The sequence below is a fragment of the Manihot esculenta genome, chromosome 14 (assembly GCF_001659605.2).
Source record: "Manihot esculenta cultivar AM560-2 chromosome 14, M.esculenta_v8, whole genome shotgun sequence".
Classification (NCBI taxonomy): domain Eukaryota; kingdom Viridiplantae; phylum Streptophyta; class Magnoliopsida; order Malpighiales; family Euphorbiaceae; genus Manihot; species Manihot esculenta.
This window is the reverse complement of record NC_035174.2, coordinates 2,285,613-2,423,540: the sequence shown is the minus strand read 5'-3', so window position 1 is coordinate 2,423,540 and position 137,928 is coordinate 2,285,613. Positions and strand designations below refer to the sequence as shown.

Here is a 137,928-nt window from a genome sequence, read left to right as displayed (position 1 = left end):
GTATTTTGAAGGTTTTAAGCTAAAAACTCAAAGTTGTGAAGTTTGGAGAGTTTGAAGGAGAGTTGCTCCAAAACTCCACGTTAGGATCGTTCATTTTCTTGGTTTCAAGAGGTAAGTGAAGATCCTGAGCTTGTTTTTATGTTTTCTGACGGTTTTATGTGGTTTTGGGGGAGAGTTGCATGAATAGGGTTATTTGTGAGGTTTTGATGATTTTGTGAGTAAAGCTTGTTTCTGTGTTGTTTGTGTTGTGTGTTTGGGGTTGTTAGGTAGGTTTTGACCCCTTTGAGCATATACTTGGGTATATGCAAGTTGAGGAATTGAGATGGTTGAGATTGAGAGGGTTTTGGTGCTTTTGGCGAGAGGCAGAGCAAGTTTCTGCCTTGCGGATGAACTCAGGTTCGGCTGCCGAAGGTACATTCGGCCGCCGAACCCATGAGGAGGTGGCTTCGGCTGCCCAAGCTTGCCTCCGAGCTTTTGGACGTTCGGCTCTGGAGGGAAGTTCGACCGCCGAAGGTCAGAGACTTTCGTCTCTGGAGTGCCTTTTGGCCTCCGAAACTTGCCCCCGAAAGGGTTCGGCTACCGAAAGTAGAGATTCGGCCGCCGAAGGTGCTTGAGTTTCGTCTCTGGAGAGGACTTTCGGCCGCCGAACCTGCCGCCGAAAGTGTCCTGTCCAGCTTTCCTTTGCATGGATGTTAGAGTGAGTTTAAGGGGATTCTTGGGGAATTTCATAGAGTTGGTCATAAGCTAGTTTGGTCCCTCATTTGAGTCCATCTGTATAGGTACAGACCAGAGGAACCAGAGAGAGCAGCAGTGAGTTCTGCTCCAGAGTTTTCAGAGCCTGCAGAGTCAGTCCAGATAGCCAGAGGTGAGTGGAACTAAACTGAATACGTTTAATTGAGACATAAATTGCGTTCAGCATAGTTCATGCATCATGAGTATACAGCAGGTTGTTTGCATTAGAATTCACGAATATGCTGCATTGCATAGTTAATTATTGTTGTGGGTGAATGCTGAATGATCCAATAGTCTCTGAGAGAAGTCCAGGAGCCTTTGACTACGCCCTGGCAGGTACAGAGAAGTCCAGGAGCCTTTGACTACGCCCTGGCAGGTATATAGTAAAGTCCAGGAGCCTTTGACTACGCCCTGGCAATGGTAAGTACAGAGGTGTTATATACACATATACATATATGACAGGAAGACCAGGTGCTCGATTCTACGCCCTGGCACGGCAGAGTTACCGGGACTATGTGGTGACAAGTTTACCCTTGATGTGGATTGTTTGTGATATGGTGCATTCCATGAAATCATATGTTAATGAGATGTTTTACTGTTCTACTCACTGGGCTATAGAGCTCATCCCACTCCCTTAACCCCAGTTTTGCAGGTTCAGTGTACAGTATACAGAGGAGATCCACAGAGTACAGAAAGAGTAAAGAGATTTGTAATAGCTTAGAGTGGACATGTAATATTAAAGATATGTAATAGTTGTGTATAAAGTTAGAAATGTGCTTGACTTAGTGATGTTTGTTATGTACATGATCTGTATATGTATATATGTTTTACTGTATGTGAAAAACCAGGCTTAACAGGTATGAGTTAACCCATCTAGAGCAAGCTCTAGTCAGGGGTACAGAGTACAGAGTACAGAGTACAGAGTACAGAGATAGTGCATGCACAGGTTAAGCCTTGGTTCAGAAAAGAGTTTTTATTTTCACAGTAAATGTATGATCATGTATGAGATTTACAGGTACACAGAGAGTATAGCAGGCTTGCTACGGGTTCTGGCGGCCTTAAGCCTACCTGAATCCTAGCGCTGATGACGGTCCATTTTGGGGTCGTTACATTATCCCTCCCGGATATCAATAAAATGGTCGATTCTATGGCCGATTTTAATTATTTGTCCCTAGATGCTATGTCACGGTACCATCAAATCCCTATGGACAGGTCGGATGAAGGAAAGATCTCCTTCATAGCTGAAGATGGGACATACTGCTATAGGGCTATGCCTTTGGGTTGAAAAACACCGGGGCAACATATCAGCGGCTGATGAATAGGATCTTTAAGTATCAGATAAGGAGAAATGTGAAAGTCTACGTTGACGACATGGTAGTTAAAAGTCAGACCTTCCAACAATACCTAGCCAACTTGGAAGAAGTCTTTGGAGTATTACAGTGGTACAAGATGAGGTTGAACCTAGCAAAGTGTGCTTTCTTTATCAGAGGGAAAAAATTTATGGGCTACATGGTTAGTGAAAAGGGCATAAAACCGAACCCGGAGAAGATAGAGGCTATACTAACAATGCTTGAGCCAACCTGTGTAAGGGATGTGCAAAGGCTTACAAAAAGAGTAGTGGCACTCAACCGATTCATGTCAAAATCAGCAGAAAGATGCCTGCCTTTCTTCTAAAAGCTGAGGAAGGTCCCGAACTTTGAATGGATAGAGGATTATCAGAAAGCCTTCAGAAATCTCAAGGTGCATATCAATAGGTAGTGAGCTTCGTGCTGGTAAGAGAGGAAGTAGGGGTCCAGAAGTTTATCTTCTACATCAACAAGATACTTAGGGATGCTAAGGTCATATACATGAATATTGAGAAGTTAGCATTTTCCTTGTTGTTGGCGGTGAGGAAGATTAGAATGTATTTAGAGGGCCACTAGGGGTTGGTAATGATTGACCAACCCCTAAAGAAAATCTTACATAGGCTTGAGACCTCAGAACGAATGCAAACCTGGTCCGTGGAAATCATCCCGCATTGCCTCATTTACCGACCTCGGACAGTCATCAAAGCCCAAACCCCAGTTGATTTTATAGTTGAATGTTCCTTCAGCTCAAATAAAGAAAAACAGAAGGAAGCATCATTGAGCTCGATAGAAGAAAAGGAGGAGGATCAACAGCCACATGTATTCATATGGAACCTATTTATACAGAAAGAGGAAATCCAGCCCGTGGCTGAGATGTGTAAGCTCGAAAGAGGCAGCCAGGGTAGTCTGAGAGATACATCAGGGGGTCTATGAGGTTCATGAAAGGGCAACTATATTAGCAAATAATATCTTTCGGCAGGGGTACTACTGGCCCACAACCAAAAAAGAAGTAGAGGAGTTTGTAAGAAGATGTGACATCTGTCAAAGATTTGTCAATGCTATCAACAGTGCAGCCACACCACGATTGAGCATATCTAGTTCATGGTCGTTCTCATAGTAGGGAATATATATTCTGGGCCCGTTCCCTAAGACTGCAGGGTAGAAAAGATTCGTGATAGTGACAGTAGAGTACTTCTCCAAGTGGCTTGAGATAGAAACTGTGCCCACTATCATAGCCCGGAAGGTAATAGACTTTGTTTGGAGCAAAATTATATGTCGATTTGGGATACTCAGGCTACAGCTGAGCCCATGGGGGAAGACCAGGTTAGAGCCCAGTGAAAGCCCAACGCGCTGGTCCACCCATATAAGCGCAATCCAGGCCCCGCGCTAGCAGGACGGACAGAGTAGGGCTCAAATCCAACTGAGAGTAATCTAGCTCAACTGATTTGATGGGTCAGTGGGGCAACAGACCCCTACACATCCATGATCATGTCAACACAGGCGCTGGAGGAAATTAAATGACCGTTTAACGATGGAGAAAGATACAATACGTCCACACGTACGGTCATGACAACGACATTTTGTACTGTAATAGGATGGCGGTTACACGTTACTAGAGGATAAAAGGGAAAAAGAAAATAAAAGAAGGGGCTTGAGTCATTCAGGTTAAGTTTATACAAACATACCCTAATTCAACATGTTATTGGATCTTAAAACATCAACAAAGCAGTTTATGAATATTTTTGTGGTGGACTTAATTTTACCAAAAACGATGAGAATGTGAACTCTCAATCATTTGTGCGTTTATTTAATGCGTATTGGTATTCCAAAAGTTCCTTTTCGAAATTCTGGGGAAGACGATATACCTTGGTTATATTTCATCTCTTCAATAAATTTAATAACGAATATAACGATTTTATTATTCCGATGGAAAGAAGAACGGTCTAAAAAAGAATTATTGATTAGCAAGCAACCAAAACTATTCCTATTAACATAATAATTTTTATACAAATAATTTTTTAATAAAGCAAATCTTTTAAAATATTATGATGAAATTATTAATTTATATTTTGCATTATATGGCCTACTGTAATGGTTAACTGCCATGTAAATAATTCAACTTCACTTGCTTTCAATAATATATAAAATAAAAAAAAAACTTAAAATTTTTAATTAAACAATATTATTATCTTATTTTTATCCTTAAAAAATATCTTATTTTTATTAAAAATTTTCTTTTTATAATTACTAGCCCCCATATGTGAGCTACTGATTTTTTTTTTAAAGTTTTATTTGTACTAATATTTTTATGATAACCAATTGCCACGTATTTGAAATTTATATTTGATGATTGAATAAATTTATATTTAAATTTTAAAATTAGGACAAATTTAGTAGGATTAAAAGGAAGATATAGTATTATATAAGTAGAAAATGCTTAGCTTTGTTCTACCATTGGTCCTATTGAAACATATTAGTATAATAATGTTTCTCCTAAATCAATATAAAATTATTTTAGGAAAATATTTACATATACACAGATAACATAAATAACATAGCTCCGTAAAAATTGTGACTAAGTGTATACCAGATTTGAAAGGAATGAGTGAACCTATCCATTCAGTTCGATTGGGCAGTAGAAAGCTCGAAGCACGAAGATCAGACCACCAACACCCCTGATTTTACCAATGCCTGGAATGGACAAATCGATCAATTCAAGGCCAGTACTATAAATAGAAATTAAATACGGAAATTAACGACCTCCGTAGAGGCAGAGCAGACCGATCACGATCTGATACAGTCGGAAGACAAATATAAACCTTGATCAACATTTTCAAAGTCTGGAGCGGATGAGCAGATCTCCTCAAAATTCATACTACAATGAGACATTGAATGCAGGCACGGCAAATCTCAGTGACTAGAAGGTAATCACCCTTATGTAGGTCAGATAAGCTGGGTATGACCTATTAAAATCAGAGTAAGGTGCCGACCTCCAATATGATGGTCGACCCCTCTAGCCTCTTTGAAGTATTAAATATGCGTACAGTGAAATTGACTAATATGATGTACACGATTGACTAACATGATGTACACGATAGATAGAGTATATACTAAACCTGTTTTGCATTTATGAGCCGCTTGATACACCTGCCAAAGACTGTCTACATTTGATCTAATGGAACTTGATACTGGATGCCCTCTAAATGACCAATCAATATATATATCACTGGTCTAGTCCAAAAAGAGAGGAATCTCTCTCTAAAGAATCTCTCCTTCAAACTCTCTCTCACACACATTCATGGAAAAACTTCCAAAATACAGACCATCTGAAATTTTCTTTTAAATACTTTATTATTATTTACTTTCTTTTCATGTTAATGATTCTCATATAATTTTTTATTTAATTTGATTGTCGGAAAGTCTCCACCGGAACATCCCAATCAACTCTTAATCATCTTTTTATATTTTGCTGGTTTTTTCCTCAGAATCAAATATGGAGAGGTATATACAAAATCTATCACGAGTCAATAATCAACCAATCAAATCAAATCTCTATCTAGATATCCACATTTAGTGATTCCGCTAAATTTCAATTTTTTGTCATATATCATTTTAGATAATTTAATTTCTCTACTCAATTATAAAGAATAGAGTGATGAAAATATGTTATATTCATCTTAACATAGAAAAAACAACCATCTTTGTTTAAAAAATGTTGCATTAAAACAAATTAATCACATAGGTGTATATTTGAAAAAAAATAATAAGAAGAATAATAAAAACACTTGTATTATGGTGTAATTATACAAATCCATAGGAATTAGCATTGACTCCATCCTGTAAAAGGGGTGAAAACCAAACAGAATATGCTTATTCGATAATGATGGTCAACTCAAGATTAAACATATAATAACTAATTAATTACAATTAGTAATTAAAAACAACTGAAAATTAAGATGATCATAATGACACGACACAGAATTGCTTATGTATGCCCACAAAAGTGTTTTAGGCATTCTTAATATTAAATCCAATCATATGCAAATTAATATTTTAAAAATGTATTATTTATGCATCCCTTTAATTAATTCTAATCAGACTTTATATACGATTAAATATAAATATACAAATACAAATTATTGGTACTATCATTCGATTCGACGAATTAATAAATTTAATTTATAAAAAAATATTTAAATCAAATTTATATAAATTTATAATAAAAATTCACGTGAAATTTTTTACATTTACAATAATAGTTGATATAGATTTAATAATTAATTAGAAGGTGATTATCCTTGTAATTATCGCTTGGGCAAGTAAGTAACAAAAGATATGGAGTAGCAATTAGCAGCATCCTATTGAACAGAGGGCTTCACTTTGATTATATTAATGCAATCATTTTTTTCTTTTATTAGTATGAATTCTTAATTATTCTTTAAATTTAATTATGCAAACTTCAAGTTAAACAATAATAAACTCATTCTATGCTGTGAAGAAAGGGAACATGTAAAGAATTCTAATAAAATTAAAGCAATTAAATATATATGGTCAAAACATATTACTGATCATAAATCATTGAATTTATAGTGTTTGATTATAAAATTAAAATTGAAAATAAATCGCAAAGAATAATGAAATGATTAGTGGGGAAGCATTTGAAAGAAGAAGTGGGATTGACTTGTAGTTAAACCTGGCCTAGCTTGCTATTGTATTGCCCATTGGCGTGATCGCTTTTGCAACCACATCACAGTAACACTAAACATTAATTACGTCCTCAACTAACCATAAACATTATTTATACATTTCATTTAGGATGTCTGCATCGCAATTTTAGGACAGTTTTTGAACACAAGTGTATAAAATTCACTTATTTAATTAATTCTAATTAAAAAATAAAATATTTTCTTCAATTTTTTTAAAAAATTACATATACAGAGTTCAAACTCAAAAACTTTAATTTAACCAAAAAGAATTTGTATTATTCCAAATGGTTAGGTGTAAAAGATTTGAAAATCAGCCAACACTTGAAGCTGTAAGCTTGGCCAGCGATGGCTCATTATCTACAACATAGAATAATACGTGCCCTCTGTAGTTGTAGGGTTTAGGTGGCAAATTGTACTTAGTCTATACAATAATCTCTCAAATTCAACAACTCCTCCCATTTTATATTGCCAACTTCTTCTTTTTTTTTTTTTTTCTTTCCATTTTAGCACGTGGAATAAAAATATTTTTTTCAAAAAACATTTAAAAATTTAATTATCAAATTAATAAAAAATATATTTAACATCTAATTAGTTTTACTTTAATAGTTAAAGATATATCAATATTTATTTAATAGAGTGAAGTCTGAGTTCACATTCCCGTAATTTTATTAAAACTATAGTATAAATATATGTATATTAATATTGAAATTAAATAACGAAATAGAAAAAATAAATGTTTGAAAAATATTAAGCCTTAGGAGAGTTTAATTGTTGGAAGGTTCGTAGGTTGTTGAGCGGAAGAAACCATGATCGATAAATTACAATCTGTCAATGATCAAGAAATGATTGCATGTTCTCCATCTCATCCATCAACCTCACTAATTTTTTGATTATCAGTAGTTGATGATGCAATTTTTTTTTAATTAATTAATAATATGTCACATCCCATATGGTGAGTAATTCTTCCTAGGACTCACCTAATTTTAAGATTTTTATTATTTACTTTTAGTTTATTTAAAAAAATCCTAACAAGTAGATTAATAATTAACACTTAATTTCATCTAAGTAAAATTTTTTTAATTTTTATTTTGAAATGATGAAATGACTTCTTGAAAATTTTAAAATAATTCAAATAAATAAATTCAATAATATATAACATATAATTAAATTATAAAATTTAATAAATAAAATTAAATAATTTCATTAATAAATAATTATAAATTAATTTCAACACATCAGATGTGAAGGAAAAAAAGAATAATAATAAGAATTAGTAATCTATGAACCTCCTATAACACGTTATACTTACTTTTTTTATAAAAAAAAATATTAATTGATTTTATTAAAGTAAATTAAAACTGAGATATGGTAATAAAATAAATATAAAAATGAAGGATGAGGATTAAAAATTATCCCGCGTAGAGCACGCGTTTGATTTCGTCTCTTGTCCGTTGTCCCACAGCCACCCACTTCATTAAAAAGGTTAGGGTTTCCACAAGTACTCTCACATAATTTCAAAGATTTTGGAGTTCGCGGCCGAGAGTGTTCTTTTACGAATTTTTATTTAATTTTAATATTGTAAATACTAGAGTCTAAACTCCAATTACAAATAAAAAATAATATTTTTTTAATCCCAAATTAATTAAACTCAAATGCATAATTATTTTTATTATTTTATTTTATTTCAATTAATATCTAAAAATTATGAATTATTTATTTCTTTATTTTCACTAACAATATATATTTTAGTTGCAAAACACATCCCATTTCATTAATTCGTAGATGAAAAAGGAGGCCTAGGATAAGTTATAGTAATTATTATTATATTTAAATATAAATAAATCAAATATAGACATCATTTTCATAATACACTGCCTTCTGCCCGGTATTATATTATTCTAACAGCTTATTGTTTAAAATATTCTTTTTTTTAAAAAATAAAAGAGAGAAATTTACCCAACAAGATAATTTTCCTGGGAGACGCCATTGCTGCTAGTGCTTTATAGTTAGCTAGTTAGGTGGTCCAAGGAGCACCAGAAATATTTATAAACTCCTCGTAAATAATTAAGGTTTCACAAAAGTCAATTGAATCTAAAGTAGCCCCTTCTTTTTTATGCCCCAATAGAATATATAATATATACTTTGGTTTTATTTCCACCAAAATTTAGGATAAATTTTTTTAATGCCATATATCTTTGAATAAAAAGTTTAATCAAATTTTCTATAGGAATTGTTTAGAAAATTATTGTTATATGTTTATTAATTTTTTTTTAAAAAAATCTTAGATGTTTTTTTCATTTAATGGTTTAGAAACTTCAAATTTCAACTACTGGACCCTCCATAAAGATATTAATTAATACTACTATTTTTTTTTATATAGAAAAAATGGGTTTTCATCTTCTGTTTAGTTTTCTCCTTTTAAAGAAAGCAAATGCTTGCTTAATGTAGCCAAGTGTATGCTTTATAATTCCTTTTTAATGAGGTAGACTTAACTAATTTTTTGCTTTATATACCAAAGCCTTCATGGTTTTCTGTTCATTGCAACTGCACTCTTCAAAAAGACTCTTCTCTCTCTCTCTCTCTCTCTCTTTCAGACACACATAAACAAAACAAGTCAACATTTTCCTTTCTGTGGCCATATATGGGTTGCAGGTCTTCAGACAAGCCAAAGCCGAAGCACAGGAAGGGCTTGTGGTCACCTGAAGAAGACCAAAAGCTCAGAAATTATGTCCTCAAACATGGTCATGGCTGCTGGAGCTCCGTCCCCATTAACGCCGGTGAGTTATTAATTATTTACGGGTGACCCTATTCATTCTCTGTAGGCATTGCACACCCGCAATCGATAATGCAACAAAATAAACTTGGTTTTCATTCAATTACTTTAGCTACAATAACTAAAATGCCTGCTGTAGATAATTGACTTGAAAAAAAAAAAAAAATTTATCCATGCAGGCCTGCGAAGGAACGGGAAGAGCTGCAGATTGAGGTGGATTAATTACTTGAGACCTGGACTAAAACGAGGCACGTTTTCCTTACAAGAGGAGGAGACAATCCTCAACCTTCATCGCTTGTTAGGCAACAAGTAAGCAATATATATTATTAATATTGCTTTTTTCTTTTTTGTTTAATTCACCTTATTCTCCTTTAATTTAAGGCAAATATGAAATATGGGTCATTTATTATTTTCAGAAATATTATTGTAAATTACTGAAAATTAGAGAAATGCCAATTTAATTTTTGTTGGTGATCACATATATCAATTAATGCTATTGTATTTTGTGGTGAGTAGGTGGTCTCAAATGGCACAGCATTTGCCTGGAAGAACAGATAATGAGATAAAGAACTACTGGCATTCTCATTTGAAGAAAAAGATTCACAAAGCTGATCATGGAGTATTGGAGGAGCCAAATGCACACGACACAAGCTCAGATAATTTGGAATCTAATAATAGAGATCAGTCTGTTGTTCAGTTGTCTGATCACTCTCCTAAAAAAGCATACAGGAGCAGCTTGCCTAAGCTTATGTTCGCAGAGTGGCTTTCACTTGACAGCTTTTCAAGTTTGAATGAGCCAATAATGGGTTCCTTGGATCAAAACAATTCCAGGTTCCAGGACAACCTCATGCAAGGTTGTGTTTTGAATGAGGGAACATTTTGTAACAGTGAGTTCCATAATTCGATAAGCGATGCCTCTGCCGAGGAGATGTTCAGTTCACAGTTCAGATTTGAATGGGAGAGCTCAGGAAACGATCAGTTTGTTGATTTTGGGTCTGGAGATGATATATGTAGTGAATTCACCGTCAATAACGATTTGATGTTCATACAAAATTATAAGCACTGAGCTGCAAAGGCATGTTAATTTCTAGGCAACTTCAAGGAAGAATAATTTCTCGTTACACTTCATATGAGGAAAAGTTCTAGTTATTCCATTGACTTTGTAATAAAAAAATTGGAAGTACATAATAATATTTAACAGAAGATACCATATCTCCAGAAGAAGTGTCTGTTAATTTTTCCTACCTAATACTGGGATTTATGATCTTGTATTTTAGTTAGGCGATCACATTCACATAAATAAAATACCATTTATTGTATTAGTGTTGAACATATGATTTATATTTATGAAAAATCAATAATATTAGGTAAACCACAGTAAGTAATAAAATAATAAAACTTAGTAAATGATATGTTTAAGCAAAAGTAATTTAATGCGGGACTGCCAGAAAATGCCTAATTCAAGTACTTTGCCTCATAAAGCACACTGGCTCACAATTTATTTATTTATTTTTTTCGTTAAATTTAATAACTAGTATATTCACGTACTTAGCCCGGTGACAGGTGCATTTGAGTAAATCTGAGAGTTCTCAGGTTCTACTCCCTCAATTCCTAATCCCCATTTCAAAAAAAAAAAAACTGGTTTAAAGAATACTAAATAACATTACTTAATTATTTTGAAATGAGTTTAAGAATTATTTAAACAGCTAAAAAACTCGCACCATAGTTAAAGATTATATAATACTGATTGCATTTATAAACATTAGGGAAGAAAAATACTGATTATCAATACTAGCATTTTGCCATCAATGGACTTCAGAATGTTATGAATTCTCTTTGAAACTATAATATCTTCAAATTCAGTATCAGCAAGAGCCTAATGAACTGAAAATACTATAGCCCTTTGCCTGTGTCCTTGAGGAAGAATATGGCTGGTAAACCGGAAAATTCAATTCCAGCTTGTTTGAGGCACGTCATAAAGTTGAAATGATGAAGTCTTCTGTGAGGATTAAGCTGGCCCATAGAAGAACAGAAGCAGCAGCAACAACAATTGTAATGGGTGTCCATTTCAGTGCAATCACCTGTAAGGTCAGGAAATTCATTGAAAATTCTATTAAGGCACTGTTTTATTGCCAGAAAGTAATTTCTAGATTGTAGTCGTATAAGCATACCTCAAGTAGTGGGGAACCCCATATCGTAGGGGCAGCTGGATGTGTTGCTACTGTTGTTTCTGATAAATACAGAAGTTGGGAGAAAAACGAGGCATAAGTTTTTTGTAGCATTCATGTGGGTTGTGAATAGAACATGAAAACAAAGATTTAACCTCTACCGGAATTTCGTTTTCTTTCCCAGATTTCAGAAATGTGTTGAGTAACGATATCTATATCTTTCTGTCTATCAGCATTCAACTTTGACAGATTAGCCTGTGTTCTGGTATCAACATATTGCTTCCTTATGTGTCTAATAACACCATCTGCAAACAAAACGTTGCATAAGAAATTTTTCTGTTAGTATTCGCTTTTTGGGAGAAACAGAAGAAATTTATTGAAAAAATTGTTTTTGCAATATTAACATGTGAGCATATATACATATACCAGCCATCTTCAACTTTGGAGTAGTAAATATAGAGATTACCGAATTTGTGAAAAGTATAAGGACTTGTAATTTTGTGAATGAGAGTATTGTCGAGTTTCTCAAACTCCTTTTGCAAATCTTGCAGGTAGTAGAAAGCTAGCTTTCTTGGATATGAAGAATCGCACAATGTAATGAAGCAGACTCCATTCTCAACCAAGTAGCTTAATGGGCCAAAAAGATCAATTGTAAATTAAATTAATCAAACTATCAGCTTTCTCTAGTCTAAACTCCTTCTCTCTTTGGCCTTTCTAAATCTCTCTTTCACATTAAAATTTTGCCCAAAAAAAAAAAAGAAAAAGAAAGATTCAACTAATAACAAAATAAAACTTCTATCAGCAGAAACATGTATTAAGAAAAGGGATAGAAAAATGATACTTGAAGGAGTGGTGATCAATAAGAATGGTCATCTTAGAAGGTGTGAGGGCACCTCTTGAAATTTCTTTGAGTATGAATTCAGCTTGTTGCCTGTAAAATATGAAGTTTTCATTGTCTTTGTTAACATACCTGGGCCCTTGTGCAAGAGGCAACCCATCAGCCAATCTTCCAACTATTGTTAGCTCAACCATTCCCAAAAAGGAATTATATAACCCACAAATTAAAAGCTAATAACAATAAGTGAATGTCAGATTTGATTGGAGGAGGCTTAATAAATAAAGCCCTTTATAACAGGACAAAAGAGGAGGTGATCAGATAAAACTTGGTAGTCAAGTTATTCCTTGGGTGTGTAACACAAGGTATGCAAAGGGTTGGCAAATGCATGAGAATTGAGAATATTCATTTCCTTTCTCCTACATCTCTTTTTGTTTTTTTTTTCTTTGAACATATAATTGGATAATCTATTCATTGAAGAAAGTATGTGGGAAAAAAGATGCACAGTGCGGCCAGTTTTCCACTCGAGAAACCTTCCTTAAAAAAAAGGTCATAACTTTGACGATGAAATTGGGGAGTTGTAAACTGTAAGAAAGATTCAACATTTGTAATCAACTGGGTTTGGGTTGCGACTCTTTTGTTCGAGCCTCTTGTGATCCACTCCAAAGGGCTAGAAAGAGCAGGGGAAGAGAAGAGAAGGCTTCGCCCATGAAAGTGTAGGTGCAGTTTTATGTAGGTGTGTGGGGTTCTGATTTTGGTTTCGATTCTGGTATAGGATCTATTTAGAAACCAAAACTAAATCGAAAATTCAATACAATTTCGATTTGTTTTTTATTGTTTCCATTCAAAGTCAGTACATTAATTGATTCTTCTGTTCTAGTTCAGATTGATTCTTCTGTTCTAGTTCAGTTTGATTGGATTTCAATTTAATTTTTTATTATTAAAATAAATTTACGCAATTTTTTCATCAAACAAGATTTTATTTGAGACTATATACTCAAATTTAAGGGAAAGGGCAACATCGAGGCAGATGGTATTTTTGGCTGCCCTTTTCCTTTATTGCCTTTTAACATCTAACATAAGGTGCAGCTAATTCCTTGTTTTTTGTTTTTGCTTTTGTTTCAGTGCTTTGTTTGATTTCTGAGAAGCTAAGAGGCAAAGAAGCCAGCAATAGGTTACTGATTTAAAAGCTTTCCATTTGCTGCCTTCTTCAATGAAGTGGAGTCCAGTACGAGACATACATAGGAATAGGATGAAAGATAAGTTCTCTCCCGGTTCATCCAAAGTTGCAGGGCTGTTTTGTGCACTTCTTTATAGTGCAACTGATATCAAGTGCTGCTTAAGGATTCTTCGAAGATTCGTTTCTGGTTTTCCTCTCACACTGAATTCGAACTTTTGACTTCCGGAAGATTATATGTAAAATATGGTAATTTGTCAATTGGACTACTTCAGTTGCAGTGTATGGTTAACAATATAAGCAACAACAAGAAAACCCAAATCCCATTTGCAGTTAAAAGGGAAAACAAAATGTATTCTCACTTCTTATAAATTCAACAAGTTAAAACTTCCAAACAATATTTCTAATGGTATATATACAACATGAATCAGGCAATAATTGAACAAGTGGTCATCTTCCCCTATGAACAAACAAACACGACGACAATTAACAAATAACTCACAATTAAATACATAAATAATTCAATGTTCATTCAAACTCCAGTATTCATGTCTAGAAACATCCAAGGAGCTTCTTTGGAGCAGTTCCAGTAGCACGATACTTTGCAGCTGTCTCCTCCGCCTTCAGATGATCTTCCCCACGTTTAGCTTCAATCATTGCCCTTTTTTCTTCTGCTTCCTTGTGAATTAGTGCTATTTTATTTTTCATTTTCTCCACATATTCCGCCTTCTTCTTTTCCAAAATTTCCTGCTCATGCCAAGGTGTGATATCAAAACCAATGACAAGAACGGAAAAAATACACAGGCAAGAAGTCGAACCATGCAACAGTTGGGTTGACGTGCAAAGTATGGTCGGTTACTTCATATGTAAAAGAGCGTTCAAAAGCGGAGCAATCAAGGGGAACACTTATCGCTCGTTAAAATATAGTAAAACTCAACTTCTTACCTCAATTTTCTTCAACTCAGCCTCCACAGATGCTTTCTTGCTGTTCTCCCATGACTCTATGGCCGATAGTTTTTTGTGAGCTCTGCTCCATAAATTTAACAAGCTAAGTCAAGTAATCACAATCTTCACTAAATACAACAACCATGCATATGATAATTAGAATTGAAAAGAGAGCAGCAGACCATGATGTTTTCATTTCAACGATGGAATGGCCGGTTATATAAGGGAGCTATGCATTTAAGAATATAGCTTAGTAGGGGATCTGAATTTTTCATTATGTTGAATTTGATGATATTTCACTATGCCAATGATCCTTATAGAGCAATCAAGATGAAATTTATGGCTGGAACAGATAATTAGGAAAAATAAGAGAAGTAGTTTAGTGGGCCATGCCATTTATGCTTACTGAAGATACATACACATATATAAATCATTCATTGGCCACAGTTAAGTTGGTGGCATTAATTTTAATATTCCTGGTAAAGAATTTGACCGTCTAAAACCGAGAAAATTGCAAGAATAGCAAATACGAGAGAAACTCTTACTTGTTCTCTGCTTTGCTTTTTTCACTCTCTTCCCATGCTTTAATAAGTGAAAGCCTCTTCTCTGTTTCAACCCTTGCAAGCACAGCATCTATACAACACAGAAGTTAGTTGCAAACCAGCTGGTCTAAAAATGGTGAGAAAAAAAGAGCGAGAAAAGAACACTACCCCGATTCACAGAACCCTCAGTATTTTTAGCCTCAGCAGATTCCGGAGCCTCTGCCACAAGCAGAAAAATCAAACATTAAGGTAGCAGAGAATGTCTGATTCTCTTTATTTGGATCTCAAAAATATTTTGGGCAAAAACCACAAAAACGAATGACTTGTGCATTTTGGACTAATTGCGGCTTAGGAAACCAGCGAATCAACCAAACCAGAGTATTTTATATCTCTATCTGAAAGAAATAACACGGCAGTAAAGTGCCACAAATTGAAATGAAAAGTAAAATTGAAGCAGGAAACAGGCAAGTCAAGCATGTTAACGAAGAAGCTGCATGTGTCCCAGCTTGTAACTTAAGCTATGACAGCCTCATAGAATCAATCATATTACCAAGAAAAATAAAAGTGGCTTGTATGTTACGTCTCCTACGCAATTGCGTGCAACAACCAAAATATATCCAACCCAAACATGTTTTGCATCGTTGGAAATGAAATTGAGATTGCTGAGCCAAAAATTTACAATGGAGGTCGCCAAGGCAATTCCAATTTCCAATTTTATCTTAAATTTGAAAATTTTGAACTGAAGTTTGTTCCTTGATGGTATATTAGAACTGGAGAAAATAATAAAAGAAGAATGATTTTTTTTTTTTTTTGCTTCTATTTGTCGTCTTCACTTAGCTCCAGGGAAATAGAATCCAAGGTTTTCTATCTAATGATGTTTGGTTTGTTAAGTTTAAACAAACAGATCCCTACAAAATAAAATTAAACAAACAAAACTTACAGGACCAAACCAACACAAACACAAGCATTAATTTTCATACATAATTTCGGCGGGAAAATCATTCTTCTTCCATTATTTCTAATTAAATTATTCTGGATTCAGCGAGAGAACGAGTGAAAAGCTTATTCAAAAGGCAATTCCTTTATTTAAACGACTCAAAAAGTGGTAACTTTTTCTTTTCCTCTTCAGCCAAACAGACGTTAAAGTAAAAGCAAAAGCAGAAGAAGAAACGGAGGAAATATTTTACTTTGAACAGCAACAATAAGCGCTTTGGAGTCATCCCCCTTCTCTTCTGGATGCGGAGGAATTACAGACTTCTCCTCAGCCACGTCCTTTGGAGGTTCAACAGCTTCAGGTGCAGGAGCAGGAGCTGGAGGCTCCGAGGGAGTTTCCGATTCCACCTTCTTAGGCTCCTCCTCAGCCATATCGATTATCCAAAGATGGAACTGAATGTAGAAAGTAAGAAAATATTTAAGAGCTTTGAGAGGAGGAGGAAGAAGAAGAAGAAGATGTGTATAGCAAAGAATGAGGGAAGGGGAAAATACCGAAACAGAGGAAGTGTAATGTTGGTTGAGATATTATAGTTGAAAGTGGGCAACTGTATCTTGTAAATATGAGCTGGACTGAATTGGTAGGTATATGTTGCTTCATCGAATTTTATTCAGTAAACATTAGTATTTAGTCCATATAGTTTATTGAAATTAATTATTCAATCCTTTTATTTAAAAAAATACTAATCAATCCCTATCTTGTGAAATTGTTAAATGTTTAGTTTGTTTTGTGAATTATAAAGACTATATAGTTGTTATTTTAAAATTGTAAAAACTAAATAGTTATAATTTTAAAATTATATATATTGAATAATCGTAATTTTGTAATCATAAAAATTAAATAGTTATATTTTAAAATTATAAAAATTAATTAGAGAGAACAACATTTTAATCTTTTAAATTCCTATACTTATATTTAAAGCATGGTGAATTCTGTTGTGTAAAACAAAGTGCTATTAAGTTTTTTTTTTTTTAAAGAAAATTAAGAGTATGAGAATTTAAATCTGCATTTATTAGGTAAAAAAAATTTTGTCTTTAACTACTAAAAATGATGAAATTATTAAAAATACAATTTAATTGATTACTAAAAAGTTTAAATTAATTTTATAGTTTATATAATTTTAAAATTTAATTTTCTATTTTTATGGTAATCTAAATAAATTTTTTGTAAAAGATGAAATTGTAGTTCAAATTATAATTAAATTACTTTTACGTAAAAAAGTAGGTAAAATTGTTTTTTTGTCAAAAAATATATGAGAAAATGGAAAATTTAACTTAAAAAGTTTGATCCACTTTAATATAATAGAATATAATAATTCCTATTAAGTGTTGCTAAATTATTGCATAAACAAAATTAGAAATTCCATAAGGGCACCACATGTTGTATTGTATTATAGAAATTACTGCTATCATTATATACACACACCTATAATCCGTTAAATATAAATATATATATATATAAGTTACTTTTGCTTCATGTAAACCCCAAAAATTATTGTAAAAATATTTTAATTTTTCTTATTCATCACAATGATTAATCCCTTCTTCATGATTAATATACATATATATATATATATATGAGTGAGGATAAATATATACATATTATAATGAATTTATTGTAGAATTAGTGTATTTTCTTAAGACAATTTGGTACAATTTATTTCTTCAGGGAGTATTTTGTAATAGAAAAGATACAGAAGGAAAGAGTTGAGGATACCTTGTTTGTATAGAAACGGCACCTTTCGCCAGGGGATCCTTTTAAATAAACGGCCCACGCCCAAAAGGATTCGGTATTCTTTTGTGGGCCAGTTAGTGAAGTGACCTAATTATCGTCTTCTCAATCAATCTCTTTCTTAATTTCTTCTCTTTTAAGCGTAAATTAACCTCTTTCTTTGTATTTAATTATTTAAGGCGTGGAACGAACGAGGTAATATGAATATTTCTTTTTACGATTTAAAAAAAAAAAAAAGGGACTAGGTCCAGGTTCATTTAAATTATAAAATTTATGAATTAAAATGTAATTAATATGATTAAATTTCAAATTGAACCACACAAAGTACTCTAATTCAAAATTATACATATTTTAATGGTAAGAGTTACAGTTTATAAACATTTATTATAATAATAATTGGATAAGCAGATTTTAAGCCTGAGAGGCTTTTCTTTTAAAATAATTTACAGTATAGTATTAAATAGTTTAATCATTAAATTTTTATTTTACTAATAAAATAATAATTCTTTTAAATTTACTGTAAATTAACAATTAATTAAAAAAATCAATTCAAATTAAAAGAATTAAATCTCCTTCACTATATTACTTTTTCTTTTTTTTGGCGCAAGATCTTTGACAATTAGAACTAAATTTTCTTTACACATAGCCTCAGTTGGGCTCAATCCACAGATAAAGTATTAATTAAATATGAGCGAAAACGATTACAGGAGGATTATCATAGTTGATTTAGGGCATATGATGACCAAATGGTCCAATCTAGCTTGGTAGCTTAAAGCTTTGAATCTCCATAGATGTGGACCTTTTGATTTAACCCAATTGACACTTTAATATTATATATATCCTTTTTTTTTCATCAGATGATGATGAGGCTGGAAGAGAAAATGATCTTGTGAATTAATTACATTGGGAGATTTAGTAAAGGTGTACATACATAAAACAAGTTATTTTATTCTCAATTTTTTGATTTTAGATTAATGATAATTGGGCTTGTGCAATTTTTTGAAAATTTCAAGTATGCATAACATTATTTAAAAATGACAACAAATTGCCAACTGAGGCTATGTGTAGGAAGAATGTTAAACAACAAACTGCCAACTGCCACGTTGTGGGGGCTGATGAAGCTAGAAGCTTCTGTAGCGATAGACGACGTGTCGCCAAAATATGACCCGTAGTCCAGGGCGCTTCAATTGTCGCTACAAAATGCTCTCCTCCACCAAAACCTGCGTGTGATGTCAGTTTTCACTTGTCCACAAATTGCTTCCTTCTTTTTTCAGCTAAAACAATTGGTTTATTTTATTTTATTTTTTATGTGAAGGATGCAAAATTTAACTAAATATATTTAGTTTCCTATTAATTCTGTGAGTGTAAAAAATATTAATTATAGCGGGACGAATAATGATAAAAGTATATATATATATATTAGGATTTGTAACTCCTGGAACTCTGTGGTTGATTAAAATGATAAAAGTATATATATATATATTAGGAACAACCAAAATGCAATCTCTAGTCGTACTTTTGAATAGGAAATAAAGAGGCCCAAAATGTCAAGAAGGCTTGGTTTTTTTCTGTCCAGCTTTAGTCAAATCCCACGGTGTCCACAATTTTCAATCGATCTAATGCCCCGTTTGTCTTCATGAGGGTTACATGCATCGGGAAATACTTAGATTCATCATGTACTAAAATACAAATTAGTAGATTTTTTCAAAGAAAAAATATCAATTGAGTACATAATAAACCGAATTCAATTAAGAATTCAAGACGGCTAGCAAGTCTCACCTACTTGGGCATTAACATAGAGAATTCATCTAAATGTCCGAGGATTAAGGACTTTGATTGATTAGTATGAACAAACTACTTAATTGAGACCCTTTCTTCTTACTTTTCCTTTCCTTCTACAGTATGATCTTGCTCTCATAAACTTAATAAAGTCTCTTAGAAGTCGGCAACCTCAAACACCTGGATACTGATGATGGGATTAGAATTCTATTGTTTCTGTTAAACCTGACGCTTTTCTGCTGCTGTAATTCTGTATGCCTTTCTCTTGTCATGGGGATAACTCAAAATTTATAAATAACGGTAGAAGCAGACACGCTGTCACTGTTCTGTTCAGGTTCTGTCAGCATCATCTATATACTTTAAACTCTGTCCCTTCAACTTTTTCTTTTTATCATGCAACAGCTTATAACAGAATGAGCACTTCCAGAATAATGCCACCTTCAAACTAATTGTTCAACTAACTTTTCTGATCTGTTGAGAAGCAGGAGATTTATATATTGGAGATTGGAGAGAAGCATCCTCGAGTGATTGGTAAAATTTCATGACTGCAGCCAAAACCTGCTGAAGTATATGATGCAAAATATTCTTCGCACATGGTGTTAACATCTTCGCACAAGGTGTTTACATTCTCAGGTGCTTATATTTTATGAAATTGTCATTTTCTTAGGAGGAATGAAAATCCCAGATCAACATCCTTGTATTAAAGCTCACTGGCCAAGAGTTTGAAAATGGAGGTTGCCACCTCCATAACCAAGCCATCATGGTCGCTCCCTAGCTAAGCATTCTACTATCATTGGATAATTTCCAAAGCATAGCTACTTGATAATTCTCTTGCTTAATGGTATATGCTTGGCCCACTTCATTTAAATATTAATTTTAAGCCTAACAAAGACGGAAAAAAAATTGCATATTCCTTTCTCCTCCCTTTTCATTTTGGAAATGATCGTTCTCCTCCCTCTTAATTATCGAATTTAAAAGTGTAGCAACAAATTAAAGGGAGAATTTTATATTATCATTCAATATCGCATTATACTTTTGTTAAGGTTCATTTGCATGAGTCACACAACTAATTTAATAATTTTTTTTAAAATATTATGATACTTGACGATTTTCCTTAAAATATATATTATTTAGTGGTATATATATAATTCCCTTGACCCTTCAAAACTTTATGGGGGCATGAATATGTATTGGAATTTGGAACTTCTAGATTTGATCAATCGACGAAATCAATAAATGCATTGTTGAAGTCAAGTTGGCATAAATTTGAATTGAATTCCAGGTAGTTGGTAACATTCAAAGAGGCCAGTATTGAAATTTCAGAAATGAATTAGAGTGAATAAACGAGCAATGAGCAGTAAAGCTACTAATTAGCAGAGAAGCTGTAAAATATTAAGATTGTAACGGTCAGCTGCCTACTTGCTTGACGAAATTACTGTAAAATATTAAGATTGTAACGGTCAGCTGTCTGCTTGACGGAATTGCGGCAACTGACCGTCCCACATCGAAAGATTTAAAGAAAATAGATTTGTATATAATAGTTAGCACAGAACTACTAAATAACTTAGGTTAGGGTCCGGCTGTTTCAATTGGTATCAGAGTCACCCTAGATCAGAAAAATTATGCGGAGCTAGTGGGCCTCCGAGGAAAGGGCTACCCGTGAGAGACGAGGTGAAGCCGCCCGAAGTACTAGCGAACCACAATACCTAAGGGTTCGATCCTGATTAGCAATTGTAATGGATTCAGTTGCGACGAGAACGTCGCAAATTTGGGTCAAGTGGAAATTGGGTCCAAAAATTATTTGGACCTTTGGACCAGTTCGGAGTCGGCTGTGTCAAAGATCATTATCACTAATGGCTACCTTATTAGAAATTTTGAGGTGGTGAAGATTAACCAAATGCAGCTGCTTATGGATCACTGTAGCAAGAGGTGGTGTGTGCCTAATTTGTTGCTTTCAAGTTTGTACCAATTTTTATATGCTGGTTTAAAGTGACTATCTCTTGGCGCATGCACAATTCTGTAAGCTTTCTTTTGGGAGGACATGATCCATTTGATATATAATAGAAGGAGAAACTCGCAAATTTAAGTAATTAACAGCACCGGCGATTTCCTCTAACCCATTTGTATATTGCTATAAGACAAAAAGAAATTAAATTTGGAAATTTATTTAAAGAAAAAAGTAAAAATGGACAAAAACCCATGAGAGAGCAGTACCATGTGCAAACATGCAGGAAAGCAGGCTCACTATAACTCTCTTGTACTATTTTCTGAAATGTATTCGTAACCGTAGATTCTTGAAAACCATGTGAAATTCAAGACAAGGGTTCTTTAATGGGGATGTTTTGTTTTTTTTTGTTCTTGGGTTTTACTTCTTTTCCTCTTTCTTATCTTCTTTCTTGTCTTCCTTCTTTTCCCCTTTCTTCTCTTCTTTCTTTTGTTCTTTGGCAGGCCCAACAGAAATTATGTCTACTTTCCCTACTTTCTTCAACTTCTTCACCACCGCAACTGGATCCATCTGCCCTATCACTGTTAGCTTTTGTTCCTTCATGTCCGCAGCAATCGAATCAACGCCTGTTTTTTCAATCTTTTAATATGAACCCGATACACGAAGATCTATAGAAAAGTGAAGAATGTACAAAGCCTTAGCTTGAGAAAGGTAAACGCAAAAGAAAAACCCAAAAATACCATAAATATCAGCGGCAGCTTCTATGGCCTTCTGCTTCGTCTTATCATCAGTCATGGTCAAGACCTTTAGCACCGCCTTCTGCTTCAAAAACTCACCAGAGAAATTAGACAGCAGAGTAGGAATGAGAATATGCCTTAAATTCTCTTTCATATGAATTTAGAATTGCATTATAGAAAGTTGACAGAGCTTGACAAAAAAAAGAAGAAAGTTGACAGAGGAAGCAGAGGGTACCTGAGCCATTGGAAGAGACGGATGAGCTGAGCTCTGAAGAAAGTGAAAGAGTTGTGTGGCGTTTCGTTCTATAATTTATCTTCCAGAAGGGTGACGTGAGACGTGGGAGAGGTTATTTTGCACGCTACAGGTGGAGGCGGATGCTTTCGTAAGTCTATGGCTATATGGCACCTTGTCACAAGCCCAACATTGGCATTATCGACAAGTATGAGCCTCTTGATTGGTCAAGTTTATTTATTGTTTCAAAAAGGAAAATTTCAGTATTTCATATATTACAATGGCCAGTAAAATATTAGACTAATTAACAAAGAACGTGATTTGAATATGAAAGGTTTTATAATCTGTCAAAGAAAGAGAAGAAAAAACTGTAAAATTTGAGTTTGCATGCTTTGTGAAGAAAACAAAAGAAGGAAAATTGAAAGTTAGTCTTGTGTTTGAGCATGAAATAAAAATTTAATCTCAACTTGTATTATTATATATCGAAAATTTATTATATATCAAAATTTATATATATAGTAATTAAAATGTGATATAACTCATTCATTCATATAGATTCATACTCTCCGTAGCCTTAACAAACAAAAAATATACAAATTTAAATAATTAAATATTATTTTCTTTTGCATTTCAAATTATAATTAAAATACTCAATTATTGAACATTTATTTAACAAAATGACATATTTATATTTATACGTATTCAAAGTTTCAAAAAAAAAAAATAAATTCAAAACCCAATATAGATAATATGTTCCATGATTAAATACCGTAAAGTCGGGAGCAAGTAAAGTACCCTCATGACCAAAAACAATTCAATACAAATACAAATTTCTCTGATCCTCAAAGCTAAATTTCAAGGGGAAAAAAAAATCACATAACAGAGCAAGCATGGGGATTGTCATCGCTGAAAAGGGAAGCAATCGCCTCATCGGAAGCCACAGCAACAGAGTAGACGGCAGGCGTATGAAAGAAAGTGTGAACACCATTGGAAGCCACATTCTTGTAACTATCGTAGTAATGGTTGACAACATGATTTGGATATTTATAGAAAGACGCAAAATGAGAGTATCCTGGAAATGGCCATGGCTCTGCTGCTTTTCCTGCTCGCTTTATAGCTCTCAGTACCTTCTTCTCCTCTAATCCATACCCTCTCACCGTTATTTTTTGTATTTCCATTTCTATTTCCACTACTTCTGCTCCTGCAAAATTAAAACAAGCACACTAATTTCCATTTGAAAGGTAAGTTTTTTCGACCCAGCCCATGTGTATGTATCATGTATATACATACCTTTAAGCTTGAGGAGAGCTCTCTTCAACTTCGAAGCACAACCCTCACAGTCAAGGTTCGGAACTCTCACTTCTACCATCTGCAAATGCAAAATAATTAATACCCACAATTTGTAAGTACCGCCTTCAACATATACATGCGTTTCCCTTGTGCATGTGTGTGTGTGAGTGAGAGAGAGAGAAGCATAAGACTCACAGACATAGCTGGTTTCTGAGAGAAAGCATGCGCAGAGGTAGTGGAGCGGAGACGACAGCGAAGAGGAAGAGGAATATATATATATACGTAGGAGAAAGTGTTAGGCATTAAGGCTGCAGTCTTGGGTTTTGAAATTCAAAAGCAAGAATTCACGCGTGGATTAGGGCATGGTAAGTGCAAGTGCTTAAATGGCACGCTGAGGAATGATGAAGCCCACACCCACACCCACTAAACATTCACATTTCTCCAGTTTAATTATGTAGGACCTCTCTCACTGATTTGGTCTCTAATTGCCCAAACCATATTTCCTTTTCTTCTTTCTCCATTGTCTTCCCTGTCCCTTCTCTCTTTTACAAATGCAACTAATTAAGCATTATCACTACTCATTGAGAGTCTGGTGTTTCTTCTTTTTGATCCCACCGAAGCTCACTATAACAGAAAAAATGGAGACAGCTTTACTGAATCGGCTCTGTCACTGCAACAGAATTATCAGAATAAAAAGTAGTGAAGCATCAGCTTTTCTTTTTTCTTTCATTTGAAAAAAGTAGTAGGGTAGTTAAGCTCTTGAGAAGATTTCTCAGCTCATATAAAGGTCAGACCTTTTCATTTGCTGTCTTAAAGCCTTTTTATATCTCAACTGTGATGTATTTTCAAGATTAATTAAATTTTAAGGCAGTCTTGCATGCAAACTCACAACTATTTTGTATAAAATCACCTTTGATTGAAATTTTTTTCCTCTGATGGTATAATTTTTTGTAATACAAATTAGTATATATTATTTTAATATTGCATCAGTTACTGATTCATATTTTGACAATGATCACTCAAACTAAAGACATGTAAGTATTATGCTGGAAAGCTGCAAAATTTAGGAGAAACGGAAAAAAAGCAAATGAGAAACTACATCATTCTCATCTGTCTCTTCAATATGAATAAAGCAAAATACAGTGCTATCATTCAGAAACCTTTTTTGGAAGCATAATCATCATAGTAATATCATTTATTTTGTTAATTAAACGACACCGTTTACAGCTTGACCTCCTTTAAAAGAAAAAATAAAAATAAAAAGAAACTAGTGTGACTATAGATTACAAATATGATAAGTAAACAATCGTAATTTTTAATCAGGAAGTCATAGTCAGCTAATTCATATCTTATTGGTAATTTCCATAAGTATAATTTTAAATATTAATAGAAAAATTCATAATTTTATTGAAGTATTTTTAAAGTTGTCACCATGAAAATTTTAAAACATATTGATTAAATTCAGTATTAGTATATAAGCAATTTCGATTAATATTATAAAAAACATTTTTAACGGTAATGTTAAACAAATTTTAAATAAGCTTGAGAGGGAAACTTGAAATTGATGTGGCCTACTGGGCTGCCACGGCCATAGCCCATTGGACAATTTTCATACGATGATGTGTATAAGCCCAAAAAGAAAGGCCTATTTTCATTTAAAACGTCTTCCCCATCCAATAGATGTATCTTTGTTTTATCATATCACAATATGAAGTTTGAGAAATATATCATCAAAAAAAGAAAAATGTTTAAAAATAAAGTTCTGAACTATGATATAGAAGAAGAAAATGGTGTGCATGCATGCTGAAAATTCAGAGTCTTAAATAATATTAAAAATAACCGAATTATTTTAAAATTTTCTAATAGCAAAATGGGAAACTCATCCTTTTAGTTAGAGGTACGCATTATTAATCAAACTAAATGTTGTTTAATAATTTCTAAAAAACCAGTTTTTGGTGTCTCTTTATTTTTTTTTATTGAAATGGAAACTAAAAATGAAGAGTAGAATTGGAGACCACTTAAATTTATTTAGATGCACTTGTTATCAAATTAAACATGTGATTGCAGTGTCTTTTTATTCGATAACTGAAATAATTAATTTTTTATTAATTATTAATATATTTAGTTATAATTTTATTAATAATATAAACTTATAATCTTTATTATAATTAATAATATAAAATATAATTTTTTACTTTCGGGTAAATAAAGTTATAACTGAGAGTTGTTAGAATATTTTGATTTTGATTTTGATTAGGTTGAGTTCGGTCATATTTTAAGAATTATTTAAATTTTAATTAGTTAAAACTTTAGCTCAGATTTTATTTATTCAATACTCAATTCTGTATTTTTTTTTTTACAGAAAATAAAATTAAGAGACTCAATCTCTAATTCTGAACTATATCCAAGAAATGTTTCAGCCATCTGGATTAAATTGCTTTTGCAATCCTCTATCTTTTATCTATCTATACACACACACTAAGCATATGAATGGAAACAGATGGATATTTTCAAGAACCAATCCTACCAAACTATGTTATGGCGAGTTTCATTTTATATAATTGAACTTGTTTATATTTATTTAAATTAAAATATATATATATATATATTTTATGATAATATTTATAAATTTTCAAATATTTTAATATAAAAATTTTAAACATTTCGTTGACATGCTAATTTTTTAAAGTATGGAGAAATATATTTTTATATAAATAATTAATCAATATATAAAAAATTACGTGAAATTTATATATTATTCAAATAATAATAATAATAATTGAGTTAGCACCACTTTCCTGACGTATCATTTTCTGTAATTTGGATCTCACTCTCCCGCATCCTCTTTCCTCCACAATTCACATCTTATCCAATTTTACTTTTCTTGTCTAAGCCTCACACGACTTCAATAGCTATATGCAAAATTGCACTCTGTTTCTTTTTTTTTTTTTCTTTTTAATTTGCGTCTTTTCGATCTCCATCCATATGCTTAATCACATGAGAGAGAGACGACTTGCCAAATCATTCAGAAACAATCATGTGATCCGGCTACTTATGCCTGAAGATCTCCGTATCAGCTAAAGCTGAGGGACACCTGTCTGAGCAAAATCTGATAAGCGCTGTGCTTTGTCAGAAACAGTTCAGAGAATTTACAAAGAGAGAGAAAAAATGAGAGAAAACAGGGAACAGCAGGCGTACTCGCAATATGGATCGGGGATTTATAATCATTTCAAAGAGACGATTAGGCCTTATATCAAGTTACCTGCAAGATTATCCATCTTCGTCTTCCTCATCTTCCTCCTCGTCTGCTCGTTCGTCTCCACGCGCCTCCTTGACTCCACTGTAAGTAAACACTTCTGATCAAACTCGCTTTTCTCGCGCCACTGTGACCTGGTATAATGTAATTAAAATAAAAAATCGCTTCCTCTCACACAAACAAAAGAGGAGTTACTTCCCAAAAAAAAAAAAAACGATCCTTTTCTCGCGAAATGCAAACAAAAAGGAGAGTAATAACCATGCGCCGGTATTGCTCCAGTCTTATGATTTTAGAAACGACGTCGTTATATCTAAATTTTTTTGTCTTTCTTTTTCCTCTGTGCAAAAAGAAAAGAAATCTACTGTGGATACGCCTACGTGTTAAACTAGCAGATGATTCCATGGCCTCTCATGTGCTGCGAGTGTCGGTTCAACTACTCCTTTACTATTTGGAAAGTCGGTTAACTATGGGACTCGTGACATTATATTATTATATCAAGCATATGCATGTCCCACCCATTACACGCGCATGATTCCTTCAGAATTCCCGTACGATTTGGGAACTGCGCTCCATCTGATTGGCCGTTATTGACTATTTCTTAATTTTCATTTTTGGGCCTCTCTGCTTTTGCAGGCTATTCTTAGCGGCTCCGCTCAGAAGCCGTTCTTAGCTACCGAAACATCCGCCCATGTCCCCCTCGACTGCGCTGCTTTTAATCTCACGAGAAAATGTCCGGCGTATTTCCCCACTTCCATTTCAGAAAATCATGGCGGTCCATCTGTTTCAGCTTGTCCAGAATACTTCCGTTGGATCCACGAAGACCTGCGTCCGTGGGCTGGCACGGGGATAACGAGAGAAATGGTTGAGAGAGCTAAAACGACGGCGAATTTTAGGTTGGTGATTGTGAATGGCAAAGTCTATTTGGAGAAGTACCGGAGGGCGTTTCAGACGAGAGATGTTTTTACTCTGTGGGGAATCCTCCAGCTGTTACAGAGATACCCAGGAAAAGTGCCGGACTTGGAGCTGATGCTTGATTGCTTTGACTGGCCCGTTGTGAAATTAAGCGAGTATAGTGGGGAAAGGCCCAACTCCACGACCCCTCCCCCTTTGTTTGGGTACTGTGGAGATGATGACACACTCGATATCGTTTTCCCTGACTGGTCCTTTTGGGGATGGTAAGACTTTGATCTCCCTTATTCAGATTTTCATTTTTCCTGCCCTGGTGTGGAAAAAAGGCCCAATTTCACCTCCTAATAAATAATTAAACATGGCTCTGTAACTTTAAGAAGGCCTGAGACCCATATAAAGCCATGGGAGAATTTGCTGAATGACTTGAAAGAAGGCAACAAGAAGACCAGATGGATTGACAGGGAGCCTTATGCTTACTGGAAAGGAAATCCAAAAGTTTCTCAAACCAGGCAGGAACTTATGAAATGTAACGTCTCAGAACAACAAGACTGGAATGCTCGTGTGTATGCTTTGGTAAATAATTAACACCCTCTATCCTCCAATTTATCTTCATCCATTTTAGCCTGTCGTAGACGTGGGAATTGCTTCTTCTAGTATATGGAAGCTTTATGCATTGTTTGTTACCTCTTCTTTGTGAGAGGAGAGGAGAGGAGAGGAAAACAGCTGAGTTATGGTGTAGCAGTCTTTTACATAATCAAGATCTTTTGCAGGACTGGGATCGAGAATCAAAGCAAGGGTACAAGCAATCAAACTTAGCAAGCCAATGTAATCACAGGTAGAAACAATTCAAAAATTTTCGCTTATTCTTATTTTGTGCGAGTACGTGCGCATACTGTATCGTTTCAGTTTTTGTAATAATCTGCTTATTTGATTTCTAATTAATAATCTTGCATTTTTTTTACTCAATTCACCATCGTCTTGTTGTTGCTTCTAAATGCAATAAGGCAGGTATAAGATCTATATTGAAGGATATACATGGTCAGTCAGCGAAAAATACATTCTTGCCTGCGACTCTGTTACTTTAATTGTAAAACCACATTACTATGACTTCTTCACGAGAAGTCTCAGGCCAATTGACCACTACTGGCCTATAAAGGACAATGAAAAGTGCAGGTCCATTAAGTTTGCTGTTGAGTGGGGTAACACCCACAAGCAGAAGGTAACTCTGACCTAATTTTACCTTGAATACTACAGAAAGTTTTTTACTCAAATTATTACATACTCTTGTTCCGTCATATTCTGCATGGATTTGGCAGGCACAGGCCATTGGAAAGGCAGCCAGTGAATTCATTCAGGAGGAATTGAAGATGGATTACGTGTACGACTATATGTTTCATCTCTTGAATGAGTATGCTAAGCTCTTGACCTTCAAACCAATTATACCTCCAAAAGCTAAAGAACTTTGTTTAGAATACATGGCTTGCCGAATGGGTGGACTAAAGAAGGAGTTCATGATGGAAACCATGGTGAAGAGTCCCGCAGAGACAAATCCATGCACGTTGCCTCCTCCCTACGATCCTCAATCACTTCACGCCATTTTTAGGAGAAGAGAGATATCAATAAAACAAGTGGAGTCATGGGAGAAGCAGTACTGGGACGATCATAATAATTAGAATCTACAAAAGGAATATATACAGTGCCTTCAATTCAGATGGTTATTTTATTATTGTTTAATGCCATTTTTAGCAGAAAAATACATTAAATAAAACATGTAGAGTCGTGTGATCTGCTGGGGAATATTTAAATAATTAATGAGATCTTGTAGAGGAATTTGTAGTATAATTAGTTTGTGTCATATTCTGTCTCTTGATGTTTAGTGGGTATTTAGTCTTAAATGAATTTACAGTTTAGAAAAGAAAATCTTATTCCCTTTATGAGAAGTAAATATGAAATATCCAATTAATTTGTCCATTTAAATCGAAATATAAATTTAGCGTTTAATAAAATCCGTGACATTTACATTTAATCGAATCCAAAAAATTTAAAGTTAAGGCTTCACTTTTCGTTATTGCTACAAGTACAAGGAGAAGAGTGACAGAGAATGTGAGAGCAGTAACATTAAAACAAAGATTATGTTAATGGATATGAGGTTTTGGCCATTTCACAGAGATGATCAGGCGACCGTTGATGCAGTCACCTGCGAAATCCTACACTGCCTTCGTGTAGTTCAATGCCACATGCCTACAAGATATTTGACATATTCTTTCTTAGAAATGCAGGATTGGGTGAGCTTAAAAGAGATACAGGAGATCGTCGAAGTCTACACTCCTGCTTGCCTATATGGTGACACTGTAATTCTAGGATAAATATAATTTCCTTGTTTTCTATATACTTCATAAAGATAAACAAAGTAATGTTAAATGAACTAATCGGACCTGAAAATTCCGAGTCATCTTGATTACTGGTTGTATTTGCTTATGCAGTAGTTTTTCTCCAAGGTGTTATCAGGCACAGGCCATTGCAGAGCCAGCAAGTGAATTCATTCTAAGAGGACTTGAAGATGGAACATGCGTATGACTACTTGTTCCATTTCATCTCTTCAATGAGTATAAAAGTTCCAAAGCTATTTACGTTAAGCCCACTGTATCAACAGAAGCTACTGAAACTCTGTTGAAGTATCTGGTCTATTGTTGTTTCATGTTTGTATGTATATTGCCGTGCAGGATAAAGAGTCATTTTTTTTCATCTTTAAATAAATTCCCCTGCGATTAAGCAATTTGAACAAACAATGCTTGAACAAATTCAAGATTAATTCTCAGGTAGCTTGATTGCCATAATTCTCTGAAGCTACAGGCCAATTACAATTGTGAAAGAATTACAAATTGGACCTCCAGAAAAAGGAACAGCAGCAGGTATGCCAAAATAAAGTTTACTGAAGAAGTAAAAAACAGGATAGATGTATGCATATTACATCAAACTAGAGGGCCGGGTTAGTGTAGAAGCCCCATGCAATCCAAAACAAAAAGAAACATAAATAAATAAACAGACAATGCTGATTCTGATGACATGTCATCTGTCACAAAAAAGCTTAACATCAAACAACAGAAACGATTTAGCTTCTAAAGTGCTCGCGCTTTGATAATGTCGAAGCTCATTTCGCTAGGATCTGTTGCTTGCAATTCCAACTGAATGCCATCGAGTTCCCTCTTGAATCTGTCCTTTGAGCTTGCATACACCATCTTCATTCTCACAATGGAAGTATCAGGTGACCTACAAGGACACATCACCGATTCTACGTAAGAAAAATAATGGGGTCTCAAAATAGTAAAATGGGAAACTGATAGATCACCAAGCAATGAAGAAAATTTTGCTTTTCTGGCAATTCTCATTAGTGGTGAAATCAAAATCGAAGACAGCATAGCGGCATTCATCAGCTGGAAGAGATGCAGTGAAATCCTCGTAGGTTGATTGAGGGTTTCCAAGTTTGTCTACCACAACTTGCTGAGCTTCAATCTTGAAAGTGATGAATCGGTAGTTCCTTTTTGCTTTCAGCTCCTGAAACTTGAGCTTGCAGTCGTCATGCACAGCCATTCCAGATGCCGAGTTCGCCTAACCCAACATTTTAATTGGAACATACACAAACAATGAGGAGGAAAATGTTAAGAAACGCATGAATCCTAAGATTTCCAGAGAACCATTAATTCAACTACAAATAGAACACATAAAAAGGAAAAGAAAGTAAACTTATTGAATCATTAATATCCAGCATGTCAGTTCCCTGGGGGCTCCAGATGAAATGCTATAGGATAGACTGAACCAGCACACGCCCGTGTATGTCCCATTAAACTCACATTTGTTTGTTGTCCCTTTGTGAGGCATAATGAGAATAAGAATATCAAAGAGAAAGAAAGAATGGCATACCATGTTTGCAGTTCAACTAGGAGATCCAGGGCCCTTGGGGGAAAACAATGAAGAGAAAGAAGGAAAGTGAGAAAAAATGAAAAGGAGAAATGAGAGAGATCCTTAATTTTGGGGACATTAATATTGATAGGATAGACAAATAAGGGGAGCAGAGAAATTTGAGGGACAAAACAAGGGTCGAGAGTTCATCATGTCCACAACAATAGTTTCATGTTCATCATCCCTCAAACGATGCGAAAATACAGAACAAAATACAGTTGCTGTTGCCACGTCTTTACCACCTTGACCTCTTTTTTTAAAAAAAATTTAAAAATTTAACAGTAAATTAAAATTTATTATTAGGATAGTGAGGCGGTTCTAACAATTAAATAACAAAAAGAATTCTCCATATCCATTATTCGTGAACTAATATGCTCACTTATCGCTCATATTTCTCAGTTATATTTATTTTTTAATAAAATAAACATATACGTATAAATAATTTACTTTATTTTAATTACTAACCTGGAAAACAATTTGTAGATAATATCAACCACTCAAAACATATAAACAATGAATACTTAATTATATTTTAAATCAGAATTGGCCCTTCTGGCCCCGGTTTCAACCAAGTTTCTATTAAAATTTTGGACAACGATACTTTTAGCAAAGTCACCATTACAGACCCAACAATTTTCTCTCTAACTGTATGAAATGCTATTGGACATACAAACAAAGAATAAGACCCAAAAAAATAAAGATCTAAAAGAAAATAAGATCTTTAAGACTCTGGCATAGCCTGGAATCAAGCTTGGATTGGCTGTAACAAAGTTCATGGGGTTTATCGCAAGGCAGTTTCTATCCAGGGAAGTTCACCACTTTGTGCCCTTGCTTCTTTTTTGATTTTGCTTGAGTATCTTTTGAATCGGATGGCTTTTCTTGCTGGATGACATTACTGTTTTCGGTCATAAAATCATCATCCAACTCATCCCCACTTACAAACTTGGTCAGCTTAGGAGTTGGCCTTTCTCCTTGTTCAAAAGCTGAAACGAATAGATGGAAGGTTAAGTGAAAATCTGACATGCTAAATTTAGCAAAAACAAAGGATCGCCTTTGAAACGAGTAGATAATAATGCTTTAGCAGGAAACCGTAGAATGCCAAGACATCATTTGCAATTTTCATTTCAATATTCTAGACAATTAGCATGCAATCCTTGTCTAGTTTCATGTTTTCCCATTGCTATTCTTGGTTCCCATTGTAAGATAAAATTTAACATGCCACAGAGCAGACAAATATTTCTTCCTAGTAGCTCAAGTCAAGGAACATTTTAAATTGAGGTATGTATACCTATATAGTTTAAATGCTTTAACCAACAACCACCCTTAGGCTAGCCTAGCCTTGTTCAAATAGCTTTTATATTCAATAGCATTTCCTAGCAGTCTAGCACCAAAAAGGTTAAGTTGCTAACATGTAAAGGAACTAGATGTCACCATTCTTATGTGCTAACCTTATTCTTCATCAATTTCAAAATTGTTTTGAATAGTAAAGTGGTATTAACCGTAAGAAATTTGCACGTCTTACCTTCTTTACCAGTGGCAAGAGAGCCTCTCTTACCCTTCTCAGGACAATCTTTTGCTAAATGAGTCACACCACCACATATTTTACAGCAACCCCCCTGTTCCATATTTAAAACATGTTAGCATCAACGGATGTATAGTGCAGATTACTTAGCATAAAATTTAAATCAATAAGCATCTATATCCTAAGCATGTCATCCCACATTCCAGAAGCAAAGCAGTCAGCATGCAACATCATCAACAGTAATGTAGGGTTTGGCGTACCTTTGGGTATATCCCATGAGTATTTTTAGGGCAGTCTTTACTCAAATGTCCATGTTCATTACAGATAAAGCAATTGGCAAATCTAGTTCCCCCTGCATTTCCAAAGAGATAATCATGATTCATAAAACAACAAAAGGTTTTGCGTTAGCCCAAATGAGTTATCAAAAGGGATTAATGTACTTCCTGAAATCATAGATGTAATCAAGATCCTTAATAGGCTTCAAGCCTCCTCAGTATCTTATATATATATAAGAAGGTGTAAGCCTTGGAATATCACATTGATAATGACACATATTCCATTTTTCTTATCGCCTGTACCAGATAAGGGAATAAAATAGAAACCTTCTTTTTTCTTTTCAAAGTCCGTAGACATTAGACAACCAATTTCACCCATCTGTTAAATATTCTTGATGCAACTTCCAAGTTCCAAATAATATTCATCTATAAAAATTTTCCTCCAGAACTTGAAAATTTTCTTTCCAGTTTGAAGTGTATGACAATGGGTAGTCAATGCTGTCATGAACCATAAAAAAAGAAAGTTTTATCTTGGTACCATATTTTAAGGCAGACCTTGAAATTGTCTAATCCACCAAGTATAAGGTGGGATATCATGTTGTATTCATCAAGAAACAATCAATCAGAATAATTCAGCTACTAGACATACTAACCACCAGAGGTTTTTGTATCTACAGTATATCTTGAGCCGAGGAAAAGCAATAGCATGATTGAGAAACATACCATCTTGAAGAGGCAGTGGACAGTTTGATAGCGAATGGCCAGCTTCCCCACAATTATAGCACAATTTCTTATCAACTGTCTCGTCCTTCTTGTTAGGGCAACGCTTAAGGCTATGCCCTCGCTGTCGACAAAGCAAGCATATCTGCAACCATTTTTCACACACAAAACCACCGCCCTCAGTTAACTTCACGCCATAACTAACAGTTAAATGTTTTTGACAAAGACCTATGATTTTCCCAATCCAATCTTCTCAATTAGCACAATGAATGTCAAATTCAAGCATATACCCACATATAAATATTGATCAAATGAGCAATTACATAGTAAACGAGCGCAAACGACAGTCAACTCCATTCTTTCAATTTAATTGCTAATACATTGTAAAGAGCCCAAGTCAGACGAAACTTGTACATACACTCAGTTTTGCTATAATTGATTCAATGCCCAGATGTAAGAAATAAAGAATAATGAAGATATCTACTATTTAACGGACGCAAACCTTGTTCTTTTCCCATTCTGCTTTTTGCGGGCAAAGCTTGGCAATATGGTCCTTGGCCTTACAAATAAAACAACTTTCACCAGGCTTCATGCCAGGGACTCTAAGTGGGTGTTTTTTGAACCCCTTTTTGTTGGGTCCATTTGGATCCTTGGGTTCTTTATAGTCTGACCTCTTACGCTTGAACTTGCTCTTACTTTTCTTCTTCTTCTTGTCGGGGTCTTTTGGTGGCGTATGCTCTGGTTTAGTGAATAGCTCCGGGTGCGCTTCTTTGTATCGCTTGCGGGCAAACCTCTGTCTTTGGCTCACCATATTCACTGAAACTAGAAGGGAAGATGATACAGTTGAGGAGCACGACCAAATAGGCTTTAGGAGACTCCAGCGAGGAGGCTGTTGGCCAGCCGTGTGTAAGAGAAGGGGTTTAACTGGGGATTGGCTGTTGCCAGCCCTATTTCAATTTTCTGATCCGATGTGTTTTCTGGCGTCACTTGTTAGGGCTAGATCAAGACAAACGACGTCGTTATATAATTGTCTAAAAGCTTTCAAATCAATTAACATTATTTACGGTTTAAATAATAATTATTATAATTTTTAATAAATATTTTTATTTATTTTTTATGTTTAGGACATCTGGAAAACCTAATTTTTTATAACATATACTACACGCTACTTGTACTCGTGTCATATATTTATATTATATAATTTTTAATTATTTTTATGTAATGTGATATTATTATCATAATATTATTTCAATAATCAATTAAATATATTATTTCATCATAATACCGAATTAATATGATGATATATAATCTATTTTATTGTACTTGTCCGTATATTATGTCTTAGTTTAGAGATTTATGTTTTTTTTGTTATCTCACTTTTTTATAAAATTATATTTATATATATTATAGAAATTATTTTAAAAAATATAAAAATATGATATAAAATAAATTTAGAATGGCTATAATTTTTTATAACTTGTAACTCGCGTATTTATATAAAAATCTCTAATAATTTGTAGTTTTATTTGTTAATAAATACACGATTTTCAAGTCACTTTTAGACTTTTATTTTCATTTATTTAATAATATTTTAAATGAAAATCTATTTTTATGATTACAATAGTTAAGCTAATTATAAAAAAAAAATTCAAATTATAAATACATAAAATAATAATGTCAAAATAATTATTTTAATATAAAAATAATCAAATTAATTTAGAATCTTTAAAGTATCAAATTTAATCATTATATTAGCATAATTTTTAGAATTTATATATGTACATACACCTTTAATTGTTCTATAATTATTGAAAACTGTTTTTTTTTTCTTTAAATCAAAACATGATGGTAAAAAACTTCTTCAAATTGTTATCGATATAAATAATATGTTCATAAATAAATTAAACTGTTATAGTAAATTTAATTTAAATAAAAACTAAGACAAGTAAATTTAATTTAAATAAAAACTAAGACATGTACAATTTTTTATAATACAGTCTTATATTATTATACTGAAAATTTCATATTATTGGAGATATAATTAAATATACTAAATAATTCATATTACTGGAGATATAATTAAATAATTATTAATTACGCATATATTTTCGTATTATAACTATAATAATAATAATTCAAATTAAGTCGTGAGTTGTCACCACATGACAGGTTCATGAGGCATAAATCAAGTAAGTAAGTAACACAATCTTATCTTAGGAAAAAAAGATCTAGATATCTCAAACATTCGGTTCATCATCAAGATTTATTCTCCCTAGAATGAGACGAGTAGGGGTGTAAATGAACCAAACCGTTCGTGAGCTATTCGAGATTCGATTCGATAAAAGCTCGATCGAACTCTACTCGATTTCTAAACGAGCCAAGCTCGAGCTTAATTTTTAGGCTCGTTTGGTAAACGAGCCAAGCTTGAACTCCATAGTATTCGGCTCGTGAGCTCGGCTCGTTTCTGAGTTCATGAGCAGGCTCGCGAATAGGCTCGTGAACAGTCTCGTTAAGCAAACTGAAATTACTATCATAAGAGAAATAAACTCAAACCCTACATATACTTTAATGAGCCAAATCTAAATTTTTTAAAATTCAGCTCTATATAGTTTAGTTACACTCTTAAACTTGCATATATTTGGATCATTGAGATTTAAAAACTCATCTTTATAAGTTTACATGCTAATTTGTAGATATACTTATTTAACTAAAATTATTTTAGTTTTAAACTTATTAGTTTTAAACTAAAACTCATTATACATGTAAATAAATAAAATTACTCGTGAACTATTCGAGACTCAGCTCGATTAAAGCTCGACTCAGCTCGATAAAAGCTTGACTCGTCTAAGCTCGTTTGCTAAACGAGCCAAGCTTGAGCTTCTTAATACTCGGCTCGAGTTCGATATGAGTAAAGCTCGAATTCGGCTAGAGCTCGAAAAAATTTTAACGAACCAAGCTTGAGCTCTTCAAAACTCGGCTCGGCTCGGTTCGTTTATACCCCTAGAGACGAGTCTCAGTATAAAATTACCGTTAAACATAGACAGTCCAACATACTTTGTTACGGCTGTAAATATAGAATCACTAATCGATTAACTGGCGATACCCCTTATCTAGTAACCGGCCACATCATCATCGGATTATCGAAGACTGTTATATTTATCTCCACCTTTTTATAATATAAAAAGGAAAGATCACAGAGGTAAAGTTACACTGTTTTCTTACACTACTCAAGTCCTAAACAATTCATCGCATTCTTCTATTCCTCAGTACACTAACTTAAGTATAAGAGTGGCTGCCGTAGGCACCCACTACCATCTCACATTCTCTTCCTTGCAAGTCTAGCCAATCCCAGCACAGCTTTGTTTTGACCACATTGTCAATTTAATCTCTGTAACATCATTTGGTTCCGTTGTTAGAAAATCCATTGAATCCGCTCTATTCACTTGGATTATGACCGAACTCCTACTCTTTCTCTCGTAGAAAAATATCTCTCTCTCTTTTCACTCTTGAAATGAATAGTAGTTTGCGAGCTGCTGCTAATATTACCACTAACAAGAGGATCATCATTTCTTCTGCCCCTGACAATAGACAAACACGCCCATATGGTCAATGAAGCAGACCTCAATAATGTAAACAACGAACAGATACTACAATACATCCAAAGACTGTAGGTTACTCTCGGGTAGTATAAGGCTAGGGAGGAGGCATCGAACATGGCTTCCGAAAGATGAATCAGACGAAACTCCAAAAGGCATCAGTTGGAAGCTAGTACGGGTCGTGCAAAAGTACTAAAAGGAGCAAGAGGAGTATTTCGGTTTAGATGGTGCCTCGCCTCTTTTGGAATAAATCATAGCAAAAACCTTCCCAACCAAGATCAAACTGTGACATAACAGAAGATCCCATAAGTCATCTGGCAATCTTCAGGACGACTATGCAGTTTCAGGAGGTCGACGACTTTATGTTGTGTCGAGTGTTTCCATCAACACTCAAAGATTTGGCTCATAAATAGTACTAATATCTGAGTCCAAGTTTAATTCAAAACTTTACACAGTTTACTATATTATTTAAATCCATATTTATTACTTAGATATCTCCTAAAAAACTTTCCTCTCACTTGCAAAAGATCCACCAAGGAGAGGCAAGCCTTTAAGGAGTTTTATCTCACAATTCAATATTGAAATCATACAGGTAGAAGAATTAAATCATGAGATAGTGTGTGAAACATTAAAGAAAGAAACGAGCAACGTCAAATTCATGGATTTCTTAATTAAAAATCTAGTCACGACGTATCAGCAGTTGATAGATAAAACTCAGAAGTGTATCAGACTAGATGTGGAAGTCCAAGCATTAAAAGAGTACAAGAGGGCAAGTCAAAATCCCTAGAGGCGAGAACATAAAGGAGTCATAGAGTTATCCCATCTCCCGAAGGAGGGCTGATCAAAATAAGCATAAGAATTATATTCCATTAAATGATTCACGAACTTGTATTTTAATGTGGATCAGGAAAAATGACAAAAAAATCAGGTAGCCTCTAACGCTCAACCCCGAGAAAGTAGAGAAACGAGATAGGACCAAGCACTGTCATTTTCACGAAGATCACGGCCACACATTAAAAGAATGTCAGCAACTAAAGGACGAGATCGAGAGGCTAATAAGGGACGACACTCTTTAAAAATTCACCAGAAAGGGCAGGGAAGAGAGGAGATCTAAGTCCGAGGAAATAACCCCTGAAATCACCCCTGACCGAGAGCCTGTAGGGGGTTATACATGTAATAACGGAAGGACCTAAGGATGATCAAGGAAAATAAGCAGACTACAGATGTAATTTCTAGTTCGGTAAGTTGGAAAAAGACCTTTTAAAGTCTCGAAGGTCATTCCCCTAGAAGCTTTATAAGCTAGCCAAATTGAAGGGCTGAGTGACTCCCCACTCCTGATATATTTGTAACATAAGAAAAAAATTTTAATAATAAAGTTAATGGGGTATCTTCATATACTATTTTCTTTAGTGATAAGAAATGATGGAATTGCGTTCCTTGAAAAAGAAAAAAGATTAAAGAGACAAGAAGAGGCCACAAGGCGAGTTCTGCTAGACCAGATCACAAGGCAGGTTCCGCCATCTATTCGGGCATTGGTCCCATTAAACAAAGCCACAAGGTGAGTTCTACTAGACCATGTCATAAGGTAAATTTCGCCAAACCATTCGAGTATTGATCCCACTAAACAAGGCCACAATGCGAGTTCCACCAGATCAAGTCAAAAGGCGGGTTCCCTAGACCATTTAGGCGTTGGTCCCAATAAGCAAGGCCACAAGATGGATTTCGCCAAGCCAAGTCACAAGGAGAGTTTCGCTAGACTATCCGTGTATTAGTCCCACTAAACAAGGCCACAAGGCAGGTTCTGCCAAGGCAGATTACAAGGCGAATTCTGCTAGACCATCCGAGCGTTAGTCCCACTAAACAAGGCCACAAGGCAGGTTCCGCCAGGGCAGATCATAAGACGGGTTCCGCTAGACTATCTGGGCATTGGTCTCACTAAAAAAAACCACAAGTTAGATTCTGTTAGGCTAATTCACAAGGTGAATTCTGTCAGATCACAATCAGGGCGTTGGTCCTACTAATCAAACCCTCTATGCTAGAAAGCCATGAGGCAGGTATACCAATCTCCAAAAGACGAAGATTTCAATGAAAGATTAAAGGCGAGTCTTATATCAAGACAAGTGACCGGGTGAAAGTCCCTTATTGCAAAATTCCTTGAAGGCGGGAGCCCGCCAAGCCACAGGCCCAAGTATTAATCATGTTTTACAAAAAATTCTTCAAATTATTTTATATATGTTAAAATGGGCACTAAGCCTGCAAAGTAAAAGTGCTTTAGCCCCTCATTCTTTAGGCAAAAAAATGGTAGCCACCAAATTTATAGTTTGGTCGAGTGGTAGCCCCTTGACCAATGATTTAAATTATAGACAGCAACGAGGGTACGAATGGAAAAAATAAAAGAATAGATATACCTAATACGCATTTTCATTACAAAAGATCACAAGGAGGAAGACTTCAGTATCCCTTGCAAGCCTCTATTACATCAGATTTTCTAAACATCTACTACGTCTTTAGTAGAAGATTCGAATAGCAGGATTCTCCTCAGACTCTCGCTTAAACTAATTCCCCGGGAAGAAGTCGTCTATTTAGAAAAAAGCGCATGAAGGATCGCTTCTCCAATTGTCTTCCTGGCCTATCCCTCATAATCAATCTTGCACAATCTAATCCCCCTCCATGGGGTCGTGACGCTGAAAAGCTGTTATAATCGGACTGGTTACGGTCCTCACGGCCAAATAATATACTTTCACCTTCATGAAGACCTACCTTTAGCTGCTCTTCGTAGACCATGATAATATCCTCCATACAGATTTGATTATTTTCAGAAAAAGAAAAGAGAGCACTTTCATTCATGTCTTCCACATATGATAGTCGTAAATAAAAAAAGAGAGAGGAGGGGCAGGGGTGAGCAGTATTCGATTCAAATCAAAAAAATTGACCGAACCAAATTAATTGAAAATTCGGTTCGGTTTTTTATTCATTTTGGTTCTGTTTGATTTCTAATTTTAAAAATTTCAGTTATTTCGATTTGGTTCGGTTTTTATCAGAAAAAAAATTAAAAAAACTAAACTGAACCGATTAGTGATAATAATATATTATTTTCAATAATATAGAGAAATTAGATCATATTAGAATTAAAATATTTTAATTAAATTTTAAAATACTAAAAATAAAATATAAAAAATAAAAAATTTATTAAAAATCAAAATTGATCAAACCAAATCAGACTGGTTTGATTCGATTTAATTTCTGATCAAAATCAATTCGGTTTGATTTTCATAAATACTAAAATTTTAATTTTTGATTTATTTAGTTTGGTTCTGTAACACCCCTACCCGGTTATTTAATTAACCGAGCCAGAGACATTACATTTTATAACAGTTCTCTTATTTTTCCTTTAATTTATATCATGTAATTCATGACTTTTTTTTTTACCAAAAATCCGGCAGAGTTTCCCTGAAATATAGACTTAATTTCACCTGTAAATAGTAATATCACATTTCTATAAACTTCAACCTTAACCCCCAAACTTCTTTCAACCTTAACCCCCCAAACTTCTTTCAACTTTAACCCCCCAAACTTTTTTCAACATTAACACAATTTCAACTCAGATCAAACACTTCATAACCATCTCATTAATCTCAACACAAAAACTTATATTAATAACCAATATTTACACCAAAATTAAAATTTTCAAATATATCTAATTCAAACCATATACAACTTTATCTCTAAAACTTTATGTACATGTCATATTTCTAAAATTAACTTTATATAAAATTTACAAAATATAACCCAATATAGTTAATAGTGTAACTCTGACTGGGTTGATGCAGATCTTAATCTACTGCTCCTTGGATCTACAACCTGCACGAGAAAAAATAAATTCATACGCGCTAAGCAAATTGCTTAGTGGTGCTCAACTCTTTTTTTTTTAAAAAAAATAAAATATTTAAATCAAAATTTATTCGTCAGCGGTAAATCAAACAAAAGACAATAACTATATAGCAAATAATTTGAATAATTTTAAATCATATTATTATTTCACATATATACAGATTTTAATTTCATAGTTTTTTTTTCTTTTTATTCATCATGTAAAAGTTTTATTTTCTCTTAATACTTTTATTTATTATTTTTTTTTTGCCTCTATAAATTTAAATGAGACTGTCAAATTATATCTGTAGAGCACAAAGTGCCAAATAACTGTATGGCTCAAAAGTCGAGTCTATAACTGTAAGGTACCTCATTGTATCCCAAAAATCAATGTAACTGTAGTGCAGTACTGCAAGATCTGTATATGGCACGCCACACCCTTAAACTAACTCACAATTCCCACTAAACTTACTAGGGTCAGACTTGAAATAATTTATACATTTAAACATGGGGACAAACTTTCAATACTGTGTAACTTTCAATTATTCAAATTATAATACTTTATCATATTACAACTCTGTCTTTAAACATTGTCATATCATATAAATCTATTAATTCAATTCAATTACATAAATTACAAATTCATAATTTAATCCTTAATTAATTAACTATTATTATTTTTATTGTTATTGATGATCTGAGATCCAATGGAATAGGGTTTTACAAGGGTTTCGTATTACAAAACAATGGTTAATACAACTTTCTCAGACTCCTCTCAAAACTTGGTTTGTCTGGGGACGGTGCTCCCCTTTTATCTTTTCTGCTTTGCTCATGGTGACGTGTAAAGGCCTCTCCGTGATGGGGACACGCGTCTCTGGCGTGCAGATTTGGGTGTACGAGGGTATCAGCCGCCTGCTCCATGCGTAACGGCCTCTGATTCTCCCCATGCGTACATCCGTACGGATCTGCCAGGCTGTCTGAGTTGGGTCTGGACACTGGGCTGGGCTGAGAGTCGGACCAGATGCTGAGTCCAAGAGGAGAGGGCTTGCTTGGCGCGGGTTGGGCCGGCCTGAATGGAGGAGATGGGTGAGCCCGGCCTTTGAAGGCATATGGGTCCGGCTTGTCTCACGTGTGTGGGCCTCTGCTTGATGGGCTTTTGGCTATGGTCGAGGCCCTGGTTCGGGGTTAAGAAATCCAGCGGTTATCAATTGCCCCTTCACCTTCTCGGCAGTTATTGCTCCGACTGTCGAGGGGGTGAATATCAAAAACCATTAATACCGCGTCTGTTTGTGTTCAGATGCCTCCATAAAATCCTTTCACCTTTCTGGCGTTGCGCAGTCTTTGAGTCTCATCTGCCTTTTCCATTTCTGGCTTTTCTCTATTCTTTCTGTTCTTCGCGGTTTTTGCTTTTCTGTCATCATTATCTGGGCTTGTCCTTTCTTTCCTTTCCGAGGGATGTCTGGCCTGGCTAGCTTAGAGTCTAGTATAACTCTATTTTGTGCCTAGGCCTCAGACTTCGAGTATATATCAACGCCAGTTTTTCTTCGTTTTCAAACTTTCTGTTGGTATAAGGGTTGCCCTCGTTGCAATTTTCTGTCTGCTCCCTTCTTTCGGCGAAATCGTTCTGTTTCATCTGTGGAGGATCCATTTGACGCCTTCTTTAAGTGGCTGGAGGTAATCCTGGGTCTTCGTGTTATTTTGTTTTTCTCTGATAAGGATTTGTTCTGACTTGTACCTGTTTTTGAACTTTTTGCAGTGCCTGAGATAAAAATGGGTCAGTTCAAAAATTTTAAAGATTTAAGGTTACCTTCAGGGGGTCTGAACGAGGCTTTGGAGGTTCTGCTGCTAGGACAGTCGCTGGGTGAGGCTGTTCGGCAAGTTGCTGAAACGGTTTCACCCAGGTCGACTGGCCGGCCTCCTCCTCTGCTTTTTGTTCGGGCTCCTGAGAGGGTGCTGGCTCCATATATGTTTCAAGACGTTGAGGGTTCTAACTTGTTCCATTGCTCTTCAGAATGTTTCGTTGATTTCCCTGAATGTGCGTGATTGTATCAAGCCTCACATTCGGGTGTAGGTTTGCAACATTCACTTGTTCCATTGCCCTTCAGAATGTCTATCTATGATGGAACAGTGAAAAATGTTCAATACCTATATCCTGCGTGGCCTTGGTGGGAAGTACCAGTATTATGCGGAACCAAGGTCCACCGCGCCTTCTGCATCGCATTTGGGCAACCGAATGCCGACCTATGGGTGAAATGTTTTCCGTGAATCAACGTCAGGAGTTTCCCTATAGTGTTGAGACAGATCCTGGCTTTTCTGCCGAACTCACATATCGAGCTGGAGTATCCTCCGGACTGAAGACTTGAGTGCTGAGGTCGGTTAAGGTGATGTAATCGTAGATGACAAAGTACCCGGATATGTAAATCCGTTAAGAATAGTCTTCCATTCTGTAATGTAGGTCCGGATATGTAGATTCTTAAAGGATAGTCTTCCATTCTGTAATGTACTTTTCTTTTAATGAAATTCCTATTTTTCGTTCATACTTGAACCTGTTTCTTTCTTTGTTTTGGATGAAGTACTGGTACTGTCTTCTTTGTAGGTCTAACTAACTGAACTTTATTTCTTCCGAGCTAAAATAATACTTGGGAACTCCCGCTTTTAGTCGACAATCCGAGCTCCGGACTGACCCAACTTATTGGGAGGTCGACTTGCTCCCCCGATATATGCTGTCTGACCTACGAGCTCGACCTTAAGATATAACTGACTGGGAGGTCGGTTAGCTCTTCCGAGCTGTATTATCCGGTCTATGAGCTCGGCTTTAAGACTTACTCAACTGACTGGGAGGTCAGTTAACTCCACCGAGCTGTACTATCCGACCTACGAATTCAGACTTATCTGGAGCTTTGTGCTTCTTTGGTTGACCGAGGTCTCAAGTTACGCTTTCCGAACTGTACCGACCGATCTGCGAGCCCTATCTGTTCGAGCCAAAACACTTAGTCGTGAGCTTCTGCTTTCGATTTTCTTTTTTCGAGCTAGAATACCGAGCTGTGAGCTCTGCTTTTAAGTTGAACTCTGAGCCTTTAGCTCTGTATGACTCCGAGGTGTCCTTAGCGCCCCGGTCTCTCAGTATTTATTTTAATAACAATCGCGTCAGAACTTATAATTTTCTAAATAATAAGCAAGTCTGACCTGGATTGTGCTCCTGTTCGCTTGTACTGTTGAGTCTCTTCACAACTTGCCCCTTTTATCCCCTTTATTGATAAAGAGGTAAATCTTTGTGGGCTAAGTTACTTTGACTGACGAGTTGGGCTTCTTATGCGGCGCGTGGGCCCTTGAGCGCTGGGCCATTGTGATGGACTTGGCCCCTGTTGTGTGCAGAGAAGCCCAGCGGTCATCCTTTTTCCCCTCTTTTTGCCCCCTTTACCTTCCCACCGGTTAGCCAACCGTCGGGAGGGTAAATTTCGAGGGTAATCAATGATCGCGCCGCTCCAAGACAAAACTGTACAGATTAGAGTGCTGTTTCATTATTTGGCTGTCATTTCGAATTCCTTCTGTCTGCTGAGGAAAACAACTCCTTTCTGCTCTCTGTCTTCCTGCCATTCCTTCTGCGTTTTTACCTTATTTCATTCTCAGGTACGCTTCCTTGTTCTTCTATGGCGATTTCAGAACTCCCTGATGTTGGTAACCTTGAGTCCCACATTACGCCTGCCAACATAACTAAATACCTTTCTCGGAGGTTTTTGGATACTCCTTTGTATCTGATTCGAGCCCCTCACCCAAATGAGAGGATAGTCCTGCCTTATCCTCCTCCTCCGGGTTTGGTGGATCCTCAAGAGTATCGTAGCATAGTATTTTTCTTGAAGCAGAAAGAGTTTGGCCTACCCTTGCCTTTTACTCCTTTCTTTGTTGAGGTTTTTGATTATTTTGGGGTGACTCCTCGAATGTTATCCCCAAACTCCATTTTGTTCATGTCTTGTTTCGAGTCTGTTTGCCTGGGTTGGGGTTTTGCACCTACGGCCTGTCTGTTTGTGACCTTCTTCCGCCTTGTAAAGGCGGTCCAGAACTTCTACTATTTTTCCCCTCGTAGGGGATTATCTCTTCTTACGGGCTACAAGGATTCCATAAAGGGGTGGGTAGAGAATTTCCTCGTAGCCGAGCTAAAATTAGGGACTGACCGGTCGTGGGAGGTAGACCTACGTTGGGGAGAGATTGATCCGGGCTCCAACGACCTGCCCAACTTGAGTATTGTTGAACAAGTAGGGTTGCTTCGACTGACTTCCGTTGATAGGAAGTATGACGTCGAGAAGTGTTTATACGTGTCCAATCGTAGGGACGTCCGGTCCATGGGTATAGCACTCTGTCCAGTTATGTGGTTTCTACTTTGCTTGTAATATCGGGATGTATGCTAACTTTCATGATTTCGCATTTTTGCAGCTTCGGAAGTAAAAATGGACGAGATCAAGTTTCCCAAGAACTTTGTCCTATCTCGGGACAATATTCATGCAATCTATGACGCCTTTTCAGCTGGTCGTTCAGTATCTGAAGCTGCTATGGAAGTGGTTCAAGCTACTTCCTCCAAGAAGGTTAGCCGATCTCCAGCCAAAGTTCCCTCTCAAGTTGCAAAGCCGAGCTCTCGCAGCTCCAAGTCATCCAGGCCATCTGGCCGTGGCGGACAGAGCTCGACTTTGGAGTCTGCTGAAGGGTCTAGGTCTGCTCCAGCCTCCTCAGAGGCCGTGAGAGAGGCTTCCTTGGTTATTACGGAGCAGACTTCTGCTGTCGAGCAGGTGGAGCGGGGTACTGCCCACTCTCCTGAGAAGGTATCTGGGGGTAAAAACAAGGAGGCCTCCGGGACGGGGTTGGAGATTGTCCTTATAGAGGACCGAACTCCAGAGGATCTTACCCAAGATGCCCCTGCCCCTGTGAGGGCTGAACCTGAGGGTTCTGAGGGCGTTTCAGCAAAGACCGGGGAAAAGCGCCCAGCTCCTGCTAGAACGTCTGTCCCATCGCCAGCTAGGAAGAAATCCAGGGTTACTACAGGGTCTGCCCCGGCTCTTCCTCCCATTGGGAAAGGAAAAAGTGCTGTTGCCGAGCTTCCGTTGCCTTCCTCTGGCAACGCTTTGAAAGCGTCGGACATTACCTTTGAGTCTCCAGCCAGTGCTGTTGCTGACCTTCTCAGAATGCAGATGTTCGGCGGGGTTACACAAGCTTCGGATCCCCGTCTTCTCGCCCTGACTGGTCTCTTAGCCAGTTCTACTGAGGAACAGGTGTCATTCCGATCTCGTTCTCGTGAAGAGCTCGGGAACACAATCAGGGAGATGTTACTGATGGTAAGTCATTTTTTCCTGTCTTTTCAGTTTGTTCTGTTTTGTTTGCTTGACTGTTGTTCTCCTGTGCTAGATGACGGGTCTTGTCACGGAGGTGGATATCCGTGATCGTTCCTTCCGGGAGTCTGTAGACCGCCGGATTGAGGAGGCGCGTCAGGAGGAGAACATATCTGCAACTAATGATGTAAGAGGGAATCTGGCTGCTGCTCGAGAACAAATCCAGACCCTCCAGGCGGAATTGAACTCTTCATTGGAGGCCCTTAAAAAGGCTGAGGAGGAAACAGCTGAGACAGCGAAGCATACCTCGTCTTTAGAAAATGAGCTGTCTCGGACTCGCAAAGTTCTCCAAGAGTCGGATGAGAGGGCAACTGCCTTGGAGGCTCGCTGCAAAGGAGTTTCGGAGCAACTGTCCTCTATGGCGAATGCCCTTCAGGAGAGGAATGAGGCTTTGGGCCAAAAAGCGGAGGTCCAGCGCCAGTATGATGCCTTAAAGGCAGATTTTGATGGACTTCAAGCTCATATGAAGGAGGAGAAAACTCAGAAAGAGGTAGCCCTAGCTCGGGTGCAGGTCCTCGAGCAGGAGTTGAGTGCAAGTTCTGATCGTATCAGAGATCTGGCTTCTTCGGCTGAAGAATTCAAACTTCGTCATGATCAACTTAACCAGGAAGTCAGGGCTTTGGAATGCAAAGCTCAGCTGGTACGTGAGCAATGCATAGCGGAGTATCAGGAGTCTGATGAGCTGAAGGAGAAGATCATTCAGGCCGGTGAGTTGGCTGTTCAGGACTACAGGGACTCTTCTGAGTTTAAGGAGTTTGTAGCTGAGGCCTGTGAAGCGCATCTTGCTAAATATTTAGCTTCTGATGAAATGAAGAGGGCTATTGTTAATAAAGCCCTTCATTTTTACTCATCCGGCTATAATCGTGGTTTAAGAGAGGCTAGGCAGGCTCCTGATATCCCGTTGTCAGAGCTTCGCAAGCGGGAGGTAGATTCAGATGGCGAGCCGGTAATGTATGGAGAGGATGATTTCCCTATGCCCCGGGGAGATTGCCGTGTTGGTGGCCGGGCAACTGTGTCTTCCTCGGATGAATCCGAGCTGGAAGAAGAGGACGTGGAAGTCCTTGGGTCGAAGGATGACGACCCTGTTGCTGAGGAGGAGGACCCCAACCTTGGGTCAGAGATTGCTTCTGCTGCTAACGTTGAGAGCTCTGATCCAAGGGATGCTGAGCTTCCTGCAGATGTTACTGCAAATAGGGATAATGTGGGCGAGGGAGTTTTAACTGATGTAAGTCCTTTAAGGACTATCTATCCTCCTACTTCGCCTGAGAGGTGAATTGTAATGTTTTGTTAATTTTTCATATGCCCTGTAATGTGTTTTTATAAGTGCTGTATTGACTTTTAGCTTTTAGCTAATAGTGTGATCAAGATCTTTGGAAAACTGTCTTGGGCTTTGGATGTAACTTTTTTCTTCTTTATTTATGCCTTAGACGGTTTAGTCTCTAAGAGAATTTTGGTTTTTTCGTTGGCCCTCATGCCTTTGGGTTTTTAAGGATATATGTTTATCCGAGCTGGAAGCCCGTCCTTCTGCCTCGGCTAAACTTTTAATCATTAGCATGCATTTTGAGTTCGGCACCCTTTTGCCATCGTGCCCCCTGCCTCTTTATGAGGTCGGAACATGTTTTTTACTGGTAACTCTTGGTTCCTTATTTCTACTTAGCCTCTATTTTGAGGTCGTCGTTTACTTGCTGGGGTGCCCCGAGCTTTTCCTCGAGGTCGGAACCTTTACTTGGTATTTTTTCGGGCTCTCCTCTGAGGTCGGAACCGTAACTACTGCGAGGTCGACACTGTTATGCCCCGAGTTTTTTTTTTTTTTTTTTTTTTTTTTTTAGATCGGATCTTGAGTTTTACGAATTTGTCCCTGCATATGATATGGGAAAGTTTCTTTTTTCGGGGAGGCTCTTAAGTCCTTCACCGACCATTTTTGTTTTCAGGAGATCTTACGAGATCCTGTCTGTTTTTTGCTCCGGGGTGATCTTGGGGCCCCACCGGCGGCCTTTCGCTTTTTTCCGGGAGTTTCTAGGGGATCCCGGTCTTCTTTATTTTATCCGGGAGATCTTGGGGATCCCGGTCGTTTTTTATTTGCCCGGGAGATCTTGGGGATCCCGGTCTTCTTTATTTTATCCGGGAGATCTTGGGGATCCCGGTCTTTGTTTGGTTATCCGGGAGATCTTGGGGATCCCGGTCGTTTTTTATTTGCCCGGGAGATCTTGGGGATCCCGGTCTTCTTTATTTTATCCGGGAGATCTTGGGGATCCCGGTCTTTGTTTGGTTACCCGGGAGATCTTGGGGATCCCGGTCGTTTTTTATTTGCCCGGGAGATCTTGGGGATCCCGGTCTTCTTTATTTTATCCGGGAGATCTTGGGGATCCCGGTCTTTGTTTGGTTACCCGGGAGATCTTGGGGATCCCGGTCGTTTTTTATTTGCCCGGGAGATCTTGGGGATCCCGGTCTTCGTTTGGTTACCCGGGAGATCTTGGGGATCCCGGTCGTTTTTTATTTGCCCGGGAGATCTTGGGGATCCCGGTCTTCTTTATTTTATCCGGGAGATCTTGGGGATCCCGGTCTTTGTTTGGTTACCCGGGAGATCTTGGGGATCCCGGTCGTTTTTTATTTGCCCGGGAGATCTTGGGGATCCCGGTCTTTGTTTGGTTACCCGGGAGATCTTGGGGATCCCGGTCGTTTTTTATTTGCCCGGGAGATCTTGGGGATCCCGGTCTTCTTTATTTTATCCGGGAGATCTTGGGGATCCCGGTCTTTGTTTGGTTACCCGGGAGATCTTGGGGATCCCGGTCGTTTTTTATTTGCCCGGGAGATCTTGGGGATCCCGGTCTTCTTTATTTTAAGCCCTGCTCTTCCTTTGGAATTTTATTCACAAGAACAGTCACACGTTGTAAACAAATGTATTTTTTAAAGAATACAACGTTTTTTCTTTACAAAATATTTCAGGGAAAATACCTCTTTAGGTGCTGGATATTCCAAACGTGAGGTTCAGGATTTCCTTGCATATCTTCTATTCGGTATACCCCTGGCTTGACCACTTTCGCCACTCTGAAAGGTCCCTCCCAGGTCGGTGCTAATTTCCCTGCAGCTGCTCTTTTCCCCGTAGCTTCTAGGTTTCTTAAGGTCAAGTCGCCTACCTTCAAGCTTCTTTCTCTGACCTTTTGATTATAATACCTCGCTGCTCGTTGTTGATAAGCAGCAGTCCGGACTTGAGCTTCTTCTCTAACTTCTTCCAGAGCATCCAGGTTGCTTCTCAGTTTGTCCCCATTAGTGTCTTCACTGACGAATTGGACTCGATGAGTGGGCACCTGTAATTCGACTGGGACTACGGCCTCTGTGCCGTAGGCAAGTGCAAACGGAGTTTCCTTGGTGGGTGCTCTGGGAGTGGTTCGAAGTGTCCATAGGATGCTATTGAGTTCTTCTGCCCAATTCTCCTTTGCTCCATCTAGCCGTTTCTTTAATCCTTGGAGGATAGCTCTGTTGGTAACTTCTGTCTGACCATTGGTCTGGGGATGAGCTACGGAGGAAAACTTATGCCATATTCCTATGTTCGTCGTGAAGGCTTTGAAAGTGCTGCAGTCAAATTGTCTACCGTTGTCTGAGATAAGCACTCTGGGTATGCCAAATCTGCAGATGATATGCCCCCACACGAAATCTATCATTTTGCGAGCAGTGATGGTGGCGATTGCTTCTGCCTCTGGCCATTTAGAGAAGTATTCCACAGCCACCACTACAAATTTTCTCTGCCCCGTAGTCTTGGGGAAAGGTCCCAGGATGTCGATTCCCCATTGTGAGAAAGGCCATGGGCTGGATATGCTTGCCTGAGGAGTGGCAGGGGTCCTAATGGCGTTAGCAAATCTTTGGCACACGTCACATCTCCGGACAAACTCCTCTGCTTCTTTTTTGACCGTGGGCCAGTAGTATCCCTGCCTGAATATCTTGTTGGCTAATGTCCCTGCTCCCTCGTGGGCTCCACACAGACCTTTGTGAATCTCTTCCATTACCTTTGTGGCTTCTTCCGGACTCACACATCGGAGCCACGGGCTGGATTTCCCTTTTCTATACAGGGTTCCCCTTATTACCTGATAGTTGGCGGCTCGAGCTACTGTTTTTCTGGCTTCGTCTTTATCCTCGGGGAGCTCGCCCTTCTCCAGGTACCTTAGATATGGGGTCATCCAGTTCGAGCTCAGTTCCACCTGCAGTACCGTGCTAGCCTTTTTGAAAGCAGGGGCATGAACGTGCTGTATGTACACTTCATCGGGGAGCTGCTCTAGCTCTTCTTTGGACAACCGACTCAGCAGGTCTGCCTCCTCGTTTTCTTCTCGAGGTATTCTTTGAAACTTGATGTTGATTCCTCGACTTGTGAACTCGGCTTCCAAAGCTTTTACCTTGTCAAGGTAGCTTTGCATGATGGGGTCCCTGGCCTGGTACACCCCCATCACTTGATTGATCACTAGCTGAGAATCGCTATTCACCTCGAGATCGGTTACCCCTACCTCCGAAGCTACTAACATCCCATTCACCAGGGCTTCGTACTCAGCCACGTTATTAGAAGCTTTGAATTCTAGTCGCAAGGCATAACACACTTTGAAGTCCTCCGGCCCTTTAAGCATTATCCCAGCGCCGCTGCCCTCAGCGCCTGATGCTCCATCCACATATAACTTCCAGCTAAACTCTTGAGAAGGTTCTCCCTCTCCCCCTTTTTTCGGCATGCTTGAGGTTGATTCTCCTTTCTCCTTGTTAAATGTGCACTCCGCTATAAAGTCAGCCAGCGCTTGTGATTTTATCGTTGTCCGAGGTCGATACTCCAGACAATAAGGGCTGATTTCCACGGACCATGCCAACATCCGTCCTGAAGTTTCCGGTCTGTGTAGTATCTTCTTTAAGGGTTGATCTGTCATTACAACTCCTTGATGACCCTCCAGGTAAACTTTAAATTTCCGGACTGCTAGCAACAGGGCGTAGGCTATCTTTTCGACATTCGAGTATCTGACTTCAGCATCTCTGAGCACCTTGCTGACATAAAAAACAGGTTTCTGTTCCCCCTCTTCTACTCTTACCAAAACCGCGCTGATCGCTTGCTCTGAGGCCGCCAAGTATATCAGGAGTTCTTCTCCTTTTAAGGGACTACTGAGCACGTGGGGCGAGCTAAGATATCTCTTCAACTCTGTGAAGGCTCTTTGGCAGTCTTCTGTCCATTCAAAGTTCGGCACCTTTCTTAACTTCTTGAAGAATGGCAAGCACTTCTCTGCCGACCTCGACATGAATCGGTTGAGCGCCACTACTCTCCCGGTTAATCTTTGTACGTCCCTTACACAGGTCGGCTCCGACATACTTAGTATAGCTTCCACCTTCTCCGGATTAGGCTCAATGCCCTTTCCGCTCACCATATACCCCAGGAACTTTCCTCCCCTGATAAAGAAGGCACATTTCGCTGGATTCAACTTCATTCTATATTGATCCAGTACCCCAAATACCTCCCTTAAATCGGCAACGTGTTGCTGGAAAGTTGAACTCTTGACCACCATGTCATCCACATACACCTCCACGTTTCTGCCAATCTGGTTTTTAAAGATCTTATTCATCAATCTTTGATAAGTTGCCCCGGCGTTTCTCAACCCGAAGGGCATAGCTCTGTAGCAGTAAGTCCCATCTTCGGTTATAAATGAGGTTTTTTCCTCATCCGAGCTTTCCATCGGGATTTGATGATAACCAGACATAGCATCCAAAGAAGACATGTAATCAAAGCCGGCCGTTGAGTCGACCATTTTATTAATATCGGGAAGGGGATAACAATCTTTAGGACAGGCCTTGTTTAGGTCGGTAAAATCTATGCACATCCTGTATTTGCCATTGGCTTTTTTGACCAACACAGGATTTGCCAGCCATTGCGGATACATTACCTCCCTAACAAAACCTGCTTCCTCTAGTTTTTGTACTTCCTCCCGGGTAGCCTGTTGTTTTTCCCTTCCCACTACTCTCTTCTTTTGCTTTACTGGTTTAGCTTCAGGGAGGACATTCAGCCGGTGCGTCATTATCTTAGGGTCAATTCCTGGCATGTCTGAGGGCTTCCATGCGAAGGTCGGTGCATGACTCCGGATTAAAGCCATTACTTCATTTTTCTGTCCTTGGGTGAGGTTGGCGTTGAGGCTGAAGATTTTGCTTGCTTCTGCTTCTGACAAGGAGAAAGTCTCCAGTTCTCCAACTGGCTCTGTCCGAGCTTCCTTGATCTCATCCCTGACCTCCAGGACTTCCGAGTCAAGTTCTTCTTCAGTTGAGCTCGGCTCTGCCACTGTAGCCAAGTATACAGCCCTTGCTTCTTCTTGACAGCCCTTAACTATTCCCACTCCTCCCTCTGTTGGGAATTTGAGTGCCAGATACCGGATGCTAGTGACAGCCTCGAAATCGAACAACGCCGGCCTCCCCAAAATCACGTTGTAGCACAATGAGAGTTTAACCACCACAAATATCTCGTAGTGAGTGCGAGTTCTAGGTGCTTCTCCCAAGGTGACAGCCAGCTTCACCTTGCCCTCAACGAGCACCGGCGCTCCTCCAATCCCTTTGATCGGTGATCGGTCTCGGACCAGCTGTTCTTCGGGAATTCCCATCTGCTGGAAAACCCGATATGGCAACAGGTTGACTTTACTCCCATCATCTATCAGGACTTTCTTCACCCGAAAGTTATTGATGACAGCCTCAATGACTAACGCATCATCATGGGGCATCTGAATACCCTGTGCATCCTCTGGAGAAAAAGTGATGGTCGTGGGAGAATGCTCCATGATCTGCATGACTTCGCCGCTGCTGGTCTCCCCTTCTCGGTTTCTTTTCTTGCCTCGACGGTTCATCCGCCCTCCTGTTCCTCCAACAATCATATTGATGGTCCCGCTGGATCCATCATTCACTGGCCCGGCTCCTGTTCTCCTCGGCATCTGGGTAGCCGGTCCGGCCTGAGGCCTCTGCCCCTCCGGTTTTTTCACAAAGTTTTTGAGATGCCCCCTTTTTATCAGCCTCTCAATTTCCGCAATCAACTGAAAACAGTTATTTGTATCATGACCATGCGTCCGGTGATACTGGCAATACTTGTCAGGGTTTCTTTGATCCGCCTCCGACCTCATGGGCTTTGGCCACTGGAGGAATTCCTTATCCTGGACTGCCATGAGCACTTCGGCTCTGGAAGCGTTGAGAGGGGTCGGCTTTTCAGGGACCCAAGGCGGGAGCGTTCTTGGCTCAGGAACCCGCGGATGGGGAGGAGGCCTTTGGTCCCTTCTCTCCCAGGCCTGCTTATACGGCTCGTGCCTCTTCCCATGCTTCTTCTCATGTCTCTCCGGCCTTTTCTCCTCCAGGGCTTTGTCTTTTGCTGCCGTCCCTTTGGCAAATCTGCTCGTTACTAAGGCATCATCCTGCCTTATGTATTTCTCCGCTCTCTTCATTAACTCGGCCAGTGTGGTCGGAGGTTTCCTGCTCAAAGAGCCGAAGAACTCGGCCGAGGTTGTCCCCTTCTGCATGGCCTCTACTGCCCTCCCTTCGTCTAGCTCGGGAATCTGTAAGGCCTCCGTGTTGAAACGGGCAGCGTATTCTCTAAGTGATTCCCCTGCCTTCTGCTTCACGGTTTCCAGGTAGCTCGTCTTTCTATCTGCTGGCACCCCAGCTATAAACCGGCTAATGAAACGAGTAGCGAGGTCTCCAAAACTTTTGATACTTCCGGCCTCCAGACTATTGAACCATGCTCGTGCTGGTCCCGAGAGTGTTGTAGGGAATACCTTACACATTAAGGCATCTGATAAAGTCTGCAACTCCATGAACGTCTTATAGTTCATGACGTGCTCCCTCGGGTTGCCAGCTCCGTCATAGGCTGCTGTTGATGGCATCATGAACTTCTTGGGGACAGTCTCTTGCTGTACCATCTTGGAGAAAGGAGAAGAAGTAGGTAAGGAGGTTAGGCTTTGATCTTTCTTACCTAGCTCGGCTAAGAGCTGTTCTTTCAACTTTTCTAACTTTTTGTTCATCTTCTCGTCTCCCGAACTGCATTCCTCTTCCTCCTCCGCTTCCGTTCCGGTCTCGACGGTTGTTTCAGCAGCACAGTTATCCACCTCCTCGTTGTCTATCATTTCTTTGACTCTCCTCGCATGGGTGCGGGCCTGTGGTTCTTCGTCTTCCCCGGTATCATGACTGTTAGTTCGAAGATGGTCGGAGATGGGTCGGGGCTCATTGGTTCTGGGTTCCTCCACTACTGGGAGTGCATTCACTGGGGTGCTAAGACCCCTCTGTTGCATTATCTGCCCCAACCAGTGAGCAGTGGTTTGTAACTGGAGAGCCATGGTTTGAATGTCCTGGTTGGACAGGGTCATAGGGGGAGCATTCCCTACCAGGCTTGGCGAGGGATTAGGGGGAACAAGTGTTTGGTTATTCATCGTTGTTGGGCCAGAAAAAGAGAACTGCTGCCCTTCTTGAGCAGAGCTCAGGTCATTGGGAAGGTTAAGATTACTTTCTTGGTGGTTTGCCATCGTGGATCTCAGTGGGTTTTGAAAGTGGAAACTCCGGGGATGAAAAGATCTCCTTCGGTTTCCCACAGACGGCGCCAATTGATGATCTGAGATCCAATGGAATAGGGTTTTACAAGGGTTTCGTATTACAAAACAATGGTTAATACAACTTTCTCAGACTCCTCTCAAAACTTGGTTTGTCTGGGGACGGTGCTCCCCTTTTATCTTTTCTGCTTTGCTCATGGTGACGTGTAAAGGCCTCTCCGTGATGGGGACACGCGTCTCTGGCGTGCAGATTTGGGTGTACGAGGGTATCAGCCGCCTGCTCCATGCGTAACGGCCTCTGATTCTCCCCATGCGTACATCCGTACGGATCTGCCAGGCTGTCTGAGTTGGGTCTGGACACTGGGCTGGGCTGAGAGTCGGACCAGATGCTGAGTCCAAGAGGAGAGGGCTTGCTTGGCGCGGGTTGGGCCGGCCTGAATGGAGGAGATGGGTGAGCCCGGCCTTTGAAGGCATATGGGTCCGGCTTGTCTCACGTGTGTGGGCCTCTGCTTGATGGGCTTTTGGCTATGGTCGAGGCCCTGGTTCGGGGTTAAGAAATCCAGCGGTTATCAGTTATTATTATTTTTTTTCTAATCTAATATTTTTTTTCTATTTATCACGATATACCATATCTATTTTTTTTTTCTTTTAATTTTTATTTCTATCCAACAACTTTCTTTCAACCCTAATTTAACTAATTTACAACGTTTAACATAGTATTCCTTATTTAGACTAATAATTAAATTTTTTTTATTATTATTACTATATCTCAGCCAAATTACATCCCTATCAAAGAAAGTAGAGACATTCCACTTTATCCATAACTTGAGTTTTGCTCAAATTACATATTAATTTCAAATTTATCATTTCTTCAAATTTTAATCGTGCTATATAACTAAGATATTATTCACTTGATCTAGTTCTACTAAGATAGTAAAATTTTCAAATAAAACCTAATTAACAAATTATTGAATTTATTCAAATAAAATTGAGCATAAACCTTAAACCTTTCAAAATATTCCACAAGCTTAAAATTTTCTAATCTTCCGTTCCTTTCCCTTTAGAGTTCTCACTCTTCCCTTCAACTTCTTCTTTATGAAAAATAAACAAATAAATCATATTAATACAATATTCTTCATAAATATTCACATAAAAATGATAAGAAACATTTCTACATCAAAACCCCCTAACATGCCTTTAAATTTTCCAATACTTTGTTACTATCCACTCTCCCTCAGACTTGAATTTTCTCTTTAATTTTTCTTCTTTTCTTCAAATTCTACTTTGGAAAGGTGTTGAGAGAAAATGGATAATTGATTAGAGGTGAAAATTTGAAGAAATTTGGTGTAGAAGAGAAAAGATGGAGAATGAGAATTTTTTCTTAGTAGTTCACGACAGAGGAAGAAAAAAAATCGAAGAAGATAATTTCCTCTTCTCTTCTAGTCTCTTCTTCTTTCTTTTGTTTTTTTATTTGGTTAAGTGGCTAGCAAATTGCCACTTGTCCTTAAATTAAAAAATTTTTTTTCTTTCTCTCTTTTTTCTCTTTTTTTTTTATTTTTTTTTTGAATTTTTATTCTTTTTATTTATATATTTATTATTTATTTTATTTTGGAATGTTACAAGTTCTTATACAATAGCACAACGGATAAAACTTTAAATATAACTCGAGAAATAAAGCAACCATTATGACAAGATAGGCAAAACGATGCAAGCAGTAAAAGCAGCCAGATCGTGCCATGTAACCGAAAAGACCAACCGTCATCTTCGAATCTAAAGAATCGAAATTCAACGGGAGACCTTTGATACTATATAGCAATCGCCAAAGTAAGCCGTGGGTTGTTACCACGAGACAAGTCCATGTGGCGAGAATATAATAATTAAGTAACGCAGTCCCGTCTGAGGAAAGGAAGATATGAACATTTCAAACACTCAGTTCATCATCAAAACTCACTCTCCTGGATGGGACGAGTCTGAGTATAAAGTTACCAATAAATAGGGACAGTCTAACATACCCGTTACGCCTGTAAATGCGAAATCACCAATCGATTAGGTAGCGATGTCCTTTATCACGGGATCGGTCATATAATTGCTGGATTATTAGAGACTACTATATTTATCTCTATTTTTTTACAGTATAAAAGGATAAAGATCACTCAAATAAAGGTAGACTATTTTTTTACAATATATTTTATAATTACAAGAAACTGAAATTATCATAAAACTGATTCTTTTTTAATAAACAGTGACGATGGCATTTGCAGCAATGGCTTACAAACATTGTTGGTCTTTGTTTGGTTAGGCGTGTCACACTCGTTCTAAGAGTTTTTAGCTAGTTGTTAGCCCTTGTGTGTTGGTAATGTTTTGTTTATTTTTTTATTTTATTTTTTTGCATGCAAGGTGTTTTGTGGTGGTGATTGTTCTTTTTGGTCATTGCAGAGACTCTCCCGTCGGTTTTGGTTTTGGTTTTGTTGGCGTCGGTGCTAGAAGCGGCAGGTCGATTAGTTTTCTATGCTTCATGTTGAGCTTAGTTTGTGGGCCTATTTTAGTTTATGAGCTTATGTTTTTAACTACCAGTGATTTTTTTTAATACGTCTTGTGTTGATCGTGTTAGACTTTCAATGCAAGTGATTTTGCGTGGTGAAGACATGTAAATGGTATTTATTACGTGAAAAAAGTAATTTTGATTTTTTAAGCACTAACAATTTTTTTTATTTTTTTAGAAATAATAATTTAAAAAAAGTTTTTAGAATGATGCCCATAGCTGAGTAATGGACCGCCAATATACAATCGATGATTCGTTCCTCACAATCACACATGTAAGCCATCAGCATCATCTGCAACAGACAAAACGCAAACTTCCTAATCCCATGACAGGATTACAACCCAGTTCACCTGGTCCCATAATTTTCTTTCACACGTAGGACCACTCTCAAATCTTACCCCACCGATTAAAACAAATTTTAAAGGACCAGGTATCTTTGAAGTCCACAATTCCGTATTATCCAATATCTTTAGACGTCCCCTGATAATAACTTTTTATTCATATCTCACTTATTGCAGATCTCAGTCATTTGCCATTAAGAGAGAACATCCTTATGGTTAATCTAATATTCACTGAGATTCTTATTTTCTTACACAATTAAAAAAAAAGGGATATTATAGATAAATCGTTAGAGTACACCGACCACGAAGAACACATTAATTTCCTTTCCCTACACACTTGAAATACACATATGCTATACGTAATGGGTTTCGATTTTTTCTTTTCACCCCTTTTGAGTATAAAAGCAGATGAAGAGCAGTTGGTTTTAAGCTCCAAACTTGGGGACTTTAGCAGTAGAAATTTGAGCAAGGAAGTGTTCAGCTACAATTCGTCTTTGGATTTTTCCACTGGCTGTTTTCGGTAGAGAGTCGGTGATGAAGACCTTCTTGGGGACCTTGAAAGCTGCCAGATTTTGCCTGCAATACCTAAGAACCTCTGCCTCCTCAATCTTCGATCCGTCTCTAGGAATTATTGCACAATTGATCTGTTGGAGACACAAAAGCATTACATTAGAAAATCCGGAAATCTAGAAACGTAAGCTCCAGGATTGGCAGAATCTTTAATGGCCACGGATGCAATAACTATAAAAATGGACCTAAAAGGTGTCCGATTGTGATAATCCTCGTGAGATACCCCTATGTAGCTCAGTCAGATGCCCCTTTCTATGACGCAATATGTAAAGAAGGAGTAAAAGCCTTCCATGACCTAATGTATTGTCTCTCCCACCAACGTACATTTGGAGGTGGATGGTGAGGCCACACAACACCCCAGACATAATTAATCAATAAGTTGGTTGCTTTCTGGTGTACGTTTCGCATCATAATGGGCCAAGCCCTATGCAATAAGCATACCTTTTTTTTTATTATTATTTTTTGGTTTTTACACAAGTAGGCAATAATGGTGATCTTGATCTTACCTCTTCACCGTATTTGTCATCGGGAACTCCAAAAGCAACAGCTTGAGCAATCTCTGGATGAGATAGAAGAACTGCGTCCACTTCGATTGGTGATATTTTCTCTCCTGAAATGAAAATGGTGCAAACATAATTAGGCAAAAGTTATCAAGATTACAAACATGCACATGATCTGTATCATCTACGGCGCTGGAAAGTTATTGCAGGGACACAGCCATTATCAGTTCGACAGTAATAATTATGAAATGATAGTTCAGGATCGCCAATCACATGAGCTTGCCTATCTGCCAAGCGAAGTTACTGCCCCATCTCACAACCACTCAAAAATACATGGCAGCTTTTCCAGGTAAAACAAAAGCTTTCAACTTCAGGAAATTGCCAGCAGAGGCTGGTGTCAAGCCATACTGCGGTTGGTCCTTTATCGTCGCTAACACAGGACGTGCAAAACTAAATATGAAAACAACTGAAAATTGCAAAAGATTACCTCCACGGTTAATAAGCTCCTTAATCCTACCCACCAAATGCAAGTAACCATCCGAATCAAGATACCCGAGATCTCCAGTATGAAACCACCCGAATTGAAATGCCACCCTGTTAGCCTCGGGATTATTCTTGTACCCCTTGGTTACGTTTGGACCCCTTATGCAAACCTCTCCACTCGCATTTGCTTCTTGAGTCGCGCCATTTTCATCTAATATCGCCATTTCCTGACCCACGGGTTTCCCAACCGACCCGGACTTATGCGGGCCATCTTCTGGTAACGGGTTCGATGACATTAAATGGGTCGCCTCTGTCATTGCATACGCCTCCAACACCGGCGCACCAAAGGTCTCCTCTAGCCTAGCCAATATAGATGGCGCAAGGGACGCGCTACAGCTCCGAATGAACCGGAGTTTAGGGTACGCAGGTTCCGGGTTGCTAAAGTGTCGATCCAATATAATTTGATGGATGGTGGGGACCGCCGTGTACCAAGTAGCCTTGTATTTGATCATGTCTTTCCAAAATGTTGATGCTGAGAACCGGCCAGCAGCTGGGAGAGTTACGGCCGCTCCGGCTCCAAGCGAACTCAATAATCCGGCTACCAATCCATGAACGTGAAACAGGGGAAGGACTATGACGGTGGAGTCTGATTCGGTGAGTCTATACACTGCCTTTATGTTTCGCACAGAAGACGCCAAATTGAGCTGTGTCAATGGCACCCCTTTGGGCCTGCTGGTAGTGCCAGAGGTGTGAAGGAAGAGAGCGACGTCGGATGGCTCATTGGCAAGTTGAGCGAGAGAGATAAAGTCCGACTCCGGGTCAGGAAGTGAGAGTGCCAATTCAGAATCAGCTCCGGGCAATGCAACGGCGGCATGACGAATGTTGAGCTTGGAAGCCGCAGCTTGAGCGGTGCTGTTCCCTTCCTGCGGGGTCAGCAAGAGCTTTGACTCTGAGTCCGATAAGTAGAACTCGAATTCCTCCGCGGTGTAGGCGGAATTAAGGGGTGCAGCCGTGGCTCGGGCTCGAATTACGGCCAAAAACATAATTACGAACTGCAATTATCACAAAACGACAAATAAATCGACATCTTTGGAGTATTTAGCATTGTATTTATCAAAAATCAGCGAACTAATATAAAATTGGATGTAGTGATTAAAAAAACCAAATAGAATAAAAACCATTTATCTATACATAAAATTTCTGTTCTTGAAACTGATTGAAAATATATAAAATTAATTCCTTTGAGAGTTGCAGAAACAAATTTGACAGATTTTTTAAAAATAGACCAACTATACTTAACCAAACAATAATCAAACTTTAAACAACAAAACTCGATTTTCTTTTCATGTCCCCCTTCCAAACAGGAGATAAGCTGCGATCAAAACAATTTTTTCAAAAGATATATATATATAAATCAAACCTCGATAGTATTGGGGAAAGTTAGCGCAACAACATCTCCAGGCTTAATCCCCGCAGCAACAAGGCGATAAGCGGCCTTTTCAACCAGTTGATGAAGATGAGAGTACGTCAAATCAAACTTGCCCGAAACGGACACCGCCCTTCTGTCAGGGAAGTCTCCGGCGACGTGTTTGAATATCCCAGTGATCATAAAACTATCCATCTCTGTTGTAGAATCTCTTACGATTCTCTTATCTGGGAAAAATATTGATAATATGATAAAGAAACAGACGTGACACTGGTGAATGTGTTGGAAAAACAAGGAATATATCAGATATAGAAAAGCCCCAGGCGATCCCGTATTTATATCTACAGGTCGTTCTGTAGGCGATGTGTTTGGTGAAGGTTGCACTTGGGGTAGGTATGCCACGTGGCAAAGACGTATGTATATTTTATCTGGTGTAGTCCAACCCAGTGTATTTACGGGGTAATCCGATAACTGGCCAAGGAAGAACGCTCGACTGCCTAGAAGACTCTGCCTCGTCTGTTGAGACTGTTAGCGAGGGGGGAAATCAAATGCACGAAGATTCGCCTTGAGAATTGCGATTGCCCTGTCATCTTTGTGTTCTCGACACGTGGATATTTCACAATAGAACACGTGGATATTTGGTCTTGGGGTTTCTGGAAATTATGAGGTGTGTTAAGTAACGTGGGACAGCATTTACAAACGTGGCGTTGCTCAATTAGCTGTCGTACAGTCAACTTGTCATAAATTATTATAAACAAATCGAGTTTTTGAAGGAATAAAACTTAATTCGTTAAAATTGTTTTAAATTTGAAGCGAGCGGAGTTTTACATATTTTGACTTTGAATCAATATTAAAAAGTTTAAATTTAATTTGTTTAGTATATAAATAGAGTGAAATTAAATTTTTATTGAGTTTAATTTTAAATAATTTATAAATAATTAAATTTATTTATTTGTGTAATAAATTTTAATTTAAATTTAATTAATTTAAAATTAAAATAATTACAATTAAATAAATATATTTATAAATTTATTCATAAATTTATAAAAATAAATTTTTAAATTTATAATGAGTTTTTAGTTTAAAACTAATAAATTTAAAATTTAAATAATTTTAATTAAATAAATATATTTATAAATTAGTCCATAAACTTATAAATATATATTTTTAAATTTTAATGATTTAGATATATGCAAGTTTAATAGTATAACTAAACTATACAAAATTAAATTTTAAAAAATTTAGATTTATCTCATGAAAATATATATAGAATTTAAATTTATTTTTTTTATAATAATAATCTCAACTTATTTAACGAGTCTGCTTACGAATCCATTCGCGAGTTTACTCATAAATTCAGAAACGAGTTAAACTCATGAATTTTAATGAAACGAATATTATGGAGTTTAAATTTGGCTCGTTTATTAATCGAGCCTAAAAATTTGAAAATCAAATCGAATTCAGTCGATTTTCTATCGAATTGAATTTCAAATAGTTTATAAATAATTTAATTTATTCAAATCATTCATATCCAATGAACTGTGGACAGGAATGGCCTTTGACGTATTTAAAATGGCCTCTGAGATTATATTTATTTATCCATTTAAGGAAAAGTATTAATACTAATTTAAGTATAATATAATTATCTTCGTGAATTAAATATACGTACAGAGAGATCTGTTGCAAAACAAACAATAAGTGGAGGGAGGAACACTTGACAGAATCAATGATGGTATTGTTTATGTGAAAAACGAGTTTCTCCGTCATATTCCATACTTTTTTATAAGTTCATGTTTTTCTGATTGAGCTCTATGGAAAGAGGGTTAATTATTAGTAATCAGCATGTTAAGAAAAGACCGAGGTTTTTTCTTGGGGTTAAATAAAGAGTAATAAAATTAATTTTGCAATTAAAATATATTTAATAATAAATAATAATAGATATTGTGATAAGGATAAAATTACAAATAGGCTATATTAACATCATAATTAGAAAAACATGTAAAATGGACATTTAAAACAAGTACCTTATATGTGACAGTATTTATTTTTGTAGAAAAGATTTTAATTTTTTTTTATTACTTTGAAATTTATCATTTAGGACTAATTACAAAATTCTAATAAAAATTCTTGATATAGATGATACTTTTGTCCTAAGTTATCTTAGTGAGAAAATTTGATTTTAGAAGGCCACCATTAAATACTGGGTTTGCCTTGTCGAGACCACAAAAGGGGTAAATTGTGAATGAGTCAAGATACTCTCAGCATATCTCAACAATCCATCTGTATGTTTCTCTTTACGGTTCCGTTTAATACATATTAATCCATTTCACTAAAGGCCTTAAATTCTGGTCGTCACAGAAACATCAAATTCAATGACATTGACTTCAATTCGTCTTTCTTTCCTGTATTTATAATTCAATCTGATCTATTATTTGTAGAACTATTCCTTAAAATAATTTAGTATCAACTATAAATCCTTCTAATTTAGAAGGAACAATTTGCATTAGTATTTCAATTTTAACATGGGTTTGAAGAAAAGTGAAAAGGAGTCTTTGCATGGCAAACACTTCTCATGTTAAAATGACATCTGGTCCACAGGGTCTAGGAACTATTGGAAAATGAAACTACGAGTACAAAACCTTTATTATCTTATTCCACCAAATCCATACTCCTTCCAAGAGAAGAAGCCGACTGTGGCTATGCCAATACACATTCGTTATCAACAACAAGAGAAGAGAACACGTCTAAAATCTACCCTGTTAACTACAAAAACAGAACCAGCACATACCCTCATGCAGCAATCCAGTTGGCTGGCTTTTCTAAAAACATTATTGGTTCTACTTCATTTTTATCATATAATTCATAAGTTTACACATTATTTCTGCGTTTTCTTGCCAGGAAATTGACTAAAAGGGAGCCAATGCTGGGGCAACTATTGGCGCAATCGTGTACTTCGATGGTTGAATTGGTCCGGGTGCAACAAGACCAGAGCTCCTTAAATCAGCCGTCAATTCTCGACGTGCATTTCCCTTTTGTGCCTCGCAGAGCTTGGGAAGAAATACACCTGAAACATGACCAGAGTGGAACAGAAACGTTGAATCAAAGATTCATGTTTTTTTTTCATAAAATTATAAAAATTATAAATTATGATGAAAATAATGGTTATGTATTTAGACCTTCTCCAGCGGCGAGATTGAAGTAAAGATCAACGATGTTGGGGCAGCTATCGTAGCACTGAGGAGAGCAGAGCTGCTGTGTGAAGCGAGACTCGAGGAGAGAATCTGATGAGATTCCCAGTGATTTTCTGTCGAGACCACATGCTATGATGCACTGGTCAGTTTCGATCCAATTTGTTAATTTATCGGCTTCAATTTCAGAGGTACCGCAAGTGTATGATTCTCCCCCGCTCCTTTTGACGTGCTTCTCGAGCACGCAGCGCTTGCCGGTGGATGAGATTGCGTAAGAACATGTCTCTTGGTCCAGATGCTCACATATTATTTCTCCTGCAGACCACATGCACCTCATAATTAATTTGTTATTTCAACTTGAGATATGTACGATGCTTAAAATAATGGATTATGATATATACAGGGCTAAAATGAACAAAATAATGTTAATAATTACCTAGAGTGCCTTGCGCACAGAGAACGAAGGCAGCAACCAGGAGTGCTAGGGCGTTGATGGAAGCCATAGGCACAGTTCTAATGGAAAATAGTATGCTCGTTGGCCAAAATGGAATTTGTGGTTGGGCAAGGAGCTGGAATTTGCTGCGAGGAGTGGAGAGAGTTTTTGGGCCATTTTATAACGTGGTTTCAACTGGCGCTGTAGATTTGAATTCCACAACGAACTTGATTACGTTCAATTTGGAAATTGGAATGGACAGAAACCATACTTTAGAAGTTAGTGAAGGGAATGGTCGTTGGCATTGACCCCACAATAAACAGGGGCAACGACCAATGTGTCCAAAAATTGTGGGTCTATTATGTTTTTCTTTCTCCAGAAGAAGTGATTTTGGGAAGGTAAAATGCGTGGAAAACTTACTCGGTGGGAAGTCAAGGGCCAACGCACTATCAAAGGCGGATGCTGATGAAATGATCATGCTGTCTTTTTGATTATGGACATTATGTTCCAAATTTTTTGCACTGTGGAAGGCTATTTGGAACTTTCATGCTGTTATTACTTCCGCTTCTTTCGTGCACCAACATAATTCATGCATTTGAAATTCTTAATTTCGCAAAAATTAAATTTAATTGATTCTTTTATTTAAAATAAAAATTTTAATTTATTTTAATTTTAATTTTTTATTTAAAAAATTAAAATTTTATATATTTTTTAAGAATTTATTAAAATTTTTTTCTTATAAAACAAAAATATTTTAATTATAACTATGAATTATTATGAGTTATATATAGATTTTAGTTACATCTATAAATAATAATAATAATAAAAGAGAATCATATTAATGCAAATATTTAATAGTGAATGTTTTTGTTACACAAGTCAGCTTAAAAGAACGACTTTTGTCCCCCGTGATTCGCGGAGCGAACAGGCAAATGATGTTTCGCGGTACAACAGAGACGACGGTGGTTTAGCGTCTGTTATCAGGCGGCTTTAATTTCGTCTAGACAATGAATGAAGTTAGGCAGCTCCCGTCATTAAGGAGAAAATTATGGGATTTTAGGGTTGCTTTATACGTTTTCCCCAAATTTAAACATTGATTTCTTCTTCCTCCCAATATACTTGTCCATCAATTTGGACCCTTTTTGTATACATTTACATATAAATTACTTATAAATTCAATAATAAAATTTATACATGGAATAAAATTTTTTATAAAAATTTAATTTAATTTTTTTTATCAATTTCTTTATTTAAAATAAAATAATTTATTTTTTAAATTTATATTTATTTTTTTAAATAAAATCATGTATCGTTTTTAAATAATTTATTTGATTTTTTTTATGCTAAATAAATTATTGACTAAACGAAGGAATAAATTAATGATGGGTCTTTGGATTTGCAGCTTACTATTATTATTATTTTCAAAACTTTGAAACGATGGAAACAATGTTTACGCAACAAGTCTGCCATTCTTCAAAAGATAATTCAACCCACGTGATTTTCTTTTTAATTATTGCACTTTTCCATAACTATTAAATTAATATTATATTCTATTTACATTAAATCGATTTATTCTAAAATTAAATAGACTCAATAAATATTTACTCTATTAATAAAAATAAAATCTTAAAAAAAATTAAATCACTCATTTTAACAATAATTAATTCATTCCTAACTAATTAGTAAAATTCTGTACCGGAAATGGATGCCAATTCGTTGATAAAAGTAAATAATTAATTTAATAATATTATTTTCTCTAACCACTTTTATCCTGTCACATTTTAAAAATTATCTTAATAATATTGGAGAGAATTCACTTAAAATTTTAAAATTAATCTTTATTTTTATTAAATACAATAACTATTTCTAAAATTTTATAGGACTTTTATTATTATCTCATTTTCTGCTTATTAATTATCCCACTTTTTTTTCCAGTTCTTGTTTAAAAAATTTATAAATCACAATTTAATCAAATTAAATAATATTATTACAATATAGGTAATTTAATTTTTTTTTCTTAATCATCATGAAGTGAATCGAAAACAAAAATATAAAAAAAAATTGTCTAAATCTCATATGGACTGAAATTATAATAATTATGATGTAGTCTATACGAAAAGATCATTAAAACTCAATTATTCGTGCATTGTTTCATGTAAACATCATCAAAGAAAGTAGAAATTTGCCCAAAAATAAGATTGTAATAAAAAAAATTCAAATGGGCAATCCAGTTTTACTGTTTGATTAAAATTAAAATACTGAATAATGAATGGTTAGCAACTTATTATTCTTCATTTTGAATATATTAAATTAATATAAAAAATATGCTTTTAAAATCTTTAAATTAATATATATTATATTTTTTCAAGAAATAAAAATAATTAATTTAATTTATCAAATTAAATTTAATATATGAAAAGAGATTTAATTGAGAGAAATGGACAAAGGAGAGAATGAAATAAATAAATTTGTTTTTGAAAATATGAAAGAAATAAATTAAAAACTGAATAATATAAAATATTAGAGAAAGACCACATATTAATTGAAAAAAAAAATTGAATGACGCAACGTCTAAAGAAAAATCAATTAAATAATAATTCTTGTTACAAAATTTTTTGATTGAATAATGCAGAAACCTATTCGATACTAGAGTTAAGTGTTTAAACTTAATTAATTTGATTCTAAAATACAAATATTAATAAACAATAATAAGAAGAAGAAATTAAATTTTAGTTTACCAATTATTTATGAGATGAGAAAGCAAAGCATGGCAGTAGGAATGGTTGAGGCAGAGTTGGGCCTAGCCTCGTAAAGGCCTGTAAACGTACATGTTCTCCAGTTTTTTAAAAGATAGAAGCTAGTTATAACCTCTAACCGTTAACTCAAAAAAATCCAAACGTTATTAAATTTTTAATTTCAAATAATTAAATTAAAATTTTAAAATTTATTATAATTTTATTTATGAATCTAAATTAGTTTTTACTAAAATTTAAAAATACCATATATCATTTTATGAGCTTTTTTTACTTTATTATATTTTTAGTTTTTTAAATGAAATAATTTAAAATTTTTGTAATTTTATATTTATATTTATTTTATTTATTAAATAAAATAAACTAAACATTTTCGTAAATTCACATTTATATTTTAATATTTAAATTTTAAAAAATAAAAATACATTTATCAAGATACATAAAAGATAAACCACCAAGTATCAACGTAAAGAAAAAGTCTAATTAGTCAACGATTTTTTTTACCGCTCTAATCTAATTGTAAAAGATATGATAAAATCTAAATGAATAAAGTGGTAATAAAAAGGTAATAAATAAGTGAGAGTAGTTTAAAAAATAAAATAATTATTTATCTTTTTTTAATTGTCTTATTTTTTAAATTTAATCTCTCTCATCTATTATTTTTATAATTATTCGTTTAGGTTCTATTTTTTCTATTATCACTGAAACTATAAAAAACAATACTGATCAATTTAATTTTTTTTATCTGTCAGTGTTTTAACTAAGAATGTAACCATTGATTTTCTAAGAGTTTAATAATTATTTTTATAACTATTTACTATTGAAAGATTAGAATATGAATGTGAATTTTTTAAAAGTTTGAATTATTTTTGTTCAATAAAGTAAATGGTTGGAATATAAATGTGAATTCATAAACATGTTTAGATTATTTTAATCAATAAGTAAAAAATATAAATGAAAAAATAATAAAAATATTAAATAGAATGATGGCTGGCAATCTTAAATATGAATGATTGAATTATTCAAAATTAAAAGTTTAGGATCTAAGAGTTGAACAAAATGTTTAAGTTATTTGAGTTAATTCACCTTAATTTTAATATAAGTTTAAGAAGGAAGAAAAAGATTAAATATTTAGAAAATACAGGGATCAGAAAAATAATATATATATATAATTAATTATTTAATTATTATGATTATTTCCAATGAGGAAGATAAGAGGTACATAGAGGCTGAAATTTTAATTTTTAAATAGGAATGGGTTAAACGTTAAGTTTATTTTTAATATTCTATTATATTTAGCTTATTTTTTTAAATAATAGGAAGTTTTTTTTATTAATATAATTAAATAAAAATAAAATAAATTTAAATTTAATACTATTTTCGTTTTATAATTTTTATCTATTTTTATTTTTTAATTATTTTAAAATCATTGTTTATTTTATTTTTTTTGACTATAAAAACATATAAATCAATTATTATAATTCTATTTAATTTTAATTTATTTTTTTAAAAAATTTTAAAATATTTAATAAAATTTAATGTATTAAAATAGATATACTATATAGAAAGTTAATAAAAAATTATATTTCTTAACATGTGTGAATAAAAATTATAAAACGCAAGAAATTTATAAATTAAAATAATATTCTTACTAAATTTAACTCCAGTGAAATTGTGATTAATTTATTGAACATAAATATTCTGTTAATGAATACTTTATAACTCTATAAATATAATATTATGTTTGCTTACTGTGTAAATATTGTGTCGTGTACATGGAAAAAACAAGAATATTGGAGAGATGGAATAGAGAAACTAGGGTGTTCATGCCCTAATATGGAAATAAGTGTGACCATAGACATACTAATCACATTCCAGCCATACCTGTTTTTCATAGCATACACATATATGCTAGAATCGGGTTTACATGAAATTTTAAATTTGAGTTCCATCTGAAATCTTTTTTCTCTTAAGTGATATACATATGTACGTACATCTATACAGAGAGAACTCGCTGCCAACATACAAATTACTAGCACTCCTGAGTAAAATCTATCTCCATGTGTGCGCAACTATTTGTGCGATTTTAAACAAGTGAAGGTTTTGTTTGTAGGCGACAATAATTTTTATTAGTATTTAGTGGTTGAATGAGGGGATTATGAAAAACTATTTGTTATATCGTTTGACAACCACAACCAAAACTGCAGTATTTCCAAATAAAACCATATTCTATAACATCTTCAATTTAGGATCTCCCTTATGAATGAACCAAATACAGAAGCTGCAAGTAGTTGCAGATGAAGCAGACCCATTTAGGTCATGCATACTCTCTCTCTCTCTTAATTCCAATTTTTTTTAAGGGTGAGTCAAGTGTTTATATTGGTTAAAATTGTATTATGAGTCCAAATAGAAGTTAGAGACTTATTTTTTAAAAGAAAAAACCACACTAAACTGGTTTAACTTGTCCCCAAAAGCCAAATTATTGAGGAGGAAAGTCAAAAAAGAAAGAAAGAAGAAGCTACATTACCACTTTATCAAACGCTATGCTGTATGGTGATATATATGTGCAAAGAAACAAAGCAGTGCAAAAAATCACCCAACATAACTATTATACATACAGAACAAGTATGTACGTTGCAGTAACCAGAAAAATTCAGTTTCCAGTGAAATTAATTAATTACTCAGTCATCTAATCAATAAGCTTGCAGATGTGAATATAAAAACAGCGATAATTGATATACAAAACAAAGCTCGTAAGAAGTTGGTACCTGGAAAGGATACTTGGTGTGAATTTAGAGCTATAGGTGGAGAATTCCTAAGGGATCGCATGATCCAATGAATAAAAAAGTGAGAATTTTAACTCATTTAATGGAGGAATCAGTAGATCAATGCGATCCCTTTGGAACCCTCCGCCTGCACTAACTAATCAGTGAAGAAGCAGCTTTGGCTGGAGCATATTTGTGGAAATCCAAAATCCAGGGCTTCTCTACTTGTTGATTTATACAAGAGAAAGTAAAACAAAAGCTGTTTTTGGCGACTGTTACATGACCCTCTCTTATCTTTTCTTCAGTCTTCATGCATTTGGTGCGATAAGACGTTAGGCAGCACAAGCGGCAGTGTCAAATATGATCCCTTTTCTCTATGACAATTTACTAAACTGCTCCCTTTAGAATTATTCATTAGTAAAACACCCTTTTTCTTTGCTCCTTAGTCCTTACAAATTAAACCCATTTTATGTTTTTTTATTATTTTTTAATTAATTGCTTATTTTTTGCTTCATCTCATTTAAAATAAAAATATTTAACTAATTAATGAATTGAGTAGCAATTAGACTAATTTTGAGGATTAGCAGTGTGATGAAATTAATTATAAAGAAAAGAGGGCAGACAAGATAATAAGAGTGTTATATGGCTTAAAGGCAGGTAAGAGTAGCAATCCAACAGCTATTGGTGTTAGGAAGAAACTCAGCACCCAGTCCTTTCAAGATAATGACTCGTATCCATCATCTTTCTTTCTTTTCTCCTTCATTATTGCTTCCTTTTACCATAAGTATTATGCACTACGTGTGCCCCAACTATCCATCCCTTTACTACTAATTAGTAATTATTAATTAATTACTCTAACTTTTAAGAGAGGAGTTAAAATGATATGAGTTCCTTTTCTCTTAATTAATATTTTTAAATTCTAACGTTACTTACGGAATACTTTTTGGAAAAAGCGTTTTGATATCCATGCTAAGAAGATGAGGATGAGAGTATATATGGTGTGCCTGTTTACCTACTGCAGCTGCTGAAGAAAATGGCCTCCATGCCTACAGTTTTCTCCTCAACTTTCCGCAATGAACACAGGATATGCAATTTGGGAATCGAGATCTTGTCGCACGTCCTTGCGTGTCTCTAATTTCTTCCTCTCTGTTCACACACATCATCATAGTTTGATTTTTAGTTAACATGTACACATTAAAACCCACTACATCTTTTAAGTCTTACTCTAGAATTTATAATAATTTAATTGACTTTTAATTTTTTATGTTTAAAAATGAAATAAATTGATTTTTAACATAATTTTTCTTATAAATTTCTTAATTTTAAGGTTATTTAGTAATTTTATTTTTATTTACTTAATATTTCACGCTTGAATTTTATATATAGTTCAAGCGCGTATGAATTATGACTCGGTCATAGATATTAAAAAATTATATTTTAAAAAAGTTTAGAAGTTAAATATGAATTAATTAAGTGTTGTATAGTATAAATGCATGGACATATGCATGTCTCATGGATGGCATTCATATGCATAGATAGAGCATTCAAAATAGGGCATATATATTCTCATGTGAGATGCTGGAGGTCACATTCACACTCGTCATCCTCTCCATACACACTTATGTGTCCCCTGGATTTGGTACACATGGGGTCTTCTTGTTCTCATAATTTTCAGCCAAGTTTTGCATCTCATTTTCTCATTTTCTTCCTCCTCCACTGACTTTACTAGGTTGTCCACTCTCATCCACCTTCCTTTTATATACTTTTCTTTTTAAAAAAAAAAGAAAAAAAAGTTCACTTTTCTTCTTCCTTCTTGTTGGGTTTGCAAAATTAGGATAATTTTGATATTAGTCATAATTAAATATACCAAAATGAGATTTTCCCCATAAGGAAAATTGCATACTACATCAACATATACTAAAATGAAGCTGGCAACAGTTTTCAGTTTGGCCATTTAACATCTACATTTTTTTTTTCTTAAAAAACCACAATCCTAAATAAATTTTAATTTAGTAATATTTAAGTTACCTTAAAAATAATAAGATATCAAATTAAAATATTATTTAATTCTAAATAAACCCAAAAAAAAGTGAAAGAGTCTACAAAGTATTGTATCATGAGAATCAATTTTCCCACATTAAATTTGAACTTAAAATTTCCTGATTGAGTTTATTTTCTGTAGTGAAAGAGGTTCATGCCACTATAACATTAACAGGAAAGTATCAACTCATCACACTCGGAGTGCTCCTGCCAGAGGTTGATGATTGGTGATGAAAATAACATAAATTGCATCTTTTATTATTCCTAGTGCAGATTATTGGGTGCTCACAAAATACTGAGAAAAAAAAAAAGATATAAGCGTATAAATATATAAAATTTTCTATATATTATATGAGGTGAATTTTGTGTTTATAAGGGTGAATGCATCACTACTATGGTATATATAAATAATTTTTCAAAGATAGTGAATTGCCTTAATGAACAATGGAAGTTTAAGGAGCCCAGTTAACAAACGAAGCCTAAAAAATGTAATAGCCCAATGCCAGGAAAGCCCACGGGCAGACAATAATGAATTTTTTAAAAACTCTGAAAAAGAGGGCCCAACCGGGTTCGAACCGGTGACCTCTTGATCTGCAGTCAAATGCTCTACCACTGAGCTATGGACCCAGTTTGAAAAATTAAACTCAGTAAAATTATTTGTTCAGGCAAGTTTTATTTGTATTTTTATTTTTGGCGAAAGGGGAGCTTCCCCCTTCTCTTGTTCTTCTTCCCCTTCCCGCCTCTTATTCGCAGCGAGGGCAGCAACAACAGCAATGGTGAAGACTCAGTACGGCATCAAATACGCCGTCCACCTTATCACCAATCACTTTGGCAATCTCGTCGCTGTATCTCTCTCTCTCTCTCACTATATATATATATACATACATATTTTATGCGTTCTGACCATTTTACTGTGATACAGAAAGTTTGTGAATGTCTTCTCCGCAAAGGACCGCTAACTCTCCATAATATTGTCCGATACACTGAGCTCACTCAGATGCAGGTGAAGAACAGTTTACTCGTCTTAATCCAGCACAATTGCGTTCAAGCTTTCCGTCTCGCTGATACCGGTAATCTATTTACACGTACTCTTTGCTGGGCTTTTCAGAAATTGCAAAAATAAATAAATAAATAAATAAAGTGCAAAGCCAAGGATATCTAGCTTTTTTTGTTTCCTTCTTTGGATTTGCTGGGCTTTTCTGTTGCGTGGATTGTGGCTGCTAAAAATTTTATTGGTGGAATTCGAGTTGTTTAATAATATGTTGATGTGCCTGGAGGTGAAAGACTGTTACTCTAGAGGAATTATACTAAATCCAGTATGTGATCTTTTGAAATTACTGTATTTGTAGGTGGTTCCCAGAGTGCGCCAAAACAAATTACTCAGTACATAGCATTGTTTGATAATATACTTCATCGTATGAGGTTTTCCAAATTTTTGGCGATTATATCCCAAGAATTTGATACATTGGTTAGTTTTTTTAGTTTCAGTTTGATGTGCACTCACTTGTGAAATTAAGTTAAGTTTGGGTATTTTATTTTTAGTGCATTGCGTTTTGCAGTGTGTAGGCATTGTTGAGGGTTTGCTTCAACATGGTAGGCTTACCCTGAGGCAAATTGTTGAGAGAGCCAACTCTAGTCAGAAGGAAGGCAAGTATCTCCTGAATGTTTGGATCTTTTTTTTTTTTTTTTCTTGGAACTGTAAAAAATTGCACCCAATTGACATCCTGAATCTGAATGGTTGGATATCTTGCTTTTCTACTTTTTAGGTGTATTTTTTATGCCAGCCAAAGTTTATTGTTCTTTTGGATCTATCTCTATTGAAATCAACACTGAATAAAAAAATTAAATTGGTAATATCAAGGTTGAATTGCTGATGAGAAAAACATCCTGTAAACCTGATTTATGAATCGGCAACTATTAATTGACATCACTGCTTTATTAATTTGTCCATATAGTTGTATAGGATGATATAGCATATATCCTTGTACTAAAAAGAATATACCCTTCCCAACTGAATCAAGATACGTAGTACCAGGTTCAGGGCAGTGTGGGAGGAGGCATGCGTCTTTGAATGAAAGGGTTTTGCCTAGCATACTCTATGTAGGATGGCTTGTGGTTCTACCTGGACTTCTCAGTCTCACTGTTTTAGACATGAAGATTTTTGTTGCTAAAAAGATTGGTCATGTTCTTGATAGAAATTCTTGTCTTCATATATTACTGGCTTTAAGGCCTGATGATCATGTGATTTATAAGGTATTTTGCTTCTACCTTTTTCGTAATGCTTCACTATGCTTTTGTTGCACCTTTATTTTGGTTTTGCCCGACTTTTTTGCAACTGCCAAGCAATGGCTTACATGGGCGAAGATGAAAAATCAACCGTTGAGCTTCATTTGTTCTTTCTTTGAGCTTTATGGCTTTTCTCTTATAGTTCTATCAGGGGGTCGATCCTCTCGAGGAAGAAATTGGAAAGATTTTTCAGCAGTTTGATTTTTGGACTTCTATTGCTTTGTTCTCATGTTAACCTTTTCAGAATATACCTGATTGTTTTGCTCAAGATAACTATGCCCTGTCTCCTAGAATGACTTCAGATGCCTGAGGGTTTAGGTTTAGAAAGAAGTAGCACTGATCTTAGAGCTTTACATTGAATTGTGAAAAATCATTTGCTACTTGATTAAGTGATTAAAATTCACACATGTAAATTCAATCTGTGAACTACACATTATCTATTTTTGCAGGAAATAGTGTAGGTATGGGTGCTGTACAAGAAAACCTTCGCAAACTTGTGATGGCCCGGTATGTTGAACATTGCCCCACTGCTGAACCCTTTCTTGAATCACCAACTGAAGATGATGCTCCTGCAAGGAAGCGAGGTGCTAAGTCATCTAAGGTTATTTCTTATCTATACTATTGGAGGGGGGAGGAATATTGAGATTACCTAAATTACTCTTAATTTGTTCTGTTATATACTACATATTAAGATGTTCTAAAAATTTTTAAAGAAGATATTTTAAATTTAAAAATTTGAATACGTTGTACATTGAGGGCATTGTTTTTTTTTTTTTCCTTATTTAAAGTTAAACTTTGAATCAAATTCTGACTTTTTTTGGATAAATATAACTTTATTTTACTTTGTTAATTAATTGATAAATAAATGAAAGGCAAAGTTGAAGTATTTTATGCATAAAACTAAATTTTTTACGTTGATTATGTTATGAGATGGATTATTATGCAAGTCTAATGTGTATAAAATTTTAATTGATTTATGTTTTAAGTGTTTTCTTTCTTTTTAATTAAGAGTTTAAATAAAAGTAAAATTTCATATAATCCTTTCAAGGGAAAAATACATAGTTATTTAGTTTACATAAAATTCTTACAAGGGAAAAATACATAGTTATTTAGTTTACATAAAATTTATTAGCATTTCTTTCATATAGAACAAAAGTAACAATTGAATTCTTATGCTTGAGCGATTATTGATCTATAATGAGTTCAATCATGCAGATCTAAATGAACGATTATAGATGGTTAAATTCCAGGATTTGAATTTATTCCTTGACTTGCCTGTTAACTATGGATTTATGCCCCCTACACATTATGGGTGATACTTTTCATTTTTAAAATGTTCTCTTCCTACTTCTTGCAGATGGTTATAGAACCAGAGACCCTAGAACAACGTGTTATGGAAGCAGCAAGGCCTATGGAAGCAAAAAGATTTTCACTTGAAATGGATACTGAACTAAATGAGGATGGAGAAAAAGACCAGAATAAATCCCCTGACAAACATGTCGGAGACAAGGTTGTATATGAATTATTCTTTAAGTTATGTAGGTCACTCGTGTACTAATCTTTCATTTTCACATTCATAGCGCAAACGTGATGCTTCGGACCCTAATGTAGATAGCGATACTACAGAAGATCAAGTAGTTCTTTGGCATGCCAATTTTGAGGAATTTATTCGTCGGCTTAGGCATAAGGTTTGCTTTACTTGTCTCTTCCATTTCATTCTAATTATATATTCTAGTGAAGAAGAATATTATATTTTTCCAATAATTTTTTTTTTTGCATTGCTGATGTTTGAAAATTTTAGTGAAAATCTTAATGGTTTTCTTGCTTATACTTTGTATAGACTCTTCATGATTGAGGTAAATATCTGTGATCTTAAAATTGTAAATGACTTGAAGATTACTGTCCTTTTCATCGTTTAAATAGGATCATTTATCTTTCTCGGCATTTTTCTCCACATAACATAATTTGTGGATAAGTTGGATTTAATGAGGAAATACACAGCATAGTACAAAAGCAGTCATGTGATGCATGCATGATTACTTTTCTTTATCCAGCGTAGGCTGGTGTAAAGTGGGTGCAAGTGCCAGCTTTTGAACTCTGGAGGTTTTTCTTCTTCTAGATGGTAAAGTAACATGGTCAAAATGTTCAAGAGTTTGTTTATATCCTGCAATATTTTCTGAAGGGCACTGGTTATGATGATCATTGTTCTGTTTATACAAATATATGCTTGCTTTCGTGTTTATATTCAAATGATGATTACTGTTCTGTTGCATATTAGGCTTGCATTGAGAATGTGAGAGCACGCATGGATGATGGAGCTGCCATTGTCTTAAGTGCAATGCTGGAGGCATCTAAAACTGAAGAGAAAAAAGTGAGAACAGCAAGTTCAGGTGATAAGAAGTCTTAGATGATTGCTTAATTGCTGTTGTTCATATTTAAACTAGTTGCATTGCCCACTCCTTGCATGGACTATTTATAGATCTTATTCTGTATTACTATTTTTTTTTTATCTTTATAAAATTTGAATTCTATGTTAATGAATATGTCCAAGAATATATATTTTAAAATTAAAAATATTATAATTTTTTTTAGTTACAAAATATTTTAGATCAATTCAGAGTAGAGGAGATAAATTAAAATTTAAAGGTTTCCATCTTAAATGGCCTAAGAGTAATAAATCATTGTTATTCTTCTGGTTTCATTTATATAGAACACTTCCATTAGATGCTAACTCTGTGCAACTCTGTATTATCTAAATAGAAAATTTTATTTGGTAGAATTAATGTTAGATTTTCATTTAAATTATATAAATACGATTTAAAGTTATATAGGCAATAAAAGTATTTCTTAATCAAAATTTTTAAGTAACTACTATCATACTCCTTAACTAGTCTTTAGGATGAAAAAACATCATATTTATGAATCCAATTTTTGTCTTATGAATAAACTGTATGTTGATCAGGCTATATAGCATGAGAAGAGAATTTTTTATAAAAAAGAAATGCTTATTTGATTGTATCTAATGCATTAAAAAACAAACTTGTAGAAAAATAATTTTTTGGCAAATGGAAACCAAATTGCCAAATGTTAAAATATTCTTAAGCCAATTGGCAGTTTATAATTAATCTCTATTAAACACATTATATTGAATTCTTGTTAAACAAATGTAAACTTATGGTGGATTTTTATATGGTCTTCTCCTTTCATAAATATTTGTGTGTGTGTGAATATGACTGGATTTATTTCCATATATATGGGTATGACAAAACAAATATCCAGTAAGATTGTTGGAAGAATTGACGAATATTTGCCTAGAGATGAATAAAAAAAGAATTGCATTGTAGTACGATGAGTTGACTTCATGTATTGGTACATAAGATGCTGGTTTCTATGTTGATTAAATGATTTGGTCAGTGCTGAGGCCCAAATTAGGAATCCTCTTAATCTTAATTCATCGTATTCCATCTAGCCAGAGCATTACTTTACTCTAAACAATATGAGGTTCAGATTGACAAAAAAACATTTAATCGGTGTTGTAGCTTTCTAACTGGAAGATGTCTTTCTCAGATTATCTGATAATTATCTATTATTAGAAGTGGAGGATGTTTTGTTAGTTGTGACTCACCTGGCAGTGTATTTTCTTCATCTTAGTTTATGTATATATATTGTTACAGATTGTTTTAGTGTTTTGTTTAAAGAAAAAGAAGAAGAAATCCTCTTCACTGCCCCTTTTTATGCAACTCCCCAGCTATTTGCCTGTGTCAATGTTGATAATAACAAACTTTTGCAGTTCCATTGTCGGTGAATTCCATTTATGAGGAGGTAATTAAGAGTGAAAAAGGTCGTAACATGACATTTGATCATGTCAGATCTGCCCTTGTGCAGTTGAGTTCTCCTCCACCTTTTGTGACGGTTATTGATGAATCATATAGTATAGGTACCTTTTATCCTTTTTCTTATTCCAGTTTTCTGCTTAAATTATGAAACTATGTTTCCTTCCAAGATAAGAGCTCCGTCTTTCATTTTGGCCTATACTTTGGTTTCTAGTTACACCATTGTACTTATTATGCAGATTTTAAGCATATTATTGAAGTAGCTCAGAGTGAAGAGGTCAGTTATGGGTTTTTCTTGAAATCTGAAACACTGGTATTTCATTTTCTGAAAGGATGTCTGGGTATGTTTTCTATGCTGCAGGTGGAGTCCATTGTCTTGAAAAGATTTGGCAGGGATGCTTATAGAATGTTTAGGTTACTGTCAAAGGCTGGTCGCCTACTTGAGACTGATAAGGTAATGAGTTAGACTAACCAACTTTGCTCTGGATCTCGGAAATATGCTATAGTTGACATGATGGGTTAGGTAAGTGCATCTGGGACTTCATATTTAAGCGAAAGGAGGCAGGTGTCTTAAGAAATTTGCAACTTGCCTCTGCTTGGGGTTGAATGACACCAATTATTCATCACAACGGGAAAAATTTTGCCACATTGAATTATCTGATATATGTGTAGCGTCTATTATTTCTTGGTGTAGGATGAAATCTTAACTAAGCAAAATCCCAATTTCACTTGATTTGCTTAAGCCATTATGCCCATTTACACGTGCAAGTTTTTTGTTTGGGGTTCTTTACTTTTTTGGTTTGTTTAGTAGTTCCTTTTATTTTCTATCTTCAGTGATATCTGTTTGGATGTTACTTTTGCTGTATGTTTACTCTAGCTTCTTGTGTAGATTTCAGATAAAATATTTGTTGAAAAGAAGGAAACAACTAAGATTCTTTATAAGCTGTGGCAGGATGACTACTTGCTTATGGAGGTAAACAAGTATTCTTTTTATATTTTTCAAGTGTATCTTGCTATGCGTAACTTGTGCATGTTCATTTTAGCTTTGGGTTTTCCTTTTCTTTTTTCTTTTTTTTTTTGCCTGTTTCTTCTGTCAAATCTCTTCCCTCGGGGTCACAAAGTACATAAAACAGGAACAGTATACTCTGTCAGAAAATGAGAATCTCAGTAGAACATATATTTTATTGAACCTGTCCTTTTTTTTCTTGCCTGTTTCTTCTGTCAAATCCTGGGGGTCTCAAAGTACATAAAACAGGAACATTATACTGTGTTAGAAAATGAGAGTAGAACATATATTTTATTGAGCCTGTCCTTATTATTGTTATTATTCATTATCTCCATACTAAATTAAAGATTGTTGATAATTAGCTTTCAGCTAAGAGGGTGCTACAGATAATGGTCTTTCACTTATTTACGATGTTATTTAATTATCCGTGCAGAAATTAGTTGTGGGGACAGCAACTTTCTTGTTGTGGAAGGTAAATAAACATGTCTTGTGGGAACATGTACTGGATGAGATGTTCCATGCTGCCTTAAATTTGAGCCTTCGAGTTGCTTATGAGTTAGAACAGCAAAAGGAGGTCTGGACAACTAATCTTGTTGGGTCTTTTCTTTTTTGATCTCTCACTACTCTCTATTATATGTGTTTGCCCTTTTTCTTTGGATTGGATTATGTTGTAGCTTATCACTGATACTGTGCTTTTTAAATAAAATCGGTGCAACAATTGGTTTTATTTGGCTACCATAATGTAATATTTTCAGCTAGTGATGATATTTGTGAACTCGTTTCAGATTGTAAATTTGCCAACTGATAGACGCGAGGGGCCGATGAAAGAGAAATACGAAAAACTTAAAAAAATGAGGGTTCTGATGGAGTCCTCACAGATGAAGCTTGATGATGCTATTATGCTTTTCCATGACTTCTGAAGTGCATCCGATGACTGTAATATCACCATCTTTATCAATAATTTTTTGTTTAATATTAAATTTTATATCAATTCCATTGAATTTTGTCTTCGGATTTGGCTTCTTTGTGGTTACTTGGCATATAGGGAAATTGGGTTGGTTTTATAATCATCAATCTCTAAAATGGATTTAAAATTTGGTTCCTCATTAGCGAACATAAACATATCTCACCATTATTTATGGAGGCAAAAAAATATGTTTATTTCCCATATTGTCTCTACCTATTATATAATGTGAAGTTTTTTATTAGCATAATTTTTTATATTTAACTTTTTAAAGTTTAGCAAAATATTTCTATTTTATTAATGTAGAAAATAAACTTTATTATAAAGATTATGAAGTATGAGTAATATGTGAATAAAAAGTGTTGGATCTACAAATCACTTTTTTTAAAAGAGAATTATTATTTAGTTTTTATGAGAAATTAATGTATTAAAACATAACTGGTATTTTAAAAAGTCTACTATTTAGTTTTTTTGTTGTAGCCGTCAAGTATTTTATTATTTAATTTTTATAATTTTAAAAAATTTATTAATTAATCTCTTAAACTTTTAAAAAATCTACTAATTAGTCTTTAAGGAATTAATTAATAAAATTTTTAAAACTATATGGATTAAATAATAAAATATTTAATAGCTATAATTAATAGAGAGATTAATTAGTAAATTTTAAAATATAGGATGATTTAATGTATTTTTTAAAATTAATGGATTAATTAGTAAATTTTTTTATATTATAAGGATTAAATAGTAATTTTTTTTAAAAAAATTATTTTATTAAACACAATTTAATGTTTATTCTACACTTATATCCTTCATTGGTTGATTGTGGGTTGCATTATGGTGATATATTTGCCGGCATTCTGTTTAGTACAAGCTGGCTCGAGTCTTTCATTAAATGGAGCAAATATGTAAATTTCTATAGTTTAAGGCCTCTTAGGAGTGCCCCTGCAGATTTGACACGAACCAACACATTATTAACATAAAGATTAAGAATATCTTTCTTATTATAGGTTTTTTAGAAGACGAATTTCTAGAAAGTGCAAGCATTAAATTTCTTGTATTGATCTGGTAATACATATTCAAGAAATCACTGTTACATGGATATTTGTTATTTATCAGTCTTTTCTGTCTTCTAAAATGGGCTATGTAAACTCCGGTAATATTTGGAAAAAAGATTCCAAAATTCTGTTCAACACCATCTGGCTTGTGATTTTCTTTAAAAGGGTGAATATGTATGTTTTTAAAGGAGTTCCAGACTTGCAGGAGTGCCTTTTGCTTTCCTGATATGATTCATCACATTACTAACATGCGCCTAAGTGCAGTCTAGTATTCTTTCTTCTCTCATTCTTGGTTCTTCTTTCGCTGGAAGCTTGGTCTTCCTTCGCCTGTTGTCCAATCGGTTTTCCCCTGCCCGGTATCTCTCGGTTTTCCCCTGTGATAACCCGTGGAACTTAGTCTTGAAATGTGTGAATGGATAGCCAAAGAGCATATTCCCATAGCCTTTGTTTGTGGCTTTTTCGATCTGTGGTGGACCCTCGATCTCAATGCTAATGTGATCTTCAAAGTTTTTACCTATTTCTTACGGTGTTTCCGGTGCAACCAGATGGCATTTGAATTTGGATTTCTTTGGGGTTTTGTTGGTTCTTGATGATCTGAAATCCAGAGAAATAGGGTTGTTCTGTAAAATTTAGAAAAATCTTAAACCTAGAAGAGAGTATTTCTCCTTTTATAGGTTTTCTTTTGTCTGCTAGTGACGTGCCAATAGAACGAGTATCAGTAGACCACCTGTCCCTGCCACGCTGATACGGACGTGCGAGGGAATCAAATCTCTGCTCCATGCGTAACGGCCTCTGATTCTCTCAGGACGCAGGTAGGCGGGTCTACAAGATAGATGGATGGATCCTCTTTCGGGTTCGGGGCTGGACCGATGAGTAGGGACAAAGCAGGGCCTAAATGGAATCGACCCAAGGTGCAGGGAAGACGAGGCCGGCCTGGTAAAGAGAACCAGATAAACCCGGTTGTGAGGCTTAATGGACTGGACCCAGCTGGCGTGAGTGACTTGAATATTTTTGAGCAATGGACTATTTTCATGGGTCTGATCCTAGACGGAGATGAGGTGAACTCCGAGGTCATCAGTTCTATATGTGCCCTCTTCATCTTCTTGTACTTTAGTGAGTTTTTATGGCTTTTTGTCATTGTTAAAGGAACTTCAACCGGTGATTCCATCGTCTTTCTTGATGGTGACGATCCATAAATTTAACGTAAATAATTTTGTGCTATCAGATCGGATATAAAAACGAGATTGCCTCTTGAATTTTGATATTTATTAGTCAATTGTCCGACTACCAATTATTAATAAACTATTTTAAAAGTATGCCAAAAAAAAATCTTATTTTATTTGATGGGTGTGCTGCAGGTGTATCCTGTACGATCACGGGTATATATGCCTCAACTAAACCAAGCTGAATGATCATTTTTTTTAATTTCTCTAAAACACTAATTTGCAGCTTTGATAACTTAACCTCTCCAAATGCAATACTTAGTTCATTTACCTCTATTTACTACCCGACTTCGATCTCTTGATTTTCCCTTGAATCAGACCTCTTGAGTAGTGTCATGATTGCACAGCCTTGAGATCTCAATATCATCTCTTTACCCCTTAATCTTTTCTTTTACTATATTAAATGAAACTGAATAATTAATCAATTCAGAGAATAAAAAATTTATTAAAATTTTATTTTCACCTCCGTTACAATTCTTTCTTATATTCATAATTCAAAAAAATTTTAAATGAAATTAATTTATCATGAACCCAAAACACAAGTATGTTTAATTTAAATTTTTTAATAATTATAATAACTTACTTGTGAATTGGATTCCAATAAACTGATTATATATATATATTTTCATGTATGGAGAGGTAATGAACAAAAGAATTCAATCATTTTATCTTGCAAAAAAAAACGATGAAAAAGAAATATAAATGAAGCTAAATAAAATGTCATTTTATGCTAACTTATTTTTTTATAAAATATATATTTTAAATTATATATATAAAAAAAATTTTTAAATGAATTCGATTCATCATGGTCTAGAATCTAAATGCATAAAAAGGCATTTTATGTAATTTTTTTTATTGAGAGACTTACTTATCTATATTTTAAAATTAATAATAGACGGATCCGAAAAATATTATATATATATATATATTTTAATTAGTGGCAGCATTGGAATTATATTGGTGATAATTAGCTTCTTTCATTTTTTTTCAACAATAAAATTGTGTGAGATTAAAAACTGTCACGAAGGGAAGGATCCATACGCGAAATCAAGGGCTCTAATATTGTTGAAGCTGGTCGTCTTTGCTCTAGTTTTAGGTATATTTATATTTTCATATTATTTTTAAACTCCAAAATAACTTTGATTTTGAAAGTTAAATTAGAGTCAGAATTGTTGGATTCTATATTTTCAAATTCTAACTTGAATATATGAGATTTCGGTTCACAGAATAATAATTCTAATTTTAGCTTAATACTATACAAAATAATTTTCAAAATTTTAACAATGGAGAAATTAAATAAAAGAAAGCAATTTACGAATGAAAAAAAAAATCAAAATGAGTCATTGTTTTTTTATTAATATTTATATTTTTAGCTAAATAAATTATGAACTTTCTATTTAAAGTCTTATCTAATAAATTATTATTTTTATAAATTTTAAACATTAAAAATTATACTTACTATTTAATTTATTTTTATTTTAATAAATTTTAATATTTAAATTGTAACAGTAATATTTTATTATAAAAATAGCATTTTTATTAAATCAAGGGTTATTTACACTTTAAAAATAAGATTTAAAATTTTATTTGAAAAAAATAAATAAGCTTATTTATATTTTAATTAAAAAAAAATCGGACTTATTTATTTTAACTTACACATGTGCTCTCATTCCAGTTAAGGAAAAACAAAAGGGTTTCCTATTAAGCAGAAGATAAAGTGATAAGCCTGGCATGGCGAAGCTCTATTGGCTGAACTATTTGGAATAATATTTTGAAGGCATCCCTATATGGTAACCCAAGCTGGCAAAGATAAGCGGCAGAAAGGTACATAGAAGTGTAACCTACAAAGTTCAATAATAGATAGAGAATTTTACTATTTAATTTTTTATATTATAAAAAAAATTAATAATTAATTATATTATTAATTAATATATACCCATTTTGGTTCTCTTTCCTTTACATCAACAAACCTATATTAGCAAATCAATGAGTTCTTAGCTTGTTCTTGTGTGTGTGAGGGGAGAAATGCTTTTTAACTTGACCTTCACCGGTGTTTTCCTCTACTTGCTCTTTCGACTATTGATTTCCTTCTGGATTTCACCTGCTAGGACTTATACAAAGCTTAAGAGGAATGGGTTTGGAGGTCCAACCCCAAAGTTCCCTCTAGGGAATATTGAAGAGATGAAAAAGATCAGTGCAAGTAGTGTTGCCAAAGTTTCTTCAGGATCCTTAGCAGTCTCCAACGATATTCACTCTGCTGTTTTTCCTTACTTTGCTCAATGGCAGAAGTCTCATGGTATGTGTATATGTTAACTGCTAATTGCTCAACTGATTAGAATTTAATGATAATCAAGAGTCTTTATGTGTGTTGCAGGGAAGGTGTTCGTATACTGGTTAGGTACAGAGCCATTTTTATACATAGCAGAGCCTGAGTTCCTGAGAAGGATGTCTAAAGGTGTGTTGGGCAAAAGCTGGGGAAAGCCCAGTGTGTTTAAACATGATCGGAAACCTATGTTTGGTAATGGTTTGCTTATGTTAGAAGGTGATGACTGGATTCATCATCGCCGTATTATCACTCCTGCATTCTCTCCGGCCAACCTGCAGGTTAACTCTCTCTCTCTCTCTCTCTAATAATATTGGAAAAATCCTCAGATTTTTACATTCAAAGGTTTCAATTTATCTTATCCGTTCACTGTAACACTCCTTAATGTGATGAGAAATCATTACCGGAATACATCCTTATACTCTTGTTACTCTTCCATATTAAATTATTGAACACTCAAATTAAATTATAATTTATTAAACATTTAAATTTATATTAAAATTATAATAATTAAATGATTTTAATTTAATTAAATTATAATATAGTAATATTAGAATTTTAATTTAAGTGTTTAATAAAATAAAATGAAGGTGTAAGTATGTATTTAATCGAAATTATTCATATATTACAAATACTCTTATTTTTACATGCAAAATTTGGTGATGGGTGAAAACAGTTGTTAATTTTAATATAATTGCATAATTAAATTCAAAGAATGAAAATGCTTAGAATTTTCATATAAAGGTTACGTCAAATATTAGTGAAGAATGCATAATAGGTGGTAGAAGTTAATTAAGATTTTGTTCTGGCAAAGTTAAAAAGTTGGTGGGTACAAATTCTATAGATCAGGCAGTGGCTACTTTGTGTTTTAAAGTCACGAATCGTAATCTTTGATACTCCAAAGTGTAAAGTATATGTATAAACTGTACAACTTCAGCATTAAAGCTTTTACTTTAATGAGATATAACCTATATATAAGAAAATTGTTAGATAATTATGCTATCAACCTAATACGTTCTGTTGCTTGACCTACAAATAGGCTATGGCAAGCTCAATGGTGGAGTCTACCACTAAGATGCTTGACAAGTGGACAAGCCTCCTAAATTGTGGCTGCCTAGAAATTGACGTCGAGAGAGAAATCATTTTAACAGCCGGAGAAATCATCGCCAAGACAAGTTTTGGGATGGACTACGCAAATTGGAGACAAGTGTTGGAGAAATTAAGGGCCCTGCAGATCACTCTGTTCAAGACTAATCGTTATGTGGGGGTGCCATTCAGTACAATCTTGTTTCCCAGACAAACCCTAGAAGCTAAAAAACTTGGAAAAGATATAGATTACCTTCTTTTTTCGATTATAGAAGATCGTCGAAATTCCAATGCAGGGTATCATCAAAACAACTTGTTAGGGTTATTGCTACAAGAAAATCACGAGGAGAGGAGGAAGACATTAACCACAAGGGAGCTAGTCGACGAGTGCAAGACTTTCTTCTTTGGTGGCCACGAGACCTCTGCGCTCGCATTGGCATGGACAATGCTGGTTTTGGCTGTACATCCAGAGTGGCAAAACCAATTGAGAGAGGAAATTACACAAGTTACTGGGAATAAAGAGATCGTTTTCTCCAGGCTTGCAAAGCTCAACAAGGTACATACTTGCTGAGCTTAATACAGTTGATTTTGCAGTAGACATGAAAATAATTGAAGTGGGTATCATTGCTACATTGTCAATTTCGAATGTGGATACTAACCATGCGAATTATTTATGCTGGTGCAGATGGGGTGGGTGTTGAACGAAGTTTTGAGGCTCTACTCTCCAGCACCAAATGCACAAAGGCAAACCAGAGAAGACATTACTGTAAATAACCTCACCATCCCAAAGGGAACCAACGTTTGGATTGATGTTGTGAGCATGCACCATGATCCTAATTTATGGGGAGAAGATGTGAACGAATTTAAACCAGAGAGGTTCGAGAATGACTTGTATGGTGGATGCAAACACAAGATGGGGTATTTGCCTTTTGGGTTTGGAGGGAGAATGTGTATAGGTAGGAATTTATCGATGATGGAGTATAAGATTGTTCTATCCTTAATGCTCACTAGATTTTCTTTCTCCCTCTCTCCGAATTATTCTCATTCTCCTCGTATTATGCTCTCACTTAGACCAAGTCTTGGGATCCCTCTCATTGTTCGACCCCTGTAGCTAACTAGGTTTCTAGCCTGAAAATGGCTTGATCTTCATGCATAGTGTTTCAGCCATCAAGGGCTTGTGTAGTATGGAAAATAATATATAGAAAGCATGTTTGTCTTTTAGTCTCCTAAATCATTCAACAAGGATCATGTTTGTCAGCAAAATTTGCTTTCTAATAGTTTAGCCTATTTGTTTCCAATCAAACCTGTATTATAGGTTTTTATTTCCCATTAAAATATGTTTTTTCTTTTAATCATAATACGGTTAGGTAATTAGAAGTATATATTTTTTTATTTATTATATAAGATGCATACGAAAATATAAAGTAATCGACGTTAAACTAGAATAATTTGTTTTCTTTTTGTAAAATATATATTATGGATTAATTATAAATTATCGATCATAATATAAATTATAAAATATTAATGAGTTTTAATTCATTGATAGTGGAGTTGTTTAAGTCTCAAGTTAGAGTTTTAGTCAAATCCAATTACAAAAAAAAAAAAATAATTATAAACTATGAGATCATATTACTATTTAATTAAAGAAATAGAACATCAATAGAAAATATTAAATTGTAAATTTGTAGTTTATTTGTTAATTTTACGAATATTATTATTATTTTATTTACTAATATATGATATTCATTTATATATTTATATATTATAATAAAATAATATTTTTAATACTTAATTATGGACTAAAATTTTAGAAAGTCCATGAAAAATAAAGTTTAAAACACTTTAAATTTCAAAAAGATTCATAAGTTCTTTTATTGAAACAGACAAATTACTTAAAGAAAAAGTAATTTTCTATTTTTAGTTTTTTTTTTAAATCATTAAATTAACAAGTTGTTTGTATATGTCAATTTTTAAAAAAAATTAATTCAAATTTATTGCATCTTGACCTAGGGTGAATATGAATGTAATTTTTCTTCCATAAAATGTTAAAGTGAATTACGTATTTAGATGGGGTTGATTGAAGGCAAATTTGTGTGCTTCATATAGATTTAGATGAAAATTCAGTTCCTTATCGTTTTAGTCGTTGATGATGATGAAACTATGGCACAGAGAAAAGGAAGCAGTCAAATAACTGTTCTTGAAAGGTTTTGATGTGAGTTCTATTGACTTCTGTACTCATGTGCGCCTTATTTTTGTTGACTTATTTCTGTACACAAAGCTTTTCATTTTTGCTGATAAAAGTAGTAAATTCTATCGACTTATTTTTGTTGGCATGCTCTGCTACAGTTGCAGTAGGCTCTTGGATTTTGAACAATTTGTTGGGCATATCAGTCATCTGCGCCTTCCAAACATCGAAGTATGCGCAATGCCACTTGCATGCTTTTTCGTATGACATATTCTGGGTGTTCCCAGAGACATTTTGGTGCCAACGTCATGGTACCAATGGAAACACAACAAACATCAAATCCTGCCCACACAGTGGCTAATTGTTCGAGTCATCCTGAGCAACAGATAAATATGGTTTCATATGCTCGGAGCGTTACCCATTCACTATTTTAAGAAAATATGCGGTCTGTAATTAGTTACCCCTTTTCCCTTTCTCTTTGTTACACTAACTAATAGGTAAAAATCATCTAGTATCCCTTGCATATTTATGCCAAAAACTAATGAATTAAAATAAGGTTATTTAACTATTAATTAAAAACACATCTAATCATTTCAAACTTGAAATAATCCTCCCTCGCCAGGCTAAACCTCCCAAAACAGAACTCGGGAAGAAGAGAACGGAAAATAATATGGGCAGATTGCAAGACAGGAATCACGCAAGGTCTCAAAGTGAGGGAATTAAAGCAATGGCTAGACAAGTTGTGCACTGTCTAGCAAGTATTTGCGCAGCAACCAATCAAATGTCTTCCATATTAGTGCATACTGCATAGGAAGTACACAGACTGCTCCATTCAACACATTTCACACACAACGAGAGAGCACTAAAAAATTATAATTGTGGCGAGTGAAATTAAAAGGACACCTTTTCTTCCAATTAAAAGAACGTTCTTAGCAAAATCTTCAGTGTCTAATCTAAAATAACATAGCAAAGGCTACTAACTACTGACTGAAAGATGAAAGTATTGACTTCAAAATAGCAATTCTCACTTCCAAGATAGCAAATTCTCACTTCTTCTTCTCACCACCTCCAGCAGCCCTGAAAGATTACCACAGCAAAGAAGAAATTTTGACCAGACAGTTAAAACCCAAAAACAAGAACAGCATGCTAGTCTCAAATGCATTGACAGGTGTCCTCAAAGACTAAAACACAAAAGAAAAAAGAGAAACAACATATACTCGCAACATACCTCATCTTGCGGAGAACATTGGACATCTCCTCTCGCTTCTTCTTGGCCCTCTTATGTGTTCCCAACTTTCTCTTAGCCACCTTCAAGGCACGTTTGTCCTTACCAACTTTCAGAAGCTCAGTGATCCTCTTCTCATATGGTGCAAAACCAGCAACTTCCCTGATCAAACTCCTCACAAAGTGAACCCTTTTGCTAGTTTTCTGAACAGGAAAATAATTTATAATATCAGCGTTTGTATGCTCACACAACACATAATCCAATATAATTTCATTGAGGAAACCATTTATCTGGTCATTATGCATCAAACAGAAAGGAACTTTGTATTATTTTTCTTTGTGGTGAAATACCTCTAGAATCCGGTCTAAATAATGCCTATTTCCTTTAAATAAGATGCAAAAATGTAAAAAGGATGATGTAGACTAAATAAATTTGGCCAATGAAAAACAACTTACTCCTTTGCGATCAGAAGGTCGTGGAGCTAATTCTTTTTTGGTTACTACGTGGCCTTTATTTAACCCCACAAAGAGGCCTGTATTTGGAGCCATCACCTACAAGAACAATGTAACACCATCACTCAAGCACTCAACCAAACCAATCACAGACATCAAAAGGTAAATTTAATAACTCAAAATCAAAATGCTAAATCACATAATACAACAGATCATTTTACTTTTAACTACAGGACCAACCCAAAAACTCGACCACAATTATTAACATTTCCACAGCTCCATTTCTCAGGAGAAATACAATTGTCTCCGTCTATCACTTATTACTTGAAATGAAGAACTATACTTGTTAACAATGGAGTTCTCACTCCCATTAAATATATTGATGAGCCAGCTCATCGAACAATCAGAGTACAGAATAATATGTTCTTCGTAATACAAGAAGGCAAACTACTATAACACCCTTTATCGGATTTAAAAACTTGAGAACGAACTCCGATCCCAATTGAAAATCTTAACCACAACATTATAAGCAACCAGAGTTGAAAGGCAGACCAATGAGCTTATATCAAGAACCAAAAAACGAAAAGTAGCAATTGAAAACTACAACAAAGTGAACACTTCAATCATGCGATCCAAACCGTACACAACAGGGAAAAAAACATTTGGGCATAAAAAAGTTGAAGATATATGGCTTTTAATATTTCCTCCAGATATTAAGGCATCACGAAACTATCACTCTTATAACTTCTCATTGATTTTTGATTTGAAAATTCTAAAACATGAAATTTCATTTCTATAATTCAAGTTTCTCAATAACCACAAACAGAAGTTATTATGTACGCAAGAAAGATTTTTGCCTTACCTCTGGACGAATAGCAGTAACAAGGATCTGAGGCGAGTTCTAACGCATAAATTAGGGTTTGGGGTTTGCTGTTCCTTATATATGCAGCGTGTTGCCACGAAATTTAGGGCAATTCTGTCACGTCCTGCCCGCCACCTAAACGCTGTCGCTTTAAAGCCAGCGTTAAAGCGGCGGCGTTTAGCTAATTGGCCTTTGGCAATTTACACGTATGAACGCGATTATCCTTTAAAAATTGACCCGTTCTAAACTTTGAAAAATTAGTTAACCACTTAATCTCAAAAACATATGTAAAAATATATCTAAATTTTTAAAAAACTTATTAATTACTATCATGTTAGTTTTCATCCGGTTAACAATTTAAATCTCATAAAATAAAATTTGGTCTTTTTTTTTTAATTGAAATAAAATTTAGTCGTTAAAATATTAAATTGAATTTATATAAATTAATAATAAATTATAATATAAATTTTTAAAAAAATAAAACTATTAATTATATTAATAAAATTATATTGTCACAAACATAAAAACGATTATATTAATAAATTCTTTATGGTATGAGTAGCATTATAGCTTTTACTAAATGAATAGAATTATTGAAATCACGTGGTCATAGGCTTTGCGGTCTCTGATTTCAAATGCTATGAGAAAATCATCTCAACCAAATTTGATATTTTTTTTCTTCAATATCAGCCGCAAGTCATAGAAAATCTTAACATGATCCAATTTTCCACGTAAATAGTAAAAAATAATCAATTTTTTGTATTGAAATTTTACTGTAAACACAATATCATCATCTATAATAAACTTTTTTCACCTGTTTTAAAAGTTATCGAATGTCCAAACAAATTTTAACTCTCATAGAGGTCAGTGACATAATTGAAGTAGTTTTTATATCATACTCTTTATAGTAGCAAATAAAATTTTCGATCAATTTAACCAAAGTTGTTTTATAATAACCAGAAGAGAGATTTTTAATCAAAATCCAAAAATTAAAATGAGTTAGAGAGATATAAAAATAATTTTTTTATTATCTTATATCTTCCTCCAAACAAGTGAGAATCGATGGCCTACATTCCCTATATTTTCAAAATCAGCATTATTAAAATAATTTTTAAATAAATAATATTTATAAAATTCTATTTAAATAATAAAATAATCTTTAAATAAATATTTTTATTATAATAATGTTACTTTCTATTAATATCAGTATTCACTTTTTATTGCAACTTTTATATAATATTATAAGTAGTAATAAAATTTAAAATGTAAAAAATAAAATTTTATAATTTAAAATATATAATATTTCATTTTATTTATAATATTATAATAAAAAATAAAATTTTTTAACTATAAAACGTATATACATGATTTGTAATAAAGAGATTTACTATTTAATTTTTGGATATAGTCATTATTAATAATTAATAATTAAAATTAATTGAATCAACAATTAATAAAATTTTATAAAATTTTAAAATTTTTTAATATATATTTTAAATTTAATAAATTAATTAATAAATTTTCTTTATAATATTAGATTAAATAACAATTAAAAAAAAATCAGTGACAAGTATCCAACACTTAATAATTTTAGATTTTTTATGCTACATATATTGGACTTCCTGAAAAAATAAAATATTAGTTTCGATTTATTTATAGAAAATAACTTACATTTTGATAAATATTTTTTTTAAAAATATTTTTTATTGAAATAATTTATTTTTTATTATTTATTTTTATTTAAAAAATTAAATTTATTAATAAATTTATATATAAAAATATTAATAAAAATTTCAAATGTATAAAATAATTATTTTTTAAAAAAATTATTTTTTAAAAAATAATTTATTTTTTAATTAAAAAATATTTATCACAAATTAAATTTTCTAAATATTTCAAATATTAAAAAATATAAAAATACTTGTCTCAAAATATTTTTGAATAATCAGAGCCTTAGAGATGTATATGTAGCGATTATCTTGGCTACATATTTAAATATAATTGGAGTTATTTTATAACTAAAGTCTACATTAATATTTTTCATTTTTTTAATTGACACTCATTATTAATAAAAGGGGATTGAATATAAATCAATACATAATTGGGCACTTTTCAGTGAGGCTTACTCTAAATAAGTAATTTATGAACATATGTGAAACAAATATGCATCAAAAGGAGGATTTTTTTTTTTTATAAGAAGTTACTAATATGTGCAATAACACTTTTCTGTTTTTTTAATAAATGAGGTCATTCCTAATAACTTTATTATTAATATTTATAAATATATTTATTCGAATATAAGTGATCAAACAATAATATTATATTTTGTGACTTCTGTCTTTGCTGCAAAATGACGGATTTTTCGTGCACATTGGCAGGGCAAAAATATTCAATGGATCCATACACAAAAATACGTGGTAAAAAAATTAATTTAAGAATTTTCCGATGACAATGTTATTGCCAAATAGTTCATCTCCATAAATGATAGAACTTCACTGAGTGGGTAGATTGCAACTGTGATAGCAAAACGGTAAGACTTCAACGATCTTGCTTCTTATGACAAGATAAAATTAGGATTGAAGGGACTGAATTGGGAAATTATAGGAAGGGATAATAATAAAATTTATATAAAAATTTCAAAGAACAAGATTCGAGAGTAGCAAACAGGGCTACGAAACAGAAAAATCACAGCAACAACAGTACACAAACAACTGGGTATAAAACTGCGTTTTTGAGAAATACGATAGCCAATACTCAAATAAATTAGTAATAGGATCGGATCGCACTGAAGTTCCAAGATCCTCCTCCTAAGATGTAGATTGAGGGGAAGAAGATGGTTTCTTGAGGGAACAAGAAGACTTGAAGGCCTCAATCTGCGATTGACATTTGACGTAGTCACCCTTGTTCTCCTCCAAGCATTTCTTTAGAGCCTCGACATCACACGGTGACATTACCTTTTTTCCACTGCTACTCTCTGCCTTCTCATCCATCTTCTTCGACTCCAATCCTCTGTTCCTTGCTAAGAATCTGCAAAACAATGGCGGCGGTTTTCGGAATCCGCTGTTGCCTTTGTATTGTGCCCTTTTTCTACCTTTTGTTTTAACGCGCAGCGAGAATTGACTGAACCTTGTTCAACGCACTGTGACGTTAGCGCAACTTTTTTCTTTGTTTTTTTTTCTGTCATAAGATAATTGGAATTCATTAATCAAAGCTCGAGTCCAATAATTCAGCAAAAAAGTACAAGGCTCAAAGACTGCTGAGGCCCAAGAAAACTAGGATGCAAATACGTACATGATCAAGGTCCAACAACTAATCTAACATGAACTTAATATTATGTAAAAAAATGTTTAACAATTTCTATATAATATCGAATTTACAATAGCCACATCTTTTCCTTATTTTTCTGCGAAGATGTTTTTCCAATGAATAATTTATTTTTAGTTATTAAATGAATAAAATGCAAGAAAAGAGAAAGGATGAAGAAGAAAATGTTACAAGTATCCATCTGAAATAGAGAAGTCGTATTCATACAAATTATGAAAAATATAGTGCGACTATTGAAAATAAATAGTATACCGTGATTATAGAAAGCACGAGTTACTAAACGTGATTAAAGAAAATGAACGAATAAAGTATAATTACGGACTAAGTACAGGAGAAAGTAAAGAAAACATATAAAGTTACCTATCACAAAAACACATAATTGAGTGATGACGAAGTAAGGCACGCATTTCTGGTAGCATCTATTTCACATTCTGATCTTTTTCATTTGCATTATAAGTAGATATTGTTTTAAGCTTTCGCCATGGCCAAGATATACGCCCTCTCTGTGGCGGCTATGCTCCCTGTTCTCTTCTACTTGTATTCGTCTCCTTAGCTCCTCAATTCGATCATGGAATCCTGCAGCCCAACTGTCTACCGGCTGCTGTGATTTCTCTGTCGCTACTTGGCAACCATTGTATCAAGTTCATAGAATTTTTATGAATCAAAACTGTAATTTTTTAATATTGGATTTTCAAAGAAATAATATTTAAATAAATTAATATAAATTAGTGAAAATATAAGAACCGAGATAATTTGTTATAATTTTTTTTCTATATATTTATTTTGGAGAGTGTCATATGAGACATGTTGATATTCTCTCCTGCCACAAATCTATTTGCTTCTAAGACTCTTTAGGGAGTGATTAATTGGCCACCAGTCAGAGCTGTATCCAATTGGCTACTATAAGCCTATGAAATTCATGAACTGAACTTTCAATCTTTATAAATCGTCCCCTGTGAGAATTATTATAATAATGGAATTCCGAAAAAATAATATTTGAATAAATTAATATAAATTAGTGAAAATATAAAAACCGAGATAATTTATTATAATTTTTTTCTATATATTTATTTTGGGGAGTGTCATATGAGACATGTTGATATTCTCTTCTCCCACAAATCTATTTACTTCTAAGACTGTTTAGGGAGTGATTAATTGGCCACCAGTCAGAACTGTACCCAATTGGCTACGGTAAACCTATGAAATTCCTGAACTGAACTTTCAATCTTTAAAAATCGTCCCCTGTGAGAATTATTATAATAATGGTGTCGATAATAATATAATTACTATTTTGTTTTTAAAATAAAATAAGCGGTACGTTCATAAATTATCATATTCAATTATTTATCTGATAATTCTTGTGAGACTTATAAATATATACGACTTGTTAGTTTTGCTATTCGCTTTTATAATCTCGACCAACATGATTTCTTGTTATTACTGATTTTTAGGTGATTTTTCAAGTTTACTATTTTCAAATGAAATGCCGCACAGTTTCAAGTAAATACTAAAATCTGAAACCGTGATGCAAATTCAGATAAGAAGGCATTGCAGTTGATCGACAAAATGCCTAGACTCTCCCAGCGATCTCCTCAGCTGAGTGATTTCAAGCAGTAAATTCTTCATTAATCTATATACTATTGAGGACTGATAAGGCGACACATAGATATCAGGACAATGGAGAACGTTATATAGAAATAATCTTTTCTAAACTCAGTTGCCCACAGACAGAATGTCTGATGGTACACAGTGACATCCAGGTAAAGTTTATTTGTATTCTTAATTCAAGCCAAAACTTTATTAAAAATATTCAGTTTCATTATCCATTGCAAATTGGACACCATAAGCATTTACAGGGAGCATGTATGAATCAAAAAACTGAATGCCCCAATCAAAAGACAGCCATGTTACACAAGCTCTACTGTGGTCAATGCTTTAGAAATATATAAGCAGTGCAAGAGGTTATCAGAAGTGTTTCCTAACCATCCAAATGCTTATTTCAATACGTTTTGAACTTGGCAATGATTTTAAAAAGAATTCTCAAGAATCAGAAATATAATTGAGGCGTCTTTGCAGCATACTATCCACACCATTTCTCATGGTAAATAACTAAACAATATTTGCTTTATGTTTTTGCCTCTATTCAATCTGATGAAATAGTTCTTGTTCTTTCTTCACATTCACATGTGTTTGTGTGGTAAGACCATAGGTTAATTCGCAATATATTTCACATTTCAACATTTATAACATTATGCAAACCCAAGCAGCAAATTCTAAATTTGGTGTTTAGGTTTTCAGAATTACTGTTTAAAGCATGTATCAGTTGAATTAGAAGCGTAGCAACAAATATGCTGACATCTTTGTGAGGGGGAGGGGGGACAAAGTAACGAGCAAACCTGCTCCAAAATTTAGAGTTGAATATTTTAAAATCACGCATACCAGACTAGCAACCTTTTCTTCACATTCATTACTATCTTATTTACTACTAGCAGTAGTACTAGCAGAAGTGGCAGTAGGGCTGCTCCTGAAATCTCCACTGATTGCTCAACCACCTATCTGCAACCCCCGCTCTGCGATCTGCGACAAAGCCACCCTCTTTTGCTAAGTGTTCCCTTTCAACTTGTCTTGCACTGGCCTAAGAAATATCATTTTCTCCTTCCGCCTCCTTTGTCTCAAAGTCCCACTTTTCAATTCTCTCAATGGTAACTTACATTTCTGTTTCAAGTTCTTGTCTCGAGGGTTCCTGATTGATTGTATTTGCAAATTCATCTTTCCGTTCTTTAAAAGAGATCTCAAATGCACGAAATTGTTCTCGAAGAGAGTCCCTTTCTCACGAGGTTCCATTGAGGCATTGCCAGCTGCTTTGAGATCGGCGTTGTGGTCCAGTGCCTCGTCCCTCTTCTGCTGGACAACAAGAACTAGTTGAGTGAAGCGCAATGTTCGAAACCTACCAGTCGAAAGGAAGATGAAGGGAAAAAGATGCGGTGAGGTCACCAGCAAATATTGTTAATTATGACCTTCTGGCGGGCGCCATAATTCTGTTGTTCTGTTTATGCGTGAATTGTGGATTTGGACACCAATCCCTCACCGTACTCCCTAATTCAATCGAAGCATAGGCCCAGTTCTACCCCAGCATAATAATACAGTCTTTAGTTCAATTTTATCTTATAAAATTAAGTATAATTTAATTAAATTCTAAATAAAATATAAATTTTATTATTTAGTATGATATAATTTAAAATATAAAATTAATTAAATTCCACATTATTCATATTTTCATTTTTCAAATTACTCTTAAAAATAAAATAAGAAAGTTATACTCTACCAAAAAATTTTATATTTAATAAATTTATAATACTAATAAAAATTTCAACTCATTAAAAATATATTAATAAATTTTTATGATTTGAAGATTTACATAATAAAATAAATAAGAGAAATAAGTTTAGATATTATAAAATTAGAAAAATAAATAAAATATATTATATAATTGTCTATATATAATAATAGTAGATAAATAGAAAAATAATTTTATAGTTTTCACTTGTATTATTAATAAAATATGAAGAATAAATTATTGAGAGAAAATTATTTGAAAAAAATATTTTAACCTAAAAAAATATTATTGTGTAAATTTCATAAAATTATTTTAAATTCTATTAAATTTGATAAAAATTAATTTTAATTATAACAAATTCTATTTAATTGAATTTTTAAAATTAATTTTTTATTTTTATTTAAATCAAATACATAAAATATAAAATTTAATTAAATTCTACGGAAATAGTCTCTTCCCTGTTCATTATGACAATTGACAATTACGGTCGAATTACGGACATAAAAATCAGCGCCATTTTGACTATTTTAACAATAATCACTTTCAAACTGTTTCTTTCCCCTTCCTTTTCCTTTTCTTTTATTTTCTCTTTAATTGCTTTACATTCACTCAGGAACATGCTACACGCAGTCGAATAAATTCTCCTTTTCGTTTTTCCTTTTTCCTTTCCTTATTTTCAAAAAGTAGGCGAACTATTCCTAGTAACCACCAAAAACGTTCTACAGAAAAGCAATCCGTTTTGGCTCCTGCCCAAGTTCATCACTCGGTCTCTCATTGAGTTTTCAGCCCGAAAACCCATTTACAAGTCTCAATTCAAACTCTGCAGTAACGATTTGGTGCTTAATTACGTAGAAATGGGCAGTATTGATGGGATTATGGAACTGAAAGCGTATGATGTGGAAGATACCATATTTGTTGCGGTGGGAAAGAATGTTGAGAAGAGTAAAACGACGTTGTTTTGGGCTGTTCAGAGCTTTGCAGGGAAGAAGATTTGCGTGCTTCATGTTCAACAGTCTGATAATGCTGTTTCATTGAGTGAGCTTCCTTGAAGCCGTTTCAATTTTATTGATCTTTTTGTTCATCCGTACTTGGTTCTTGATACCTCGCAAAGTCCAGGAAAAGGAAAAGAAATTCCGACTTGTGAAACTGTGTTTCGTCGTTCTGATATTCTGGAATTAGTAACAATACGCGTCGAATCACTAAAGCTCAATGCTGGTTTTAGAGTCTGTTGAGCTTCCTTTGGTTTAATTTTCTTTTTCTGATGATCTGATATTGAATAAAAAAGTGAATTATATAAGGCATGTCAATCACTTAAAGTTAATCAATTGGTTTCCAAATAAGTGCTTATATAGATTTTATTATCAAGCCACTAGTTTCCTTCCTTTTTTTTTTTCCACTTCCGGAATTTTATTTGCCTCCATGTTGTTCTAGATGGCTAATATAATTGCTCTCTTTGGTGGTTCTCTTTACAGCTGACCCGAAGCTTGCTGTGACTAAACCGAAACAAGACATGTTTAGGGCATTCCATGAGCTTGAAAAGGAAAAGATGCATGATGTTCTAAACCAATACTGTCTCATTCTTGCCCTAGAAGGGGTATTCTTTTTTCCTGATTTCTTGGTTTCTAGTTATAGTGACTACTGTGGGTGTGAAACAGCTTTGAAGTCAAATTTTATTATTAATATGAAACCTATTACTTTGAATCTTATTGATGGAACACTCGGCAAGAAAGGAAAGAAGCCAAATTATTGTATTGATAATTGTTTATTCAAAATTCTCTATTACTATTTTGGACTCTGATTTTGAGCAAGTGATCCGGCATTCCTATTTGTTTGCTAATATCAGTACTATTTTGGACTCTGATTTTGAGCAAGTGATCCGGCATTCCTATTTGTTTGCTAATATCACTGATTTTACAATAGGTTAGAACAGATAAAGTATGGATTGAGATGGACAATATTGAAAAGGGGATTGTTGAGCTTATTGCTCGGTACAACATTCGATGGCTTGTCATGGGAGCAGCTGCTGATAAGTACTATTCAGAGTATGAATGCTAACACAGTTGCTCATTCAATGTTCTCATGTGCTTCTTAGGGGTCTTCTTCATCTAGCATAGCTGGTATAGAGTTCTCACAAGTCCCTACTATTTGAGCTCTTAACAAGATTTTATTGCTATTGCAGGAAATTGGAAGGGATAAAGTCCAAGAAAGCAATGTTTGTACACCAACACGCACCTATTTCCTGTCATATTTGGTTTGTTTGCAAGGGTTGTCTCATCTATACAAGGCATGTTTGTGTTGAAAAAAATGTTTTTTTTTCTTCTAAATTTTGCTTAGTTAACTTGCTTATAACTGCAGCATTTCAAGGGTAATTTCTTGCAGTTCATGGTCTATCAATGTATTACTGTGGAAATTCCAATCTTGACTAGTTGGTCTATCAGTATGTTCTGTTCAATAATTAAGTTAGGGATTGGAACCAGTGAGTTAGTCTAACCACAGTTACAGAGTGGAAAAATGCATTTACATATGCAAAAAAGTATCATTTTCATCTGAATAACATGACATTGGGGTCTGAAACCTACTAACCAATATTCAATGATATATTCCATGGAGTTTCTAGTTCTTGAAAAAAAAAAAATTTTATCCTCACTGTTCATACGCCTTATAGAGAAAGCCTTGTAGGATTGTTTTAATTCGAGTAAATATGAAGTTCAGTGTTGTTCAGATTGTCTTCCCTGCTGCAGTTATTCTAATTTTTCTATTGATTTGATGCATCCATCAGTACAAATGAAAACAGGGATGGTAGAAAGGACAGCTTAGAAGCAGAGGTTGGCCTTCCGTTGCTGTTGCTGAATTCAGAATCAGAAGTTAAGCAAGCAGAGCACTTGACATTGGGATCATATAAACAAACCCATAGCTCTCTAGGTAGGTGAGCTGCTGCTAACAGATAAGGTTATTACTTTCAGTGATCAAGATCTGTGGGTTTAGTTCATATGGATATGCCAATAACTGTTTCTTAAAGAAGTGCTAGATGAATAACTTTGTCACAGAGATGTCATGCAGATGATGATGACTGGGAAGAAATAGAAGGATTCAATTTTCACTGTGCTGTGCATTCTAGCCAATCAAGCAATATAGTCCTTAGAACTTCCAAAATGGTGCCATTTCAGACAGATAAGGTTAGAAAAACAAGTTGTTATTGCCTTAGTTCACAACTCACAGGATGATCTTTATTTTTTGTTCTCCCTACTGTTGTATAATGTGAAGTTTCAGTGCAATAAATAAACTAATTTTATCTCACATGCCCATATTTTTCCTAAGAAGAAACAAAGGAGAAGGCCTGTGAACATTTTAGGATTATTGATGTGTTGGTGCATCATTTAGTGGATTGAATCATAGAAAGATCTGCAAAAGAGAGATAAGGAGAGAAGTCTCACAATTTCAGAATTTATTTTAGTATCTGCTCCTTTCTTCATTGATATTACTGGGGCCAGTGGTTGATTTGTTGCTTGTCCAATTTATTTGATGCAGCTATTATGGTCTGTACTTTTGCAGGAAGAAAAAAATCGAGGACTAACAACTGAAAATACTTGTTATATACTAGAACAAGCAATTCTAGATGCCAAAGACTCAAAGCAAAAGGCATTTGAAGAGGCAGTGAAGCGATGGAAAGAGGAAGATGATGCTATGGAGGCCAAATGCAAGGCAAAATTTATCTTATGATGATCTCTTATTCTCTTTTCTTCTCTCTTTACTATTGGGTGGCAGAGGTTATTAGGATAAAGCTTATTAGATTTCGTTGCCTGAGAAACTGGCAATAATTCCAGGTTACAATGCAAATTAAGTAGCTATGCTATTCCTTTAAATATTAGAATCATAGCACCCGAATAGAGGGCCAAATCCATCATCCCACTCTTCTGGAATATCCTTTTACATGGACAAAAGCTTCCTATATCTTTTTCAATCTGTACTTCCTGTCAGATTCTTCACTAATTCAACAGTTAGATGTGTTGCTAGATGTTCAACTTTTTTGGTTACTTGTGACACTAGATGAGAGACATGATTTAGAATATGTAGAAAGCACAAAAACATAAAGAGGAAGACCCAGAAAAAAACACAGCCTGAAACAGCATAATTTCTGGCTACTTAACAGAGTATATTTCTCGAGGTGGAATGTATGGCACAAAAAGATTCTGGTAGCCTACTCAATTTTGTTGGGATTAAGGTGTGATTTTTGTCAAAGTTCGGAATAGTAGACTTGTGTCGTCGTGAATCTAACTAAGAATATTAAAAAAAAGAGATCCACTACCATAAATTATTCTTTTATTTTGTTCATAAATATGGGAATCAGTGGTCTAGTTAAATTATACTGCCCTTAACAAAGGTCTGGTTAGCCTTTTATTATCCCTTTCGCATCATCAACATAATGAAAACTGGACATTACATCCTGAGAGGAATCAATTGAGGCAAAGAAAGTGTTTGTTTAGTGCATGTATGTATATGTCTATTTAGTGCATGTATGTGTACCTATATCACTAAGTCAACTTCATTTTGACCACTAACATTCTGAGCATCTTATCCTCTTACAGGCAAAGGCATTAGAGAACTTGTGTGTCAAGGAGATGAGCCTAAGAAAAGAGATGGAGGGAGTGTTGGCAAGGGAAAAAGAAGAAATAGAAAGGACAAAGGATCAATGTGATGAATTTATGAAAGAACTCCAGGTTGTCCAGGAGCAGAAGTCTGCACTTGAGAGCCACCTTGCAGAGTCCAATCGTAATGTGAAGGATTTGGAGGAGAAAATCATTTCAGCAGTGGAACTTTTGATAAGTTACAAAGAAAGAAGAGATGCAGCACGGAGAGAATATGAAAATGCAATAAGGGAAGCTAATAGGCTAAAGAAATTGGCCAAAGTGGAAGCTACAAGCTTTTGCAGGTCTGAAATCCTCGAATTCTCTTTCATGGAGATCAATGAGGCAACTCAGCAACTTGACCCATCCTGGAGGATTGGAGAGGGAAGATATGGAAATGTCTACAAAGGGATCCTTCGCCATGTTCATGTTGCCATCAAGATGTTACCCTCTTATGGCTATCAAAGCCAGTTAGATTTCCAGAATGGGGTAATACTATCACACTATAATAGCATAAATCTTTATAAAATATCATTTATTTGTACACCTGATACATAATTAAGGGATAACATTTATTATAGCGGAATAAAGGTTTGAATTTATGTTGATGGAGTTATCTAAATATAAGAAATCCTCTTGATTTGTTCTCTCAAATTCCCCTTTATCACATGAATGAGTGCAACTTTCAGCAAACTTTTTTAAGATTAGTAAATCGAACTTTTACATCAGAAAGAACGAAGGTTGTTGAGCCTAAAAATATTAGTTAAGGAAGCATATGGTGCAGTATTGGAAGTATAGGAATTCTTCTAGATTCAGGAAGTGAGTTTTATTATTTAAGAATTCTGTTATTATTACATTTATCATTATTTTCCTAGTTTAAGTTTGTATGTAATTTTAATTAGTATTGGGCTTAGGATCTCTACATATTTCACATTGATTATTATTCAGATTATAAAGTTTTTATTTCTCTTGATTCCTTTGTTCTTCTTGTCCGCTATCAAATAATCATGGCTGTAATTTGAGTCCTGCCAGGTTAAGGCTTTATTGATCATGCATACCACCAGACTTGTATGTATATTTGTTTGTTTAATGAAATGTGACATCAATGGTGAATTTATAGTATCCTTTTGATTTTCTTTTTTGGGGCCAAATTTCAGGTAGAGGTTTTGTGTAGGGTGAGGCATCCACATCTGGTAACTTTAATCGGAACTTGCCTGGAGTCTAGATCACTTGTATATGAGTATGTCAGAAATGGAAGTCTTGAAGATTACCTTGAATGCAAAAATAAGAGACTCCCACTTCCATGGAAAAGTCGGATACACGTTGCCACTGAGATATGCTCTGCTCTTATCTTTCTTCATTCCAACAAGCCTTGTATTATACATGGAAATTTGAAACCATCCAAAATCCTCCTTGATGCTAACTCTGTCAGCAAACTCAATGATTTTGGCATCTCTTATTTAATCTCACGAGGTGAAAGGGTGGGAGACACTATTCCAGTGTCTAATAAGTCTAACCCCAATTTAACCTCTGCATATGCTGATCCAGAATATCTAGAGACAGGGATGCTTACTCCAGAGTCAGATGTTTACTCATTTGGAATTATACTGTTGCGACTTTTGACTGGGAGACCAGTTGCAGGATTGGTGAAAGATGTAAAATGTGCATTAGAAAAAGAGAACTTGGGAGCAGTTCTTGATTGCTGTTCTGGGGAATGGCCAGTTGGACAAGCTGAACTGCTGGCTAAATTGGCATTGAACTGCTGTGAGAATAATAGATTAAATCGACCAGACCTTGTGTCAGAAATCTGGAGTGTGCTTGAGCCATTGAGAGCTTCATGCACTGATTCAGGACCCTGCACAGGTTCCAAGGATCTACACTGTATTCCTTCCCATTTTGTCTGTCCAATTTTTCAGGTAATGTTCTTAAACATGTTTGAAACATTTTATATATTAAACTGGTTTGACTTTACTAGAGTAGCAATGCATAGCCAGGTGGTGGGTTCTGTTGTGCTTCTATCCCTTTCTGGTTTATAGTAAATAGTTCCTAAATACATTTGTGCAATAGAAAGAAGCAAACCAAGGGGTGCTCTTGCATTTTAATCTTTTACGCTGTGCACTGTGAAGTGCTCTGCACGCGTTTGTAGTGGATGAAAGAAGAAGGATTTCAAGGGAAGGAAACTAGCTTTATGCAAACTTGATCATGATTATTGTAACCAGAACATTTGCAGATTGCTTGCACAAATCCATCTTTTTGACCTTTTGTCTCACGGGCAGGCAACTAGAATTTATTTTCAGTATCGTCATGTTTCTTTTAACCATGGCTACTTATTTGGATTTGCAGGAAGTCATGAAAGATCCACAAATCGCTGCAGATGGTTTCACATATGATGCCGAGGCTATTAGAGGTTGGTTGAAAAGCGGCCACAATACTTCCCCCATGACAAATCTTAAACTCGCACACTGCAACCTACTCCCTAATCATGCTCTTCATCAGGCAATTCAAGAGTGGCGGCAATGATGGTGAGTTTTCTATCAGTATAGGAGATGACATACATGCACAAGTTGGGATCTTTGTACTTTAACCGCTGCAGCCATTGATATCAGTTAGTTTAAACATAACGTGATGTATAGAGCAAGAGCCTCTGCTGTTTTGTACAGAACAGCATATATATTCGAAAAGTAATAGTGAATACATATATTTGCTTACAGAGTTTGCTTATCCTGGAAAAGCTGTCCCTTTGATTCAATATTTGGAGAGTTTGATATGGCATACAAGTATGTTTGGCTTCTTATTTCTGAATTCATTTTTAAGAAGAAATCAGTGATTTTTTTTATATTTTTAGTAAAATATATTGATTTAATATTAAGAATTACAAGCGTATATGTTGTAAACGAAATGGAATTGTCCAACTACAATTGGAGGAAGCGAATTTTATAATGACCACGTGATATGATTTGTGCATCGAATTGCAAACGATGGCAAGCAAAGAAATGTAGTTATAATTTAGAAAAATAATTATTATTTTAAAATAAAAATGAAACTTAATTTTAGAGGACCATTATTAATTAGGCCTTTTTCAATTTATTTGTCATTTTTGGTAATTTTTTTAAAAATTATTTTAGGTAAGCTATTCTATATAGAGATGTACATTCAATTAACTAGATTAAAAAAATGGTAAAGTTTAAAATAATAATTAAAATAAAATTTAAAAAAATGGCAGGTAATTAAATGAGAAATAATTGGTGAATTATAAAGTCTAAAGTAAGTTGAGTGGAAATTTCTGTAAGATATGTTTTATACTATTATTTTGTAATATATATATATATATATAGTGATTTTAGTGAAATAATAACTATAAATTTAATACTATATTAATGAAAGTTTGACTATTACAATAAGTATGATTAAAAAATTAAACGTAATTGAAAATTAACTAGTATAATGAAATTTAATTAAATATTTTTTTATTAAAATAATTAAATTTCATGAATTTATAATCGAGTACACCCCTTATAGAGTCTCGGTAATATTGCATAATTTATTCAATCGGAGGTCCAATAGTTATCCGCTATAATATTAGGATGGGCCTTTTAAGCGGCCCAATAACGGGATATAACTTGTCCCACAGGCTGAAGCGCGCGTGTATCTCCCACGTCATACGCATGTTTCATTTCTTTTTTTCCTTTTTTTTCTATGCATAACCTTGGTATATTTATTTTCTCTTACATTTCGCTCCTTCGACCTCGAGTCGAAACTCTCTCTTTTTCTTTTTTCCTAGTTCTAGGCCGATCATCTTTCTCGCAATTTCTCGGCGTTTTTCTCTCCGTCCAAACGCTTCCTAATATCCTTCCCTGGTGACTCCAAATCCCTTCAATCGACGGAGATCTTCTCTTCTCTCCATACCGATCTCTCTTTCCGCCCTTCACTGGTATGTTAGCCGATCACTCCACTCACTTTTTTGGCATTTAAAGCTCGTTAAGTATATCTTCACTATCATGTTTCTATCACAGATCACGCACCGCAATTGCTAGCGAGCTTTCCTTTTTATGCTGTTTTCGTTCTCCTACTTTTTTTTTATTATTTTTTTATTCATTTTCTACGTGTTTAATGGTTGTTCCATTCTTTACCAGCGGAAACCAGGCGAACGCAAAGAACTTTAGTTATATGTTTTAATATAATATTTTAGAAATGTGAAATTCACCGTCATTTAGGTAAATAGTCGCTATAGGCAATTTAAATTGATTTTCAATTTGTTTTTGTTGTTTTGGTAAATTTAAAATGTCGTACTTTGATCTTTTATGCCGTTTGTTTCATGCATAATCAAATATAGCTTGTAGCTACTCTGTTTTTGTGATCTGGTATATAACATATCATTCTTTTTCTTAGTAGCTTTCTCCATAAATTTTGTGTTTTCTCCCCCCACGTTTTGGGGTTCTACAATGTTGTATTCTATATTGGTTTTAAAGATTTGATTTTTATTCTTTATCCATTTGTATTGGTTGTTTTGCTCTTTTTATGGAACTATTTATATAATTCCAGTTTATATGGTTATAAGATTTTTCTACATAATAGGCTGCTGCCGGTTATCTTTAACGGAATATGTTAATTATTTTTGTGTAATCCAGTTTTTCAAATTGTTTCCTGATACTATAATGAAGCAGGAAGATAGCTTTCTGCTTTTGCTTTTTAAATCATTCATCATTGTTTGAGTAGATGCAACTTGATTTATTAACTCTCTAATATACCACAATGTAGGTATGAAAATGTCTGTCTGATGTTCACGCTTGCTCTATTTGTCTAATTCTGAAATAGGTATTGATATGCATTCCGAATGCTTCTTGAGCTTGTAGGCAAAATGATTTGTTAAATTTCAATCTGTTCTGCAGAAAAAGATGAGATCCTTAAATTATTCCAAATTAGTGCCAGTAACTGGAATACAGCTGGCAGTAGGTGGATATGCAGCCCCAATTTATTAAGAAAAAGCATTAAGAGAATGGTGCAGAAGAATTTCAGTGTCTAGTCCTTATTATGTGATTTTTTATTGCATCAGCTAACAATAGAAGGTTTGGTGTTAATTAGGATGTGTCTCAGGACTCAGGAAACAGATTGGGTATTCTTCATACATGTAAAATGTTACCAACTAACTGTGTTTTACATGAATCTTCCTTGCAATGTTCAGTGTGAGGCATACAATATGTTTTTAGCACTTTCTTTTTTTTACACAAAATAGAGAGGAGAGAGAACATTGTCCATGAAATATTTTGTTTGTATGTTAAAGTCTTTGCAAGATCATTTGTGAAATCATAACAAAGAGTTTGGAGTTTCTATGTTGTTTTTGTTGCCAATTCTTCATTTTGAGGCGATGTGTTCATCTCCACATTAGATAAAGAAATTGCAATATTGAAGGGATTCTTAAGAATTATATATATCTATGTCCATTCATCTAGTGGTTGTTTGCAGGATTTTAATATAAGCATTGGTCTTTTGTACAGTGGCTTTCAGTGAGTTGCTAGGTTTGGATTTTGTGTGCCTAAATGCCAATTGCAAAACTCAAGGCTGCAAACAATACAGATGTGATGAAAACAGAGGAGGGAAATGATTCCCTAGACACATTTATCAGGCAAGCAATTGGAAAAGAGCCCTTCCTTTCTTTCTCAAGGGCTGGTGATAGCCCAGTACAGTGGATCCAATTACTACATGCTCTAGATCAGCAAGGTACTTGCTATTTTGCAATGATTCTAACTGTTGTCTCTTGCATAGAATTGAATGGACTTTATTTTGAGAAAGGGTCTTAGTACATGGTCCTTGGGGGGTTAGGATTGAATACTTTCAACATCTATAGTTGGTGTGTTTTTTCTGTAAGGGAAGAGTGGCTGTGCTCTGAACAGATGATGCGACTCAAATCCTCTCAGGCTGTTGTTGTCTTATCTCAGAACAACCATGAGATAAATATTTTTCCTGCATAATCCAGTGGTCTTGGTCCATGTTTAAGATTAGTCATTTTTTGATATTGAACCTGTGCATTTGCCTTTTGATTTCTCCTTCTCCCAGATCTCCCGGGTTGGCCTTTGCTCACTCCTTTGAAGGTGCAGATGCAAAAGTGCGAAAAATGTTCACGAGAGTTCTTTTCATCCATTAACTACAGAAGACACATACGCGTGCACCATCGATTGAAAAAACTTGACAAGGTTTCCCTTTCTTCCATTGTAGTGTTTTTGTATATTTAGTTGTTGAACTGTTCTATTTATTGTTTTATGGCATTTTGAAGCTTGGAAATCTGGTTGCTTATAATCCTGTCAATCTGGATATTCTTTACTAAAATTTATTTGCTTCTTTAACTACATATTTGTTGTTTTTCATCCTTTGAATCATTTTTAATGAATGTTTTACTTTTTCTAGGGTTCTTCCAAAAATAGGGATCTATTGGGCACCTTTTGGGACAAGGTAAAATATGTATATCTTTCTTTTTTGGAAGTTTCATTGGAGGTCTCACTTCCTTTATCATGTTAATTGTTCTTTTGCAGCTTTCTGAGGATGAGGCAAAGGAAATTTTATCATTCAAGGATGTGACACTGGAGGTATTTTATTTATCTACCACATCTGTTTTGCATGAGTAAAACTTCTAATAGCATATCCAATATAGTGGATATTATTATCTGTTTCAAAGTATTAATTATTAGATGCTGAAATGTGTTTTATTTTGTTTGTTTCTAAGTTTTTCTTTGAATATCACATTGTCAATAGTGAAGTTATTTTTAAGCAATTTTTCCTTCCTCTAGTCTTCATCTTCATCATCTTCTTTTTTCCCCTTTTGTTGTTTTCTTTTTCTTTTTCTTTTTTTTTTGGGGTGGGGTGGGGGGGGATTCTGTTCTTACTATAGCAAATTCATGATTCATTTGTGTACTTGACTATTATTTAAATAACTGTTTCCTTTGTTGTAAACCTAATAGAAAGTTGCAGGCTCTTCAATTATAAAGGCAATGATGGGCCTTATTCGGAAACCAGGATTTTCTTCTCTTCCACAATATTGTTTGAGGGCTGGTTCTGCCCTTCTGGTAAGAGGAAATATCTTTCTTTTTTTTTTATTTTAACTTTAAACCTCTGTTTGTTTTCGGAAAATAACTTGTATTTGAAAAATATTTTCCAATAAAATAACTTATTTTCCATTGCTTAAATTTAATTTAAAAAATAAAATATATTAACAAGTTTATATATAGAGATTTTAATAAGATTCTCAAACTGCAAAAAATGACTTCCTCTTTTGAAAATTGGAAAATAATTTATTTTTTATTTTGACCATGAAAATATTTCTTGTTGACTAATTTTCTCAAGTATTCCAAACATCAAAAAATGTGAAAAATATTCTCCTTTCCATGAAACAAATGGAGTGTTAGATTTCATTTGTTTTCATTTTCCATATTATTTTGCTAAGCATATGGTATATCAAAATTCTTTTCAGGATATCATCCAAGCTAGGCCTTCCAGGTTTCCTTTATCTTCTGAGGAACTATTCAGCACCCTAGATGACTCAAGTGAAAAAACGTTCCTGTGTGGAACAGCTGTATCAATGCAAAAATATATTTTTGATGGAGAAGCTGAGAAGATTGGTCTTGAAATGAAGAATCTAGTTGCTTGCACCGGCTTTCTGGTGGAGCAGAAATTGGTATCTTTTTGTTTCACTTCTATTCTTTTAATGATCAATTTACTTTCAATCATTATCCACATGACATAAGTTCACAAATGTGTTGATATGCACCCCACTTGCTGTGTGTGTATCATAATAATCTGAGGCAAATGTTATGTGAAGTATTAGTGTATAACTTTATGTTCTTTGTCTTGTTCTTTCATATTAGCGTATAACTTTATTACATCACTATTTATCTGTGTCTCCAGGTTAAAGCATGGCTTGCTGACAAGGATGCCGAAGCTTTAAGATGCCAAAAGTTGCTGGTGGAGGAGGAAGAAGCTGCTCAGAGAAGGTGCATTCTATGTTCGCTTTGCTTTTGCTTTGTTCATTAGTCACTTTGATGAGCGTTGATATTCCTTGTCAAGTTGTCTTCTTTTTACTTCCGGGATGGTACTTGCACGTCTGCAAGCATTAATGAATTTTGTTTTTAATTTTTGGGTTGGGGATGCCCATGTTAGGGTACTAGTTTATGAGGTGGCAAAGCAATAGGATTATAGGCAGCCCTTTTGCCCATAAGAAGATGACGTACACTAGATTGCATTGGAAGTTTGGAACTGAATTTTCTTAGTTCGTGAAACACACAATTGACTTGAATATTAGGATGCACCATTGCACCTGCATGTACAAGTAAGTGTTGTGGTTGACAGGGAGAGGGTGACACACACGAGATATCCTACTAGTGGATTTTCTAAAGCATGAGGTAGTAGGAAGACCCTCGAAATGAAAGCACCTTAAAATTCTCATTTCCTCACAAGCTCCATAGATACTTAATTTTGAAAAGCTAGACTGTTCTTTAAGCTATAATAGAGTAGTTTTTGAATTGTTGAAGTGTTGTTCGAACTCTTCAGAACCTAAGATTTGCCTCACCAATTGGGAACCTTTAAGGATTCTTCTTCAATGTAAGACTTATCTGAGAAGAGAGTAGATTCTGCAATTTGTTTGTCTAACTAATTTTTTAAATTGGCTCTGAGATGTCTGCAGACAAGCTGAGCTTTTGGAGAAGAAGAGGCAGAAAAAACTAAGGCAGAAAGAACAGAAAGGTAAGGAGCAAAGGCAAGAGGAACAGGCAGATTTCAACGAGCAGATAGATGATGCAGTGGAGGCTGTGTCTTCAGCTGTTGAACAATTTCCTCTGACTGCATCTGATTCTGGTATGGATGGTCTGGAGGCACTATCAAGTCATGTTCCCTCATCTTTTGAGCCCTTCCAACCGCCAAGCATGGATGAAGATATTGATTTGGAAATTCCGACGGGGTCTGGAAGTGACCCTGGCTCTAGTCATAATGTTGAAAGACGGACAGTACAAAGAAATAATCGTAGGCACTTAGTGCTTACTCGCTGGCAGTTGTCTCCAAAATCACAATGGAATTATGTGACAAATGGTTTCCATGCAAGTAAAAATTCTCAGGCACAAAAATCTAGCAGCATGCAGAAGCATGGAAATCATGGAGACTCAAAACCGGTGCCTTCAATCAATGGCAACAAAATGTGGAGCCGAAAACCTAAACCAGATTATAGTGGAGACGGCTTGAAAATTAGAGTGCAGAAAGAAGCAGTAAGCCTGCCAGATCACAGTAAGAAGCATGAGGTTCTGATTGGTTCTATATCTGTTGCACTTGAAAACTGCAACCAAGATGAGGCTAACCATTTTGATGGAGCTAGAGATGATTTTCTGTCAGAATATCAATTGCCAAAGAAAAGCAATATTCAGGATAAGCAAAATAGACCTGAATCTAATCATTTCAGTGCAAATAGGTCAAAAATAAAGCTTTGGAGGCCTGTGAGTAGAAATGGAACCAAAGATCCAATATCAGTTGAAAATAGAGCTACAGAATTTCAAGTTGATGGGGTTGCTGGTAAGGGAGATGATCATATGTCATCTGAAGAAAGCTTTCTTAGCTCGTGTTCTGTGGACGATAATAATGGCGTAACAGGGAACAGTCTCCCACTCCTCCAGGAGACTTTGCGTCGAGGGAGCTTGCACTTCTCATGCCAAGCAGCAAAAGCATTTCTTGCCGAGAGTAAGTTCAATTTCTTTTATACACACAGTAACAATAGTCATTTTCCTAGCAGCAGTATGTTATCTCTGCGCTTACATGTCCATAACTTTTGCATTGTCTTGTGATGCTATAAATATCATGCAGGATGGAAGGAGGCAATTGCGGCTGAACATGTCAAATTGGTTCTATCTCCAGACTTAAAATCTTCAGAATATATGGAGATTCTGAACGACTGTCTAGTAGATGTAGCCGAGTCATCAGATATTAAAAAATGCAGTCTTCTTGGCAATATGGAGAATCAGTTGGTTGATGCGGGGGTTCATGAATCTTCGACCACCGGAGCCAGTAAAGCCAAGTTCAGAACAAAGCCTGAGAAAGGTGCCAAGTTAAAGTACATACCCAAGCAGAAAGCCGTCTCCTAATAAAGAAGAAGATGATCAAGAAAGGGCTTTTTTTTTTTCTTTTTTTGCTTCTTTGTTATACAGATTGCATAGTTTAATTGCCTTTACATTCTTAGCAGAGGTTCCAGTTTTACCGAAGGTCTTCTGTCAGAAAAAAATGAAGTCTTGTTATTTTTCTCTTTTCTCTCTCTCTCTCTCTATCTCTCTCTCTTTCTCAAGATTTTTTTGTCAGAAAATACTTAGTTGTCATAGCTGATTTGATTAGTGCGTTACTTTTGGCGTAATGGTCCAATTTTTTTGCTGTAATAAATGTTGTTTTCTAGGGTTATTTTTTAGTGTTATTATTTATTTTTAATTAATTTGATTTGGGCTATTCATTAATTAGTTGGCTTTTAACTCCAAGAAGCATACGTTTTGGGCGTTGGAACCCATTTCTTGAAAGTGGCAAGGGGGCATGATCAATAGCTTAGCTCCTTCAAACAATCTGAAATTATCAATGGGCAAAGTGGAAGATATATGTCATGTTTGCGGTTTGTACCTTTGTAATGGTTAAAATCAATGTCTTTTGTTATAAAGCTTGAGATTTTCGCTATCACACGGTTCCCTCAATTTTAATTTATTTTTAATTTTAATGTTGAAACTAATTTTAATCCGTTTGGATTTAATTTTATAGTTCAATAAATTTTCTATGCTTATGTGACTATTTTTTGCTATTATTATAACATCATATTTCCTCCACAGCTTTTATTAATAAAGTTTCGACGAATTCAATTTGAAATTCGATTATAAACTAATTTATGCTTGTGACGCTATCTTCCATGTTTTAAACATTATATTTCCTCCATAGCTTAAATATTAGCTTTCATTAATAAAATTTTGACCCAAAAAAATTGAATAACAAAAATTTTTAATAATATTATTTTAAGTTCATTAAGTGAAAAATTATTTAATACAGTAGATAATTACTTCTACATTTAAAGTATAAAAAGTAAAAGAAACCTTGAATTTGACATTTTCATTTTATTTCTTATTATTATTTTGGACGAAGACATCGCCCATTTAGAATTTTCCATTGCTAATCACTCGAACATTTGATACGACGCCGAATCTAATGCCTTACAAATACTTCAGAGTTTGAGTCCCCAAAAAAGCACTCAACAACTGAACTGAGAAACTGCCACTTGTACACTTGGGTTACCTTATACTCATCCTCATATCTCTTTCCTCTTAACATCGCCTCTTAATTATCTTCGAAAATTTCATCAATCCCCTTCCTTCAACCCTTCTCTTCTCCATCAAGAAGATCAACAACCCAGTTCTTTTCTCTAACCCAAATTAAAGAAAGGGGAAAAAAATGTCAGCTGCTGTTGGTCCGACCTGCAATGACATAAGCCTTCCAAAGGAACAGGAACAAGAACACAACATACAACATGTCTCTTCCCTGAAAAAGGGCCAACACACTTCTCCGTCCAAGAAAGCTGTTTTCTTGAGCTTCAACCACCTAATTGCCGTCGCTGTTATCACCGTCCTCTCCGCAACTGGCATGGTAAGTCCTGAAGACTTCGCTTTCGTTGTGTTCTCCTTCATCTACATGTACTTCCTTTCCAAAGTTGCATTCCCCTGTGTCAACCCATCAAAGGAATCGTTAGTTTTTGATCCAAAAAACAAAACTTTACGACTCTACGTGTTTGTTGCTGCTATAATTGGCCTGTATCTCCCCATAGCTTATATCGTTGAAGGAATCTTTGAGGGTGATACAGAGGGGATCAAAGCAGCCGCACCACATGTCTTCCTCTTAGCGAGTCAAGTCTTCATGGAAGGAGTGGCATTTTCTGGCAGCTTTGCATTACCTATAAGGGTCTTCGTGCCGGTGTTCTATAATTCCAGGAGAATTTTTACAATTGTAGACTGGCTGAGGAATGAGATCTCCAAGGTTGAACACGACTATGGAGGATCTCCACGGAGGCTGCTTATTGGGAGAGCTCTTGCTGTGGCTAACATGGCCTTTTGGTGCTTCAATCTTTTTGGCTTCTTGTTACCAGTTTTTCTTCCAAAAGCCTTCAAGAAGTATTACTCTGAGCATAAGATTAAAGACTAGAGTGTTCTTCTATGTAACCCGTCTTGTATTTGAAATAAATAAATAAAAAAGGGGGGGGGGGGGGGGAAAAGAAGAAGAAAAGTAAAGCAATAGAATAAAATGGAAACGTGTTGGAACTTTGAAGGTTTAATTTATCATTAGTTTGCACTAATTGCAATTCATTGCATAAAAAACTAAAAGCCGCAAATACAAATTTAAGATTCAAAGCCTGAAATGCAATAAATCCCAACCAAAGATGCTCAAATACCCATAGCTCATTCTCTTATATAGAACCTTGACCAAATTATCAGGAGACAAAAGAAAAGGTAGACCACAATCGGTCTCAAGTGCATTGGCGAGGCTGCATGTTTTCTTTTAGCACCAATGCTATCACCAGCCTTGCCTTGGAGGAACTCTAATTTAACCGCTGATAGGAGAAAGCATGCTCAACCTCTTAATATCAGATGGACTAAACAATCCATAGATCTTTAGAACTAACCCCTCTCAAAGCAAGCCCAAATTTCCCATTTCTTTAGTACACCATCCCATGAAAGCATGGAAAAAACCACCAGCAGATGGGAGGCTTTGAAACAAGCTAGGGACGCAAAGGAAACTTGGGTCCTTGAGCATTCCCTGGCAGGCCTTAATGATAATATTGCCGATGCTTATTGCAGCATGAGACCTCTCTCTCATTTTCGTTTGTTATAAACGATCTCCGTACCTAAACCAGCTGCTAAAATCGTATGGAGCCTATAACTTTTTGAGATCTGATAGAGCAATCACCATTAATCCCCATGCCCATCATGCTGAAGTTTTTCCAGTTATAAGGTTGCGACAAACAGCAATACCAGCAATACAATTAAAGTTTTTCACTCACCTTCAATCAGTAATTCTCAACATAAATCGGATTAGGTATCACTTTCTATCACAGGAGCATAATATGTGGCTCGCATGAACTGCTGATTAAATGTTAACTTGCGTCCGGTCTACAGTTCTACTGCAATGTCTAATTGAACACGTAGATCTAAGATAACTGCATTATGTACGCATATATGTATATACCAGGATACTGCATAGCTTTAACAATTTGATACACAGCATTGGATTAGGAATCTGCAGTAACATTTGCACACGCATTTCTTTACACCTGCCTTTTCTTTCTACCAACAACAATTTCATTAGAGCAACATAATTGAACTCGTAGAGCATTTTCAATGCGAAAGATAAGCAACTAAGAATGCGGAGTATGATACAGATACACACTGAAAAAAGCATGGTGAACCAATGACACTGCAAAAATCTGTAGACAATCTCTTCATTACAATGGATACAGTCCATAATAACAATAATAATTAAGAGCTGCACTCTCAACATAAAAGATGAGGAATGTAATTTCTACTCCTACAAATGCCTAACTGTAGTTCCTGAGCAGAGAACCCAAGCTATAGAGCAAAAACTCCCACCGTCTCAAATAAACTTGCTATGAGAGAATCACACATGAGATTACAGAACTTGTGTTAGCCCCGCTCTATTGAAGTTTCTTCACCGGCTTCCCCAGAAAGTTTTAAAACAATAATATCTTAAACAAATGGTCGTCAAAAAAATCAACTATGCATTTCAAATATTCTCAAATCTTTTTCTCCACATAGATTAGTTGCCTCTGTGAGTAAGCCAAAAGGAAGTTATGTAGTAAATGTGGAAAAATAAATCTGAATGATATTCCAAAAATGAGAAAATTTGTGAAAGAAATAATTTCCAGATGGTACATGAGCTCGCTGATGAGAATTCACAAACAACTCCAACAACAGATCAAGATGATGACAAAAGAGCAAATTGTGCTCCATTTGTCTCTTCTGAGTTTTATTTTCCACTTTTCAACGCTTTTTCCAACATACAATATGCCGAGACATGTTGCCTTCGATGATGGTCAAACAGACAAAAGAACTCACATGCAGTCCACGCCAAATAAAAGTGTCAATTCTTCCATCTTCTGACAGCAGCAAACTGCGGGCAGAAACTTTCTCCAAACCACTCAAGCTGCTGATGATTTTCGGATGGAAATTACCTCATATTATCTTCGGTCCAAACCTGTTTAGACATCAAATATTGCATTCAATGCTTTATAACATGACCATATGATAGAGAGGAAAAAAAATCCTCGGCATGAAAAGTTGACCAAGCCCATTGAAAATCCTCAGTATGCACTGCATCTCCTATGTACAACTGTCTGCATATCTAACCAACATGGTGACTTTGGGCACTCTTCAAGTCTCAAGTCTCAAGCCACTGTAAGTTGACATCAACTAACAAATTCAAGCATTTCTGAACCTCTCAAATCTCATTATCCCAATCATTTATGTAAAGAAAAATGGAGGGGGTGGGGTGGTAAAAGAGACAGGGCCCAGTGGGAAGTATAATGAGAAAGACAACAACTAGGAGAGAACTCACCTGAATATTTACATAAAGAACCATTCCCGTTCATAGATAATGGTACTAGCCTTCTTTCTTGGCCCAATGAAAGTATTTCCTGCATCCTCTCTGGCCAATCTGAATTTAATCTACGAGCGAAGTCCTCAACTTCCCTGAATCAGAAAAAAAAGTTGCAACTTGAGTCATATAATACTCGCAATTCTCTCTCAAACACAAAATGGAGCCCTATACAGTCTAAGATAGGCCGTCTTCTTCAATATCTTCCAAATGAAATACTCACTGCAAGCTATATAATGAATTTATCATCCCAATCACGATGCTCCAGTATAGATATCTAACCTGTCAAGTTCCTCCTTCATTGCAGGATCCAAATCATCATCAATGTCAGCATCATCAAAATCTATCTTAGGTGAAAGCATGGCAGATCCAGATTCTTGCAAATTTGAAGTTTTACTTGGAGAGGCAACCAAAACATCTTTAATCTCCCCATTATGGCAAGCAGAAGGGCAAGTGTCCAACTCCTGAAATCAACAGTGGTAAACTAATAATAAGAGAGGAAAACTTGACCTTGAATCCTCTATTATCCCCTATATATATATATATATATAAGCTAGCACAGACCATGCAACAATTGAAGTGCACACACACACACACACACAGACACAGATGCCAACCTTCTTATGGGTCTCATTTACACTGTCTGAAGAAGATTCCTTTGATTGGTCTTTTCTTCTACGATTCTTTTTTTTGTTCTTGCTACTTTTACCACCTTTTGAATCTGCAGAGAGTACCATAATCAGTAAAATTGCAACAAGAAAAACCAAATTCACAAGTTCAGCTATTTAAGTAATGATTCTTTGAAAGATTCCTAGAAGCCACATGAAATATTATTAGAATATCTTTACTGACTGGTCACGGTGGGTGCTATCAAGATCGTAAGAGGGTAAAGCATGCTATCTTCTTTGAGTGAAGGCTAAATATTTTGCAGGCATACCTCCATCTGCACCATTTATAAATGACAAGAGATCGTCGACAGAGCGTTCATCCACACGCTCCTCCTCAACCTCAACATTCTGGGACACAGAATTTATTTGCTATTATCACGACATGTATATACAGGTTTAATCTTTAAAGAATTAAATCCAAAATCTACTTAACCTAAATCATAACATTCAGATGTGAGTGTAACATAAAATAAAAAGGCACAAATAAAAAAAAGCTGCAAGCACCAGGAGAAGTAGAAGCAGCCACCTTCATTTTCTCTCGCTCTTTCAATTCCTTCCTCTTTCTGGCATATAATCGATTTAACAGTCGGATGCGTGGATCGTCAGTAATGTTTCTAAGAGGCTCCAATTTCTCTTCCTGTGAAAAAAAATCTACATGAAATTAAAAAAAAATAACTAGCACAGACTAAAGACTGGAAGCACTGACTTCTTGTTTGCAACAAACCTCTGTGAGGTCATCAGGTAAATGAAAGGTCTCACGTATCTCCTCAGGTGTTTTCCCCTCAATAATTCGGGCAAGTGCACGACTGGTAAGATCAACCAAAGGCTTTAACTGGAGACTGTCAGCAGCAGACGTCAACTCACATAATCTTTTTGTATCCATTCGAATAAATTTTTCATCGAAAGTTTTGCGCTCCTAGACATCAAAACAAATAAATATTAACATTCAAATAAATCATCTAAAAGCAACAGTGTTACTAACACCCAAAACATTCCAATCCTAACAAAAGAAAGAAATATGTTAATGAACAAAATTCTTAAACCCCTCCATACATAACAAGCAGTTTTCATTTCTCTGATTCCATAGTTTTAATATTGCTCTGCTAGTTATCAAAGATGCCAGCATCTAGAATATCAAAATAAATCACCAGGGAAAGGAGGGAAAATCAGACCTTATTTGAGCGACCTGGTACTTGATGAAACCGGCAGTAGTCAAGTATTAAGCCTAAGATAGCTGGATTCACACGTTGAGGAAGTGATATAGCATAGTTTTTTGAGGATCCCATGCCTGTTTGAAGAATTTCTCTGCATATCATGGGGCAAAACATTGCAACCTCTTCTTCTACTTCTTGGATTGAACCATCGGCAGTTTGGAGCCAGATGTAAGACTTCATCTTGAAACACAACACCATATAAAAATTTAAGTGTGGACTCAAATTTGGAAAAAAAAATAACCAAATACGGTTGCAAATTTATGCAAGTATTGGAATTGCAATGATTCGATAAACGGTTCATTGCGATAGAGCATCCAGATTCCTGATATCAAAATTCTAGGAATTTCCCTCACCTACTAGTTCTACAACCCTCTTGAGTCTTGATAGTTAAAGCTCAGCCAATAATGAAAAAAACTTGCCCCACAAATATATATGTATCACCAACAACCAGCAAATTCAGAAAATACGAGATGCATTTATGTCCGCATAATCATTTATAAGCAGAAAAACATGAAACTAGGTAAATTTACCTCAGGTTTCACAACAGCCATACCAACTTCCGACATCTGACGCTAGCTGTGAAAGCTTATTCGAAGTGTCTTAAAACTGAACAAACTTGCACCTACTGTTTCAAAAACTCGGGAGAAACAATGGGAAGAAAATATGCCTCTTCTTCGAAAGATTAACTTTGTTAGTGTATAAACTCTTTATTAATGCTCTCCAAACTGACACTTTGTCGTATCCCGATGGCACACACGTAAGCATGCTTAGAAATAAAGCTTCGCCAGATATTATAAATAAAGCTTCCTCGGACCTTGTCAATCTACAAGGAAGCATGCAAAAAACAGGACAAGCAAGACATCATGAGACATTATTCTAGATGCCAAATATGCTAATGTCAGCATAAATAAAATAAACATGTTTTTTCACAAATAAGATTCTCTCCAATTTCCTGATGAGATCATAAAATAAATGATAACCAAAATACAAATTTTCTTTTAAAAAAAAAATATCCAAGTTACTGAAAGCTTATCTACAGAGCAAAATTACCAATATGCAATAAATTATCTGCAGCAACTTGTCCTCTTCCTAACGAGAAGAAACCAGGAAATACATTTTTCGTCACAAAATAATTATAGGTTTCTTTCCATGTTATTATGTCGGCATGTGGCTTCATTAATATGCAAGCAACCATTCAGCACTAATCTTACTATTAAAATTCATAGGAGATGGAATTGTAAGAATCCACGGGCAATATGGACACCCAATTTTTTGGTCCAAATTTCTTAGTGATTTGATTTGAATAGCAAATTTGAAATCCAATGATTTGAATTGGAGCTTTTAATTCAAATTGTATACATAATGGTCTGGATGAACAAAAGAAGAAAACCTCAAAAAAACCTCAGATATTGTATTGAAATTTCACCTTGTTTATGGGTACTAAAAATTCACCCTCAAACTAATATTAATCCCATTCATGAATCTAATCAGCCAAAGCAAAGCTACGTGCCTTAAACTAAAGAAATAAAATCCAAATCCTTCCACATTTCTTTCCCCCTAGCCACACACAACCTGAGTAGACCACAAGTACACAGCCAATAGCCAGGCAGGAATCACACAGAAATCATATGTATCGTGTATAATATATCCTTAAAGTCAATAATCTGCTGCAAAGCAGTTTTTACGGCACTCTTGCCATTTCAAATAAAAACCAGAAATGAAATATTCTCTTGATGGCCTATCTAGTTAATACTCACATACACCCAAAAATAATCAAATTCAATATCGTATCCAGTAAAAAAAAAAAAACCTCATGTAAACCTAACAGACCTCCAAAAAACATAAAAAGGAGCAAAAAGAAGCAGATTTCAATTGATGGAACTAATGATAATTAAAATAGCACGATAAATCATGAGAAATATAATGCAATTTCCGAAAATTGGAGCCTGAATTGTAATGAATGACCCACTTCCAAACCAATAGGATAAACTAATCAACAAAATGAACTCAGAAATCAGAAATAACAGCATGCATACTACAATACATAACGAGTCGAAACAGAGATTGGGAAGGGTTCTGCATACCTTAAAACAAAGGCAGAAACGAAATCAAAATAAATAGCAAGAGATGTGTCGATGAGAAAGGGGACAAGGAGGACTTGGTGTTAGGGTTTTCAAGAGCCCTTTTTTCTGTTTTCTGTTTCTTTCTGTGTTTCATTTCTCTCTCTATTGCGATAATGTCCGCTATTGAGTTCCGCACGTGACTCCTATCGGAATGGAGCCGTCGTCGCACGTGCTAGCAGTTAGGGTTTGGTACTTCGGTCGGATTTTTCACTTGGTTTAACGTTGGGCCACATGCAGCTGCCCATAGAGACAATGGTCTGATTGCGGGGACTTCGGATTTGGGCATTTGAACAAATAGGCCCTATTGTGTATTCAGATCAATTAGCTGTCCAAATTAATTTACTTATTTTTTTTTCATGGTTACTTATAATGTTAAAAAATAAATAAATTTATATAGTCTTATTGATAAAATTCTCAATTTTTTTTTTTAAAAAAAATTCGTGTTTAGAAGAGAATAAATAATTTTCATTAAAAATAAATTAATTATTTTGTTTAATTAAAAATATTATTGACTAATTTTTCATTGTCCTAAACATTATAATATAATTATCCTCAAAACTAACGGATATGTTAAAACATGTTAATTGATTAACGATGATAATTATACAGTAGGTTATATATTTTTCTATTATTGTAAAAATAAAAACAGTAAACATATAGTGAAAAAATAAACACTTATTTTAAGCAAAATAGACTTGCTAAAAATTAAATGAAATGGTTATTAATTAAAAAAAAAGAAATATAAATTTAATTATATGAACTACTGAATTAAAATATGTTAATAGATTTAAATTAAAATGTTTTTTTAATTTATCTAAAATAGTAAAAAGAAAAATAAAAAAACGTGATAAATATTTTTTAAAAAAAATATTATATATAAAACAAACAAAGACTTAAATAGTAAATAATAATTTATTCTTAAAAAAAATCAGTGAGACATGTGTATCCCCCTATCCCCAACGAACAACAAATTCACAAACGTAATTAAGATGCTGGCGGCTAGTTGTTTGCTGATTTGGCAAAAACAGGTATATTTAATAAATACGACATATATTTAATAAATATGACACATTAATATTTTTTAATGAATTATTATTAATTCATAATTATAAATAAATTTACTATTTTATCATTATTTAAAAATTATCAATTAAAATATTTTTATATTTATAAAATTTAACTCTCTAATTTTTTTAAAAAAATTATTAATTATTTAATTCTTATAATATCTCTCTCGTATTGAATCTTTATCACATAATAATAATTTTTCATAGTGTAATATAAAATTATAATTATTTCATTAAAAATAAAATTAAAAAGTTCAAGTCATCAAAGGGGTGTCTACTTCTACCACATAGATGTGTGTGAGCTACAGCAGTGTTCCCTTTCTTTGTTTCGTCTTCTATCCGCTTCTTTATCAAAATGAAAAAATAATAATAACTTCAATAAACAACAAATACTAATATTAAACTTATTATTAAATTAATATTATATGGATAAAATATGCATTTATATTGTAAAATTTAATCATATATATAATATAGAATATCATACTATAAATTTTTTTTACCAAATAAAATTTAATAATAATCGTGATTATGGTTTTATTATTATATAAGTGTCTAATCGATATATATATATATATAATAAAAAATCGAATGATAAAATTTTTCCTCTTTCTTAAAAAGTAAAAAGTTGAGTGAGGAAGACAAAGTGTTGAGAATTTCATTTTTTGCCATCGACGAAGTGGTATTGGCCTCAACGTCTCTTTGTCAACAATATATAGTTTTGTCCGGTTTATATCCATTTTTTGGTGGTGGATGCTTTGTTAGTTTTGGTTGCATGTGGATTTTTTTAATGTTAATTTACAGGATGGCCGTTTCTTTTATCGGTCCGCTCTTTATTTCTACACTTTAAAAAGAAGTTCGGTTATCGATGACGATAACCTTGGATTACGCTGCTATGTGTGGCCATTCACGTTTTTCTCGAATTTATCGCGTCGCCTCCCCTTGTGTGGTGTTTAATTTGTCGACAAATCAAGTTTGCTTTAAGTTTTAAGTTGATTTAGGTGTAACTAGTGATGATTATGGTAGTACTGTAATGTAAAGATCCTATTGTGAAATTTATCTGCATTTGAAATTTTCATATGGTTGCATATCGTATTTTGTTTTGTTATTTTTCTTTTAAACATCTGATGATCTTTTCTCTGATTGGGTCGGATCTGTGTGTTCATGGCGGAGATGATGGTGGCGCTGAGCGGTCTCTCAATTTCAGGCAATTCCTATCAAGACTTCTTCTGGCTTGTGGACTACGGGCTGAGATTTGTTTGGCTTTTTTATGGTTTATGGCTATTGATTAAATTTGTGTGTTAGTTTAGCTCTTACTTAGATTTATTTTTACTTTAATTCACTGGGTTTTCAATGTAACTAATTTTGCATGATTAATATATGTATATATTAAAATATTATATAAATAAAATTTATATAGTCAAAAGTAAAATTTATAAATAAATATTTAAAAGTTACTATAGTACACTAACTAAAAAAAGTTACTCCAGCATAGATTAAATGATGACAACAAATATTATCTTTTCAATTAAAGAAACAAGATAGCATAAGCATACAGAATACAGAAATAAAAATGTTAAATTAAATCAAATGAAGATTATATGAGGGTAAGACTACAACTAAAAAAAAAGTGTGAATGATATGAAATAGAAATTGAGGATTCAATAATCAATCCAGAAAGTAGGGAAGACGAAGTAAGAGAAAAAGGAAGCTGAGTGAAGATGTGATACAGCAATGATTCTCAGTTGAGAAGGCTTTCTTGGTCATTTTCTTTTTCCAGTTTTTCTTTGTTGCTTTGATTTTTTTTTTTTTTATTTTATTCTCAACTGGTTTTGTTATCCCCTACTGAAACCTTTGTTCTTGGTCCTCCCTCACCAAGGGAAATTGGTTGCCTTTTGTTTTCTGTTTTTTTTTTTTTTTTTTCATGTTCATGTGGTTCAACAACGAGGATTTTTTTATTGGATTTGGGTGTATGAGAGTTTACTATTATGTTTTAATTGTCGGGAAGATGTTCAGTTTGTGGCATATGCATTCCAAAACTGTACCGTAACATCCGGTAGATTACATTTCCATAGCCCAAAGATGGCTTAAGTATGCGATGCTTTTTATGGCTAGACTTGCTTAACACAACTTTTATTTTTCTGAGTGTTTTCCTTTTTAAATTAGCTGCATGCATGCTTGTTAATCGTCTTCTATCGACTTTTATAACTGTCGTCATTTTGTTGATCGATTTTTTTAATATTTTATATTCTACACTTTTTTAAATTATAAGAGACTGATTTAGATGTATTAATCAATTTGACTTTTGATCCATAGTAGTCTAGATTTAGACTTTTCAGATTTTAAATTATTATTTATAATTGAGTTTAAATGGATTTAGACTAAAATAAATCGTGGCTAGATTAATTTGTTTAGAGAGTTTTAGATTGAACTAACTCTTTTATTTATTATGGATATCTTTTAGATCTTGTTAGATGTAATATCAATTTATATTAATAAAAAAAATATGAAATAGAAAATGATGTTAAATAAGAAAAAAAATTACATTAATAAGAGAATAATAGACTTAAGAGTTAAGTAAAATCCTTAAAAAATCATAAGAAAATAAAAATTCATTGGATTCTGTTGATTTATATTAAAAAAAATTAATTAAAGTTTAGCACACCAGCGAATTTTTTTCATAAAAAAATTCGCTGGTGGCCAAGATTCCAACATCCGTGTCCTCCGCCTAATGGTCCCAGATATTAATGGGGTGGACTGAAGAGAGCTGTATATTATATTATATGATACTCATCTTCGCTTCCATTGCACGCCAAATAAAAGCAGCGGTCACCTCCCTAACACTATCGCTCGTTTTGCTCTGGAAGCAGTTGATTCTGAGAGCCAAAGAAAGAATGTGGCCGTTTTGCAGAAAAGGACCATCTGGGTTCTCATCATCTTCCACAGCCGAGGAAGTTACTCACGGGATTGATGCATCTGGTCTCACTGCCATTGTTACAGGTTCATAACTTATTATATACATTGCCTTTTTCCTTTTTCTTGTTTAATTTTACTTATTGCATGATTGCACTAATTAAGATCTGGATTTATTGTCTTATGTCTCCTGTGGATGTGAGATTCAATTTTATGGAGATCTTATTGCCTTGGCTACAAGCAATTTGTTTTTTAAATACTCCCTTAGGTTTACTTTTCTTATCATCTGTCTCAAATCGTAGGATTTTGGGCATTTTTTAGGAAAGTAGTGTGTTTATTAGTTTATTAATATATCTCTATTCACTATGCATTGAGAAAATAAAATTATTATGAGTTATTTATTTTAATAGATAAGAAAAATACTAAATATAATTTATTACTTTTTAATTAAAAAGTAATAAATTATATTAACTGTATTTTTTTAATGACCTATTTACATAAAAAAAATCTAAAGTTTTTTTTTTTAATTTTACAATTTAATTTAAAATTTTAAAAAGTTAATTGTAAATTTTATTCTAATTATATTCCAATTTAAAACTTGAATTAGAGTGATTATATTTTACTAATGTGATAATACTATTTGGATTATTTTATTACACTAACATAGATAAATGATATTGATATAAAAAAATTTGAAATTTTAATTTGTTCCGCATCGGTGGATTATATTATATATAATAACCGTTATGAAATCGTTAAATAATTTAGATTAATCTTATTAGATAGAGTGGAGGGTGGGCAGTTTTACCGAATTGATTCAATTGGTATAAGAATCACTCGGACAAATTGTGAGACAGAGTATAATCCCTCGGATACTGGTACACTGTTGTACATCTGTCAGTGGGTGAGGCCGAGGTTTAGATATTTCAATGACTTTGGTGGTACAAGTAAAAGTTCCCAATTTTCGTATGAGCTGCAGGGAGATTTAATTATAAAAGGAGACCTTGGTTTGTAGCTAAATCTCATATGAAAATGACCATCAAAATTATTAAATTTAATATTTGTGATTAATATATTTATATAATGGGTACACAACTATAAATGTAAATATTTGATACAACAATTATTAAATTTATTTTTATACAAAATAGAGCTTATAATAGTTTCAATGCACCAATTCTGTTGTATTGTTCTCTTAGCTATTTATGGTTTATGGAATTGCCGTGTGGTCCATTTCCACTTCCATAATTTGCATTCTGACACACAAGACGATGAAAGTTACAGTCAACCAACTATCAACTACCCTCTATATTTTTAATGAGCTCTTAATTTTTCTAATTTGAAAAAAGACGAGACTTTAAGTCGCAAAATTTTAGTTGTATCCCATCTGGTCCCCCTTATGTACTGATTATATTGAGTTCCATTGTGGCTTTTTGCTGCCGTCTGCCAATTTTCTTCCTTCTTTATGACAAACGAGGAATTTTCTCTTAAATATTAACAGAGAGGCTAAATTTGGACACTCATTTATTTAGTTTTCTGCATATTAGTTTTCTGTTCTGGTGCTGCTAAAACCAGAGCTACAATCCAAGATATTTAGTAAAAGGATTCTGGATTCTAATTTTTAACACTTCCTTGTGTACTCGTAAGTTTCTTGAATTGAAAAAAAAAGATTATGTGCTTTATGATTGAGTGGGTGATACATTCTTTCATTTTTCTTTAATGCTAATTTGAATAAATAGTACATTTCAATAAATAAGAAGGTAGCTTTGATGTAATAGTAAAGTAACTCTATCTGTGACTTGGAGGTCATAGGTTGAAGCAAGAGAAACAGCTTCTCAGAAATTTAGGGATAAGGTTGCAACATCAACCTCCCCATAGCACAGAAGTTCTTCACTGGCTTATCCTTTCGTACATATAAATAACACCTTTTCTTTGTGTTGCGTAATAATTTAGTGCGTTTAGTGAATGACATTTTATCTGTCACCCACTGTGATTTTAGGAGCATCTAGTGGTATTGGCACTGAAACTTCAAGGGTGCTTGCATTACGTGGTGTCCATGTAATCATGGCAGTCAGGAATAAGGCTGCTGGAAGATCTATCAAAGAAGCTATAGTAAAAGAAATCCCATCTGCCAAAGTTGATATCATGGAATTGGACCTCAATTCAATGGCATCTGTGAGGAACTTTGCAACAGAGTTCAATTCTTCGGGTCTCCCACTGAACATCCTAATGTAAGAATAGAACGAGATCCTTGATGCTAGTGTATCACTTTGTACATGATTGTCATTCTTTAGATATGATACGTGAATTGCTGTCAAGGTGGCATGTCCTAGCTCTGCTTCGCTTAATGAATTATAAGCCAGGAATGACACTTTTCCTTCATTGTTTTTCTATAAAGTAACAATGCAGGAATTATGGCAACACCATTCATGCTTTCCAAAGACAACATAGAACAACAGTTTGCAACAAATCACTTAGGTATGTTGCATATAACTCATGCTTCAATGTTTGCACCCATTAGAATGCTTTAAATTTCTTATTTCCCCCATTTGAAATCAAGAATTTTATAAGAATTCACTTTAATTGACTTTTTTTTTCATGTTTGGGATGAAAAATTACTTAAAGGAAATCGAAATAAAGTATGATTGTATAAAAATTCATTTGAATTCTTTTGTTACGGATAAACTTTTCCAAATGAAGAATTTGAGATTTCAATTGAAGGAAATTGCTTCAAAATGTCAAAGTATCAATAAATTTTCAATGGAAGTTGAGGGTGATTTCGCTTTTGAGTTTTGATAGTCCCTCAGCACGAATTAAAATCTATTCTTAGACTCATCACGCTAACCAACCCCCAGCTCCCATCTTTTTTACCTTGGTTAAAAACAATGTAATAATTTTGAAAATTAAATTGAATTTTCAGACTTACAAAGCAGCTCATTTATTACTCCATATTTGCCATTTGGCTTGGTACATAACTGCTTTTTGCAGGTCATTTTCTTTTGACAAATCTGTTGTTGGAGAATATGAAGAAAACAGCCCATGAAAGTAAAAGAGAAGGAAGAATAGTGATTGTCTCATCAGAAGCTCATCGTTACACTTATCATGAAGGAATACGTTTTGATAAAATCAATGACCCGTCAGGGTAATACTAACAACTTGGAGTTATATTCAGTTTCTCTTTTTGAGAGTAAACCTTCAGGACTATATGCCAATTTGATAGAAATATGCCAGCTCTTGGACTATAGGCTGATGTTTTTTGGCTTATTCAATTTTTTGAAGACCCTAAGCTTTCCTAAATTTGCGCATGGCATGAAGGCTCCACATTGCATAGTCTTGACCTTTTGCTTATTTATGAGGGATCTGTGATTCTGTGTTATATAGAAGAGTCCTTTTGATCATTTTAGCACCAATTTCTAACTTGAAGAGAATTTGATTGAGTTTGAATCTGTTCTTATATAAACAGGTATAGCAGTATACGTGCCTATGGTCAATCTAAGCTTGCTAATGTGTTGCATGCTAATGAGCTGACTAGACAGTTGAAGGTACCTCCTTTTTCCCTTTAATCACCAAAACTCGATGAACTATTATGGAACATAATTTGATGGTGTATCGTGTAGTCTTTTAATCTCTCCCTCCCTCCTTTTCTCTCTCTGTCTCCCTCAGCTTTATAGAATGAACTAGTTGGAGAGTGGCCTATGTTGGTGTTATTTTATGACTCAACTTTTCTTGGGAGTTTGTTTGCATATGAATCATCGTACCTGGATTATAATGTTTGATTTGTATGGTAAGCAGGAAGATGGGGTCAATATAACTGCAAATTCACTTCATCCAGGAACAATTTCAACCAATCTTTTCCGTCACATGAGCACTGTCAATGGTAACAGATTACAATTGAAGTAACTTAGTGGAATTGTGTCTCAGCCCTTGTTGTATAGTGAAATTTATCATGTGACATTTGGTGTCACATATTAATTGAAAATGCCTTGCCTTAGCAACTCCAATTCTTTTGCTAATGCAGGCTTGATCAACGTGGTTGGTAGACTAGTGCTTAAAAACGTTCAGCAGGTGAGAAATAGAGCTATGCCACACAGTTGAGCTACATATGTTTACACAGGAGTCAGGATCACCTGTTGATATATTGAATTTGATTGCAGGGTGCTGCTACTACATGCTACGTGGCGTTGCATCCGCAAGTGAAGGGTGTAAGTGGTGAATATTTTTCAGACTGTAACCTGGCCAAAGCAACTGATATGGGTAGGGATGTTGGATTGGCAAAGCAACTGTGGGATTTCAGCATGAAATTGGTTAACTGAATGATGCTTCTATTTCCACAATATAAACAACATTTCTTTTCTTTAAACGTAATAGTGTGCATGTTTGTGCAAGAAACATACATAATATTGGGGGAGATCTTACTTAGACTAGGTCTATTGGACCCAAAGCATAAATATGTGGGATTTTATGATCCCACTTGTATGGCTTTGAGTTCATATAGATCCCGTTCGTAATATTCCTACGGTTAATTTGTTGATTGTAATTAGATATTATTATTTCTGTATTTTAAGTATTTAAATATAATTTTATAAAAATAGTTATTTATTTTTAGTGTTAATTTAATTGAATATCGAATAAAGATAAAATCGACGAGACTATTTACTGTGCATAGTAAATTATAATGTGGTTATAATTGTGAGATTTATATGATTAGAACCATTAAAATTAGTAAATATTATGTTTTTTCTTTTTAGAGAAAGCAACTGATCTCATAGGGTAAAATATGTGAGATTTTTAAAACTAATATGTAAGTGCTTATTTTATAAATAAATATACTAAACTGATCTGTATTAGAAATTCATGTGAAAAATAATTTGTCTATGTATTAATCAAGTGGTAGTTGTGTAAATGATCTATTAACTTGAAATCAATAAATAATCTTATATAGAAATTTTTATGTTTTGATTCATTTTACATGTTGTTTGGTTAATAAATAATAAATAGAGGTAAATTGAATGTACTAGAAACTGCATGAAGGTATCTACATTATTGAGACAAGATTTATCACCTTAAGTTAAATTAGAAAATATTTTATTTGTTCTCTTTTAATATTAATCATGAAATTTTGATGTTTCGAATATTTGGATAGTCTTAATATGTTGCTAAAAATCAAGTAGGACCTTATTGCATATGATTTGATATTAGAATAAAATTATAATTTGAAAGAATTATAATTTTGATCTAATTAATTAAGTAGAAATTTAATTAAAATTGTTTACAATTTATATGGCTTATTTATTAAAGTTCTGGATTATAGTTATAATTAATTAAATAAATATTGTTATACTAAAATCCTAAGTTTAAGTCTAAAAGGACGAGAATTTATACCAATTCTTGTGAGAAACCTTTTAAAAATTTTTAAAATTTGTAGGAAAGACATAGAGTTAATAGTTACGACTTCTCCCCTCTTTAATCCCTTAGAATTGCTCTAAAACTTTTCAATTTCTATTATGTATGGATATTATTAGAGATTGAACATTTGGACAGTTTGTGATTTGCCGCAACCAATCAAAACGAACGATTTCGTGTTTTACTACAAAATTTGGACAATAACATCATCTATCTATATTGGTGAAATTTTTTTTTTATTAGCGTTCAATCCGATTGAAATTCAATAAATTCAATCTAACAAAATTTTTCCATATTATTATATCTAATAATTCCCCTTTGCTTAGCATGTCTGTGTACAAGTTGTGAATTGAATCTAGACTTGAGAAAGTTGTGGATATTAGTACATATCTTCATAGAGAAAATATTTGTACATTTTAAATTTAAAGTTTAGTTTCAGAAAAAGAAAATAAAATGGTTATGAATTTGGCTGAATGGGTACTTTAAATTACAAGCAAAGTTTATAAAATAAAATGTTATTTTCAGTGAACGGAGTTTATGAAAACTAATTTCATCATTTTTCTCACTATGCTTATTAGTGTTTTTTTAAGTACACTATATTGATTAGTTAAGTACTCTTTTTCTCCAAATAAATTTAATTTCAGAGGCATTCATAATGCTATAATGAAACCTGTAACTTTAATTATTTTTAAATTTTACCGTAAGTGATATTTTTTTTATAACAATTTTAAAACTCGAATTTAATAATTGTGGATTCAGATATGCAATAAATTAAATAATTGAATTTTATTCGATTTTTCAAATCCAGCTCGTAAGAGTGTATTTGGCTTTTTTTTTTTTTTAATAGCAGATAATTGGTTAACTCCAAACAATTATTTTGTGATGATTTTTTTTTTTTTTGAAAGCAATTTTTTTTGTGATGATTTATCGACTGCTTTTTCAAATGGTTCTTATTTTAATACATTTTATACAGGAGATGAGATTTTATTTTTTATTTAAAATTATCTTTTGAATATTTATTAATTATAAGTTTTTTATAATAAATAAATTTTAATATATATCAATAAATTATTTATACCATAAAATAAATATAAATATTATAAAATAATTATATTAATTATAATATTTATTTATTTTTAGATAATAAAAGTATACAAATGCATTAAAAATTAATTTATAATTTATTCACAATTATATTTTTAAATATTAGGTACATTATATATATAATAAATTCTCAAACTAAACTAGAGCAGTGATTGAACAGCACAAATGGATATAATCGCTTGAATTCTGAAATTAATATAAACTAAAATGAAAAGACATTACAAGAATACAATAATTTTAGGAAATCATATTAATTGCAATAAATTATTTATAATTGTAAGAAATTGATGTAATTTTTGATTATGAAGAAAAAGAAGGATGGTGAAGCAGCAGTAAATTATTTATCCTACTAGTGTCAAGCCAATGGCAATGACCATAACAGTGGAAGGGACACCAAATTTGAGATGGCTCCAGAAAGATAAATTATAAGCAAGGGGGGCTTTGGCACGAGCGTTCTCGCAAACTATCAAATTGGCACCAGAACCCACAAGTGAGAGGTTTGGAGACACAGTGCTGGCCCATGCTAAAATCAACCACGCCTTCTTCGCATACAAAGGAGAAATAGTTGCCGCTGATGCTGCCATCTTTTCCCCCAGCAACAAAACTGTCACATTGTAAACATTTTTTTTTAACGGACATGATGATCATCAGGTACAGCCATGTATTATTGCAAGTGTTTAAGAATTCAAACACGTACCAGTTGTTACATTTGAGATTGAGTTGGACAGAACAAGGACGACGAGTGCAAGAATTGTTATTCCTTTGGCATGGTCAATTTGTGCATAGGGCTCCATCATCTCCCATAAATATCTTGGAATTCCAGCTTTCTCGAAGCCATCGATTGTCATGAACATCCCACAAAAAAAAACTAAAAGTGAATAGGACACCTGTTTAAGGAAGTGAATTAATTTACAAGGTTCGGTGATTTAATAGAGAAATATACAGTAACAATGAAAGGATCATTACCTTATCCAGGCATGGCTGAGCATCCTTGAAATCCAGAACAGCGAGAGCAAGTGCAGACGTTAGTGCAGTCCATGACATATTCATACCCGAAATCAAAGCAGTAATCATCCCTGTGGTTATTAGGTAAACACAAGATTTCCAGAACATGCTTCTCCGATTTGAATGCGTACTTGAATTTCCAGGGGATTCTGAACCAACAATGGGAAGTATGTCAATCTCACTGAGACAACTTCGGTGCCTAAAATCCCCTTTAGGAGTCAAATCTTGCATATCCAATCCAGAGCCTGTTTCTTGAAAATGTAGATGTGTGAATTGTGGAACTGGGCCTGGGGATAACCTGTGAAAACTCATATCACCCTCAGCGACAATTTCTTCATATGCATGTTCTCCTCCACTGTTACCAGAAGAAAGCTGTCTCCAGAATATGCATAGGAGAAGTACATAATTCAAAATAATTCCTGTAAGCGCTGCAGGTAAAATTCCAACTAAGAAAGTCCCAAATGAAAGATTTGCTTTTGTAGCTATAACCAGATTTTGAAGGTTGCCAATTGGAGTTGCTGAAGATCCTATATTTGCACTTGAGTCCACAGCAAGTAGAAAAGGGTGAGGAGGGAGGTTATGTTTTCTTGCAGTTTTCAGTACCAGTTCAGTCAAGACAATGCGAGAGGTGTCATTAGTGAAAAAGGCACTTGTAATGGCAGATACCAAGCAAATCCGAAAAATTAAATCTTTAGCTCCTTGGCTCTTCCATGACAGCAATTCTTCCACGTACTCAAATGCATCTGCTCTTTCAAGATAGACACCTACCACCATTGTTCCAAAAAGAAAAGCAAGAATTGAAAGATCAATTGAAGCATAAGCTTGAGCAGGGGATGTTACCTCGAAAACGACCATGAGTACAGCCCCTAGAAGAGACCCTCCACTCCTCCCAATTGGCAGAAGTGGAAAAGCAGGGAAAACTGCCAAAACCCAGAATATTGCAAAGGCAAATGAACCGAGCATCGCTTTTACTGAAGGAATCATTGTTACCATTAGCTAATCCCTTAAAGCTGGAAGATAGCTTTGATGCAGCTAGTAAAAAAAATATAAAGAGGAAGACTACTACTATTACTACCCAGAAAATTAGCCTTGATGGAGCTTATCAAATGCAGAGAGCCAAAACATGGACCATGTACCCAAGGCAAGCACATTTTTATAGATGTGCGTATGATGGTGCCACGCTCCTTTTCATTCTCCGCCAATGGACAGAGAAGAGAAAATGTTGAGTTTCTTTAAGTCCATTTATTATTCCATTTACAAATGCAATAACTAGTGAAAGGGTCTCTTAGTTTTCTGGAATTATATGTTACTGTGTCTGTACTAATTTAAATTCTCTGTCTGTACTAATTTAAATTCTCTGGGAATCCAAGAGGACCAGACCCGCTCATTGTCCAGCTGAATGCACATGCCGCTCCAAATAAGACAAGAAAGTGGATTGCGAACTTGTGGTTTCTACTTTTCCAAGTGTATTTCCGTAGGATGCTGATTTTTATTTTGGACAAGTATTTGACTAATTGGTTTTTTATCCTGAGAAATGAAAATTTTCATGTAGATGTAGTTGCTTCTTATCCCAAAAATTTTTGCCTGTTGAATTTCTTTATTAGTTATTGTTGTCGGAGTTCAATAGCTAAAATTTAAAAGAACTTCTAAAATATTATTTTTATGACAAAATAACAGAATGTCGCAGGTGTGCGCACTTGAACAAAAATTCAATCTTACAAGTACTTCATGAGGCTTACAAGGAAAACGAAGCAGCACAACTGTCGTTGCTTAAGGCTGAGTTGTTAAATTTTTTTTGAAAAATATATGATATTATCCATTTAGGCTTATCAAATTTCTTCATTGGCTAAAATTATTCGCAATCTTACTTGGTCTGCTTCCTACTCCATTAGGTGAGCTCCAAGGACTAAAATATGTTTGGATACATTCACGCAGGAGTTCTTGTATTAATCTTAAGAGTCTGTTTGGCATTGAGTTTAGAGGAAGAAAAATGTTTTTTTCTTTTAAAAAAAACATCATTTTAAAACTATTAAAAAATAGTACAATGTTATTAATTTATCTTACAAATTAATGAAAATCTATAAAAATGTATCGTAGTGATTTAATTGGCACATATAAATTATTGATTTATATATCCTTTTATAATATTATTATAATTCAGTTTATTCACAAAGTTTATTCACCAGTATAATTTCAGAAGAGAAATACTTTAAAAAAAAAAAAAAAAAAGAATATCAGTCCAAAACCACAATTCAAACAAAGAAATAATAACAAGAATCAACAAAAAGAGTTTTCTCCATTAGACAAGCCGAATATAGAGGACTTCAGAGGCAAGCAGCAAACACACAACAATCCACCTGACACCTCACCTTTGGGCCCAAAAATATGCAATGCCCTTAAATGTGCAAGCCTAATGAATAATATGGTTGATTCTTGGGCCTTAGGAATAGGGCTGTAAATGAGCCAAGCTATTCGTGAGCTACTCGAGACTCGGCTCGATAAAAACTCGACCGAGTTCGGCTCGTTTTTTAAACGAGTCAAGTTCGAGCTCAATTTTGAGGCTCGTCACTTAAACGAGCTGAGCTTGAGCTCCATAGTATTCGGCTCGTTAAGGCTCGCGAGCTGACTCGTTTTTAGGCTCGCGAGCTGGCTCGTTGAGAAGGCTCGCGAGCTGGCTCGTTGAGAAGGCTCGCGAGCTGGCTCGTTGAGAAGGCTCGCGAGCTGGCTCGTTGAGAAGGCTCGCGAGCAAACTCGTTGAGAAGGCTCGCGAGCTGGCTCGTTGAGAAGGCTCGCGAGCAAACTCGTTGAGAAGGCTCGCGAGCAAACTCGTTGAGAAGGCTCGTGAGTAATATTGTTTAAATAAATTAGTGAACCAATTCGTTAAATAAATTTATGAACAAGTTCATATATTATTAAAAAAATAAAAATAACTATAAAGTTATAAAATTTAAACTATTATAAATACTTGAAAATTATAGTATTGAAAATTACAAATAATTAAGATTAATTATTATAATTAATATTCTTTAAAATTAAATTATAAAAATCTTTTGTATATAATTATTATAATAAGATTCCATAAAATTAATGTATAATCACAAATAATCAATATTAATTATTATAATAAGTATTCTTTAAAATTATAGTACGACATGATAAATTGAGTTGTAAAAATTATATACATTTTAAAATTAAAATATAATTATAAAAAATTTTTTATATATAATTAAGCATACAGTATAAAAGATGATAATAATTATCAAAGTATATTAACAATAATTAATTAAGGTTATATGGATGTTGAAGTTGAAATTCAAGTTAACTAATTGAACAAGCATGAAGATGATTATGAAGATAATTAAATTATATTAGCTTGTTTCAACTGTTGGAAGTTGGAATCAACTTTATTCGTTTGATATTAAACTTTGTGTGTAATCTAATTTTATTATGTCATTGAATTTATATTTATTTGTGTTATTTTAATTATAAATTGTGTTACGTAATTTTTTTTATGTACACTCTCTTTTTTTTATATTATTTAAATTAATGATGATTAAAAACTGATTAAAGTGTAATTATTAATTCGAGTTCGAGTCTGAACTTGAGTTCAAACCAAACTTTTTAATTTTGAGCTCGGTCTCGAGCTTTTTTAACGAGTTTCTTAATCGAATTTTCCGAATTCGAGCTCGAGTTTTATTAACGAGCTTCTTAATCGAGCTTTTCGAGCTCGAGCTCGAATTAGGCTCGTTATTAAATCAAACGAACCTTTCACGAGTCGAGCTCGAATCGAGCTCGATTATAATATTTAATTCTCGAGCCGAGCTCGAATCAAATATTAGAGCTCGAGTCGAGCTCGAACTCGAGCTCGAGCTTCCAAACTTTTTTAATAAACGAACTTGAACTTTACAAAACTCGGCTCGGCTCGGCTCGATTACACCCCTACTTAGGAATATGAGTTACCTCACATTCTGACGCTCTTCTGTTTTCTAAATAGAGAGAGTTTATTCTTGTTTGTTGGGTTCGCTTGTGGCAATTGGTTTTGTTTCTTGCTAGCTGTGTGAAGCTATCTTTGCCCTCCTCAAGTCCGGGCGGTTTTTACTCTCTTCCTCCCATGATTTCAGCTTAATTTAAATGTCTAATTCAAATTAACCCAAATAACTTTTCAACTCACTTTTTTATTTGATTCAAATTGATTAACTCAAATTATTTAGTAATTTCGTGTAAACTACTATATACAATTCTGATTTTCTGTAAATCGTCGACATGGAACGTCACACTTTATTTATAAAATTTTTTTCTTTTCTATGTTTATAAGGTTAATCTTCCTAAATATTCTCTTATAGAAAAAACTACTATGAAATCTTCATTTCTCTGCAAACTTTTTTCAACTATTAAGATGATAATTGACACTATTAAGGAAGAGAGGTATTTCATTCTGAAGTATGTAACATCATTATCATCGCTCGATCTTATTTGCACGTGTTTTGATCGTTCATCTTATTTTCTTTCTTGACTCTGAATGACTCTAGTTTGTTTAACGAGTTTTCAATTTCTTTTTAAATTCCAGTTGGTTGAGAAAAGTATATTGTGTAAGAATAATTTATTCTTCCTGTCCCTAGTGGCTATTAATCTATTCAAAGAACTTGATTGCTTATGTAAAATGAATTAGAGAGTGGGATCAATCGAGTTGGGCCTTTAAAACTTAAATCCTGTTTCAATAATTACTAATTCAATAATCAATAGTAATTATCATATAATAAATAATAAAAATTAGTGTTTTTAGTCTATTTGGTCTTCTCTTGGTTGACCTTAGAGACCCTTATTTCTGCAATAGTTTATTTTGGTTTGGTCTTGGACTTGTCTATGTTCGATAAACGATGGCCTTTTCATGAATTTCTTTTATTTTTATTTTTATTTTTTTCAAAAAGAGTACCTGCAAATAACTCACTAATTTCTTAAGCTATTGAGATAATGAAATGAAGTAGAGCCCAGTCCTGTTGGTC

The 137,928-nt window shown here is 34.4% G+C and overlaps 18 protein-coding genes, 1 long non-coding RNA gene and 1 other non-coding gene across 28 annotated transcripts; 8 read left to right on the top strand and 12 right to left on the bottom strand.

Moving 5' to 3' along the window:
* Positions 1-9,346: 9,346 nt before the first annotated feature.
* LOC110630661 (transcription factor LAF1) lies at positions 9,347-10,793 on the top strand. Its single transcript, XM_021778180.2, has 3 exons — positions 9,347-9,561; positions 9,737-9,866; positions 10,074-10,793. Exons 1-3 carry the CDS (start codon positions 9,426-9,428, stop codon positions 10,621-10,623), a joined length of 816 nt encoding a protein of 271 aa, XP_021633872.1. The 5' UTR covers positions 9,347-9,425; the 3' UTR covers positions 10,624-10,793.
* Positions 10,794-11,287: 494 nt separating this feature from the next.
* On the bottom strand, positions 11,288-12,831 carry LOC110600382 (25.3 kDa vesicle transport protein). The gene is made up of 5 exons (XM_021737229.2): positions 12,567-12,831; positions 12,192-12,352; positions 11,887-12,030; positions 11,729-11,787; positions 11,288-11,638 (listed from the first exon to the last, which is right to left on the bottom strand). Exons 1-5 carry the CDS (start codon positions 12,755-12,757, stop codon positions 11,531-11,533), a joined length of 663 nt encoding a protein of 220 aa, XP_021592921.1. The 5' UTR covers positions 12,758-12,831; the 3' UTR covers positions 11,288-11,530.
* A 1,239-nt stretch (positions 12,832-14,070) lies between these two features.
* Positions 14,071-16,741, bottom strand: LOC110630986 (remorin). The gene is made up of 5 exons (XM_021778660.2): positions 16,412-16,741; positions 15,393-15,443; positions 15,228-15,315; positions 14,683-14,764; positions 14,071-14,484 (listed from the first exon to the last, which is right to left on the bottom strand). Exons 1-5 carry the CDS (start codon positions 16,587-16,589, stop codon positions 14,290-14,292), a joined length of 594 nt encoding a protein of 197 aa, XP_021634352.1. The 5' UTR covers positions 16,590-16,741; the 3' UTR covers positions 14,071-14,289.
* A 5,129-nt stretch (positions 16,742-21,870) lies between these two features.
* Positions 21,871-22,898, bottom strand: LOC110630987 (heavy metal-associated isoprenylated plant protein 39). Of its 2 annotated transcripts, none has more exons than XM_021778661.2 (3): positions 22,643-22,898; positions 22,411-22,492; positions 21,871-22,296 (listed from the first exon to the last, which is right to left on the bottom strand). In XM_021778661.2, the coding sequence occupies exons 1-3, from the start codon at positions 22,649-22,651 to the stop codon at positions 22,091-22,093; spliced, it is 297 nt and encodes a 98-aa protein (XP_021634353.1). In that variant the 5' UTR covers positions 22,652-22,898; the 3' UTR covers positions 21,871-22,090. The 2 variants fall into 2 exon arrangements, with proteins under 2 accessions (XP_021634353.1, XP_021634354.1); XM_021778662.2 differs by having other exon boundaries at positions 22,411-22,489; positions 22,643-22,887.
* Positions 22,899-23,381: 483 nt separating this feature from the next.
* On the bottom strand, positions 23,382-24,584 carry LOC110600320 (heavy metal-associated isoprenylated plant protein 31). The gene is made up of 3 exons (XM_021737151.2): positions 24,125-24,584; positions 23,930-24,008; positions 23,382-23,840 (listed from the first exon to the last, which is right to left on the bottom strand). Exons 1-3 carry the CDS (start codon positions 24,230-24,232, stop codon positions 23,512-23,514), a joined length of 516 nt encoding a protein of 171 aa, XP_021592843.1. The 5' UTR covers positions 24,233-24,584; the 3' UTR covers positions 23,382-23,511.
* A 2,082-nt stretch (positions 24,585-26,666) lies between these two features.
* On the bottom strand, positions 26,667-27,824 carry LOC110599677. The gene is made up of 2 exons (XR_006348406.1): positions 27,192-27,824; positions 26,667-27,038 (listed from the first exon to the last, which is right to left on the bottom strand). It is a non-coding gene; the product is annotated as an uncharacterized LOC110599677 (long non-coding RNA).
* On the top strand, positions 27,013-29,949 carry LOC110599675 (O-glucosyltransferase rumi homolog). Its single transcript, XM_021736200.2, has 6 exons — positions 27,013-27,271; positions 27,819-28,360; positions 28,475-28,667; positions 28,865-28,929; positions 29,103-29,313; positions 29,411-29,949. The coding sequence occupies exons 1-6, from the start codon at positions 27,098-27,100 to the stop codon at positions 29,765-29,767; spliced, it is 1,542 nt and encodes a 513-aa protein (XP_021591892.1). The 5' UTR covers positions 27,013-27,097; the 3' UTR covers positions 29,768-29,949.
* Positions 29,950-31,011: 1,062 nt separating this feature from the next.
* Positions 31,012-35,547, bottom strand: LOC110599676 (actin-depolymerizing factor 7). Of its 2 annotated transcripts, XM_021736202.2 has the most exons (7): positions 35,074-35,547; positions 34,575-34,716; positions 33,837-33,928; positions 33,577-33,670; positions 32,904-33,037; positions 31,444-31,703; positions 31,012-31,364 (listed from the first exon to the last, which is right to left on the bottom strand). In XM_021736202.2, exons 1-7 carry the CDS (start codon positions 35,380-35,382, stop codon positions 31,214-31,216), a joined length of 1,182 nt encoding a protein of 393 aa, XP_021591894.1. In that variant the 5' UTR covers positions 35,383-35,547; the 3' UTR covers positions 31,012-31,213. The 2 variants fall into 2 exon arrangements, with proteins under 2 accessions (XP_021591894.1, XP_021591893.1); XM_021736201.2 differs by lacking the exons at positions 32,904-33,037; positions 33,577-33,670; positions 33,837-33,928; positions 34,575-34,716; positions 35,074-35,547 and adding an exon at positions 32,016-32,708.
* A 23,540-nt stretch (positions 35,548-59,087) lies between these two features.
* LOC110630700 (probable CoA ligase CCL9) lies at positions 59,088-62,123 on the bottom strand. Its single transcript, XM_021778247.2, has 4 exons — positions 61,803-62,123; positions 60,387-61,434; positions 59,906-60,009; positions 59,088-59,473 (listed from the first exon to the last, which is right to left on the bottom strand). Exons 1-4 carry the CDS (start codon positions 62,001-62,003, stop codon positions 59,255-59,257), a joined length of 1,572 nt encoding a protein of 523 aa, XP_021633939.1. The 5' UTR covers positions 62,004-62,123; the 3' UTR covers positions 59,088-59,254.
* A 2,316-nt stretch (positions 62,124-64,439) lies between these two features.
* LOC110631203 lies at positions 64,440-65,594 on the bottom strand. Its single transcript, XM_021778946.2, has 3 exons — positions 65,433-65,594; positions 64,985-65,311; positions 64,440-64,872 (listed from the first exon to the last, which is right to left on the bottom strand). Exons 1-3 carry the CDS (start codon positions 65,497-65,499, stop codon positions 64,715-64,717), a joined length of 552 nt encoding a protein of 183 aa, XP_021634638.1. The 5' UTR covers positions 65,500-65,594; the 3' UTR covers positions 64,440-64,714.
* A 7,948-nt stretch (positions 65,595-73,542) lies between these two features.
* On the bottom strand, positions 73,543-73,614 carry TRNAC-GCA. The gene has a single exon. It is a non-coding gene; the product is annotated as a tRNA-Cys (tRNA).
* A 60-nt stretch (positions 73,615-73,674) lies between these two features.
* LOC110630821 (DNA-directed RNA polymerase III subunit rpc-3) lies at positions 73,675-81,123 on the top strand. Its single transcript, XM_021778416.2, has 14 exons — positions 73,675-73,832; positions 73,910-74,057; positions 74,337-74,455; positions 74,547-74,634; positions 75,723-75,874; positions 76,631-76,783; positions 76,854-76,961; positions 77,552-77,663; positions 79,064-79,210; positions 79,346-79,383; positions 79,468-79,560; positions 79,996-80,079; positions 80,546-80,686; positions 80,898-81,123. The coding sequence occupies exons 1-14, from the start codon at positions 73,761-73,763 to the stop codon at positions 81,030-81,032; spliced, it is 1,590 nt and encodes a 529-aa protein (XP_021634108.1). The 5' UTR covers positions 73,675-73,760; the 3' UTR covers positions 81,033-81,123.
* Positions 81,124-85,254: 4,131 nt separating this feature from the next.
* LOC110630822 (cytokinin hydroxylase) lies at positions 85,255-88,038 on the top strand. 2 transcript variants are annotated; one of them, XM_021778417.2, is made up of 4 exons: positions 85,255-85,650; positions 85,729-85,958; positions 86,717-87,319; positions 87,449-88,038. In XM_021778417.2, exons 1-4 carry the CDS (start codon positions 85,380-85,382, stop codon positions 87,872-87,874), a joined length of 1,530 nt encoding a protein of 509 aa, XP_021634109.1. In that variant the 5' UTR covers positions 85,255-85,379; the 3' UTR covers positions 87,875-88,038. The 2 variants fall into 2 exon arrangements, with proteins under 2 accessions (XP_021634109.1, XP_043806718.1); XM_043950783.1 differs by having other exon boundaries at positions 85,530-85,650; positions 85,734-85,958; positions 87,449-88,037.
* A 1,796-nt stretch (positions 88,039-89,834) lies between these two features.
* LOC110631010 (60S ribosomal protein L36-2) lies at positions 89,835-91,610 on the bottom strand. Its single transcript, XM_021778700.2, has 4 exons — positions 91,488-91,610; positions 90,629-90,724; positions 90,177-90,376; positions 89,835-90,025 (listed from the first exon to the last, which is right to left on the bottom strand). The coding sequence occupies exons 2-4, from the start codon at positions 90,719-90,721 to the stop codon at positions 89,995-89,997; spliced, it is 324 nt and encodes a 107-aa protein (XP_021634392.1). The 5' UTR covers positions 90,722-90,724; positions 91,488-91,610; the 3' UTR covers positions 89,835-89,994.
* A 7,083-nt stretch (positions 91,611-98,693) lies between these two features.
* Positions 98,694-105,567, top strand: LOC110599734 (U-box domain-containing protein 32). Of its 2 annotated transcripts, XM_021736297.2 has the most exons (10): positions 98,695-99,183; positions 99,621-99,742; positions 100,069-100,190; positions 100,328-100,432; positions 100,928-101,070; positions 101,209-101,324; positions 101,701-101,850; positions 102,735-103,262; positions 103,931-104,689; positions 105,117-105,567. In XM_021736297.2, exons 1-10 carry the CDS (start codon positions 99,003-99,005, stop codon positions 105,291-105,293), a joined length of 2,403 nt encoding a protein of 800 aa, XP_021591989.1. In that variant the 5' UTR covers positions 98,695-99,002; the 3' UTR covers positions 105,294-105,567. The 2 variants fall into 2 exon arrangements, with proteins under 2 accessions (XP_043806377.1, XP_021591989.1); XM_043950442.1 differs by lacking the exon at positions 101,701-101,850 and having other exon boundaries at positions 98,694-99,183.
* A 904-nt stretch (positions 105,568-106,471) lies between these two features.
* Positions 106,472-113,214, top strand: LOC110600165. The gene is made up of 10 exons (XM_021736930.2): positions 106,472-106,704; positions 108,269-108,491; positions 108,828-108,964; positions 109,176-109,220; positions 109,301-109,354; positions 109,727-109,831; positions 110,236-110,439; positions 110,670-110,755; positions 111,445-112,484; positions 112,608-113,214. Exons 2-10 carry the CDS (start codon positions 108,311-108,313, stop codon positions 112,883-112,885), a joined length of 2,130 nt encoding a protein of 709 aa, XP_021592622.1. The 5' UTR covers positions 106,472-106,704; positions 108,269-108,310; the 3' UTR covers positions 112,886-113,214.
* A 1,004-nt stretch (positions 113,215-114,218) lies between these two features.
* Positions 114,219-114,962, top strand: LOC110599774. The gene has a single exon (XM_021736343.1). It carries the CDS (start codon positions 114,219-114,221, stop codon positions 114,960-114,962), a length of 744 nt encoding a protein of 247 aa, XP_021592035.1.
* Positions 114,963-116,204: 1,242 nt separating this feature from the next.
* On the bottom strand, positions 116,205-121,555 carry LOC110599723 (SKP1-like protein 21). Of its 5 annotated transcripts, none has more exons than XM_021736280.2 (10): positions 121,395-121,553; positions 119,841-120,133; positions 119,269-119,490; positions 118,821-119,012; positions 118,623-118,733; positions 118,366-118,444; positions 118,046-118,149; positions 117,711-117,892; positions 117,390-117,523; positions 116,205-117,227 (listed from the first exon to the last, which is right to left on the bottom strand). In XM_021736280.2, the coding sequence occupies exons 2-10, from the start codon at positions 119,874-119,876 to the stop codon at positions 117,220-117,222; spliced, it is 1,068 nt and encodes a 355-aa protein (XP_021591972.1). In that variant the 5' UTR covers positions 119,877-120,133; positions 121,395-121,553; the 3' UTR covers positions 116,205-117,219. The 5 variants fall into 5 exon arrangements, with proteins under 5 accessions (XP_021591972.1, XP_021591971.1, XP_021591970.1 ...); XM_021736279.2 differs by having other exon boundaries at positions 116,205-117,029; XM_021736278.2 differs by having other exon boundaries at positions 116,205-117,523.
* A 3,754-nt stretch (positions 121,556-125,309) lies between these two features.
* On the top strand, positions 125,310-130,025 carry LOC110600249 (short-chain dehydrogenase TIC 32, chloroplastic). Its single transcript, XM_021737054.2, has 8 exons — positions 125,310-125,500; positions 127,413-127,644; positions 127,812-127,891; positions 128,402-128,555; positions 128,877-128,955; positions 129,206-129,290; positions 129,432-129,478; positions 129,568-130,025. Exons 1-8 carry the CDS (start codon positions 125,395-125,397, stop codon positions 129,724-129,726), a joined length of 942 nt encoding a protein of 313 aa, XP_021592746.2. The 5' UTR covers positions 125,310-125,394; the 3' UTR covers positions 129,727-130,025.
* Positions 130,026-132,086: 2,061 nt separating this feature from the next.
* Positions 132,087-134,174, bottom strand: LOC110600248 (silicon efflux transporter LSI2). The gene is made up of 3 exons (XM_021737052.2): positions 132,887-134,174; positions 132,618-132,807; positions 132,087-132,524 (listed from the first exon to the last, which is right to left on the bottom strand). The coding sequence occupies exons 1-3, from the start codon at positions 133,916-133,918 to the stop codon at positions 132,262-132,264; spliced, it is 1,485 nt and encodes a 494-aa protein (XP_021592744.1). The 5' UTR covers positions 133,919-134,174; the 3' UTR covers positions 132,087-132,261.
* Positions 134,175-137,928: the final 3,754 nt, after the last annotated feature.

What these genes read in the sequence shown, in the direction of transcription:
- LOC110630700 (XM_021778247.2), bottom strand. Translation starts at nt 62,003, where the DNA reads ATGGATAGTTTTATGATCACTGGGATATTCAAACACGTCGCCGGAGAC. An exon ending in CTTTCCCCAATACTATCGAG is followed by an intron (nt 61,435 to 61,802) that starts GTTTGATTTATA and finishes TGATAATTGCAG; the next exon opens with TTCGTAATTATGTTTTTGGC. An exon ending in GGAGCTTATTAACCGTGGAG is followed by an intron (nt 60,010 to 60,386) that starts GTAATCTTTTGC and finishes TTTTCATTTCAG; the next exon opens with GAGAGAAAATATCACCAATC.
- LOC110631203 (XM_021778946.2), bottom strand. Translation starts at nt 65,499, where the DNA reads ATGGCTTCCATCAACGCCCTAGCACTCCTGGTTGCTGCCTTCGTTCTC. An exon ending in CTGTGCGCAAGGCACTCTAG is followed by an intron (nt 65,312 to 65,432) that starts GTAATTATTAAC and finishes TGTGGTCTGCAG; the next exon opens with GAGAAATAATATGTGAGCAT. An exon ending in CAATCTCGCCGCTGGAGAAG is followed by an intron (nt 64,873 to 64,984) that starts GTCTAAATACAT and finishes GTCATGTTTCAG; the next exon opens with GTGTATTTCTTCCCAAGCTC.
- LOC110630986 (XM_021778660.2), bottom strand. Translation starts at nt 16,589, where the DNA reads ATGGCTGAGGAGGAGCCTAAGAAGGTGGAATCGGAAACTCCCTCGGAG. An exon ending in AAAAGCAAAGCAGAGAACAA is followed by an intron (nt 14,765 to 15,227) that starts GTAAGAGTTTCT and finishes TTTATGGAGCAG; the next exon opens with AGCTCACAAAAAACTATCGG. An exon ending in CTGAGTTGAAGAAAATTGAG is followed by an intron (nt 14,485 to 14,682) that starts GTAAGAAGTTGA and finishes TGGCATGAGCAG; the next exon opens with GAAATTTTGGAAAAGAAGAA.
- LOC110630822 (XM_021778417.2), top strand. Translation starts at nt 85,380, where the DNA reads ATGCTTTTTAACTTGACCTTCACCGGTGTTTTCCTCTACTTGCTCTTT. An exon ending in TCAATGGCAGAAGTCTCATG is followed by an intron (nt 85,651 to 85,728) that starts GTATGTGTATAT and finishes TGTGTGTTGCAG; the next exon opens with GGAAGGTGTTCGTATACTGG. An exon ending in GGCTTGCAAAGCTCAACAAG is followed by an intron (nt 87,320 to 87,448) that starts GTACATACTTGC and finishes ATGCTGGTGCAG; the next exon opens with ATGGGGTGGGTGTTGAACGA.
- LOC110599676 (XM_021736202.2), bottom strand. Translation starts at nt 35,382, where the DNA reads ATGGTGAGCCAAAGACAGAGGTTTGCCCGCAAGCGATACAAAGAAGCG. An exon ending in TCCACTGCCTCTTCAAGATG is followed by an intron (nt 33,929 to 34,574) that starts GTATGTTTCTCA and finishes TTGGAAATGCAG; the next exon opens with GGGGAACTAGATTTGCCAAT. An exon ending in CTCATGGGATATACCCAAAG is followed by an intron (nt 33,671 to 33,836) that starts GTACGCCAAACC and finishes AATATGGAACAG; the next exon opens with GGGGGTTGCTGTAAAATATG.
- LOC110630661 (XM_021778180.2), top strand. Translation starts at nt 9,426, where the DNA reads ATGGGTTGCAGGTCTTCAGACAAGCCAAAGCCGAAGCACAGGAAGGGC. An exon ending in CTCCGTCCCCATTAACGCCG is followed by an intron (nt 9,562 to 9,736) that starts GTGAGTTATTAA and finishes TTATCCATGCAG; the next exon opens with GCCTGCGAAGGAACGGGAAG. An exon ending in CATCGCTTGTTAGGCAACAA is followed by an intron (nt 9,867 to 10,073) that starts GTAAGCAATATA and finishes TGTGGTGAGTAG; the next exon opens with GTGGTCTCAAATGGCACAGC.
- LOC110599774 (XM_021736343.1), top strand. Translation starts at nt 114,219, where the DNA reads ATGTCAGCTGCTGTTGGTCCGACCTGCAATGACATAAGCCTTCCAAAG.
- LOC110599675 (XM_021736200.2), top strand. Translation starts at nt 27,098, where the DNA reads ATGAGAGAAAACAGGGAACAGCAGGCGTACTCGCAATATGGATCGGGG. An exon ending in CGCGCCTCCTTGACTCCACT is followed by an intron (nt 27,272 to 27,818) that starts GTAAGTAAACAC and finishes CTGCTTTTGCAG; the next exon opens with GCTATTCTTAGCGGCTCCGC. An exon ending in GACTGGTCCTTTTGGGGATG is followed by an intron (nt 28,361 to 28,474) that starts GTAAGACTTTGA and finishes AACTTTAAGAAG; the next exon opens with GCCTGAGACCCATATAAAGC.
- LOC110600249 (XM_021737054.2), top strand. Translation starts at nt 125,395, where the DNA reads ATGTGGCCGTTTTGCAGAAAAGGACCATCTGGGTTCTCATCATCTTCC. An exon ending in CTCCCACTGAACATCCTAAT is followed by an intron (nt 127,645 to 127,811) that starts GTAAGAATAGAA and finishes TTTTCTATAAAG; the next exon opens with TAACAATGCAGGAATTATGG. An exon ending in AGCTGACTAGACAGTTGAAG is followed by an intron (nt 128,956 to 129,205) that starts GTACCTCCTTTT and finishes TATGGTAAGCAG; the next exon opens with GAAGATGGGGTCAATATAAC.
- LOC110630821 (XM_021778416.2), top strand. Translation starts at nt 73,761, where the DNA reads ATGGTGAAGACTCAGTACGGCATCAAATACGCCGTCCACCTTATCACC. An exon ending in ACAAACATGTCGGAGACAAG is followed by an intron (nt 76,784 to 76,853) that starts GTTGTATATGAA and finishes TCACATTCATAG; the next exon opens with CGCAAACGTGATGCTTCGGA. An exon ending in AAGTAGCTCAGAGTGAAGAG is followed by an intron (nt 79,384 to 79,467) that starts GTCAGTTATGGG and finishes TCTATGCTGCAG; the next exon opens with GTGGAGTCCATTGTCTTGAA.
- LOC110630987 (XM_021778661.2), bottom strand. An exon ending in AGCTGCCGCTGATATTTATG is followed by an intron (nt 22,297 to 22,410) that starts GTATTTTTGGGT and finishes TTGAAAAAACAG; the next exon opens with GCGTTGATTCGATTGCTGCG.
- LOC110631010 (XM_021778700.2), bottom strand. Translation starts at nt 90,721, where the DNA reads ATGGCTCCAAATACAGGCCTCTTTGTGGGGTTAAATAAAGGCCACGTA. An exon ending in GACCTTCTGATCGCAAAGGA is followed by an intron (nt 90,377 to 90,628) that starts GTAAGTTGTTTT and finishes TTTCCTGTTCAG; the next exon opens with AAAACTAGCAAAAGGGTTCA. An exon ending in AATGTTCTCCGCAAGATGAG is followed by an intron (nt 90,026 to 90,176) that starts GTATGTTGCGAG and finishes GTAATCTTTCAG; the next exon opens with GGCTGCTGGAGGTGGTGAGA.
- LOC110599734 (XM_021736297.2), top strand. Translation starts at nt 99,003, where the DNA reads ATGGGCAGTATTGATGGGATTATGGAACTGAAAGCGTATGATGTGGAA. An exon ending in ACAAACCCATAGCTCTCTAG is followed by an intron (nt 101,071 to 101,208) that starts GTAGGTGAGCTG and finishes GATGTCATGCAG; the next exon opens with ATGATGATGACTGGGAAGAA. An exon ending in TGCCATTTCAGACAGATAAG is followed by an intron (nt 101,325 to 101,700) that starts GTTAGAAAAACA and finishes GTACTTTTGCAG; the next exon opens with GAAGAAAAAAATCGAGGACT.
- LOC110600382 (XM_021737229.2), bottom strand. Translation starts at nt 12,757, where the DNA reads ATGGTTGAGCTAACAATAGTTGGAAGATTGGCTGATGGGTTGCCTCTT. An exon ending in ATTGATCACCACTCCTTCAA is followed by an intron (nt 12,353 to 12,566) that starts GTATCATTTTTC and finishes TGGCCCATTAAG; the next exon opens with CTACTTGGTTGAGAATGGAG. An exon ending in GGGGTTCCCCACTACTTGAG is followed by an intron (nt 11,639 to 11,728) that starts GTATGCTTATAC and finishes CTGACCTTACAG; the next exon opens with GTGATTGCACTGAAATGGAC.
- LOC110600248 (XM_021737052.2), bottom strand. Translation starts at nt 133,918, where the DNA reads ATGGTAACAATGATTCCTTCAGTAAAAGCGATGCTCGGTTCATTTGCC. An exon ending in CTCAGCCATGCCTGGATAAG is followed by an intron (nt 132,808 to 132,886) that starts GTAATGATCCTT and finishes TTCCTTAAACAG; the next exon opens with GTGTCCTATTCACTTTTAGT. An exon ending in AATCTCAAATGTAACAACTG is followed by an intron (nt 132,525 to 132,617) that starts GTACGTGTTTGA and finishes ACAATGTGACAG; the next exon opens with TTTTGTTGCTGGGGGAAAAG.
- LOC110600165 (XM_021736930.2), top strand. Translation starts at nt 108,311, where the DNA reads ATGCCAATTGCAAAACTCAAGGCTGCAAACAATACAGATGTGATGAAA. An exon ending in TCAAGGATGTGACACTGGAG is followed by an intron (nt 109,355 to 109,726) that starts GTATTTTATTTA and finishes TAAACCTAATAG; the next exon opens with AAAGTTGCAGGCTCTTCAAT. An exon ending in AAAAGCATTTCTTGCCGAGA is followed by an intron (nt 112,485 to 112,607) that starts GTAAGTTCAATT and finishes AATATCATGCAG; the next exon opens with GATGGAAGGAGGCAATTGCG.
- LOC110599723 (XM_021736278.2), bottom strand. Translation starts at nt 119,876, where the DNA reads ATGTCGGAAGTTGGTATGGCTGTTGTGAAACCTGAG. An exon ending in TATAAATGGTGCAGATGGAG is followed by an intron (nt 118,150 to 118,365) that starts GTATGCCTGCAA and finishes TACTCTCTGCAG; the next exon opens with ATTCAAAAGGTGGTAAAAGT. An exon ending in TAAATGAGACCCATAAGAAG is followed by an intron (nt 117,893 to 118,045) that starts GTTGGCATCTGT and finishes TGTTGATTTCAG; the next exon opens with GAGTTGGACACTTGCCCTTC.
- LOC110600320 (XM_021737151.2), bottom strand. Translation starts at nt 24,232, where the DNA reads ATGCCTAACACTTTCTCCTACGTATATATATATATTCCTCTTCCTCTT. An exon ending in CTCAGAAACCAGCTATGTCT is followed by an intron (nt 24,009 to 24,124) that starts GTGAGTCTTATG and finishes TTGCATTTGCAG; the next exon opens with ATGGTAGAAGTGAGAGTTCC. An exon ending in AGCTCTCCTCAAGCTTAAAG is followed by an intron (nt 23,841 to 23,929) that starts GTATGTATATAC and finishes TTAATTTTGCAG; the next exon opens with GAGCAGAAGTAGTGGAAATA.